This window comes from Oryctolagus cuniculus, chromosome 6 (assembly GCF_964237555.1).
Source record: "Oryctolagus cuniculus chromosome 6, mOryCun1.1, whole genome shotgun sequence".
Lineage (NCBI taxonomy): Eukaryota > Metazoa > Chordata > Mammalia > Lagomorpha > Leporidae > Oryctolagus > Oryctolagus cuniculus.
The window spans coordinates 107,864,723-108,008,901 of record NC_091437.1 but is presented as its reverse complement, the minus strand read 5'-3'; the positions used below and the strand labels follow the sequence as shown (position 1 = coordinate 108,008,901).

At 36.2% G+C, this 144,179-nt stretch overlaps 1 long non-coding RNA gene across 2 annotated transcripts; it reads left to right on the top strand.

Moving 5' to 3' along the window:
• Positions 1-49,147: 49,147 nt before the first annotated feature.
• LOC127490588 (uncharacterized) lies at positions 49,148-133,821 on the top strand. Of its 2 annotated transcripts, XR_007918641.2 has the most exons (4): positions 49,170-49,359; positions 99,448-99,566; positions 131,859-131,921; positions 133,616-133,821. It is a non-coding gene; the product is annotated as an uncharacterized lncRNA (long non-coding RNA). The 2 variants fall into 2 exon arrangements; XR_007918640.2 differs by lacking the exon at positions 131,859-131,921 and having other exon boundaries at positions 49,148-49,359.
• The last annotated feature ends 10,358 nt before the right edge of the window (positions 133,822-144,179 follow it).

Below are 144,179 nucleotides of genomic sequence, written 5' to 3'. Positions count from 1 at the left end.
GCTTACAGTCCCTGCACCTGACGCAGTCTTCAGGAACACAGGTTGGGGTCCTTACTGGGGCCCTGGGGAAAGAACGTTTTTTTTTCCTGGAAGGAGGAATGGCAGCAAACATAGGCATGTGATACCTAGTAGTCAACCTTAAGTTATTCCTGGTTCTTGTGTTATGAAATATCTCACCTGTCTCATTTTTGTTAAGATGATGAATGAAATAATGGAAGTTTAATAACAAATTCTGTGTCCTTTTTGAATTTCAAAAGGTATGTTCCCAAGAAAACGTAGAAATTGTCATGGGAATACCTGTTTTATTCAATTAAATGAAAGAAGATTTCCAAGCTTGGCAGACTTTGGAAACATCTTGATAAAACACCATGGGTTGTTGGCTTTTAGACTTGGATTTAAAAGGACTTGAATTGTTGGGGTTTAAAAATTGAAGAAATTTTTAGAGAAATAAGAAGGTGGTTGTCATTACCTCTCTTTATATCATTTGTTTTCATTTTTCTGTTATCAGTCTGTCAATTTATCTTTTAAGTTTTACTATATTTATTAGTGAATTATTTAAAAGTCCAAGTAATGCCTGAAAAAATGATTAGCCATAAATAATAGGAATATTGAAATGTTTCATTGTCTCATTCTCAATATCACTTGGATAACTCTCAATTTTGAAACATTCCTATTTCAAGCTAGAAAATTAAGGAAAATTTAGGCCTTTTTAATTTCTAATAAATTCTCTCACTTTTTACTTCTTATCTCTTAGCTTCTCTTAGAGACTAATCTCATTCACTTAGGCATTTGGCTCTTTCACTTCCATGTGTTTGAATTGCCTTATCTTTTCTCTTTTGTATTTTAAAGATTTTGGGGTGTATAATCAAATTTTCATTGCGAAAATTTATTCTCCTTGACCTATTTTCAAGTCTCCCTGATGACTAAAATGTAAAAAAAAAAAAAAAAAAAAATAAGAGAACCAACAACTATCCCCAAATCAAGCAATTAAAATCTTTCAAGATTTCATTTGTCTCTTCTATTGTAATTTTTAGAAAAGAGAGAAGTTCCACGCATAACTTATCATTCATTTGGTCCTTTAATACTTGCATTTTGAATACATTTGTCCATACTCATATGTTGCTGGCAAAATTTTGGTCCATTCATCTCAATTTATTTTCTTTGTAATTCAGCAAATAAAGGATATTTTGTTTCATATTTTTTACTTCTGCACACTTGAAATCATTGATCATTTTTCTGTTCAGTCTTTGATCTTAAATTCACAATACTACCTTTTACCTCCAACCTCTCCAACTTATGTGCTCTTTATAAATATTTTGTTATAAAGTTCATATTTTTTCCTTTAAAATTCAATCTATTTATGGATCATTATTTTCTCATAGATTTCTTTCAATCATAAAAATATAAATTATTTTTGCCTTGAAACTTCCAAATGCCTACTGATTCTTTTTCACAAAAATGTCATTGATCATTTAACTCAGAAATATTAAAACACATTCATTAGCTTCTCTATAAATTTTCATATTCTACTTTTCTTTATCTCAAACGTATGGTTCATTCATGCTAGAAACATCAATGTTAGTTACCAAAAAGTTTCTTCTATCTGCTAACTTTTAATTTTTCTGTTTTCCTTTTTATTAATAGAAGTCTTTCCAAAGAAATCTGGAAAGGCAAACTTTCAGTATCTGTGAAATGACTCAAACAATATGTATGGATCACAAACATGCACTTGTCTCATGGCAATGATAGTGCAATTTCATATTATTAATTATTGCTCTGATTGTTCCAAAATAACATTGTTTCAATTTAGTATTTTCTTTGTAAACAAAATGTATCATTAAAAACATGACATTTTGGGGTCACTGTGGCATAAGGCTGCCGCCTGCAGTGCCGGCATCCCATAGGGGCACCGGTTGGAGTCCCGGCTGCTCCGCTTCCGATCCAGCTCTCTGCTGTGGCCTGAGAAAGCAGTAAAAGATGACCCAAGTGCTTGCACTTGGACCCCTGCACCCGCAGCAGGAGACTTGGAAGAAGCTCCTGGCTCCTGGCTTTGGATTGGCGGCGTAGCTCCAGTCGATGCGGACAACTGGGGAGTGAACCAGCAGATGGAAGACCTCTCTCTCTCTCTTTTTCTGTGTCTCTCTGTGCCTCTCCTTCTGTGTCTCTCTATGCCTCTCCTTCTCTCTCTGTGTAACTCTGACTTTCAAATAAATAAATAAATCTTAAGAAAAAAGTGACACTTCACTAAACTTGTATATCCTTCTTCCTCCTAAATCAATCACATTATTTATTCTTATAAAAAGTTATTTTGGAATTAAAAGATTGCATATTTAGGTATCACTTCTGAGGGATGTGAGAAGTGCTTATATTTTTTTCAGACAAGAGAATAAAATTACATTTCTTATTTTCCAGTAAATTAGATCTTTTATGTTCATTGAATTCATTTACTTAAATTTTAAATATAATTTTTCCAGGCCAGGCCCTGTGGCATAGTGGGCTAAGCCTCCACCGGTGGTAGAAGTGCCCCATATGGGCATCGGATCATGTCCCAGCTGCTCCTTTTCCAATCCACCTCTCTGCTATGGCTTGGGAAAGCAATAGAATATGGCCCAAGTGCTTGAACCCCTGCACCCACCCATGTGGGAGACCCAGAAGAAGCTCCTGGCTCCTGGCTTTGGATCGGCTCATCTCTGGGTGTTGCGGCCATCTGGGGAATGAACCAGCAAGTGGAAGACCTTTCTCTGTCTCTCATTCTCTCTGACATAAATAAAATATTTTAAATATTAATTTTTCTTATTAATTCTTTAGAAGATACATTGAAAATAATTTTAAAGATAACTTTAAAATTAATAAATACTGGGGCCGGCGCCATGGTTCCTCCCGTCTGCAGTGCCGGCATCCCATATGGGCGCCGGGCTCTAGTTCCGGTTGCTTCTCTTCCAGTCCAGCTCTCTGCTGTGGCCCGGGAGTGAGTGCAGTAGAATGGATGACCCAGGTGCTTGGGCCCCTGGGTCCTGGCTTCGAATCGGTGCAGCGCCAGCTGTGGCAGCCATTTGGGGATTGAACTAACGGAAGGAAGACCTTTCTCTCTGTCTCTCTCTCACTGTCTGTAATTCTACCTGTCAAATAAAATCTAATAAATACTATTCACATTTTGAATACTGCTATGAAATTATATTTTTAAAGACTGTGGCATTTCATAGAAAATAAATAGGCATGATATTATTACAGAAGCTATAGCTGATTTATGTTCAGATGACTCTACAAAAGGACATTATATTATTTAGTACTTTTTTAATATATTGAAATATTGCCCTCATTTTCCAAGGAATATTTAACAAACACAAGTTGCACCACAAAGACGGAAATCATTATCCAAAGCAAAGAGCCATAGGTTTATGTGTGGATTTATCATTATTTTTTCCATTTAAATAGAATATATATCATCACACCAGCATTATTTAAAAGTAAAAATTACTAAATCAAAAAGACTAGCAAAATATGGTTTCAGCAAATTAATTTCATAAATCATTGTTTAATAATATTTTTACAAAGTGCTATGATATTTAGAATTAATCATGAAAGTTATTTTAACTTTTTACAATTAACTGTTTTGGTTATATCCAGATAAATCTTCAAAAATATCTTGTCATCTCTAGTTTTTATCATTAGTATAAAAATGACCTCTTCCCTAGTTTTATATTGGGAAACCACATCCCTAATGGAAAAATGATAGTAAGTCTAATTACCATGGGTATTCAAGCAAATTAATGTTTACAAAATAGAATGAAGCATGTGGAATTCATATGTAGTATATGTTTGTGTATAGATATTTAGATAGACATAATCGTATGTACAAATGTGTGTTTGTATAGGCATGTTAGTAATACCTTTGTTATAAAATAAAATTAAAGCAACTTATATTTCCTTGAAACAAGGTAATTTTTAAAACTTTTTTTCTGTTATTTGAGAAGCAGAGGGACAAACTAAAAAGAGAAAGAGTGTTCCCATTCTTTGGCTCATTCCACAAATACTTTAATGACCAAGGCTTGGCCAGGAGTGAAGTTGGGAGTTAGAAATGCAATCCATGTCTCTCACATGGATGGCAGGAACCCAAGAACTTAAGTCATCACTGCATGTCAGGGTCCACATTAGTAGGAAGATGGATTCAGGAGCCGAAGCAAAGATTAAACCCAGGTACTCTGACGCAGGGCACAGGTGTCCTAACCAGTGCCTTAATGACTATCGAGGTAATGTAATAATACATTTTAATTGGCTTAGCTAAGAACAGACTACTTGAGCAACTTCAATAATAATAATACTAAATGTCTCTTTCAGTCAGAAACTATTTATTTAAAGATTTATTTATTTGAAAGTCTGAGTTAGAGAGAGAGAGGAGAGGCAGAGAGAGAGAGGTCTTCCATCCTCTGGTTCACCCCTCAAATGGCCGCAATGGCCACAGCTGCATCTATATGAATCCAGGAGCCAGGAGCTTCTTCCAGGTCCCCCACGTGGGTACAGGGGCCCAAGGGCTTGGGCCATCTTCCAATGCTTTCCCAGGCCATAACAGAGAGCTGGATCGGAAGTGGAGCAGCCAGGTCTTGAACCGGCGCCCATAAGGGACACCAGCGCTTAAGGCCAGGGAGTTAACTCACTGTGCCACAGTGACAGCCCCTTCAGAAAATATTTTTAAAGTTTTATAGTGTAAGAATAATGGACATGATGAATAGTGACAAAATATATATCGGCACATATCATAATTTCACCTGTACAAAGGAAGCTGTGTAATTCAAGCACCCTCCTCATCCAACCTTATTTCTGTAGTAGGGAACTATATGCTTGAATAGTTTATCCACTGGATCAATATAAATATGAACATTTAACATTTTTTTTGACAGGAGAGTTAGACAGTGAGAGAGAGAGAGACAAAGAGAAAGGTTTTCCTTTTTCCATTGGTTCACCCCCCAAGTGGCCAATACAGCTGGCGCACTGCGCCGATCTGAAGCCAGGAGCCAGGTGCTTCCTCCTGGTCTCCCATGCGGGTGCAGGACCCAAGTACTTTGGCCATCCTCCACTGTCTTACCAGGCCACAGCAGAGAGATGGACTGGAAGAGGAACAATAGGGACAGAACCGGCGCCCCAACTGGGACTAGAAACCAGGGTGCCGGCACCGCAGGCAGAGGATTAGCCTAGTGAGCCGCGGCAGTGGCCAAACATTTTACATTTTAAAAATAAAATAAATCAATTCGATTCTATGACAATGTTCTTAATCATATATATGTAGACAAAACAGGCTTATGAGACTTTCATATGCACAAATCAAACAAAGATTGTAGTTGAGGGCAAATGTACAATAGACAGAGATGTTGACTTAGAATTACATTAAAGACAAAAATGGAGGTTAAATTATATGTATTAGTATTTCCTGGTGATTACTGTGGCAGAGAAGCACTACTTTTCGGCTTTAATCAATGGAGTTACGACTCAATAGGGATATTTTTGGATTCTTTAGGCCCATATTTCTCAGGCCATTTGATCCCCAGAGATACATGCTGAGATACGGTATGCTGCAGATCCAGAATAAATTCTTTGTAAAAACATCATAAGAGATACTCCTGTTTTACTTTTAAGGAAGGACATTTTCTATGCAGGAATGAAACCTCATATGTCATGAGTTAATCGTTCCCAGCAGTTTGACCTCAGAGGTATTTGATATGTTGCCGGAATCAGATGGAATCTCTGGCTTCGAGTTCAGCAGATGAGAGGTGCACTCACCAAAGTGGGCTCTCAGGATTTCTGAAGAACATGGTGAGTGCAGAGTAATAAACCTCCCAAAAGGCCCTTCGCAAACAATATGAAATACTTTCATAGCTGAAAATTCTGCACAAAATTACATCCTCAGCATTACCTGAAAACAGTGAATGCCAAAAATGCAAATAACTACAAGTAAATTAAAAAAAAAAAATCAAACCCCGAGTATTTTGCTCTAATGAATGCCAGCTCCACGTTTGCCCCTCTGTAAGGGTTTGAGGTGAGCAAAGTCTGACTGAGAAAACCACAGACAAGGGAACAAAACTAGTACAGACCCTACAGGGGGTCAGGGCCACTGGTAGAATGATCAAATCTGTCCCAAAGCTTAAAATACTAAAATAGTAACCAGAAAGAGCGGAGCACAGGCAACAAAGCAGGGATTTTAAATTAAGGACTATTGAAGACATCAGAAACAATACGAGCACCAGGTGTCGAACTCATGGCACAGATTGAGTTTGAAGGGATGAGTGAGGCATAAAGGGATGGAATTCTGAACACATGGCTTCCAGGAAATGCAGAGAGCAAATAGGATGGAAGAAGTGTCATTCAGCAATTGGATGGTGGATGGTCAAGAATAAAAATAAAAAGAAAGAAAGACTGATTTAGAGTTCTGTAAGGCAATGAGGCAAGGAAAACTGCACACCAGATTGGAAGATCCACAACCCAGCCAGCCCACAGAAGCAAACAGACCATCCACCACTCTAGCTCTGCTGCTGTACCTGGTTTTCCTAGTTTGGTAAAAAACACATAATTAAGAATTTAATAAAATTCCTTAATATCTTAAATGAAGAAAGAATTGTGAAATTAAGAGGAAAATTTTGGGAAAAGATCAGAAAACACAGCTTCATAAATCAACTGAATAAATCTACCCTAAAAATAATAAGGATGTAGGAATAAAAGAACAGCATAATGAAAATGATATAGAGAAGCAAAAGTGTTAGAAAATTGTGTAACCAGAAAACAAGATAAGAAGCAATAAATATATAACTAATATCCTTGAAAAAAATTAAATATTATTTAAAACAATACCCAAGAACAGAAAAAGTAATAAATCTACACATTAAAAATATTTCCCAAATGCTGGAAAAAATGAACCCAAAATAATCAATACCTAGACACTTCCCAGTAAAGCAATTGCATTTAAAAGAGAAGATAAAATCCACAGAGTTGCAACATAAAAATCTAATTACAGTCAAGCAATGCATAAAAATATTTCAGTCAATCATGGAGCACACACAGTGCCATGGTCCCATAAAACCAGAGAAGACTGCATGGTTTCTATCACCTACTGATGTTAGAGCAATAACATCACAGTGCAACATATTACTCTTGTGTTTGTGGTGACATTGATACAGACAAACCTAGGTAACCAGTCATAGAACAACATAGCACAGGGGTCTGCATGGTGGCACAGCAGGTTTAGCTGCCATTTGCAACACCAGCATCCTGCATCAGAGTGTCCATTCAAGTTCCAGATGCCCCTGTTTCCATCCGGCTCCCTGCTACTGTGCCTAAGAAAGCAGTGGAGGATGACTCAAGTGCTTAGGCCTCTGCCACCCACGTGGAAAACCCAGAGAGAGTCTTAGACTCCTGGCTTAAGCCTGACCCAGCCCCATATATCGTAGCCACTTGAGGAGTGAAATAGCACATTGAAGTACTAGTACATCTAGTACATCTCTCTCTCTCTCTTTCTCTCTCTCTCTCTCATTCTGCATTTCACATAAATAAATAAATCTTCACACAAAATGTGTATTACACACAATTATATACAGTATGAACTGTGATGATCATAATATCTATGTTATTAGTTTATGTATGTAGTATACTATATTTTTATCATTTTTTTAGAATAAACTTATTCTATTTAAATACAAAGATTGCAATGAAAGATTATGCAGTGTTATCTCAGCAGCAGCCTACAAAACTCAGGCATCATTTTCCCTTATGCTTAAGTTAATCTCATATTGCTTTGTTCATCATGTTCTGGGAACAGAGGCTGTTCCAGATAGATAGATGATAGATGATAGATAGATAGATAGATAGATAATAGATAGATAGATAGATAGATAGATAGGTAAAGGGAGGTATATTAGATTGTAATAAATGGGAAAAAAATTAAAGTCTATCCCTTAAGATCTGATGCAAAGCAAGGAAACTCAAGGCCCATGCGGTGTGGTGTGGCAGCTGGAGCCACAGCCTGCAGTGCCGGCATCCTATGTGGGCGCCAGGTCTGGTCCTGCCTGCTCCTCTTACTATCTGTCTCTCTGCTATGGCCCTGGAAAGCAGAGGATGATGGCCCAAGTCCTTGAGCCCCTGCATTCACATGGGAGACCTGGAGGAAGCTCCTGGCTCCTGGATTCCGAAAACGGCACAACTCCAGCCATTGAAGACATTCTCTCTCTCTCTTTCTGCCTCCACATCTCTGCCTTTCAGATAAATAAATATTTAAAAAACAAGAAAGGAAATTTATGTTTGCCTCTTCTTTCCAACATAATATCAAAAGTACTAGCAAGATCAGATAAGAAAAAGAAGCAAAAGTACCCTGATTGAAAATATAAAATTGCTTGTATTGACAAATAACATAATTCTATATTAAAAAAATTTCCTCAAGAAACTGTTATAACTAATATGTCAATTCAGTAGTTTCAGTATACAATATCAACATCAAAATTAGTAACATTTTCATACAAAAAATCATCAGTTTTTAATAGAAAACTTTTACTTAATAAATATAAATTTCAAAAGTACAACTCTTGGATTATAATGGTTATTCTACCCATAACCACCTTCCCAACCACAAACCATCCCATCTCCTACTCCCTCTCCCATCCCATTCTTCAACAAGATTCACTTTTAATTATCTTTATATACAGAAGATCAACTCTATACTAAGTAAAGATTCCAGCAGTTTGCATCCACACAGACACACAAAGTACTGTTTGAAGACTAGTTTTACCATTAATTCTCATAGTAAAACACATTAAGGACAGAGGTCCTACAAGGGGAGCAAATGCACAGTGACTCCTGTTGTTGATTTAACAATTGACACTCTTATTTATGATGTCAGTAATCACCCGAGGCACTTGTCATTATACAAAAATAATCTAACAGAAAAAGAATCCATCTTATTTATGATAACAATTAAAGATAAAATATTTAAGAGTAAATTTAACCAAGGACATTAATAGATTTTCCCTATACAATATTAAGGGAATACATTGAATAAAACAAGTAAAAGGAAAGGAATTTATATTCACAGATCAGAACAATTAATATTGGTTAAAATGCCCATACTACCAAAGGTAAAAATCAGATGTAATGTAAGACCTATCAAAATCCTAATAGGATATTTCAAAGAAATAGAACAAAAATCCTAAAATTCTTTAGGAACTATAAAGAATCTGAGAAAGAAAAATCAAAGTTGAATTCCTAACACTTTCTGATTTTAAATGATAAAACCAAGTTTTATAAGCACAATAGTGTGTACTGGCATAAAAAAAGATGTGCAAACCTGTATGGAATAGCACAGACCAGAAATAAATCCAAACATGTACAGTCAACTAATTATTGACAAGGGCATCAAAAGGACAAGCAAGGAAAGAATAGTGCCCTTGGTAAATGTTGCTGTGAAAACTGATTTCCGCGCACGAAGAATGAAACTGGACTCTTGCCTTACACTGACACAAAAATCAACTCCAAATAGAGAAAAGAGCAGAAACTAAAAAAATTCTTTGAGGCAACTACAAGGGGCAATCTCTTGTATGTTGACTGGACTTTGTAAACTTTTCTAGATATCACACTGAAAGCTGAGACTACAAAAGCAAAAATAAAGAAATGGGGCAGTATCAACTAACAAGCCTCCTCACAGGAAAAGTACAATCAACAAATGAAATAATAATCTAATATATTGGGCCAAAATATCCACAAACAGTGTATCAGATAAGAAGATAATATATTCAAAATGTACATAGCTCAATAGTGGGGGAAAGTTTATAACAACATGGGCAATGACCTAAATAGACACTTATCCAAAATAGACATAAAAATGATCAATAGTTGTATGAAATGGTCCTGAACACAATTAATCATCATCATAGACACAACTTCAAATCTACTAGCATAGCTGTTATCAAAAAGGCAGCAGCCTTAGCCTAACATTTAAGATACTGGTGAGGGGGCAATACTGACTGAGTGCTTAAGACCCACTTCCTTTAGCAGAGTGTATTGGTTCAAGTACTGGCTTCACTTGAGTAGTGGCTGAGACTTATCTTCCTGTTGAATTGATCTCTTAATCATTATAAAAGATCAGCAGAATGAAGAGCTGGTTTTTCGAAAAAATAAACAAAATTGACACAGCGTTGGCTTAACTGAAAAAGGAAGAGAAAAGACCCAAATCAATAAAATCAGAGATGAAAAAGGAAATGTAACAACAGACACCACAGAAATAAAAAGAGTCATCAGAAATTACTACAAGGACTTGTATGCCAGCAAACAGGGAAATCTATCAGAAATGGATAGATTCCTGGACACAAACAACCTACCTAAATTGAACCATGAAGACATAGAAAACCTAAACAGACCTATAACCAAGTCAGAAACTGAATCAGTAATAAAGGCCTTCCCAACAAAGAAAAGCCTAGGACTGGATGCATTTACTGCTGAATTCTACCAAACATTTAAAGAAGAACTAACTCCAATTCTTCTCAAACTATTCAGAACATCGAAAATGAGGGAATCCTCCAAAATTCTTTTTACAAAGCCAGCATCACCTTAATTCCTAAACCTGAAAAAGATGCAGCAGAGAAAGAGAATCACATACCAATACCAGGTTATGTGTGGGAAAGCTGCTAAAATCCAAAAGTTGTACTTTTGAAATTTATATTTATTAAATAAAAGCTTAAAAATCCTATATAAACTATGTTTTCCTTAATATACACATGTATTGTTAAAGTTTAATTTATAAATTAGACTCATCAAAAGGTTAATAATAAGAACAATTGCAGTAATATGTTTAATAAGTTACATGAATGTGTTCTCTCCATCTCACATGATTTCTTTCAGATTATCGTAGTGATCATCTCAGGTTTCACAGAGTTTGTATTTGCATAAACCTTCTTTTATTTAATATTGGGCCAAAGCGCAATAGTAGTGATGTTGGTGATAAGCCTTAAAGTGTTTTCCTTTAAGTGAAAAAGCAAAACTTCTAGACTTAATAAGAGAAGGAAAATAAATTATATGACAGTATTGCTAAGACTTATTGTAAGAAAATAATTTTTTCTGTATGTGAAATTAGGACAAAGAAAAAAGAAATTCATGTATGATTTGCTTCCAAGTTGGCTATAAGTAACTGAAAATATAGAAACCAAAATGGAGGATTGGGTAGGACTTGTGTGTATAAAATGGAATATTGTTCAGTCCTAGAAAGGCAAGATATCTTGCATTTACCACAACATGGATGAGCCTGGAGGAAATTATGCTAAAAGGAAAAGCCAGACACAGAAAGAAAAATATTGCATGGTATCTTTTATATGTGGAATCTAAGAAAAAGAATCAAATATACTAAAATAGTGAACAAAATAATAATGATTCCCAGAGGCCAGAGGAGGGAAGGAAATGAGAAGCTATAGGCCAGAGGACAGAGCACTGAACATATAGGAATACAAAGCCTAAAGATCCACTGACAACACATGGAGTGCAGATAGTAAAATTGTACCATATATGAGATTTGTGCTACCTGAGCAGATTTTAGCTATGCTTGCCACAAAAGCAATCAAATGGGGAAAAAAATGGGACTTAACTATGTGAGATGATGTATATGCTAATTTGCTTCATGTAGTAACCTTATTACTATTTATATGTATTTCATACCATCCTACTGTATATTTATTATATAGAATAAAATTTATTACAATTAAAAACTCACTAAAACACTTTGATGTCCTTCAAGCTTCAATTCTATTAGATAAAAAATTTTGATATTCATGAATTTAAAGAATCATGCATCTATTTATCTTCTTAAGAAATTTACTAGATGATAACATCCAAATGATGACAGAAATTTTTTCTAGAAGACAGTTTGTATTATAAAACATATACATAAAGGGCCTGATGCTGTGGCGTAATGGGTAAAAGCTGTTGCCTGCAGTGTCGGCATCCCATATCCTGGTTCAAGTCCCAGCTGCTCCATTTCTGATCCAGCTCTCTGCTATGGCCTGGGAAAGCAGTGGAAGATGGTCCAAGTCCTTGGACCCTGGCACCCACATGGGAAACCCGAAGAAAGCTCATGGCTCCTGCCTTTGGATCGGTACAGCTCTGGCCATTACAGCCAACTGGGTACTGAACCAGTGGACAGAAGTCCTCTCTCACTCTCTGTCTCTCCTTCTCTCTGTGTAACTCTGACTTTCAAATAAATAAATAAATAAATATTAAATAGATATACATATATAATGATTCTACGGAGGAAAGTAGGCAATTAGTGCTATATTTTCTGACAAAGTAGAATAATGGATGAGAAAAAAGAGAAAGAGAAATTGTGATAAGGGCAATGGGGGAATCATAAAATCCTTGAAGATAAAGTAGAACAAACACTATTTGCCAATGGATTTAAAAATATGAGGGCAAAAGTTTAAGGAGAAACGAACTTTGCATATCATCAAATTTTTTCTTCCTGTATATTTTATTTTATTTTGCCTTTATAAGAGGAGAAGAAGAAGGAGATGGAGAGAGATGTTCCAAATGCTGATAATGGCCAGGGTTATAATCAAGAACTCAATCCCCTTAATCCAGTTCTCCATCATTGGTGACAGGGACCCTGCTACTCATGTTATTGTGGCTGCTTTCCAGGGTGTTCTTTTGCAGGAAGCTGGAGTCAGAAGAAACAGCCAGAATTAATCCTGGGTACTATAATGAGGGATGTAGGCACCTTAACTGCTAAGCTAAAACCAAATCTCTTTCCAATATATTTAACTACAAAGGGAGACATAGTAATTTTCTATAGAAAATGCAGCAAGCAACATCTTGATCAATGATCAGGGTTAATATCCTCAAATATAAATCATAATCATAAACTCTTTGATGTGTAGTGCTGACTATATACCATCTACCATCATTCCTGTGCCATTCTTGCAAAGAAAATGCATAAATTCATTTCAAATATGAGGGAGAATCAGAAAATTCAGGTCAAGGCACATTACACCTTAACTGAGTTGGGCTGCTGAGTCCATGTGTGCTAAAAATGTCAGGACTGAGAAAAACAGAAAAGCAAGGAATAAATAAGGAGCTCATAGAGTTCCAAGGAGACTAAGAAGACATAAATACAAATTGCAATCTGGGATCATCAATAAGATCATGGACAAAAAAAATATGTGGAAAACCTGGTGAAATTTAAATAAGTTTGGAATTCAGTTAACAGATTTACATCAATGTTAATGTGTTGATTTTGATATAATTTCCATTGCTTTGCAAAATGTTGGCGTTAAGTAGAAAAGGGTCAGTATAATGTTTCTTATAAGTTTAAAATTAGTGCAAAATTAAGTTTTAAAAATTCATTAAAATAAATATTAACAAAACTGGATAGCAAACTCTTGAAGAATGAGGAGAAGAATGAGAGGTCTGAGCAACCTGTCATTCATATAACAAGGGAAAATCCAATCAATATATTTCATTACTAATTTTAACCTAAGAGCTAACAAGAGCCTTTCCTAATTAAACCATCAAGTAAAATTAATTTATGAGGTAGCCAAGGTTGTGATTAGGAAAAAAATCCTATTTAAATGACCCACAGATAAATCTATCCTTATTAGTTACCATTCAGAAATTAGAGCACGCAGTGACATTGAAACAGAACACCTTGATGCCTAATGAGGACCCGTATGGAGCTGGCCAAAGTTTCTCCTCTTTAGATTGTACTCCAATTCTGTCTTCCCTAGCCCATGCCAATACATCCACCACTATTGGCCAGCACTCTTTCCTCCATGAATTCAATGAGGATTCCAAGAGTAAGTACGACACTCCCTCATGGTGGACGTGTGCTGCAGCCAATGTTTTGGGTTCCTACTGTGGTCTTTTGAACTACAGCCACTTACTGGGTCCATGAAAAAGGCATTTTCAGGCCCAATTCCAACCATGTTCCTGCATGTGATCTAGAAGACCCTAGAAGGATGGGAGGCAGAAGAAAAGAGGCAGCCCATAATAGATACCAGGATTACCATATCTATCTGAATGGCATATGGAAACTGAAAGTGGTTTATGGTATTATTTCCCATTTAAAGTTTAACAAATGCATCTGTGGCTACCAGTAACAAACAGACATTCGTTACTTATTAATCAAGTATTACCTAAGAACAACATTAGAACATAAAACTTTTCAAGTTGCATGCTCTCCAGTTTTAACATTCAAATTCCTTCTATATCAAAGAAACCTTTTTGTCCAGTACTTTGAAAGAACGAAAAAAGAAAAAGATATTTTTCCCCTTTGATGTTCCTGTTAATGACTTTCAAATGTTGGCATTTATGCATGAGCAGAAGTAACTTTTCAAAGGATAATGTAACTGAATTTATCTTCTTCCTTTGACCTTTAAATGACTTTAGTCTTGCCTCACTTACCTACTTACTTTTTGGTTTTGCCATTCTCTCTCATCTCTGAAATCATTGAGTCAAGGCTTCAGGGTGACCCTCTCAAAGAAAGATCTTGTTATGAAGGCCTTGTGGGTTTTGGATCAGGTCTTCCAAGCTTGCTCCTACAGAAAATTAGAAATAATATATCAGTCTGCAATTACTTTTTTAAAATCCTTCAAGAATGTAGACTTTCTTATTTCTCAGGAAATGATCTGTATAGATTTTATTTAATATTTTAATGATATTCTTTCTCATAGTGTTTATAAGTTGCCAAATTTTTTTCAAAATTCTAACTTTTTTACATGAACATAATTAAGTAAAGTAGTTCTTAGACAATGTCTATAAAACAAAACAGTTATATTTTCTTAATGTACCTATTATATATATAATATGTGTATATATATATATATAGGCATGTGGATTTAAATTTATGAAGCTGGCTTACCAATTTTTAGAAAATTATCTTTATGTTTATTTTACTTTTTTTGGAATTTACATGGGGATGTACTAATTTGCATTCCCACCACAATTTTTTTTTAAATTTTTATTTATTTAATTTATTTATTTTTATTTATTTGACAGGTAGAGTTACAGACAGCAAGAGAAAGACAGAGAGAAAGGTCTTCCTTCCATTGGTTCACCCCCCAAATGGCCACAATGGCTGGAACTGCACTGATCCAAAGCCAAGAGCCAGGTGCTTCCTCCCGGTCTTCCATGTGGGTGCAGGGGCCCAAGTGCTTGGGCCATCTTCCATTGCCCTCCCAGGCCACAGCAGAGAACTTGACTGGAAGAGGAGCAACCAAAACTAGAACCCGATGCCCATATGGGATGCCAGTGCTGCAGGCAGAGGACTAACCAAGTAAACCATGGCACCGTGCCCCAGAAAATTATCTTTAAAATTACCTTAATATTTTCATTCTTGATCAGCACAAACTCCAACTAAAATATAAATACTATCAAATCTTATTCTAGGAGATAAGCCTCCTTTCTTTCTAAATAATATATATTAAGCTAAATAAGATTATAAAGTAAATGAAATGTTTTGATAATTAAAGAAATTATAGGAGTTGTAATTTTCATATATTAGATAATATGTATAAAATAAAATATCACTCAATGATAATTTTAATAGACCATCCATTTCAAGTCCTTTGCCCATTTCTTAGCTGGATTATTTCTCTTTTCATTGTTGAGTTTCTTGAGCTCTTTATAGATTCTGGGTATTAATCTGTTATCAGTTGCACAGTTGCAAATATTTTCTTCCATTCTATTACCTCTTGACTTTGTTAAGTGTTTCCTTTGCAGTACAGATGCTTCTTAGCTTGATATAACACCATTTGTCTGTTTTTGCTGTGATTGCCTGTGCTTCTGGGATCTTTTCAGGCATTTTTAAAATGGTTAAATTCAAATGGCCCACAGAGAAATGAAAAAATGCTTATGATTACTATCCATCAGGGAAATGAGAATCAAAACCACAATGAGGCTTTACTTCATCCCAGTCAGAATGGTTCTCATATAGAAATTAACAAACAATAAATGCTGGCAAGGATGTGGGAAAAAAATTCTTATTGGTAGGAATTTAAGCTAGTACAGCCATCATGGAAGACTGTATGGAGATACCTTCAAAAGCTGAAAACAGATATACCATATGACCTAGTAATCCCACTCTTGGTAATTTATCCAAACAAAATAAAATGAGCATATGAAAGAATTATCTGAATCCTGATATTTATTTCAGCTCAGTTTACAGTAGGTAACATATTAAATAAACCAAGATGTCCATTATTCTAAGAATGTGGTACATATACAAGATGGATTGTTACTCCGCCATAAAGGAAAATGAAATCCTGTCTTTCACAACAAAGTGCATGAAACTGGAAACCATTATATTTAGTGATAAGCCAATCCCCAAAAGACAAATATCATATGTTTTCCTTGACCTGTGGTATCTAGTAGAAGACAAAAAAGTATTGTATAATTATTTGCACTATAATCTGCATAAAACTATTCCTGTATATAAACTACTGAGAGGAAATGCCTTAAAGTCTAAATTAACTTAATTATTATAACACAAGAATTATGTAGATTTACATTGTCATTGGTTGTATTTCATTGAAAGAAATTATGGATGATTAATTGACCAAAAAAATGTATATGGGTGAAGCCTTTTACTGTAATATAAATTTAAATTGTGTTATCTCGAAAACTAATAAAATATGCAGAAAGCTAGAAGGAAGGAAGTTAAGAGGTTGGGAGGGAGGAGGGGAATATCATTATGCCCTTAGACTTGTATCTAAAACTGATAATTAAAATGGGAAAAACAAACTAACGGAGAAAGACCATCCATTTCTCAAAAGATTTATTATTTGAAAGATAGAAAGAAAGATACAGAGTTAGAGACAAAGAGAAAGACCAAGCACTGTTCTGCTATTTCACTTCACACGTGCCCACAATAGTCAGTCTGGGACAGGCTGAAGTCAAGAGCAAGAACTCCAACCGCGTCTCCAGGGTGATGTCATGAAGCCACACACTGCTGACCACAATTTGCTGCTTTCCCAGTAGTATTAGCAGGAAGCTGAATAAGAAGTGAAGGAATAGGAACTTGAACCTATACTCTAATACAGGATACATGTCTGTCAAGTAGCAGCTTAATCTGTGGCACTACGAGACCCACCCTAAGATGATCAATTCTCCATGTTTATGTGGATTTTAGACAATTTTAAACATATGTAACCAAGTGAGCTATATGTTGCAAATACATATCTATAAATAGAATATCCATAGAGGTAAAAAGAATATAAAACATTTCTTCACTAATATTTTATAATAACTCACTAGTCATCCAAATCTTTGAATGTTAAATTTTTCCTTCTTATGTGTATGTGCATATATGTGTGTTGTGTCTGTGTGTCTGCAGCTTTGGGGAGATGGGGGGATTTTGCTTTAAAAATGTTTTGATTCAGGGAAGGCACTGTGGCTTAGTCCATAAAACCACCACCTACTGTGCTGGCATCCCATGTGGGTGACAGTTCAAGTCTCAGCTGCTCCAGTTCCAATCCAGCTCCCTGCTAATTGACTTGGGAAAGCAGGAGAAGATGGCCCAAATTCTTGAACCCACATGGGAGACCCAAAGAAGCTCCAGGCTCCTGGCTTCTGATTGGTCCATCTCCAGCCATTGCAGTCATTTGGGGAGTGAACCAGCAGATAGAAAACCTCTCTTTCTCTCTCTCTCTCTGCCTCTCCCTCTACCTCTCTCTAACTCTACCTTTCAAATAAATAAATCTTTAAAAAAGTTTTGATTGTACATTAGGTTCATTTAAATTTACTCTCTTGATAGAGTTGGTAAAACATTACTGCTACCTTTGCGTCATAGACAACCTTTAGCTAGATGCTGAGAAAATAAAGACTAATGATTCCGTATTTAGAGGAAAATGCAGTCTACTGGGTGATACTTTCATGCATGTGACTGACCAAGTACTAGGGAATCCCAAAGGAGCAGTGATTTACATTGTCTGAGAACAGTGGATATTCATATTTGAAAAAAAACTGCCATTAAACTGGGTAACGAGATCAACAAGGGCTATTCAAAAATCCATTATTTTTATAATTCTGTAACTACTACTTTTTCTCATGCTTTCACAGATTTGACACTAGAATATATATGAGTCAGTAAAGCATCGTGAGAAACCTTCTTAATGATTAATCCCATGAGTGTTTTTGTCTTATCCAAGTAGACTTCTGATTGCAGAAACCTGGTACAATCTCCTGGGGATATTATTTTAAGGGTATTTAGTCTCTTATTAAATATATGATGGAAACCAGTTACCAGAGGGATCATATTATTTGTTCAAGGCTCATAGAATTAATAGCTGACATTTCAGAGCTCAAATTCAAGATATTCATCCTTGGAGTTTGAGTTCTTGTCATGGTTTGGCTTTGTTTTCCAGGTTCTGATAATGTACCCCAGAGCTCCATCTAAATTAGAAAGAAGGAACACCCTCTGAATTATGTATATTTGTTTGCTCACAGTACTCCTGAGTATTTCATTTCATTTCACAGATACAAAATAAAGAAACTACAAGTTTTATGGACTGAAAATTTGACATATTAATCATTCACATTTCTATTAAAGTTTATTTTTGAAAGTTGCTTAGCAAAATTACATAATATTTTCTATTCCTTGATCAATGAAACAATAGCAAGTGTTAAGGTGCTTGAAGTATTTTACTTGATGTTTCAGATTATTGAATTAACTGCAGATATTATCAAGCTAATACAGGTATGAAGCCTGCAAACATTATTTAACTTCTATGTACCTTATTTAGAAAAAAAGCTTCCTTAGGACAACCATTTCTGAGGTTGTCCATAGGTCTACACTCAGTGATTCCATTCTTTTCTCCTGAGGATTCCTGCATTGTCATTTTAGTGTGAGATTAGACATTTTCTCACAGAACACCTTTAAAAATTAACAAATATTCCTTTTTACCCAAGGCTTCTTCTGTTCATGATTAAAATATGTAATCATAAAAAGCAGATATTTTAAAGCAATACAGTATTTAATCCTCCCAATTTTCCCATTAGGATGCCCTTGGCATATTGTTTCATAATTGAATAATTCATACTGCTAACCCATCTTCCCAAATATTAAGCATAAATAAGTGCATGTGTCTGAAAAGCTGATTATCTTGAATTAAGAGTAAGAGAATGTAATTTCTCCCAACTTTTACATGTTCTTCTTTAAATCTTTCTATAACACAAATCTCTTTTTTATCCATCTCTTTCTCTAATCCACATTTCTTGTATCTTAAGGCAGTGAAACACAATCCTCACACTATTAATAGTTAAAATCCATTATCTCCGAAAAAAACTGCTTTTTAAAAAATTCAAAAGTAAAAGAGGAAAATAAGTTAAGAGGAAAACTAAGTGGAAATTTAATAACATAATAAAACTTTTTTTATAAATAAAATTTTAATAAAATAGATTTCTATGTGAGTCACTATGCTAGCTACTCTCCCAAAGATTATCTGGCTAAATGCTTTCAGTAATTCTGTTCACTAGGTGTTGTTATTTATGATCCACACAAGAGGAATGTCTGACTTACAGAAGACACATCATGGCCAATAGCACACAGCTGGCTCATTGAAGGTCAGGGTTTGAACCAAGATACATTGCTAATGCTGGGGCCATGGCTGGCTTCATGTTGCTGCCCAGTTTCATTCAGTGGAATATATGGAATTTGATAATTTTGATATCATAAGACCTTTAATAACCAAAAGAATTTGATTTTTTAAGATTTATTTGTTTATTTGAAACACAGAGTTACACTCCCTAAATGGCCACAACAGGTAAGGCTGGTCCAGGTTGAAACCAAGATCTAGGAGTTTTATCTGGGTCTGCCACCTGGGTGCAGGGACCCATGGTCTTGGACCACCTTCTGCTGCTTTCCCAGGTGTATTAGCAAGAAACTGGACTGAAAGTGGAGCTGCCGTAATTCAAACTGGCACCCATATGAGGTGCTGGTGTCACAGATGGCGGCATAAAGAGCTGTGCCACAACACCAGCCACATGGAATGTGAATCTTACTCTTTCACATTCTCCATTCCATGTTTGCTCTATTCCCCATTGTTAACAGTCTCTGTAGTTCCCATAGAGTTGAGAAAATTGTGTTTCTGATAATGAAAATTAAACTTCTGACTCAGTAATTATTGCTTTTTGATAGTGGCCTAATTTGCTTTCACACAGAACAAAACAGACATCACCTCTTCTCTCATAAAATACCCACATTTTAAGGCAATGTTTCCTGAATCTTTAATACTATTTTCGAGCTTTACCAACTATTCACTCAAACTTCCTTTCCTACTTGGGTTCTCCCTTTCTTAAACTCCAAAGTATCAATAAAAGAGCATATATACAATGTTTAAGAAAATACAATTATGGGAGACATGAAATAAGAAGTTTAAATTTACAGAAGTCAATTAAATGCCTGGGACAACATGGCAGCATCACCCACACTCATGGTATTCATGCTCCATCAGTTTATAAATGAGTGGGAAATACCAGACCCATGGCCTTTCCTTGTCCTTGGCCTAAAGAATAATTCTCTATCGTTTTGCTTTCAGTATAAACTATTTTTGTTAACCTTGGTTGCCCGCGGGGAGTTTCGGGTCGAAAAGCATTCACAAGCTGATTCTCATTAGTTTGCTTTCCAGCGTCTGTTATGATACACGCAGCTGCTCTTTTGCCTCACCTGGTTGCAAAGCAGAGGCAGAAAGGTACTGGGGAAACAGTACAGAGTACAGTTGTCCTGGTTCTACCCTGGGTCTAGCAAGTAATTGTTGGAAAAGCCACAGAATCTCTCTGTGACTGTTCAGTTGTGGACTCTCAAGAGAAGCCTAAGTGGCGTTAACATGATAAAATCGTTTACTAATCTTCTAGCTGTAGTAACACAATGTGTCTGTGTAATTGCCAGTTTTAGCCTTTTCAAACACCAGTGAAAGGACTTTTCACTCAATTCAGTGGTTTTGATAGAACACTTAATCACATTTTATTACCCTAATGGAGTATATATTTCCTAAGTTTATCAAAGTTAAAAGCTGTGATTTCTATATATTTTATCAAAATTACAGCTATTTTAATATTTAGGCAGGTTATTAAATTGTTATTTAAAGAAACTAAAAGATCATTTATTACACTACTTACTGATTCATTATTGTCAATCATTTATTTTCATTTAAAAACAATCTTAATATGTGTTCTCAATTTATATTATGCACCTATAAAAAAATCTAAATATAAATTAGAAAAGAGCCAGCCATTTTTGTTTAAAATATGCAAATGATCTCTGTCTCTCTCTCTCACTGTCTACTCTGCCTGTCAAACAAAAAAAAATAAAAAATAAAAAATAAAGTATGCAAATGATCTTGTTCAGAAAATAATTTTAAGTAGAAAATATGGGAAGATTTCATACTCTTTCAAGTGTAGCTAACCAGTCTTTCAAGACTAACTAATCAGTTAGAATCACAGAAATCATCTGAAGAAATTATTTTACTATATTAGAAAAGAGTCATTTTCATTCTCAGAGCATGATATAAAGACCGGAACTTTTGGCACCATCTGGGAAGTATTTAGAAATGCAAATTATAGAGCCTCACCTAAATCCAAGGAGAGAGATAAGGAGTGGACATAGCCATCTGTATTTTAACGAGGCATCTAGGTGATTCTGGTGCATCTAAAGGTTGAGGACCACTGCTCTAGTTTTATGTGTGATTTTGCCTGTGGTTTTGTTTCTATCTAATAGACTTTATAGATTAAATTTGAGTCAATGGAAAAATTGAGCAGAACACATAGAGATATCCCGTATTTCTCCTACTCCCAAGTACACACATATTTCCCCAAACATAACATCCTGCACTTAAGTGGAACATTTGTTACAACTAATAAAACTTATTTTAAGAAACAGAAAGATTGTTTCCTCTGGGAATAATATTTTTAAACTTAGAATGCTTTGTAAAAGCAGTTGAAAAACAAACTCTTGATGGCTTATTCAGTATTATGCCTGTTCTTCATGTTATTTGCAAGTTAGAATTCATGAAGTGCTAAAACCAAAATACTCATGGTCACTTATTAACATAGAGTGACATAGTGATGTGTTCTTTTACTTTTTTAAAAGGTTTGTTTTATTTAAATACAGTGATATAGAAGGACAGACAGGGGGAGACAGTGAGAGAGAGAGAGAGAGAGAGAGCAAGATTTCATCTGCTGGTTCAGGTCCCCAATGGCCACAACAGCAGGGGCTGGTCCAGGCTGAAGCCATAAGTGCAAAACTCCATCCAGGTCTTCCATGTGGGTGGTCGGGGATAAAGTACTGGACCATCTTCTGCTGTCTTCCCAGGCACATTATCAAGGAGCTGAATCAGAAGTGGAGCAGCTGGGACTGGAACCAGCACTCCATTATGGGATACTGGTATTACAAACAAATGCTTAACTTGCCACACCACTACAACAATTACAAGTAGTGAGAGTTTATAGGGTTCCCAGAAGACCATGAGGATTCATGGCATGCACCAGACCCTTTGTTTCTAACAGCTCCCCACAGCAATCAATAACTGGTAATTGTGAAATACCCTTAATATTTAACGAACTAAGGTATTTTTTAAAGTACCTCTAAGTGATTCAGACTTATCTACTCAAGATTTTTACTCCTTTTTTTGAGAGGCAGAAAGAGATAGACAGAGATTTCCCCCCGCCCAACTTGTTCACTCCCCAAATGATCACAATAGTTGAGATTTTGGCCCAGAGAACAAAACTAAATCCTGGTCTCCCACATGGGTGGCAAGAACCCGACTACCACTGCATCATAAAACCTACATTAGCAGAAAGCTGGGATTCAAACCCAGGTACTCTGATACAGGATGAAGACATTTTCTCCAGTCCCTTAACTAACATGCCAAATCTCCAATTCGTTCTTATCAAGTTTTATAATTATCTTTTGGATCATAATTGTGCTAAATTATCATGCAGTCACTTTGTTATGTGCCTTTAATACTTGTCAGTTAACTATTAGGTATGTGTGCTCTTGTGATATCTACCTTTATTCCTTGTACAAATGTTAGAATACCTAGTCAGTATTGACATTATGCCAAGCAATAATAAGCAAAGTTCTATGGGAAATCCTTAAGAATCAACCCCATTCCTACAGAGGGGAATAATTTTCTGTTGAATGCTTTTGTGACTCAGTGACTTACAAAAAGATACTTTTAAGAATGAAAGAGGTGCTACTTATGATTTTCCAGAGACAACGGTTTTCATAGGAAAAAGCAAGAATACACAGGCATTGACTTCACATTTAGTTTTTAAAAATTTATTAGATATAAAATGATCTATATTTATCACGTACAACATGCTTTGTAATATGTACACATTGCAGAGTCATATACATTACCTTATATACATTACCTCCCATACTTAGCTTTTGTATGTACATGTGTGGTGAGAGCACCTAAAATCTACTCTCGTAGGAATTTTTAAAATAGAGTACTACCCAGTATTTTTATTTACTATAGTCACCATGTTGTTTGAGAGATGTCTTGAAATTATCACTCCACTAAAACTGAATGTTTGTACTGTGACCAACATCTCTCCACCCCCTAGTATGGGAACTGCCATTTTATTCTTTACTTCTGTGCTTTCAAATCTTTGGATTACACATGTAAGTGAAATTATGTTTTTAGGTTTTTTGTTTGTTTGTTTGTTTGTTTTTGCCTTTTTGTGCCTTAGCCATCATCATTCTCCTGTTTCTTTTGAAGTACAGAAATTTTTCAATTTGATGAAATCCCAATAGTTAATTTTGGCTTTGAATGCCTGCACCTCCAGGGTGTTTTCTAGGAAGTCTTTGCAAGGTTTCTCCAATGCTCTCTATTAATTTGATGGTGTCAGGTCATAGATTTAATTCTTTAATCCATGTTGAGTGAATTTTTGTTTAATGTGAAAGGTAGGGGTATTGCTTCATGATTCTGCACGTGGAAATCTATTTTCCCAGCACCATTTATTGAATAGACTTTCCTTACTCCAGGGATTGATTTTAGATCCTTGATCAAATATAAGTTCATCAGGGATATTGGTCTGTAATTCTCTTTCAATGCTGCATCTTTTACCAGCTTAGGAATTAAGGTGATGCTGGCTTCATAAAAAGAATTTGGGAGTATTCCCTCTTTTTCAATTGTTCTGAATAGTTTGAGAATTGGAGTTACTTCTTCTTTAAATGTCTGGTAGAATTCAGCAGTGAATCCATCTGGTCCTGGGCTTTTCTTTGTTGGGAAGGCCTTTATTACTGATTCAGTTTCTGACTTGGTTGTAGGTCTGTTTAGGTTTTCTATGTCTTCATGGTTCAATTTAGGTAGGTTGTTTGTGTCCAGGAATCTATCCATTTCTGATAGATTTCCCTGTTTGCTGGCATACAACTCTTTGTAGTAATTTCTGATGATTCTTTTTATTTCTGTGGTGTCTGTTGTTACATTTCCTTTTTCACCTCTGATTTTATTGATTTGGGTCTTTTCTCTTCTTTTTTTAGTTAGTTGGGCCAATGGGGTGTCAATTTTGTTTATTTTTCCAAAAAACCATCTCCTCGTTTGGCTGATTTTTTGTAATTTTTTTTTTTTTGGATTCAATCCTGTTGATTTCTTCTCTGATTTTAATTATTTCTCTTCTCCTTCTAGATTTGAGTCTGGTTTGGTGCAGATAATCTAGGTCTGTGGGATGAATTGAAAGCTCATCTATTTGGTGCCTTTCCAATTTCTTGATGTAGGCACCTATTGATATGAACTTTCCTCTTAACACTGCTTTTGCTGTATCCCATAAGTTTTGTTATGTTGTGCTGTTATCCTCATTTACTTTCAGAAAGTTTTTGATTTATCTTTTCTTTTATGACCCATTGTTCATTCAGGAGCATGTTGTTCAATCTCCATGTGTTTGCATATGCTCTAGGGATTCCTGAGTTGCTAATTTCCAACTTCATTCCTTTATGGTCTGAGAAGCTGCATGGTATGATTCTAATTCTTTTGAATTTGCTGAGACTTGCTTTATAGCCTAGTATGTGGTCAATCCTGGTGTAGCATCCATGTACTGCTGAGAAGAATGTAAATGCTTTATGTGTAGGATGAAAAGTTCTGTAGATATCTGTTAGATCCATTTGGGCTATAGTGTTGTTTAAATCTACTGTCTCCTTGTTGATCTTCTGTCCTATTGATATGTCTATTTCTGAGATTGGGGTATTGAAGTCCCGCAGTACTATTGTATTGGAGTCTAAGTATCCCTCTAAGTCCCTTAACAAATATTTAAAATAAACCGATGCCCTGTTATTAGGTGCATATACATTGATAATCGTTATATCTTCCTGTTGAATTGATCCCTTAATCATTATATAGTGCCCCTCTTTGTCTCTCTTAACAGTTTTTGTGTTAAAGTTTATGTTTTCCGATATTAAGATGGCTATGCCCACTCTTTTTTCATTTCTGTTGGCATGGTATATCTTTTTCCAGCCTTTCACTTTCAGTCTGTATGGATCTTTGTTGGAAAGATGTGTTTCTTGTAAGCAGCAAATAGATGGGTTTTGTTCCTTAACCCAATCAGCCCATCTGTGTCTTTTGACTGGACAGTTCAGGCCGTTAATGTTCAATGTGACTATTGATAAGTAGTAACTTTGCCCTGCCATTTGCCAAAGATATTTTCTAATATATGTTTTGAATTCCCTGGGATCTTTTGCTGTGAGGTTTCCTTCCTTTACCTTCTTTCATATTGATGACCGTGTTTCTGTGTTTCTGTGTGTAACACATCTTTAAGCATCTTTTGCAGGGCTGGATGAGTGGCGACAAATTCTTTCAATTTCTGTTTGCTATGAAAGGTCTTTATTTCACCTTCATTCACAAATGATAGCTTTGCAGGATATAATATTCTGGGCTGTCAGTTTTTCTCTCTTAGTACCTGGGCTATGTCTCGCCATTCCCTTCTAGCTTGTAGGGTTTCTGATGAGAAGTCTGCTGTAGTCTAATTGGAGATCCTCTGAGAGTAATCTGATGTTTCTCTCTTGCACATTTTAGGATCTTTTCTTTATGTTTCACTGTGGTGAGTTTAATTACAACGTGTCATGGTGAGGATCTCTTTTGGTCATGTTTTCTAGGGGCTCTATGAGCTTCCTGTACTGGGATGTCTCTGTCCTTCTCCAAACCTGGGAAATTATCTGCTAGTATCTCACTAAAAAGGCATTCTAATCTTTTCTCCCTCTCCATGCCTTCAGGAACTCCTAGAACCCGAATGTTGTTTTTTTTAATAGTATCCTGTAGATTCCCCACAATATTTTTTAGATTTCTAATTTCCTCTTCTTTCCTTTGGTTTGACTGTATCCTTTCCTGTGCTCTGTCTTCTAAGTCCGATATTCTCTCTTCTGCTTCACCCATTCTGTCTTTTTAAAGCTCTCTAATGTGTTTGACACTTGATCTATTGAATTCTTCATTTCATTATGATTTCTGGTCACTATCACAGTTTCCTGTTGTACTAGTTGCTTCATTTCATTTTGATCCCTCCTTAATATTTCATTTTCATGAGAGAGATTTTCTATCCTGTCCAGTAAGGATTTCTGTAGTTCAAGAATTTGTTTTTGAGAATGTCTTAATGTTCTTATCAATTTTTTGAGATCTTCTTGCATTTTTTCTATCTTGTCATCTTCATATTCTTAAATTAGGGTGTCTTTATCATTTCAGGGCGTCGTAGTGTCTTCCTTGTTTTTGTTACCTCGGTTTCTGCATTTGATTGGCATTGTGGAAATATTCTTTGGTTTCTTTGCTGTGGTTTTTTTCTCCTTATACTATGACTCTAGATTAAATGCACTGTCTGCTTTTGATGGAGCCTTTGAGGCTTGAGATGGGTGTGGCCTGAGAGCTCTGTTTGGTTCCTCAGGGTTTAGGGTGTGCCAAAGGTGACACTCCCAGGTTAGGCGTGGTAAATCTCTCTTTCTTTTTTTTTGATTCAGAAGGGAAGTAATTCTGCACAGCTGAATGGAACTGGAGTTAGTTAGCAGGCGAATGATATACCCACAGGAGCCAGAGATCGGAAGCTCTTTCCCAAGGCCCACACAGGAAATCTGTTCTGCCCTCAGTGTGGGCTCAAATTCTCCTGCAGTCTCCCACTGGGTTGCCAAAGTTACCCAATTGCAGCGTCTCTGGAGAGTACTCACATGAATTCCATGAGTTCTGTCCCCCACCGTCTCTTTTTTCACAGTCTCAGTTCATTAGCACCACACATTCACTAGGTCCTAATCTCCTGTTATTTACCCGCCCCCCCCCCCACCAGTCAGGTTTTTCTGCTAGGCTGAGGGCCAGTGCAGCCCTGAGGTCGCCCTGCTCATGATGTATGTCCAAAATGGCGCCTGCTCTTTGTCTTGCTCGCCTTTGAGAAGTGAGCAGAGAGAAACTCGTGTCCATATAGGTCACTTTTTTTTTTTTTTTTTGTCTCTCTTCTAGTTAGCCTGTGAACTTTTCCCCACAGGGTTTCAAGCCTTGTTTCCTCTAGTATCCTCTTTCCACTTGCCCGCCAGTGTCTCCGCCTATTGAGGTTCGGCTCACCTCGCGTTCCAGTGCTGGTGTGTTGATTCTGCCGCTGGTGTCCCGAACTGTGGGCTCCCATTCTCTCCACGCAGGTCCACTGTGAATCACTAGTTCTGGAAGAGTTTCCTCTGCTGTTTCTTCCCCTACTCTTCCTTGAACCTGCAGTGTCTCCACTTTTATTAAACTCTCTTCCCGGACTATCAGTGTGCTCCCTTCCTATTCTGCCATCTTGCCGCTCCAATTTTTTTCATTTTAACAAATGATAAATTCACACAAGAAAGATGAGAAATGCTTGTTCTTTAGAAAAACAATTGTTTTTGTTTGTTTGTTTGTTTGTTTAACCCTCCCCTTCTAACAGAAGAATGACATCTTGGCTGTATGGTTTTCTTCACATCTTATTGTGCTGGTGTTTGGTTTGCTGAAAAGAAAAGACGTTTAATTTTTCAATGTATTTGAAATTCATATGAGCAGAGATGGAGAGAGAGACGGAAACAGAGACAGAGACACACAGAGAGACACTCTTTCACTGGTTTATTCCCCAAATGCTCACAGCAGCAAGAGTAGAACCAGGCTGAAGCCAGGAGCCAAGAGCTCAATTCAGGTCTCCCACAGGGTGACAATGACTCAACTACTTAAAACATTGTATGCTGCCTCTCAGGGTTCTCATTAGCAGAAAGCTGGAATTGCAATTAGAGTCAAGACAAAAAGGAAGGCAGTGGATATGTGAAATTAGTCTCTCAACAGCGTCTTGACCACCATGCTAAATGCCTGCCCCAAAACATAGTTTATATGTTAGACATCCACAATCAACATTATCTCTTTGTCTATCAGAATTCTCATGAATAGGTGCTGCTAAGTTTAGATGGATCCTGAGAGTACAAAAGAGTTTCAGAGTTTTGTAAAATATATAATAATATTAAGAAATTTATTCTCTGGAAAATATATATCATGTAAATTCTCTAATAAGATAATATTGATGATTAGACTTCAAAAGCTATAAGAGAAAGAAAAGGATATAACTCAATTAAAGACAATTTTATTTATGAAAAGAGCATGCTTCAGGTAATCTGTAAAATAAGGAATATAATGTTTTATTCAGAGAGAAGGATTTTTTGTTATTTCCTTTGTCTAAAATCTTTTTATTGCATTGCTTTATTTACTGTACTAGTATGCATCTGTAATGAAACAACATGAAATATGAGAAGGGAAAAAATGGTGAGACAATGGTTTTGTTTTATCTTCCTCCTGAAACAACCATTATTTTAGGCTCTTTTTTTATCACATTCCTTTTTTACTACTTGTTTATGAGCAAGAGATTTTCTTCTGAAATGTAATAGAAGAGAATCATGGAGAGAGGATTATTGTTACTGACTTAACAAGGACACTTTGCAGTACTAGCATTATTATGAGTCCTTTGTTGGGAAGGGCGGGGTGGGGGGCACTTCCACTTTACAATCCCAGTTAATGACTTGTACATGTGTTTCTATTTTAAGATCAAATGTACCAGCTTCTTAGGAATTCAGCACCAGGTGGAAGATAAGAATGCATGGTATCATTAGTAGCGAAGAAGAAGCAGAAATTTCAGAAGGCCATATTCAGAATCTACAATGTTTAACAAAATTTTTCTATTTTTATAGGATAGAACATGAAAATGATTATTTTGTTAGTGGGCATCCTTATGCATTCTCATCTTTTAAAAAAATACTGTTCTAAAACATAACATGAAATCTGCCATGTTGAAATCTATCGTGTTAAGCACATACTATCATACTATTAACAAAACGGACATTATTGTACTGGAGAGCTCTTTCACAACTTTCATCTCATGTGACTGAAATTCTACACCTACCAAACAGCAACTTAGAGAGTTCCTTTGGACACCAGCCCTTAATCCCTTTGACACCACCATTCTAATTCTGGCTTCTATGGTTTGGATGAGTTGGGAGATTGGATAGAGTTGGAATAATGCAATTTTTATTCTTTTATTGCTGGCTTATTTGGCATAGTATATCCTCTGGAATTTGGCATGTTGTCACATACTGCAGGATTTACTTGTTTTTAAAGGCAGAATGATTTTACATGTATACACTACATTTTGCTTTTTCATCCATCTGTGAATAAGTCTTTGGTTTGTTTCTTCCTGCTTGCTATAGTGAATATTCATCTAATGAAAACTAAGTATAAATATGTCCTCAAATCCTCTTTTCAGAGGCTGGCACTGTGGCACAGTCACTTGTGATGCAGGCATCCCATATCGGATCACTGATATGAGTCCTGGCTGCTGTGCTTCTGATCCAGTGCCCTACTAATTCACATGAGCAGGCAGGAGAAGATGGTCCAAGAACTTGGGCCCCTGCCATCCAGGTGGGAGACATGGATGGAGTTCTTGGCTCCTGGCTTCACCCTAGAGCAGTCAGGAACATTGTTACCATTTGGGAAATGAGCCAATAGATAGAATCTTTATCTCTTCCTCTCTTGCTATCACTCTGCCTAAATAAATAAATAAATCTTTTAAAAATAATACTTTTTCAATTCTTATGGGTTAATACTTAGGATTTCTGGATCATATAGCATTTCTGTTGGTCATTTTGTAGCAAACCTACGTAATGTTTTCCATAGTGGCTGTACCAATCCACATGACTTCCAATAGCAGAAAAAAAGGTCCAATTTCTTCACATCTTTGTCAGCACATTATTTTCTATTCTTAAAAGGGTATCTTGTAGCATTTTTATACTGTTATGAAACAATACCATAGACTGGGTAATTGATAAAAAGCAGAAATTCATTAGTTCTCACCACTGGAGGTAGGGAAATCCATTATCAAGATGTTGGCATCTGACAAAGGACTTTATGTGTTATCATTCTATAGCAAAAAAAAAAAAAAAAAACATTACATGGTGGAAGGCTAAAGAGAGAATGAATGAGAGCCCGATGGAGAAAACCCACTCTTCTAATAGTAATATCAGTCCAGTTATGAGGGAGTATCCCTCATTATCTCTTAAAAATCCCATTACCCTAGGAAGTTAAAATTGTACTTCTATGTGAGTTTTAGAGGGGACATTCAATAATATCTACAATCATCCTAAAAACAGTGAGATAGTATGTCACTGTGTATTTTATTTTTATTTCTCTGATAATTGGTAATGTTGAGGTTCTTTTCATATACATATTAGCCTTTTGGATGTCTATCTTGAAGAAGTGTCTCTTCAAGTATTACATACATTTTAAAATCAAGTTATATGATGTGATCTCTTGAATTAGAGGAGTTTCTTATATATATTTGAAGAGTAACCCTATATATTGTTGCAAATGTTTTCTCCAATTACATGAATTTCTCTTTTACGTTAATGATTATTTCCTTTGCTGTGCAGAAATTCATGGTATGGTATAATTCTACTTTTCTTTTCTGCCTTTCTTCACTGCACTTTTTTATAATTTGCATTAAAAAAGTCAGGAAAATGTTATGAAGTTATTAACCTCTGTTTTCTTATGGGAGTGCTATAACCACACATCTTACATTAAACTCTTCAATCCACTATGAATTCATTTGTGTGTAGGCTGTACAGTAAAATGCCAGTTTTATTCTTTAGCATGTGTGCTTCTAGATTACCCAATACCATTTATTCATACACCGTTGTGTAATTTTCATATGATTGTCAAAGATAATTTGACTGGATCTTCTTGAGTTTAAATCTGGTCTCTTTATGCTATTCCATTGGTTTATATATTGTGTTTATGCCTATGCCATCAATGTTTTCATTACTGCAACTTTTATGATTTGAAGTTACAAAAGTGTGAGTTTCTGGCCTCAGAATCGACCCTTGGGGCATTTGTATCTGGCTAAAAGGCCCATGAGAGTCTCACAGGCATGGGAAGCCATGACACGGTGGCAAAAACAACCTAAATGAAAGATCCTGGTGAACAAGACCCCAACAGAAGGAACAGGCCATCAAGAAGGGAGGCGCCTTTCTCCAAAGGGAGGACGGAACCTCCACTGTGATATGGCCTTGACTAAACAAGTTCAGAGTCAGTGAACTCAAGGGGCTTCCATAGCCTAGACAGCTCATAGCTAGAGCCTCGGGTGATTGCTGATGTCATAAATAAGAGTGCCAATTGTTAAATCAACAATGGGAGTCACTGGGTACATGCTCCCCACGTAGGATCTCTGTCCTTGATGTGTTTTACTATGAAACTTAAAGACAACACTACTAGTCGAACAACACTCTATACCTTGTGCAGTTGTGTGAGTGCAGCCTGTTGAAATCCTTGCTTAGTGTATACTAAGTTGATCTTCTGTATATGAAGGTAATTGAAAATTAAACTCGATGAAGGGCGGGATGGGAGAGAGAGTGGGAGAGGCGAGGGCCACAGTAGGAAGTGCAACAAAAGTTGCACTTTGTAAATTCACATTTATTAAATAAAAAAAGAAATTAAACAAATAAGCCTTTAAAAAAATGTGAGTTTATAATTTTGCTCATTTTCCCCGATTATTTGGTTTTGTGGTGTCCATTGTGTTTCCATATAAACAAAAATATTTTTTTCAAAATATGTGAAAAATCCCATTGTTATTTTGATAAAGATGAATTAAATCTGAAGATCACTTTGTTAGTTAGGGTGTTTTCCAATCTATGTACATGCAATGTATTTTCCAGTTATTTTTGTCCTCTTTTTCTTCTTTCACCAAGAAGTTATAGTTTTTCCTTTTTTTAGTTTCTTTTTTCCATTTTTTTAAAAAAATATTTAAGGCATACAAATTTCACACATTTCCTATATACAGATTTAGGAACATAGTGATTCTTCCCACCCTACCCTTGCTCCCATGCATGATCCCACCCTTCTTCTTCCTCTGTCTCCAATTTCCACTCTTAATTTTTATTAAGATTTATTTTCATTTTACTTTAGACTTATAAAATTAACCCCACACAACAAATAGTATGAATGAAAAAAAAATTGTTCTTCAATTTACAGGCAAGGGCTGTAAAAATCAAGAAATTTTAAAATGTAAATTTCACCCCTACACCCTACATTTTATATACTTTATTAGTTACCACAGATCATGGAAAATATGTGGTATTTGTCTTTTTGGGACTGGGTTTTTGCTGCAAAAGACAGGATTTCTTTTATTTTGTTTTTAATTTCTAAGTAATTTACCATCTTGGTTAGGTTTTTTCCTAAGTATTTTATTATTTAAAAATTTTTATTTGAGAAAAAGAGATTAAGACACATTTTAATCCTATAGTTCACTCCTATAACTCCCAAAAAAGCTGGGGCTGAGCCAGGCCACAGCTGGGTGCCAAGAATTCAATACAGTCTCCCACAAGGGCAGCAGGGACTCAACTGAGTGATAATCACTTATTCCCAAGATCTGCATATGCAGGAAGCCAGAGACAGGATAAGGAGCCAGGTGTCAAGCCTAGGTATTCCAGTGTTGAAATTAAATATCTTAACTCTAGGCCAAATGTCCACCTGTAATTTATTTTATTTATTTATTTTTGCTCAGTCATTATGCCACAGTTCCCATCCTCTAGTCTAATTTTTTAAAGATTTAGTTACTTATTTGAAAGTCAGAGTTACAGAGAGGGAAGGAGAGATAGATAGAGATCTTCCATCACTGGTTCACTCCCCAGATGGCCACAACTGCACTGGGCCAGACTGAAGACAGGAGCCAGGAGTTTCATCCAGGTCTCCCACATGGCTGGCAGAGTCTCAAACACTTTGCCCATTTTCTGTTGCTTCTCCCAGGAAATTATAGGGAGTTGGATCAAGGGGCAGCTGGGTCTTGAACCAGCATGCCAATGGGACACTGGCATTGTACGCTTCCACTTAGTTCACTGCCACAATGGCCACTCCTAGGCTTTTATTTTTGATGTTATTGAAAATTAGCATGTTCATACACCTAGACCACTGTCTTTTAAGCTTTGTGCTGTTTATAAAAGGATACTCAGGAACTGAAAAAACATGAAAGAAATGGAAAAGTAGTCTATGCTAATAGCAAAGAGAGCAGTATTGACCTTTTAAGTAAAAAATTATTACAGAATCAGATATAGGCATTATAAAATGATAAGTGAATAAATTCAAAAGAAAAATATAAAAACCAGAGCATCTAAATAAATCTATGAAGTAAACACTGGCACAACTGAAAGGATAAATACATCTTAACACAATAACAAATGTGTTTTCAATATCCAACTTTTATTAATGGATAGACAACAGTGAAGAAGCAGAAGACCTGAACAACACCACAGACCTAATTGACATAAAAGACATACACATAACACTCCACCCAACAGCAGCTTATTAAATATTCTTCCCAAGTCCACATGGAACTCTTCCAGGATAGATCACATATCAGGATACAAACCGAATGCTAACAATTTCAGGAAGACAGAAAGCATAACAAACATCTTATCTGGCATGGAATAAAACTGGAAATCACCAGCAGAAGGAAGCACTGGAAAATTCACAAATACGTATAAATTAAACAACATATTCCTGAACAACTTGTAAGTCAAAGAAAATCTCAAATGGGAAACTATGTAGTTCTGGAGAAATGCTCATGAAGGTGCAATATACCAAAACCGATGAGATGAAGTGAAGTTACATGAAGAGAGAAGTCTGAAGCACTAAAGAACTGCCTCAAGAAAATATTATTTAAAAAACAAAGTTTACACTTCAAGTAAAGAAAAATAAACTAATGCACAGTTATCAGAAAGAAGCTAATAGATTAAAACAATGAAAATAACAAAATGGAAGCATAGAATAGAAAAAGCAAAGAAGCCAAAGTTGTGTTTTTAAAATACCCACATTAACAACAAATCAGAAATTAGACCAAGAGGGAAAAAAAAAAGAGTAGGCTCAAACAATTACAACCATACATGGTAGAGAAGACATTATAATTTATACTATAGAAATAAAAAAGAGAAGAGATTACTCTGAATAATATCAATAAACTGGAAAAAAGAGAAAGGATCAATTCTTAAATACCATCCATGATTTTATCACGAATTATTGGATAATCTGAACTGAACAATAATAAGTAAGGAGATTGGAATGATTACCCAACACCTCAAGAACACTGAAAAGCCCAGGACTAGATGACTTCTTGGGAAAATATTCCTAAACATTTAAAGAAGATTTAATGCCAATCATTTTCAAACTATCTCAAAAAATGAGTGGAAAGAAAGATTCAAGTTAATTTTATGAAATCTCTATTTGTGGTGACTATTCCTCATTACTGTCACCACTGGAGAATTAGGCAGGCTGCCCGCAGCTTGCCTTGGCTGAAGAGAGAAAGTGCGTCACCCGCCACTCAGCCTTCCCCGAACCCTGGGGGACAATCAGGCACAGTGGGGAGCCCAGTCAAAGCAGGATCTCACTTTATTGAAAAAGGGGTATGTATATATAGCTGAAGTACAGAGCGGATGGATGCGGGCAAGGGGTGGGGTGATGTGATGCAAAAGGGTCTTAGCCACTCCTATTATACCACCTTAATGATCCTTAGGCAAAAGCACCCTGGGGCTGGGGTGTTTGCTACCAGGGATTTCAAACTTAAAGATAGATTTTCAAATTCGAGGCAGGCTCAGGAAGTTTCCTCTAGGCCTCTCCAGATTCAGCCTCCCCCACATCTGTTACCTTGATATCAAAACCAGACAGGATGATACACTGATAAATATATATTCCGAAATCCACAACACACTTCTAACAATTATGGTTGTTTTTTGTTTTTTGTTGTTGTTGTTGTTGTTGTTGTTGTTTTAAGATTTTATTTGGGCAGGCGCCATGGCTCACTTGGTTAATCCTCCGCCCATATGGGCACCGAGTTCTTGTCCCTGTTGCTCCTCTTCCAGTCCAGCTCTCTACTGTGGCCAGAGAAGGCAGTGGAGGATGGCCCAAGTGCTTGGGCCCTGCACCTGCATTGGAGACCAGGGGGAAGCACCTGACTCCTGGCTTCGGATTGGCGTAGCTCCAACCGTGGCAGCCATTTTGGGGGTGAACCAATGGAAGGAAAACCTTTCTCTCTCTCTCTCACTAACTCTGCCGGTCAAAAAAAAAAAAAAAAAGATTTTATTTACTTGAAAGAGTTACAGAGAGGCAGAGAGAGAGAGAGAGAGGTTTTCCATCCGCTGGTTCACTCTCCTAATGGCTGCAATGGCTGGAGCTGTGGCAATCTTAATCCAGGAGCCAATAGTTTTTTCAGGGTCTCCCACATGGGTGCTATGGCACCCAGGCCATACCAGAGAGCTGGATTGGAAGTGAAGCAGCAAGAACTTGAACCGGCACCCATATGGGATGCTAGCACTGCAGGCGGCAGCTTTACCCATTATGCCACAGTGCCAGCCCCCACAATTCTGTTTCAACAGCACATTAATGGGATCAGATACCATGAACAAGTGGTATGTATCACTGAGATGCAAATGTAACTAAACATGTGAAAACTAATCAATGTATGTTCCACATTAACAGATCAACAAAGTCAAATCACAATCTATGAAGAAGAAGTATTTGACAAAAATTCAGGATAATTTAATAATAAAGGACAACAAATGAGGAATAGTAGGAAACTGTCTGACCATAGTAATGGCCTACACTGAGGCAGGGAAAAGAACTATGGAAAGTGGGTGTAAGTCTGAGCCATTGCCTTGACTTTTGGTGGTAGCCAACCTGTCACTATTTCCTGCCAGCTCTTAGATCAAGCAAGACAGAGCCAGTCTGTCAGTCAGCTTCCTAACCCTACAAATTCAAAGTGAACATAATGTCCTCTTGAGATAAGATCTGGGCTGTGGGAGTGTCCTCTTGACCTGGCATTGTGCCAGGAAGCAGGAAGCACATAAGTGCCATGAATTTTGGGACCAGCTTCTATGTGCCTGGTTTCATGCTCACCTGAGGTGCATGAGCCCCCTAACCAGTTTCTGGAGTTCTTACAAAGGGAAATGTTTCACATATTGTTGAATCACTGTCTTCATGAGGGAAAGGAAATTCTGGGATTTCTTAGATTGTTGTTTTGCTGACATCACCTATGCCTTCTGCTCTTTTGACAACTCCTATAGAGTTGCTATAAATCAACTCCAGGCTCTTTTATGTTACTCTAGCCAGAGATCAATCAACTTATTTCTGTATAGACCAAAATAGCAAATATTTTACTTTTTCCGGTCTCCAACGATAATATTCAATTGTCCAAGCGTTCGACTTGACTGTCACATCATAAAAACAACAAACAATACCATAAGGTATAAGTATGGTTATCTTCAAAAAATGATGTATTTATTGAGTGAAATCTGAATTTTCCATATTTTCATATGTCTTATAATTCTGCTTTTCTTTTAAATAATATTCAACCATTTCAAAGTAGGTTTCAAAGAGTTCATGAAAACTGAAATTAAAAGATAATGTACCGCCGGCGTCGCGGCTCACTAGGCTAATCCTCCACCTTGCGGCGCCGTCACACCTTGTTCTAGTCCCCGTTGGGGCGCCGGATTCTGTCCCAGTTGCCCCTCTTCCAGGCCAGCTCTCTGCTATGGCTCGGGAGTGCAGTGGAGGATGGCCCAAGTCCTTGGGCCCTGCACCCCATGGGAGACCAGGAGAAGCACCTGGCTCCTGCCTTCGGATCAGCACGGTGCGCTGGCCGCAGCATGCTTGCCGCCGCGGCCATTGGAGGGTGAACCAATGGCAAAGGAAGACCTTTCTCTCTGTCTCTCTCTCTCACTGTCTACTTTGCCTGTCAAAAAAAAAAAAAAAAAAAAAGAAAATGTACCTTTTCTTTCTTCTTTTTACTATCTATAATTCCTTTATTATATCTAATTTGATGTATAACATATCTGAAAGGGAGATGTTAATTCCTTGTAAGAAAAAAATTGTAAATCACTTTTTGGTTAATTGTACTTTGATTCAAAAGTAACAACCTTGTGATCACATTTCCCAATACAAACTTTTGGAAACTTGCTTGTATAAAAATATCTCTGTGGGACTGGCACTATGGCACACCGGTTAAAGCCCTGACCTGAAGCGCCAGCATCCCAAATGGTGATGGTTCAAATCCCAGTTGTTCCTCTTCTGATCCAGTTCACTGTTAATGCTTCTAGGAAAGCAACAGAGGATGGCCCAAGTCCTTGGGCACCTGCATCCACATGGGTGACCCAGAAGAAGCTCATTGCTCCTGGCTTTGGATCGGCTCAGCTCTGGCTTTTGTGGCCATTTGGGGAGTGAACCAGCTGATGGAAGACCTCTTTCTCTACCTCTCTCTGTGATGCTTTCAAATAAATAAAACAAATCTTAAAAAAAACTCCTTTATAGATGCTACAAATACAGGTAGTGAACTAGAGCAATCAAATTGCTCTAGTTTATCTATGAACATTTTTTGATTTTATTAAACATACGCCACCTCTCCTATAAACTCATAGAGAGCAATAATTTTGCTCTTCATCTATCCTTTTCTCCTTTAATTATTGCATGGCACAATGAGGAAAGATGCCCATGAGGTAGAGTAATTTAGGGTAGAATGAATAGATAGCAAATGTTAGTGGGTGACTCCAGAGACCCAAATTACATTCCCATCAATACAATTTAGGCTACTGTCCCAAAACAGGTTTAACTACTGCTCTGTAGAGGACTATTATCACATGTTCATTCTTTATTTATAAGCAAGTTAAATTTTACTAATAAAGCATCATTATCCCAGTGGAAAATGCTGGGAAAATTGTTCCAAGTAACAAAGAAGCGTTAACTTCAAAACAAATTAGTCAAAGGATTTGAAATGATGCTCTCTGTATTGATTTGTTTCTTAAGTTCTTAAAACCTATCAACTTAATTCTTGCAACTTAGCAAATTGCTCTTTTGCATTATTTTTTCAGCCTTTCTACAGGGAAAAACTTAGCAAATGTGTGAAAGAGAGAAAAGGAGAGAGATTAGACTTTAACAGCCTACATGCCTCTTTTATTCTTTTATTTTTCTAACATAAAAGGGAACAATAACATATTTCTGATGCTTTATATCTGTTAATTAATGTTATTATATTCGTAGTTTCTGTCTCAAATTGTTTCTGTATGACTCTTTTTTTCCCCTTTTATCATAATGGACTAAGTGTTACAGATTTTTTTTCTTTTTTTAATACATATTAAAATGTGTTAAGACAGAGAAACATTAACCTTTATAGGGATAACTTACTTGAAAGGTAGAGTAAGAGACAGAGACACATAGAGACAGAGAAACACAGAAAGAGAGGTTTTCCATCTGCTGCTTCACTACATGAATGAAGCCGAGAGCTACAGACTCCATTCATGTTTCTCACATAGATAACAGGAGCCCAAGCACCTTAGCTGTTATCTGTTACTTTACTAAGTGTATTAATAGGCATTTAGATCTGAAGTGGAATAGCTTGAACAGGAACAAGCACTCCAATATATTTTGCAAATGTCACAAGGAGAGACTTAGCCCACTGTGCTATAACGCTGCTCCCTGAAAAAAACTTGTTTCAACTTAATATTTTATTTATTATTTTTGAGATAACATATTTTAAATTTACATGATAGTTAAAGGCTTAATGCCCCACTGAAAAAAGATATCGACAATGAAAAAAGACTATATCTGAACAAGAATAAAAGCAAGGGCTATAAACAATAATCAGATTTAAAAAAATTCAACTTTACTCATATAAAGTAAATTTTAAAAGTCACAAAATCGGCCGGCGCCGTGGCTCAATAGGCTAATCCTCCACCTTGCGGCGCCGGCCCACCGGGTTCTAGTCCCGGTTGGGGCGCCGGATTCTGTCCCCGTTGCCCCTCTTCCAGGCCAGCTCTCTGCTATGGCCAGGGAGTGCAGTGGAGGATGGCCCAGGTGCTTGGGCCCTGCACCCCATGGGAGACCAGGAAAAGCACCTGGCTCCTGGCTCCTGCCATCGGATCAGCGCGGTGCGCCGGCTGCAGCGGCGGCCATTGGAGGGTGAACCAACGGCAAAGGAAGACCTTTCTCTCTCTGTCTCTCTCTCTCACTGTCCACTCTGCCTGTCAAAAATAAAAAAATAAAAATAAAATAAAAAAAAAATAAATAAATAAATAAAAAATAAAAAATAAAAGTCACAAAATCACTAAAACTTTGGTAGTATATAATTCCTAATAATTTGATGAAGATTTAAAGCAAAGTTTGACAAAATAGTGTATTTTAACAAAACACCCACACATTTTTTTTCTTTCTTTTTTAATATTAGCTCCCACATCTAAGGTAGAACAAGTGGTACTTGTCTTTGGTGTGTATCTTATTTCACTCAACATGAAGTCCTTCAGCTCCAACCATTTTAATTCAATTTGTACTATTTTCCTCTATTCTATAATTGCACAATACTTCATTGTATAGTATATATACCTATAGATACTGATAGGGAGCACTTTTTATCCATTCATTCATCTGACAATGGACACCTTGGTTTACTTATTTTGGCTATTGTGAACAGTAGTATTATTACATTATAGTGCAGATATTATTTGATACAATGAGTTCATGACTTTTGAGTATATGTCCAATAGTGGGATCACTGGATCATATGACAATTCTATTTCCTGGTGGTTTTTTTGTTTTTGTTTTTGTTTTTGTTTTTTTACAAAATCTCCATACTGTTTAAACAGTAACTACCCTAATTTCTATTTTCAACAACAGTGTATAAGAGTTCCCCTTTCTCTACATCCTTGCCAGCATTTGTTGCTCTTTTTTGAATAATAGCTGTTATGACAGGTGTGAGGTGTAGATCCTCATAGTTTTGATTAGTAGTTCTCTGATAACTAACGATATAGAGCATTTTTCATGTAAATTTTGGCCTTTTGTATTTCTACTGTTGGGGACTGTCTGTTCAGGTCTTTTGCCCATTTCTTAACAGGACTGATTACTTTTAGTTGTTGTGATTTCTACATTCCTCATTTATTAAGCCTTTGTCAAATATGTACTTGTAAATACTTTTACCCATTCTGTAAGTTCTCACTTCACTGTGTCGATTGTGTTCTTTTCCAAACAGAAGCTTCTTCTTTCAATAACCTCATTAGTCTAGGTTTGCCCTTGTTGCCTAAGATTTTGAGGCAGTTTCCAAAAATTAGTTGCCTATGCCTATGCCAAAGTGTTTCCCCTGTGCTTTCTTTTTTTTCTAGAAATTTCATGATTTGGGTTCCTATGCTTAGATCTGTGATCCACTTTCAGATTGATTTCTGTATATGGTCTAATATAGGGGCCAGTTCATTCTTCCACAAGTGGAGCCCTCCTGAATTGGATGTATCTTTATAAAAAGACGCAGGATAGATAGATGGGTTTTTTTTTCCCACTATGTGAGGCAATGAGAAGTCAGCAGCCTAACTATACTGTCACACTAATCTAAATCTCCCAGTCTGCAGAAGTGCTAAAAATTTTTTTTCTATTGTTTATAGGCCATCCAGTGTATGATATTTTGTTATAGGTACCCAAACTGACTAAGATTGTGTTTTAGATGTGTGCAATTTATATTTTGTTTATAATTTTTTCTACATTAACAGTTTCATCTAACACCATATGTGTTCCAATTAACCTGGAACGCATCAGCTTAGCTCTTTTGATATCAATATTACTTCTATTTTTTACATATTATCTGGCATATCTTTTAAGCAAATGAAACACCAGCTTTTGCAATTCCATTATCTTTCACTGAGTTTGCAGGATAAAATATGTATTAAGGGCCAGCACTATGTCATTTCTTTTTAACTGGCTTCAAATCTGGAAATGATTTCAATTTTTTTTTTTTACAGGGGAATCAAGAGGTCTTTTTTTTAACTTTTATTTAATGAATATAAATTTCCAAAGTACAGCTTATGGATTACAATGGCTTCCCTCCCATAATGTCCCTCCCACCCGCAACCCTCTCCTTTCCCACTCCCTCTCCCCTTCCATTCACATCATGATTCATTTTCGATTCTCTTTATATACAGAAGATCAGTTTAGCATACATTAAGTAAAGATTTCAACAGTTTGCTCCCACACAGAAACATAAAGTGAAAAATACTGTTTGAGTACTAGTTATAGCATTAAATCACAATGTACAGCACACTAAGGACAGAGATCCTACATGAGGAGTAAGTGCACAGTGACTCCTGTTGTTGACTTAACAAATTGACACTCTTGTTTATGGCCTCAGTAATCACCCTAGGCTCTTGTCATGAGCTGCCAAGGCTATGGAAGCCCCCTGAGTTCACCGACTCTGATCTTATTCAGACAAGGTCATAGTCAAAGTGGAAGTTCTCTCCTCCCTTCAGAGAAAGGTACCTCCTTCTTTGATGAACCGTTCTTTCCACTGGGATCTCACTCGCAGAGATCTTTCATTTAGGTTTGTTGTTGGTTTTTTTTTTTTTTCTTTGCCAGAGTGTCTTGGCTTTCCATGCCTGAAATACTCTCATGGGCTTTTCAGCTGTATCCGAATGCCTTAAGGGCTGATTCTGAGGCCAGAGTGCTATTTAGGACATCTGCCATTCTATGGGTCTGCTGTGTATCTCACTTCCCATGTTGGATCATTCTCTCCCTTTTTGATTCTATCAGTTAGTATTTTCAGACACTAGTCTTGTTTATGTGATCCCTTTGACTCTTAGTCCTATAATTATGATCAATTGTGAACAGAAATTGATCACTTGGACTAGTGAGATGGCATTGGTACATGCCACCTTGATGGGATTGAATTTCTAACTCTACCGTTTGGGGCAAGTCAGCTTGGGCATGTCCCAAATTGCACATCTCTTCCCTCTCTTATTCCCACTTTTATATTTAACAGTGGTCACTTTTCAGTTAAGGGTCAACTTGATTTTATGGACACATTATTCCTCTTGCGATCTGTGGTAGATGCCAAGATGTGCCATCAGGAGAAGTCAGTCCACATGCAACTAACATTTTAAGCAGAACTTTCCTTGTGGAAAGCACAGGAAAGCATGCACACCATTCTCTGTAGGCTTCCATTTGAAAGAGTTTTCAAAAGGTTAGAAACCTTCCCCACCTCCCCTTCAGCCCCTGAGGGTATTCAAAAAGCCAGAAGAAGGGCTTCTTTTTTTTATTATTATTTTTTTTTGTCACTTGCTTTGAATTGCTTTTCCCGAGATGAAGTACAGGAAGCTAATTCAGAGTAGCTAGTAAATTCAGGCATTCGGAGGGCCTCATGTTTCCTCCTGGTCTGCCTTCCTGTAGGGGTCTTGCTCCTACCCAGAAGTATGGCAGACAGATAGCAGACAAATATGTCCTGGAGTTTAAGTGGGGGATCCAGCTTACTTACCTGAGGGGCTTTTACTCAAAGAAAGCTTCCCATTTTAGCTCTCACATTAACGGTGTGCGTGTGCACAAGTGGAGGAAGCAGGCACACCAAGAAACAAGACTGCTGGTGCACTTGGACTCTCCTTGCCCCAGACTCTTTGGGGAACTCCATCTTGCCTCTGGAAACTATTAGCCATCATCATCTCCCAGTTTGCAGTTATCACAATAAATTTATTATTTTATTTGACAAATAACTCAGCAATTGACCTCTCAAGATTAGAGACTTTAGAAACATGTCGGGTTAAAAAAAAAAAAAAAGATGCTAAACCTAGTGACAGGAAAGAAGACTGAACCTTACCTTCTAGGAAGAAGACGAATGAGGTGTGTGTAAAGGAGAAAGCACATCTGTGAGCTCTCTGGCGAATTAGCCCCGGGAATTTCGATGGGAAAATGCAGGGCTTGTAACAAAGAGGCAGTGTGATCAGTGGCCTGCTTCACAATTTTAGGAAATGTTGAGATTGAACATATAGCATTTTCCTATTAACAAAGAAATAAGTGTTTCTTTAAAAAGGTATTAGAAAAAAAATCACCCTTAATTCTGCCTCTGGGAAACAGTGCATTGCTAGAACCTGGCTCCATAACCTGCCAGATACTCAGACAGATTTTTTTCCATCAAAGCTAACTTTTAAAATGACCCAGTCTGTCATTTGCAACCCTGCTGTGGAAATTTTAGGTGGCATTTTAGGTGGGTTTTTTTGTTTGTTTGTTTGTTTTTGTTTTTGTTTTTGTTTTCCCAGAGTGTCTTGGCTTTCCATGCCTGAAATACTCTCATGGGCATTTCAGCGGGATCTGCATGCCTTAAGGGCTGATTCTGAGGCCAGAGTGCTGTTTAGGACATCTGCCATTCTATGGGTCTGCTGTGTATCCCACTTCCCATGTTGGATCGTTTTCTCCCTTTTTTATTCTATCAGCTAGTATTTGCAGACGCTATTCTTGTTTATGTGATCCCTTTGGTTCTTAGTCCTATCATTATGATCAATTCTCACTAGTCTCAGTGATCAATTTCTGGAAATGATTTTAATTAGAATAATGTGATGTAGGTAGGCATCCTTCAGCCTCTGCCTACAGTGCAGGCATATCATACGGGCGCTGGTTCATGTCGTGGCTGTTCCTCTTCCAATCCAGCTCTCTGAAATGGCCTGGGAAAGCAGTGGAAGATGACCCAAGTGCTTGAGCCCCTACACCCATGTGGCAGGCCTGGAAGAAGCTCCTGCCTCCTGGCTCAGCTGCAGCCCTTGTGGCCATTCAGGGAATGAACTAGCAGATGGAAGTCTTCTCTCTGCCTCTCCTTCTACCTGTCTGTAAGTCTGCCTGTCAGATAAATAAATGAATCTTTTAAAAATAAAATATGCATTAAAATGCATCATTGAACCATATACATATTTTATTTTAGTGAAAATATTTTTAAAAATACTCTTTCCTTATTATCTTATTATCTGTTTTTAAATTGAGCTGAAGTGCACATAACATAAAATTAATCATTTAAAATGAAACATTCAATGTTGCAATACATTCAAATTGTTGTTCAACCAACAGCACTAATTCCTAATCATTTTCATCACCTTCCCCCACCAAAATATTTTTTCCTATAGCCATTAAACCTTCACTACCTTTTACCCCATCCCTCCACCACCTGGCAACCATCAATAGAAGTTCTCTATCCTAGTTTACATATGGTTTATTTTTATTTATTAGATAGAGATTGGGAGACAAAAAAGGGAGAGAGCTCTCATATGCTGGTTCACTTACCAAACATGGAGGATGCTCAGGGAACAAGGACGACAGATGGGGCCTCAGTTGAGGTCTCCCAAATGAGTGGAAAAAACTCAATTACTCGGATCATCACTGCTGCTTTCCAAAGTATACCATAGCAGGAAGCTGGAGTGAGAAGTGGAGGTGGGTATCATATACTTGCACTCTGATGTGATAAATGATTCAAAGAAACCAATCTTAGCATGGATGTCTGCATCTCAGGATTTAACATTGTTTTGTTCATAGATTGGCTGCATAAATGTTGTCAAGTGGGAATTTCTTTGAGCTTTTATTTTTCAGCTTTAACCCACTGTATTCTTATTAATTAATAAGAATAATTTCTAGGTAGCCAGTACACACAAGCTCCCTAATGTCAGACCGGCGCTGTGGCTCACTAGGCTAATCCTCCGCCTGCAGCGCTGGAACACTGGGTTCTAGTCCTGGTCGGGGCGGCGGATTCTGTCCCGGTAGCTCCTCTTCCAGTTCAGCTCTCTGCTGTGGCCCGGGAGTGCAGTGGAGGATGGCCCAAGTGCTTGGGCCCTGCACCTGCATGAGAGACCAGGAGGAAGCACCTGGCTCCTGGCTTTGGATCGGCACAGCGCGCTGGTTGTAGTGGCCACTTGGTGGGTAAACCAATGGAAAAAGAAAGACCTTTCTCTGTCTCTCTCTCTCTCACTAACTCTGCCTGTCAAAAAAAAAAAAAAAAAAAAAAGAGTATAATGTCAAGCAGTTCTTATTTTCTCCATACAATATTATATCATTTATTCATTTGTTAAGTTAAAAGAATGGGTAAAATAAGTGGCAATCATACACATTAACTTTATGGCATATAGTACTAATTTTTTTAAGATTTGTATGCAACAGGTGAACTAATGGATTGTCTTTACAATTTTTTAAAAGTCCTGCCAATGAAGCATTTGTAATCCTAGTCTGAGGAATTTTCCCAAGCTCGTGCAACTTAGAAGAGGCAGAGCCAGAATTCAAACTCCTATCTTCCTGGGAGCAATTCAAAACCAGCAATATTCAAGACTTTCTTTTTATTGCTACTCACTAGCAACACTTAGATGCCTGCAGAGAATGAATGTAAATACAGCTGTGATAGCAAGTAGAGCACATTTCTCCACAGAGCATTCTGTTTGTAGTCCCAAACCTCCAAATAATGGATCATACTGAATTCAGAACAGTGACACAATGATATTGATGGTAATTTCAATGATACTAAAAACCACTACCATGAAACTGACATATTAGACATTTTACACACACACACACACACACACACATATGTTTAGCACTTATTGGATTATAGAACACACTTTTTAATGTTCTGCTTATTTTATATTTGAAAAATTTGATAGTTGAAAAGATTAAATAAAACCTTAAGCAAAAGCAGTAGATATTTATAGAATGTAATTTCTATATGAATAATAAGTAGTAATGACGTCTATATGAATATATTAATAAACAAAAGAAGGTAATATGAAAGCATAAGGAATTTAAAAATTTGTAAAAATTATTTTTACATGTGGCTTTTTAAATTTGAAATATATCATATTTACTAACCAAAAATTTATTTTTATCAAATCCTTGAAAATTAGAGAGCATATAGAATCATGTTTTGATATATTATGGTAAAACTTGTTTTTCTAAAATGGTATCCAGATTGCTTTGTCTCCTGTTTTTATTGATTTTTATAATCAAGTCTATTTCCTTAGAAACTTCCAAAGATGTATCCTTGCTTCAAAAATATATTTTACTCCCTATTCTTCATAGCAGCTACCTAATTATTATGTTGATCTTATCAAGATGGTAAAATGGAATTATATTTTTAAACAGATGAAGTACAAAGCAGAATGAAAAGGATGGTTAAAATTGTAATTTTGCCACAGATTTAGGTAATTTAATTTCTAAATGTGTAATTGCTTTAAAGTAGTCTCAAGATGAGAGATTCATCTGCTCATGTCCCTTAATGCACATTGGTAACCACTGAATTATATCAGTGATTGAAAATATAAACTCATTCAGAAAATGTGCAATTTGGGAAAATGGAATATTGATTTCAAACACATTTCCTATATGATACACAGATAATACACATATAATCCTATTTATAGTCAAATACATTAACTTTTATTAAAATAAATATCATGTTCAAATATTAATGACAAACATATTTAAGATAACAGTGATTGTCCTATTAGCTAGATATTTCACCTGACAGCTAACAGAATAATTTTAATAGGTCTTGATGTCCATCACTGACCATCAGAGCAAAATAGTTGTTTCCACAGTCTACCCTCCAATTCTTAACTCATCTGGTACTCTTGAGAGAAAGGGATTTATTACTTGATTTATTTCTATGACAAAAATAGAAGAAAAATTAATATATACTGATTTGGCTAAAATACATTACTAACAAATGGATTGCTAAATTTACTTCATTACAAAAACCAATCTTCATTTGCCCATATTACCACCTCCTTTAAAATACCACTTTATAATGCTGTCATTGAGAAGCAGTCTACTTTCCATAAATATATGTGGGGGACGGCGCCGCGGCTCACTAGGCCAATCTTCCGCCTGCGGTGCTGGCACTCCAGGTTCCACTCCAAGTCGGGGTGCCGGATTCTGTCCTGGTTGCCCCTCTTCCAGTCCAGCTCTCTGCTGTGGCCCGAGAAGGCAGTGGAGGATGGCCCAAGTGCTTGGGCCCTGCACCCACATGGGAGACCAGGAGGAAGCACCTGGCTCCTGGCAGCAAGCAAGGTGCCAGCTGTAGCGGCCACTTGGTGGTGGTGGTGGGGGTGAACCAACGGAAAGGAAGACCTTTCTCTTTGTCTCTCTCTCTCTCAATGTCTAACTCTGCCTGTCAAAAGGAAAATATATATGTGGGGTTTTTTTTGGTCAGTTAATGAAAATTCCCATAAGCTGGTGTCTTGTTTAAATAAAGTCAACCTCTAACAACATCTCTTCTCTCTTCAGTACTCAGAAAGATGCTGATGATCTTTAAATTCATTGTGTGAATGTGAAATTCTAACAGTATAGTAAACTCTATAGTAAACTCTATTTTATATTATCACTGTTGCCATTCATACCTTCTTTCCCACACTAAGCTAAAGCTGAGGCTGGGGTCATGCCTAATTCATTTTCATATAACTTGTGGCGCTACCTATGGAGCTTGGCACATAATAGTCACTTACAATCTGCTAATTGATTTTCATGTGTATGCCCTACTGAGTTCAAACTGTTCAACAAATCAGTTACCAAATTTTATTTGGAATCTGCCTAGGAAATGAGCAATTGTGAACTTATGGTTACAGAAAAACAAATTTATAATGATATTACAGGAGTTTAAGAATGCTTTAATGCTGTTAAGAATAGATCATCTCTGGTAATTTACATTTAAATTTCCAAGAACATCCCAGTTATTAGCATAAACACAAGAGAGCCCCATGCTTCTTGATTTCAAGGCTGAGCCACACCAGCGTTGACTGGCAGAAACTCAGGAGAAAACCAAATATGCCTCACTCTTTTTCATGAGCAGAATTTCTTTGCCATGAATGACACAATGGAGTCTGTGTCCTTGGTCTTTGCTTTATAGAGGAGCTTTTGGAGACTTCCAAGAATTAGAAGATTATGAACATAAATTGAAGTAAAATTCTCAATGTTGTGCAAGGCAGATTTGTCATTAGATTTAAAATTACCCCCTCTAGTTTTAGTAATTGTATCAAAGACAAAATGTGAAAAAGAGGCTGGGTTGCTATTGAAATGGCCAGATTTGGAAATGAAACAGATGCAAGTTAAACAAATTCAGACTATGAGAACAATCTTTCTTTCATCAGTACTCAGAAAGAAGCTGATGATCTTCAAGGCCAAATGACACCATGGATGTAAAATTCTAATTCTATGGCTCATGCATTATTGCTGCTATTAAACTAAATTCCCTCAGACTAGGACCACATCTTTTCAGAGCCAAACATCTGTTTCAAATAGTGGTTCACGTTAGCAACTTAGCTATCCTCTTCCAAATCCCCTCCTCTCTCTGTAGTACTGGATGAGGTGAGAGTTAGAAGGCAGAGTGAGGGAGCAGCCATTTTGCTCTGATGGTCAGTGATGGATATCAGGACCTATTGAATTTCATTCTGTTAACTGTGGTCTTCTGCCTTGCCTCATGGCATTCGGAAGCAACCAAGTCAAAGTATTCCAGCCCCCACTGTGCTGGTCATCACGGGGCAGCAGGTCCGATAGAGCTCCTCAGGGCCTGCCTGGGGAGCTCAGAGGCTGAGCGGGATGATGAGTGTCGGTGGCAAAGGAACCACACCAGAGCCGGGAGATCAGTCAGTGCCCAGGATGCAGCCAGGTTCTCGACTTTATTGGGAGGGGAAGAGCTTTTATAGACACAGACAGGGGGCTGTCCAGGGCACAAGGGAACCGAGCCAACCAACCAGCAGAAAGGTAAGGCAGGACACGAGTCGGGCACGCCCTCAAAGGCCTATCACAGTCGAGAACACATACTGTTCATGAATATGGAAGTCTCCTGTCAGGCTAGGTACCTCCCCCGGGGTCCATCTTGGATTGTTGGAAACACTGAGTCACTAAGATGTGGAAGTGCGGCAAACTCAAGCAAAGGCTCAGCGGCCTTGTGGAGCGAAGGCTTAGCAACTTTGTTTCCTTTTCGATTGGAGCCCCCAGCACTACTGGATCATCTCCTTCAACAATGTCCTGGGAAAGCTTGCTTGCCTCTTCTGCAGATAACTCCCATTACTGAGGTTGGAGGTGAGAATAAAAGGTACAACTTTCATTGTCTTCTGAGATTTCATTCTCTCCTCACTGTCCTCTGTTCATTCAGAAACTTTCCTCTTGACAGCAGCCCATAGTTATATCATAACTGTAGGAGCTATACTTGATTCAGAAGCAATAGGAATTGTTAAAGCTGGCTTCAAACTGCTATGCCCTCTACTAATTGCCGTAATCCATATCATTCACAGTGGTTCTACTTCCTTTCAAAAACAGATGCAAAACCCAATTCTCATAGCCAACATATTTTTTTCTGTTTAAAACACATGCTAGTTTTATGTTAATAAAATCCAATGCATTTAAAAATGCCTCCAAGTTCACTGAGGCAAATTTTGTGGATACACGTATTTTCTTCAGATAATTACTAAGTGATGGCCTATTTTATGTAGTAAAGGGAATTTAAAATGATGGAAATTTTAATTGAGAAATTGCTACAAACTCATGTCATTCTTGATTTACAAGCTGAACATTGATTAGTTACATACTTAATGCTGTTAGAAACAGTCTGGGTAAATATAGTTTCTATTTAGGCTACTTTTACTTTGATTTCATGATGGTAACAACTTCAATGTAGATATTATTTTGTGCTCAACATTATTTTAATCTGATTACATTGAAGAGTTTGTTCAATTTTCTGCTACCACATATTTTTATTAATTAAAATAAACCTTTTAAAATCATGACTGCATTCATGGAATCCTAAATTCTAGCAATGGCCTATTTTTGGTATGAGTCTTTATTCACTTCTTTCTTGATGTCTTTTGAGATACTTAAAATCTGTTTTAGGATATTTTCTTCTCTGCAAATTTAAGCATTTTTCTCCCTTTTCACTCTAATTACTATTTTTCGGAGTTTATTATTTAGATAGCTGATTCCTTGAAGTAAACTCCTGTTTATCCTTTCTTTCAGTTTTTCATGACTATTGGATCTATTTTGGTTGACTTCTTCAATACTCCTAACTCTTTATAGCTCCTAAAAGATTTTTGAAATATTTGTAACATTCTTTTCATAGGATGTCTAAGAAGAAAGATTTAGAAAGAAGTGATTTTTGAAGGTTACCTTTTGTCCCATAAGATAGTCATGTTTCTCTTGGAATCAATTTTTCTTCTTTTATTTATTTTTCATCTTATCCATTGAATTTTTTTCAAAAGTTTGTGGTCTTTAGTTTTCACTTATAAGAGTGAAAGAATAAGAAGTCTATCAAGAAGTGCTAACTCTGTAAAAAAAAAATTCACTGGCATGCTTATTTTAGTTAAGAGATTGGTTGTTGGGCAAGCAGTCACCAATAGGAACAGAAAACCCAAAATGCCATTAGAAAGGTAAAAAATTGGCACCTGGGTTGCTCTAGTTTGCTGAATTTGAAAAATATTTTTTGCAGTAAAAGTATTTTATTATGATATCTTCATTAAAATATAGTTTCAACATATGTTCCAATTTAAAACAAACAGAAAAATGAAGATAATAAAAGTACAACTTCTACTAATCTGCACTCTCTACATTGAATGTATAACTTTATATCTCACTGGACACATGTGGTTGCATGGATATATCTAACTAAGAAGCAACTTGAAGTTTAGGCTTTATATTGAACATGTACTTGCCTAGCTAAATTTCAGGAATGTCATTGCTGAGAAATAAACAGGCATACCTTTTAGAAGGAAGCTGTTTGTTCCTACCACATAAAGCAATTAATAATGACAAACCATCCGATAGTGTATGAAAAAATTAACATTTTAAAAACATCCAGTATAAAGTTAATGCATATTTCTGTCCAACATTTTTCTTGAAATTAAATATGTGGTATCTCACTCAGTCCTCAGTACAACTCTGAATCAAAGGTATTATCATCAGCTATATAAATAATTCATTTCCTGGACTTGCCTATTAATCGCATACTTAATACTGTGCATTTGTTATTGACTGAACTTTCATTCTAATCCTAGAAATGTTAAATAGCTTAATATCACAAAGTAAAGTAAAAATAGCTGTAAACCTCAACATATTCTATATTTTATTTAACCAAGTACTCGTGTATATTAGCATTCTATAACAATGCTTCAAACCATACACCTATCACCTAACTCTGGTATTCAAATGTTTACATGTTTTTTTAAAAGACCTATATATGTATTTGAAAGTCAGAGTTACAGAGAGAGGGAGAGACAGAGACAGACATTCCAACCGCTGGTTCACTTCCCAGATGGCTTTAATGCCAGGCCAGAGCCAGAAGCAAGGAGCTTCTTCTAGGACTCCACCATGGGAGGCAGGGGAAAACACACTTTGGCCATCTTTCATTGCTTTGCCCAGGCCATTAGCAGTGAGGTGAATCTGAAGTGGAGCTTCTGGGATACAATCCGGCACAATATTGGATGCCAGAGTAGTAGGTGGCAACTTAACCCACTAAGCCACAACATAGGCTCCACATATTTACATGTCATAACTCAACATAAAATAATATTGAATATGTGTAAATCAGATATGCCTTTTATTTGTATTTCTTAGCTGAACTTTAGAAAGGCCTATATACCTTTAAATATAGGTGTAGTGCTAATTCTCCTTTATCAAGTGAAAGGAAAGATGAAGGTTGGCAACATCAGTAATAGCATCACCCACAGAGTATACATTCCAGGCATCTACATTTTTTGAAATTTTATGTAAATGAGTTTAAAATAGAAAAAGTAAAGGTAGATAAATTGTTATGCATATATTACTATTCCTTTATCTTGATCCTGAGACACAACTCATATCTAATCCCAGACTCATCAGCAACCTACTATAGGTCTTAAAATGTTAAAGAAATTTATATTCATTGAATTCACAAATTTTAAACCAAAACTATTGATTTATAGCATTGGTTATTCTTAGTTAACAGCAGTTTACTTAATTACAACTCACATTTATTATAATCTTATTTTCTTTGCTTATTTTCAAAGTGCTATATATTATTATTAGCTATAAATATCATATGAAAAGAATTTTTATTTTGATATTACACTCTAGAAAGGTTGATATTTAAAATTGTTTTAAGTCTTCTATTTTAACTATCTGTCACTTTAGGGGTGGGTGTTTGGCACAGTGGCTCAGTTGCTGCTTGGTTCCCCACATTCCATATTCAAGCTCTGGCTACTGGATTTACCATGCAGCTTCCTGCTAATGTACCTCCTGGCAGGCAGCAGATGATGCCGCAAGCTCTTGAGTCCCCGTATGGCAGGCCCAAATGAGTTCATGGCTCCTGGTTTCAGCCTGGAACACAGCTCTGGCTGTAGAAGGCATTTGGGAAGTAAACTAGCAGATAGATCTGTGTGTGTGTGTGTGTGTGTGTGTATGTGTCTACCTTTCAAGTAAAGTAAATACAAATATAAATTAACACAATATAGTACTTTAAGATACATGTAATAAATCTGAAAACAAAATTGACTATTTTTATATTATGATTAGGTTCAAATGTGAAGGAAAATTCTAAAATTCATAAGACATCTTGCTTCTAAATGCTCAAAATACTTTACAAGTACTCTCATCAAACATTGTATCGTTCTTGTGTAAGACATGAAGGTTATAATGATGGTATTTATTCTCAAGTGAAAACTAAGGCCAAGTGGACTCCAAATCAGATGTCCATCTCCCAACCACAAGAGAGGATCAGAACTGTCATTTACTTACAGTATCATTTTCAGTTCAAATATTCTTGACATTATCCAGCTAACATGTAATTGACATGTAATTTCTAGGCACAATTATATTAATATTTTTATATCTTCAGAAATCAAAATTAAAATAAAGTAATATAAAATTTTACTATTATGTATTATTAATGTTTCCTGCTACTGAATATAGACAAATAATGGATTATACACAAAACAAAACTTGGATCATAGATTAGTTAACTTTATTTTATTTCAGAATACATGTCCAAATTAAAACTGGTTTAGGAAATAATTGTCAGGTTTAATGTAACAGCTGTAGATAAGAATTGAGATTTTTAATTTTGTGTTATACAAGAAATACAGAATAAATTAAATGGCTTTGATTTCTGGCTTGCTTGGGAACCAGTTGTGAAACATTTCATTATTAAAGGTTTAAACAAAGGTGAAAGCAATACTATTTCCTTAGGGCAATGCATCCTTATAGAACATTCAATCCTATAATATTTTAGGTTGAAATAATGGCAAGTACAGTAGAAGTACACATTTTGAGTCATTTATCAGTCCAAGGCTGCAAACACTATAAAAATTTTGACATATAATGCTATCAAAGAACTTGTATAGATGTGCTCAAGTGACAAGTAAATAAAATTCATGGAGTTATATATATATATATTTATATATTGTATATATATATTTCTTGATTTAGCTCTGAAAGCTCAGATTAATCTGATATTTATATTGATGTTTCTGAAAACAAGAAGTAAAAAAGGAGCTGCTTTTAAAATACAATATAAAACAAAAACTCTTATTCTTTTTCAACCAAGAATATGAAATATCTCTATGATGAAAATTACAAAACGTTAAGGAAATAAAAAGAATACACAAGAAAATACAAAGATTGTCCATGTTTGTGGATTTAAAGAATCAATAGCATCAATATGTCCACATTACCCAAAGCAGTTTACATATTCAATACTATTCTAGTCAAAATACTAAAGACATCCTCCTCAAATGCAGAAATAAAGATACTAAAATTTATCTGGAGACCTCGAATAGCTAAAGCAATCCTAAGTGATAAAAATCAACTCACAATGGATCAATGATCTAAACCTAGAACCATCAAATTACTAGAGGAAAACATACAGTAAATGCTGCAATACATTGGCATATGCAAGGACTTCTTGGATAAGAACCTGGAAGCACAGGTAATAAAAGCAAAAATAGATAAATGGGGATATATCAAGCTAAGAAGTTTTGTCACAGTAAAGAAAATATTCAACAATGTGAAGAGACCAACCAACTAATGATATAACTTACAAACTGTATTTAAAGGATTAAAATACAGCCATCAGGGAAATGCAAACCAAAACCACAATGAGGTTTCACCTCACCCCAGTTACAATGGTTATCATCCAATCAAAAAACAGCAAATGCTGGTGAGGATGTAGAGAAAAAGGTACCCTTCCACTATTGGTGGGATTGTAAAGTAGTACAACCATTATGTAAGACAGTATGGAGATTGCTCAGATATCTAAAAATCAATGAACCATATGGCCCAGACATCACACTCCTGGGAATATACCCAAAGGGAATGAAACCAGCATATGAAAGAATTACTTGTACCTCTATATTTGTAGCAGTTCAATTTATAATTTCTAAGATGGAATCAACACAGATGTCCATCAACTTATGACTGAATACACACACACATGCACACACACACACACACTTCATAGAATATTACACAGCCATAAAAAAGAAATTCTATTTATTCTATTTATTATTATTCTATAATTCTATTTATTCTTGAACTGCTTATTTAATGCAGCATTAAACCTGTGATTATGAAGTAAATTAGAACTATGTTATCACAAAAATCAAAAAAGGAAGAAAGGAAGGAGGAATAGAGGAAAGGAGGGAAATATTATATTCTTATAATTGTATCTATGAACTATTTGAATTCTGTTCTATTTTAATAAAAAGTGACAAGTAGAATATATTTCATCAATTTTTTAAGATTATTTATTTAATTATTTACTTGAGAGGTAGAGTTATAGACACTGAGAGAGAGAGAGAAAGAGAAAGGTCTTCCGTCCATTAGTTTACTCCCTAAATGCCCGCAATGGCCAGAGCTGTGCCAATTTGAAGCCAGGAGCCAGGAGCTTCTTCCAGGTCTCCCACGCAGGTGCAGGGGGCCCAAGGACTTGGGCCATCTTCTACTGCTGTCCCAGGCCATAGCAGAGAGCTGGATCTGAAGAGGAGCAGCCAGGACTAGAACCAGCTCCCATATGGGATGCCAGCGCCACAGGTGGAGAATTACCTATTGTGCCATGGTTCTGGCCCCAAAATTTTTATACTGGGTTGGCACTGTGGTATAGCTGGTGCAGCAGCTGTCTGCAGTGCCTGCATCCCATGTGGGCACTGATTTGAGACCCGGCTGCCCCACTGCCAATTCAGCTCTCTACTACAGCGTGGAAAAGCAGTGGAAGATGGTCCAAGTGTTTGGGCCTCTATATCCACGTGGGAGACCTGGAAGAAGCTCCTGGCTCCTGGCTTCAGTTCAGTGTAGTTCCAGCCATTATGGCCAATTAGGGAGTGGATCAGAGGATGGAAGAACTAACTCCCTCTCTTTCTCTCTCTATCTCTTGTTCTCTGCCTCTGTCTCTCTGTAACTCTTTCTTCCAAATAAATAAATAATCTTTAAAATCTTTAAAATATATTTATACTAATGCTTTATTTTCATGAGATTTCAGACTTATTCATATTTTGCTATATTGGGTTTATTTCTGTGGTTCTGTCTTTCTGTCTTGTAATTTCACCAAAACAAGAGGCCAAAGAGGCCCTTGGTGGGGTAGGTTTTTTTTTTGGGCGGGGGTAAAACATTTTTATTTCAATGCTTATCACAAGACCAATGAAAACTGGAAATACCAAAATGTCTATCAGAACAGGCAAATAATTAAGTTTTGGCATACAAGCACACACAAAAAGAAATATTGTCGCATCATTTTAAAATAGACCATCTGCATTTGTGCTTTGTTTTTGCATTCTTAAACTTTGATTTTTAATTTTTTTATTTATTTTTCTTTTTTTTTTTTTTTTTTTTTTTTTTTTTTTGACAGGCAGAGTGGACAGTGAGAGAGAGAGACAGAGAGAAAGGTCTTCCTTTGCCGTTGGTTCACCCTCCAATGGCCGCCGCTGCAGCCGGCGCACCGCGCTGATCCGATGGCAGGAGCCAGGATCCAGGTGCTTTTCCTGGTCTCCCATGGGGTGCAGGGCCCAAGCACCTGGGCCATCCTCCACTGCACTCCCTGGCCATAGCAGAGAGCTGGCCTGGAAGAGGGGCAACCGGGACAGAATCCGGCGCCCCAACCGGGACTAGAACCCGGTGTGCCGGCGCCGCAAGGTGGAGGATTAGCCTATTGAGCCACGGCGCCGGCTTAATTTTTCCCCAAAGAGATCTTTTATTTTAGGAATACAAACTTCATGCATTTCAGAAGTACAACTTTAGGAATATAGTGATTCTTCCTACCATATCTGTCCTCCCCCTCACTCTCTCACCCTTTCTTCTCCCCCCTCTCCAATCCACAGACCCATCCCCTGACTAAGATCCATTTTCAATTAAAATATACACAGAAGACCAACTCTATACTAAGTAAAGGGTTCAGCAATTTGCACACACACACAAAAAAGCAACAAAACTGTTCCTCAATAGTCGAAACAAGAGCTCTTCAAAGTCATTGCATCTTGAAGTTAATTTCACTTCTCTCTCTTTTTTTTTTTTTTTTTTTTGAAATATAATTAACTTTAAAGAAGTAGCCAAGAATGATACATCTTTTGCAAGCACTTAGACAACTCGTTGAGGACAGAGGTCCCACATGGGAAGTTAGCGCACAGTGACTCTTGTTAATTTAACAGTTAAGACTCTTAATGTAGGACGTCAGTGACCACCCAAGGCTCTTGACATGAGCTGCCTAGGCTACAGAAGCCTTTTGAATAGACAGACTCCTTCAGTATTTAGAGAATACCATAAGCAACTTGAAAACTTTCTCCTCCCTTCAGCGAAAAGTACCTCCTTCTTTGATGACCACTTCGTTTCACTGGGGTTTCACCCTCCATGGGGGAAGTTTTAATGTTAGTTTAGCAATTACTATTAACAAGATCCTGCTTAATTAGTTTTATTGTCAAAATGATGCACTAACAAAGATGCTCTTTTCTAGCAAGAATGTATGTTTCCTGGTGAACCACTAATATTTATATTTCATACTCAGAAAATTTTCTGAAATGTTTATTTGAGAAAGTGTTGATTTTTGTTTTCTAATTCACTCTTACTACTTTTCTCTCTCAGAATTATACCAAGAAAGAACAAGGTTAATGGATTCTGACATCTTTCTCTTAAACTTCAGGATGGGCTAGTTTTTGTAGTAAAAATCTAAAAGAGCAGCAATCATAATTATATTCTTTCTCACTAAGTCATTTTCCATTTTATATTAAGATTTGTCCATGGTTACCTTATTAAAAGATATGATATTCTAAGACCTAATTCAGTTTAAGAATTTGCATTTTCTTTCCTGCTATTGATTTTGAGCTGGCAAAATGTAATCAATACGTATTTCCCACTTATTTAAGGGTTGTCTTTTTCTTGTCAAAAGGTAATATTTCTCACATATCATACAATTCCCCCATCTCTCTGTCTTTTGCTTTAAGAATTTATTTATCTATTTGAAATTTAGAATCATAGAGATAGAGGGAGAAACAGACAGACAGAGATTCCCCATCTGCTGGTTCACTCCCCAGATGGCCACAACTTCTGTGGCTGGGCCAGGCCAAACCCAGAATCAAGATTCCAAGCACTTGGGCCATCTTCCACAGCCTTTCCCAGGCCATGAGCAGGGAACTGCACCTAAAATGGAGCTACTGAAACTCAAAAGCGGCATGCATATAGGATGCCAGTGTTGCAGGTGGCGGCTTCACCAGCTTGCCACTATAGTGACCCCCAAGGGCCCCATGTCTAATGTGTGCCTATGTTTATGATATATTTTGTAAGACACAAAATTCACGTATTTAGTTTTACTGCCAAGCATTACAGACCACTAGTTTTATTTCCTCATGTGAATTATGGTGCCAGAAGCAGCTTCCCAAGTGAATTGCTGGTTAACATGCTATTTTTCAAAATAGCCTCTCACCTCATCTTCCATCCTCTGCCACATACTTCCCTAACATAGTCATGTGTTTTCATGCAAGTGTGAGCACAGCAATCTGTTTTGAAATCCCCCAGTGGGTTCCTACTGTCTTTTATTTTTAAATATTATTTATTTGACAGGTAGAGTTACAGACAGTGAGAGGGAGAGACAGAGAGAAAGGTCTTCCTTCCGTTGGTTCACCCCCCGGTACGGCCAGAGCTATGCCGATCCGAAGCCAGGAGCCAGGTGCATCCTCCCGGTCTCCCATGCAGGTGCAGGGCCCAAGCACTTGGGCCATCCTCCACTGTACTCCCGGGCCACAGCAGAGAGCTGGACTGGAAGAGGAGCAGCTGGGACTAGAACCCGGTTCCCATATGGGATTCTGGCACCACAGGTGGAGGATTAACCAAGTGAGCCATGGCGCCAGCCCCCTATTGTCTTTAAAGGCCCAAATCCTCAATGTTTTTTCACATGGCTGGACACATTGTGGCCCACAGCTGGTGTTCCAGCTTCTCCACAACAGTCTTCCACTTACTCCTTATCAGCCACCTGCTTTCATCATCCTTCCCCCCAAGAACTCTCTTCCTCTAATCAATTTCCAGCTCTGCACTTAAAAATCATTTTCTCACATTCCCTTCCCTCTGTTTATTTTTTAAAGGTTGATTTATTCATTTGAAAGGTGTAGTTACAGAGAGAGAGAAGAAGAAACACAGAGAGACAGTGAGATCTTCCAGCCACTGGTTCACTCCCCAAATGTTTGCAAAAACTGGAGCTGCAGTGATATGAAGCCAGGAGCCACAAGCTTCTTCTGTGTCTCCCAAGTGGGTGCAGGATTCCAAGCACTTGGGCCATCCTCTGCTGCTTTCATAGGTGCATTAGAAGGGAGCTGGATTAGAAGTGGGGCAGCTTGGATAGGATTTGGCATCCATATGGGATGTCCGGTGCTGCAGGCCATGGCTTAACCTGCTGTGCCACAGCACCTGCCCCTCCCTTCTCTCTCATACTTGGAGGTGTACCTAACTAAACATTTTCAGAAGTCCTTAGTATCTCTTATCCCAATTGTTATGGTCTAATTACTCATGTAACTATTTATCTCTTAGTGTATTTCGATTCGTCTAGACTATCTCTGTCATGAGGACAAGAATATCATTTATCTTATTCATCATTTAATGTCTCCTGCTGGCATGAAGCCCAGTCCTTGGTCATACTGCATGGAATAAATGAAGGAATAGTCAAAGTTATACAATGAAGGGTCAAACCAAATGAAACACTGTTTGGTACTACAGATACGATTACAAATTAAAGTGGAAGTGTCCATCGTGGATTTAAAAGGGAAGGGATATTGCTCTTGTTCACATTCCTTTCACTGCATTTCAAAAACCTAAAGTCCTGAAATAAAAATTGTGTGGCTACAACTTCTTGGGTAGTAAGATATAACCTAAACTGATATGAAGCAATCTATGGCTTTTAATGGTTTCATACTTAGTCTTAATATACACTATATATTTGTCCCATACATGGCAAATAAACTAAATTGCCTTTGAAAAATCAAAGGAAAAGAATCAAAAATCCAATTAACCCATTTTGCTCACCAAACTAATTTTGGACCATCATATAAAATTCTGCAACTTTGCTGATTCTAGAACATTTTTTCCAACCACTCACTACACAGAAGAGGAATATATGGGGGTAAAAGTGGAGAGAAGGTCAGGACTGAAATAGGACTGGATTTCCTTGATTGCAACTCCTGAATAGGAGAGGTGGATAAAAATCAATGTTTCAAGGTGAATGAAAAGTATTCTGACTCAGTACTTTGATCCATGGAGATTCTTTTTATTAATTCTTTGTGACTTTTGGCAAATTCTTATTAATAAAACTATTTTCTTGCATTTACTGCCTTTGTCCACTACGTTTTATTATTTGAAATATTTTCATGAATATTTCACTGTGATATTTGAAATATGAATTATGAACAGCTATAATTCATCATTTTTTCAGACTATTTAATATAACAATCTGATTTTCTAAACTAGTCTGATTTTGATAATTATTAATTCCAATATCAATAGTATAATAGACTAATAAGAATAACATCTATAAGTGTCTTCTTTGTATCAAAAATTAATTTTTCAATGACATATTTTTCTATTTGCTTTATAATAATTACTGTATCTACTTGTCTATACTCCTGAGGGACAGTGGTATTTCTACTTACTGCTTGCTGAATTCTTTATTTACTTCTAAGATGCACATATATAAGGCTTAAAAATTGGAATAAAGTTACTATGACATCAGTGGCGTTTCTTCCTGAAAACATATTTTTCCTACATTAATAAAGAAAATAAAAATTATGTGCAAAATTAGGCACTAAATATGTGTCAAACTTCAGGAAATTTCATTTATGTCACTAAGAAAATAAATGATAGGATATGCTCTAAATAATTTGTTATCAAAGCCCACAGTAGGTTATGAGCTCAGTTAGAAATTATCTAATTTAATTGAATATGCAGTAATGTATCTTAATAAATTAAATTTCCTGTATGCAAGGAGATACAACATAGATTTTAAAGTCAGATTGCATGGGTTTGAATCATTCATCTGCTATTCAACACCTTTATAATTTAATCAAGTTTTCTTGTTTATTTGTAAACTGGGGATAGTAACTATCTCTATCCCATAAGGTGTTTTTTTAATTTTTTTTTTTTATTTTTTGACAGGCAGAATGGACAGTGAGAGAGAGAGCGATGGAGAGAAAGGTCTTCCTTTCCCATTGGTTCACCCTCCAATTGCCACCACAGCCGGCATGCTGCCGCCGGCGCATCACGCTGATTCAAAGCCAGGAGCCAGGTGCTTCTTCCTGGTCTCCCATGCGGGTGCAGGGCCCAAGCACTTGGGCCATCCTCCACTGCACTCCCTGGCCACAGCAGAGAGCTGACCTGGAAGAGGGGCAACCGGGACAGAATCTGGCGCCCCGACTGCGACTAGAACCCAGTGTGCCAGCGCCGCAGGCGGAGTATTAGCCTTTTGAGCCGCGGTGCTGGCCAATAAAGTGTTTTTTTTTAAAGAATTAAATTAAACATTACAGAGAAGTGCTTAAAATATGATTGACAAAAACAGGTGTTATCTGTTTTATTTTGGCTGTATTATTTGATCTGTTTGACTAGTCTCTTAGACAAAGGTAAAAATCAATTACATATTCATGGCCATTTATTAAAGCAATACTATTAAAACTAATCTGTTTCCTTCCAATATAAATTTGAATCTGGTAAGCTCATAGACGTTTATTTATGCCAAGTAGTTGCCCTAATTCTTATTAGCAATTATTAATAGTTTACTTAATAAAACATAGTTACATGCTTAAAATGGCAACTAGACAAGGAATGATTTGAACTAAGTTATTCTGTGTGACATAATCATAAATCATCAAAATAATGAACAATATTTATTGTTCTTGACTTCTTACATTTAAATCATTCAAATTATATTAAATTTAGTATGTACACACAAGGAAATATGGTTACAGATATGAAAATATTGATTATTAAAATATAAAAATCCTCAATGCCTTATTTAGCACCACTTACTTTTAATGTTCTGATGAAAAATATTTCCTTATGTTGCATTCTCATCATTTCAGATTATATGTAATGCTAATTTGAAATGTCTTCAGTTAAATGAAATAAATGAAGTAAGAGCTACATGAAGATTGTACTGAACAACATATGCTGTTTACACATGGTTTAAATCAAGTTATAAAAATTTTCTGATATTTACTGGGCATAATGGTATAATGCACACAAACTTTGATGCATTCAGTAGTACTTAAGTTTATATGATACTCAACATTCTGCTATTTAGTAAAGGCCTTCAAGTTCTTTGAAATTTGCCTTGTTCAGAAAATTATGCTATTCATTATTGGTATCAATATATTGAAGGATCGCTGAGAATATACGATGTTATTAGAGGCTGCTGGGTTTATAAGGTACAGTTTGAAAGGGGCCTCCCCTTGAAGAGACTGAGTTTCATTTTCTTTTTCAATATATTTAGAGAAACAGGAAAAATATATTAGATATATTATTGAGAATTAATTTATTCAAGCTACTTGCAATGAACTATGGACCTTGTTACTGTATTAGATTTCAAATTAATTCTTCAAAATATATTTTCTTAGTCTAAGAAATAAACAGAATTTTTTCAAGTAATGACCTTATAGAAGCCATTTTACTTCCCTGAGACGCATTCTAAAATATAAAATTAAATATACTTCAAGTCTTTCTCTTTCCATTTTCTCTTTCATTTTTTCCTTTTCATCCACATTTAGAAATATGTAATAGTTATTAGGTGTTAGGCAATGCTCTAATACAGGTACCTGATAGAAAAAAACAAATACCTCAATGATGCTTTAATTTTACTGATAGTAATACAAACTATATCACACCAATTTCTATAAAGAATAAATAAGATGCATGTGTGCAAAATATTATAGCTCTTTTCTCTGCCCCCAAATACTTTTTTTTTGTTTCATTTTCTGGTAGTCTCCTTCATGCAGACTTTCCAGTTTGTAATTAAACTGAGTCATTTGTGTATCAAAGAATGAGAGTTATGTCTATTTTAATTTAACATTGTTACTCAGCACGTGATTGAATAAATTAACAAATGATGCAGAATAGACATGTAATTCTAAGGTTGAAAATAAGATTCTGCTCAAACAATTCCATACTCAAGAATGATAAATGTTCATCTATCAAGTCATAATGCTCTCTATGTAATATTTGCTGTAATCTTATTCAAAAGCAGAGATTAGTTCCAGAATCTGACGGGTGGTATATTTTAAGAACTCACTCTAGTTTGTCAGCACATGGTGTTTTACAGGTAGACACAAATTCAACAAAAAAATATTTAATTAAAATACAAAATACTTGTGTAGCAATCCTATGTGCAATTTGGAATTCAGTATTAGGTAGCTGAAGTCTCCCACTTTAGAAGTATTTATAAATTTCATCTGTAGCTATCTAAAGATGAATCTGCTGATGATGTGTGTTAGAGATTTTACCATGCTGCATGCTTTAATACTCCAACTTTTGCTTTCTCTTTGAGAAAAATAAAATATATTTGTTTTGTGAGATTTAATTATTAAAATGGTTAGAAAATATATGTAATTAATATGAAAGAGAAATTGTGGCACCAACTTTTTGCTTCATTTCTTCTTTCTGTATTTCTAAATCTATGTAGCTGATTTGAGATTTTTCCCAAATATATATATACTTAAGGCATATTCAGTTATATATTTCTGAGTACTGGGTTTACTCTTCCATGTAAGTTCTATATGCTGTATTCTCATTAGCAATCATTTCTAATAATTTCTAATTTCTCTGGTGATGTCCAACTTGACCCAATGGGTCCTCATTTCCTTCATTACTGCCTTCTCCTGGCTGGTTGTTTGATCCTTATATAATGAATCATTTTAAATCATTACTTTTGTTTAATTATCATGTGTCTTTTTTTCCTTATTACTATTTGTTGAATTATTTACTTAGTGGAGGGGTTACCTCATGATTATAACATAAACTGAAAGTATATCATTATAAAAATTAAAAGAAAGAATGTGAAAGGAAGGAGGAAGGAAGGTGTGAGCATTGGTGGGAGGGAGGGTAGGGTGGAAAGTATCACTATGCTCCTAAATCTGTATATAGGAAAGCATAAAATTTGCTCACCTTATATAGAAAAAAAGAATATTTCTAAAAATTAAGTGAAAAATAAATAATATTTGTGCTACTAAAAAATTTCCATGTGTTTGTGAATTTTCAAGTTTCTTTGATCTTGATTTCTTTTTTTTTTCAAAAAAAATTATTTAATTATTTGAAAGGCAGAGTTACAGAGAGGCAAAGGCAGAGAGGTCCTCCACCCGCTGGTTTACTCTCAGACAGCTGCAACAGCCAAAACCATGGCGATCTGAAACCAGGAGCCAGAAGTGGGTGCAGGGGCTCAAGGACTTGGGCATTCTTCCATTGCTTTCTCAGGCCACAGCAGAGAGCTGGATCAGAGTGGAATAGCCAGGATTCAAACCAGTGCCCATATGGGACACTGGCACTGCAGGTGGCAGCTTTACCCTTTATGCCACATGCTGGCTCCTATTATAGATTTCAAGCTTTATACTGATCAAAGAATATATTTTGCATGATATTTATGTTTTTACATATACTGAGTCATGTTTTGTGGAGTAACATACAGAGTAACAAGGTGGTGAATGTCTCAGGTTTACCTGAGAAGAATGTGTATTTAGCTGTTGTTGGAATATTATATATATTTGTTAGGTTTAGTTAATTTATGGTGCTGTTCAAGTTTTCTATATTCTATCAAGCCTCCATCTAGAAGCTCTATCCATTGTGGAAACTGTTATATTAAAGTCTCAAACTCTTATTATGGAGCTATCCACTTCTCCCACTAAATTAATGGATCATTTTTTTATTTCATATGCTTTTATGTAATATATTTTGGAATTCTGTTGTGTTCATATATATTTATAATTATTATATTGTTTAACATTTTCCATTTTATCAATATATTTTTTCTTTTTTATCCCTTTCAACAACTTTGATTTAAAATGTATATTTGTCTGTTACTAATGTAGTCACCCAACTCTCATTCATTATTATTTTCAATGGAATAACTTTTTCATCCCTTTACCTAAAGTCCACAGTAAACCCTTGGTGTCTATGGAATATTGTTTCCAAGACCCCATGAAGACACCAAAATCTGCAAATCCTAAGTCCCTTACACAAAACAATGTAGTGTTTGCATATAACTTGTGTATATCCTCTCATATACTTTAAATTCTCTCTGGATTACTTACAATGATTAATTCAATGCAAATCCTGTGTAAATCGTTGTTATCTTGTATTGTTTAGAAAATAATGACAAGAAAAAAATCGCTATTTTCAGTACAGCTCTGCTAAAAAATATTTTGGTCTACAGTCAGCAGAAGCCCTGGAAGCAGAAGCTGCAGAAACAGTAGACAAACTTTGTTCATGACTTTGATCTAAATTAACTGTCCTGCACAGAGCATAGCAATCTCATACAGCAAAAATAAAGCTGGTGGCATCACAATACCAGATTTCAAGTCATAATACAAGGCAGTTATAATCAAAAGAGCCTGCTACTGGAACAAAAACAGATGTGTAGACCAATGGAGCAGAATAGAAACTCCAGAAATCTACCATAAAGCAATCGTATATGACAAAAATCAAAGCCAGAGCCATCACAACACCTGATTTCAAGACATATCACAGGGCAGTTATAATCAAAACAGCCTGGTACTAGAATAAACAGATGTGTAGACCAATGGAAGAGTATAGAAAATCTAGAAATCAATTCATGCATCTACAAACAACTTATCTTTGACAAAGAGCTAAAATCAGTCCCGGAGCAAAGACAGTCTCTTCAAAAATTGGGCTGGGCACTAATCCACTTTTGGTGGGAATGCAAATTGGTAAGACCACTAAGGAAGACAGTTTGCAGATACCTCAGAATTCTGCTTATAGCCCTACTATACGACTCAGCCAACCTACTCCTAAGAATTTACCCAAAGAAAATTAAATTGGTGAGTAAAAGAGCTATCTGCACCTCCATGTTTATTGCAGCTCAATTTACAATAGCTAAGACATGGAATCAATCTAAATGCCCATCAATGGAAGACTAGATAAAGAAATTATGGGATATGTACTCTATGGAATACTACAATGGAGGAAACTGGAAAACATCATGCTAAGTGAAATAATCCAGTCCCAAAGGAGATTTATCATATTTTTCCCTGATCTGTGACAACTACCTGAGCACCTAAAGGAAACCTGTAGAAGTGAAACAGATACTATGAGAAGCAATGACTTGAGCAACCCCTGTACTGACTGTTGAGAAAGAGCTTACTATTTTATTCATTTTAGTATTTTCTTTTTCTACTTAATACCATTGGTTGAACTCTTTACTTAACACAGAATATTCTTAGATGTTTAAATCCAATTGAAAATTGATCCCTATTAATAATAAGAGTGGGAATAAGAGAGGGAAGAGATGTACAGTTTGGCACACGCTCCCTCAGGCTTACCCCTAAGGGTAAAGATAAAAACTAGCCATTGGACTCCAAATCCTATTAAGTTGGCAGATACCAATGCCATCTTACTAGTTAAAGTGATCAGTTTCAGTTCAAAACTGATCATAAAGATAGGATTAAGGGTCAAAGGGATCACATAAATAAGACCAATTTTCTGCTAATAACAATTGATGGAATTAAAAGGGAGAGAATGATCCAACAGTAGAACCAGGCCACACAGCAGACTCATAGAATGTCAAATGTACCCTGGCCTCAGAATTAGCCCTGAAGGCATTTGGATCTGGCTAAAAAGCCCATGAGAGCATTAGGCAAGAAAAACCAAGACACTGTGGCAAAAAATGGCCTACATGAAAGATCTCTGTGTGTGAGATCCCATTGGAAAGAAGGGGTCATCAAAGAAGGAGGTACTTTTCTCTGAAGGGATGAGAAAATTTCCTCTTTACTTATGGCCGTGCCTAAATAATGTCAGAGTTTGTGACCCAAGAGGCTTCCATATCCTTGGCAACTCATGATAAGAGCCTCAGGTGATCACTGACAGCAGAAATAAGAGTGTCAATTGTTAAATCAAGAACAGGAGTCACTGTGCTCTTACTCGCCATGTAAGACCTCTGTCCTTACTGTGTTGTACTATGAGATTTCACAGTAAACCTAGTCTTCAAACAGTACTTTATACTTTGTGTGTCTGTATGGGTGCAAACTGTTGAAATCTTTGCTTAGTATAGAGTTGATCATCTGTATATAAAGATAATTAAAATGAATCTTAATGAAGAATGGGACGGGAGAGAGAGTAGGAAGCAGAATGGTTTGGGTGAGGGCGGTTTGGGGGGAAGAATTGCACATAACTATGATATTTTTACCTATGAATTTTATATTTATTAAATAAAAGCTTTCTATAAAAAATTTAGTGCTGGGAAACCTGAATATCAATTTTCAGAAGTATGAAACAAGATCCCTAACGTACACAAACATCCACTCAAAATGGATTAAAGACCTAATTCTATAACCTGATGCCATCAAATTATTAAAGAACATTGGGGAAACCCTGCAAGACACTGGCATACAGAAAGAGTTCTTGTAAAAGATTCCTGATGCACAGGCAAACAAAGCCAAAATTGGCAAATGGGATTACATCAAATTGAGAAGCCTCTGCACTACAAAAGAAACACTCAGAAAACTGAAGAAGCAACTGACAGAATGGGTGAAAATGTTTGCAAACTATGCAACTAAAAAGGGTTAACATCCAGAACCTATATTGAGCTCAAGAAACTCAACAATAAAACACACAATCCAGTTAAGAAATGGGCAAAAGACTTGAAAAGGCATTTTTCAAAAAAGGAAATTCAAATGGCCAACAGATGATTAAAATAACGTTCAGGATTACTAGCCATTGGGGAAATGCAAATCAGGACCACAATTAGGTCTCACCTCATCCCATTAGGAATGGCTTTCATACAGAAATCATTAATAAAGAAATGCTCATGTGGATGTAGGAAAAAAGGTACCTTAATCCACTGTTGGTGGGAATGTAAACTCTTACATCCACTGTATATATGAAATACATGAAATGTGTTCCCTTTACACAAATTTTAAAAAATTATAAAAAGAAATTCTATCCATCTTTATCTCATTAGACTTGGTAGTCAAACATATAATATTTTTCAAAGCTACCCTTCTTCCTCCTCCCTCTAGTCCCATTCTTATTTTCAAAGCTACCCTTCTTCCTCCTCCCTCTAGTCCCATTCTTATTTTTTTACTAAGATCTATTTTCAATTAATTTTATACACAAATGATTAACTCTATACTAAGTAGAGTTTAACAAATATTCTGAAAAAAATGATTCCTCTACAGTAGAAATAAGAACTGTTAAAAGTCATCACATATCAAAGTTTCAATTTCACTTCTGTAGATTACCTTTTAGGTGCTCTATTACTTACCACAGATTACATTGAACGTATGGTATTTGTCCTTTGGGGACTGATTTATTTCACTAAATATAATGTTTGCCAGTTTCTTCCATTTTGTTGCATATGACAGTATTTCATTCTTTTACTGCCATATAGTATTCATGGTGTACATATGCCATAATTTCTTTATCCAGTCTTCAGTTGACAGACATTTGGGTTGATTCCATATCTTAGCTATTGTGAATTGAGGTGCAATAAACACAGGGGTACAGATAACTCCTTCATATGCTGATTTCATTACCCTTGGGTAAATTCCGAGGAGTGGAATAGCTAGTCATATGGTAGACCTATATTTAGATTTCTGAGGTATCTCCATACTGTCTTCCACAGTGGCTGTACCAGTTTACATTCCTACCAACAATGGATTAGGGTACCTTTTTCCCCATATCCTTGCCAGCATTTGTTGATTTCTGTATGAAAGCCATTCGAATGGGGGTAAGGGGAAACCTCACTGTGGTTTTGATTTACATTTCAATTTGTTAATTTTGGTTTTGATTGCTTAAGCTTCTGGGTTTTCTTTCCCAAGAAGTTGTTGCCTATGCCAGTGTCTTGCAGGGTTCTCCCAGTGTTCTCTAATAATGTGATGGTATTGGGCCCTAGATTTAGGTCTTTGATCCATTTTGAATAGATTTTTTGTAAAGTATAAAGTAGGGATCTTGTTTCATATTTCTGAACATGGGTATCCAGTTTTCCCAGTACTATTTGTTGAAGAGATTGTCCTTGCTCCAGGAACTGATATTAGCTCTTTTGGCAAAGATAGGTTGGTTATAGATGCGTGGGTTGATTTCTGGAGTTCTTATTCTGTCTATCTTTGGTCTAGCTTTCTGCTTTTGTACCAGTAAAAGGCTGCTTTGGTTATAATTGCTCTGTAGTATGTCTTGAATTGAATATTAATCTCAATTTCATGCTGTTGTTTGTCCACTACTCTAAATAAATTAGCCTAATATAAATTATCTTCTAGTAACAAAACTTCTCATTTATTTGTAAAATGTTGATGTGCTAAAAATATATTTGAATGTTTTATTTGCTGCAAAAGTTTGTCTCTTTCCTGTTGCCTGCTCTGCCTGATATCTTCTATTTGCTTCTTAAGATCCATCTTGTAATTTGTCTAAAGACTGACCTGTAAAAACCACATCAGAAGGTAGCTATGTACCCAGGCTCCTGGATGAATTTAGTCAATAGAAGAAATTAGAATACTTATGGCCCTTGCTCCCTTATTTTCAGTTTGCCTAGGCTACTAAACCAGATGAACCTGTTCTTTCTAAGACTGCCCTCTCCATGAGAAACTTCCTTTTTGATGTTCCAAAAATACTTCCTCCCCAGCAGCAACACAAAAGTTCTAAGGCTGATAGTGCACAAGTGTAAGAGTCTGGACGTTCTGGGATGTGTCATGTAGTCTCTTTATGTCCTGCTTCTGTTTATTTTGTCCCTTTTTAAAGTCCTTCATCAATTATCCTAATTTTAACTGCTTTTTCCAGCTGGGACCCTGACTGATAAACATACTAAATACAAGCCTTCGAAATTTAGTAGTCTAATTATCCATAAAGATAGCTCCAGGAATACAGGCATCAAAAAGATAAACATACAGCTTAATTTTATGGGAACTTTATAAATTTGTATAATAATGAAATGATAAAATATATTACAAACCTCATAACTATACATTCTCTCTCCTTACTTGCAGATGTACCTAATTAAAGATTTTAATTTATAGGTATAATGTCTTTGTATTATCCATAACTGTATTTTCAGAGGCAAGAAGATACACTATAAACTACCAGTATATGAATTAATAAATAATTATAATTGCATTTTCCACTTGAATTACATACAGAAATGCCCATAGAATATAATTTCTGCTAGTTAGAGTCACACTTTGAATAAAAATAAAAATCTTTTAGAAAAGTAGAAATTCAAGCATGTTGAATTTAAATTCTAAACTGAAAGTAAAGAAATATAACTTCTTTTAGTTGAGTTTTTAAGGTCAGAGAAGTTTATTTCAGTTTAGTTAGAATTTCAGATCCAATTTTAGAGTAAATTTGACAAGCTTAAAGTCATGCGAAGAAATGATTAAATTAATATTTGGGAAATCTCTTGAGAAAATTATCTTAAAGCTATATTAGAGACAAGATTAAATTAACAACCATACAAGAAATGCTATTTTTATTTTCATGGGCAAATTGGCAGAAATTTAAAGAAAAACAGAAATATCAGAGGAAGGAGAATAAAACTAGTGTAATGGGGGGTTAAATAGTGTCTGCAAGTAAAATGTGAGTGTCATAACTGCCAAGTCCCTTGCATACTGAATATTTGCCTATTATAAAATTTGAGAGAAATGGGTTTTATCACAGCACATTAAGACATTCCTTTGGATGCCTGGCTGTGTTTGAATCCAGCTTCCTGCAAATATATATACCCTGAGACTTTGTGGCTCCTGACTTCAACCTATCCTAGCCCCAAATCTGTGGGCATTTGGGAAGTGAACCAAGGGATGAAAGATTCTCTCTGTGTCTGTTTGTCTGGCTTGCTGTTTTTCTTTTCATCTCTGCCTTTCTTTTTTTTTTTTTTTTTTTTTCGACAGGCAGAGTGGACAGTGAGAGAGAGAGAAAGGTCTTCCTTTACCATTGGTTCACCCCTCAGTGGCCGCTGCTGGCACCACACTGATCCGAAACCAGGAACCAGGAGCTTCTCCTGGTCTCCCATGTGGGTGCAGGGCCCAAGGACTTGGGCCATCCTCCACTGCACTCCCTGGCCACAGCCGAGAGCTGGCCTGGAAGAGGGGCAACCGGGACAGAATCCAGCGCCCTGACTGGGACTACAACCCAGGGTGCCGGCACCGCAGGTGGAGGATTAGCCTAGTGAGCCAAGGCGCCAGCTACTAAACTTTTAATTATAGTCATTCACAGGCATATGCAATTCTTTTCCAAGTTGTAAGTTTTGTTTTCCAAAACCATTAACAGAATTATCTACTCAGCCCATTACAGAATGCATGTTTTGCTCTAAGAAGGCACTTAATAAACTTTTAATTGAAAGATCATGTTTCTAAATGAATAAATATCATCAAAGAATAAGGGTACATTAGGGAGTCTAGTGGGATTGAAACAGAATGACACTAATGATAACCTGACTTCAATCATCATATAATTTTAGAAATTTGAACAAAAATCTCAGGCTTTCAGATATTAGGCTCTTATTAAGAAATCCAAATTAAGAAATCCAAATTAATCCAATTAAGGAATCTGAAAGTAGAATGGTACAGAATATTCATAAAATAGTTAATTGATAATACTATCCCAATTTAGTTAAACCCATTCAAAGCAATTCATAACTTTTTTTTCAAATATATGCATACTGCTGTTGTATTTTATAGACTCATGGTAATTTTCTGGACTATTTATTTGCATAGTGGTATATGCTAAATGATATTATAGACATTGCTGAAGTTTCTATCTTGTTGATAAAACACATAGGTATGTGCATATAAGGTGTATGAAATTAGGATATTTAGGTATTCTGTATATGAACCAGAATTAAAAATTAAATATGTCTAACTTATTATAATGCAATTCTTTATTAATGGATTATCCAGAAGTATTTTCAAGATTGATTTCTGATAACAATATTAATGCCTTTACCTGAAGAACTTAGACATAATAACACCAAAATGCTGGTTTTGAACATTTATTATAGTCTTTGTTTTAATATGACATTGAAATCCAACATTATCTTTATCTAAAATGCTGGATGTTTGAAATCTAGTTTCATTTATTCATCAGTACTTCTAATTCAAACCCACACACATTCTTCCCCATGCTTCTACTTAGTTAATATTTAAAATTAAAGAGAGTTGGGCCGGCGCCGCGGCTCACTAGGCTAATCCTCCGCCTTGCGGTGCTGGCACACCGGGTTCTAGTCCTGGTCGGGGCGTCAGATTCTGTCCCGGTTGCCCCTCTTCCAGGCCAACTCTCTGCTGTGGCCAGGGAGTGCAGTGGAGGATGGCCCAAGTACTTGGGCCCTGCACCCCATGGGAGACCAGGAGAAGTACCTGGCTCCTGCCATTGGATCAGCACGGTGCACCGGCCGCAGCGTGCCTGCCACAGTGGCCATTGGAGGGTAAACCAACGGCAAAGGAAGACCTCTCTCTCTTTCTCTCTCAGTGTCCACTCTGCCTGTCAAAAAATAAATTAATTAATTAATTAAAGAGAGTTGTGATTATTGCCTATTCTATAGTGATTTTTAAAAGTTTTTATTTATTTGAGTTACAGACAGAAAAGGGATAGACAGAAAAAAGTCTTCCATCCACTGGTTCACTCCTCAAATGGCTGTAATGGCCAGAGCTAGCAGGATCCAAAGCCAGGAGCCAAGAGCTTCTGTCGTCAGGTCTCCCACATGGGGGCAGGGGCCCAAGCACTTGGGCTATCTTGCTCTGCTTTCCCAGGCTGTAGCAGAGAGCTGGATTGGAAGAGGAGCAGCCAGGATATGAACCTGAATCCATATGGGCTGCTGGCACTTCAAGTGGAGACTTAGGCTACTGCACCAAGGTACTGGCCCCAGTCCTGGCCGCTAGATTGTTTCAGTGTTCTTTTCTTTGTGTTCTTCTATGAAAAATGAAAACAATGACAGTCCTTTAGAATTTAGAGTGCAGTAATATCAGCTAGAAATCCCAGTGTTCCTCCTGAAGGACTGTTAAGTTTCTGTTCCTGAGGCGCCATGTTACTTCTCATGAAAGTATTAACAGTATGGCCTTGTGGGAAACGTTCAAGATTTTCTTACCATCTACTGGTGTATGCTGAGTTAGGCAAAGCAGTTAATAATTGCTTTTTAGGTCCTCTTAGTATCTCTTTGAATCATATTAGAAAACTATCTCAGGACATCTATTGTGAAAATGCCTTTAAACAATTACTTCCTCCATGTTCTTGAGGAAAATTAGTCTTGAATTCGTATCTATCATTAATACATTTGATAAGAATCATAGCATATTTTTCAGGGGACAGTTTTAAAATTAGGAAATATAAATTGCTTTTCTCTTTAAGATGTATTTATTTATTTGAAAGGCAGGGTTTCAGAGATGGAGCGGAAGAGAGAGAGAGAGAGAGAGAGAGAGAGAAAGAGAGATATCTTCCACCAGCTGGTTCACTGCACAAACGGTAACAAAAGCTAGGGCTTAGCCAGACCAAACCCAGAGGTCAGGAGCTCCATCTAGGTCCCCAACGTGGCCAGGGGACCAAGTATGTAGGCCATCTTCCACTGCTTTCATAGGCACATCAGCAGGGAGCTGGACTGGAAGTGGAGCAGCTAGAACTTGAACTGGTACCCATGTGGGATGCTGGTGCTGCAGGCAACAGCTTTATACACTATACCACAGTGCCAGCCCTATAAACTGCTTTTCTTAGAAACCAAATAGCTTCCAATAATGCTCATATACTTCCACAGTGAACATCGACTTCCTGCTAGAGAACCTCTTTTCCTTCTACATTTGTGTTTTCAGTGAGCCACTATAAATGAGATGAAATCTAATTCATGGAACAACTTCGCACTGAATTCAAAGCCCAGACAAGGATTTGAAATTTAAGCCCCAGCTCCCAATGGTGGGATGGGATATCAAGTTTGTAGGTATACTGCAGCCACAGAGTTAATTACCTGGGTATCTGCAGAACTGATCTTGCACTACAGAAAAGGAGTCTACAGAACACAAGTTCCCTTGTTAGAAAAATAATCCTTGTATGGTTTGAGCCATTTAAACCCTTTCATATGGGAATTCTTTTTTTTCTCTTCTTTCTTTCTTTTTTTTTAGTATTAAATGCTTTTAGAAGTTCACCAACATCTTCAGAACTCTTTTAAAGACATTTTAGGTTCACTAGATGTGAAGTGGATAAATCAGTCCATAGAGCGTATGGGTCAAGTCACATTTCTTGAACCATAAAAATGAGATTTTAACCAAAAGTATTAAACATCACAAACTATTACTCTGCATTCGCACAGTGATTCAACACACATATAACTGTGATATACAATATCATAGGAGAACCAGTATGATGAAGTTGTATTTTCATATTTCTAAAATAGTCTCATGGCTAATTCACAGTGCTATAAACTTTCTCGTAAATGCAGATAAAAATTATCTCTTCATGAAATATTGTTTAACCACAGTGTGGAACACAAAGGAAGTAAAGATGCATAGGAACAAATATTGGATTATTTTCACTACTAGAATACATTAACTAACATTATTTCCTCTAGCATATTATCAAATGACTCTTTTTAACAGACACTTTCATTGTTTAAATAGTCTGTTATAGGAAAACAAAAAAAAAGAACGTGAATTGTAGTTGAATTTTGAAACTTTCCGTAGTTGAATTTTGAAACTTTCGGACCAAATTATTATCAAGGAAGATTGGCAATGTGTGTAATTAACCCATTGCTCAGCATGGTTTTCTTTTACTAAAATGATGGGTAGCTTTTGTTCAGCACAAAATGGTAGCCTACAAAATTTGCAGTTTTTTTTTTTTTCAAGGAAAAATGTTCCAGAAATAAATGCATTAGGACATGATAGGATTTCTCACTGAAGTGGGTGCTGTCTGGAATACTGAGGATTATGGACTTATAGGGGAGCAGAGAATAGGTAAATAAATATATTCAGGGGGCTGGCGCTGTGGCATACTTGGTAAAGCCACCACCTTTAGTGCCGGCATCCCATATGAGGGCTGATTCTAGTCCTGGCTGCTCCACTTCCAATCCAGCTCTCTGCTGTGGCCTGGGAAAGCAGTGGAAGATGGCCCAAGTCTTTGGGCCCCTGCTCCCGCATGGGAGACCAGAGGAAGCTCCTGGCTCCTGACTTTGGATCAGCCCAGTTCCAGCCATTGTGGCCATCTGAGGAGTGAACCTCAGACAGAAGACTCTCTCTCTTTCTTCTCTCTGTCTCGCTCTCTCTAACTCTCTGTAACTGTGCCTTTCAAATAAATACATATATCTTTTAAAAATAAATAAATATATTCAGGATATGGAGATATCTTCTAGTTAGGCTTGCTATGTATCTTCTAGCAGTTATATTCATATACTTCCCAAGTATCACCAGTGCCTTGCACATGTCATAGAGGCAAAAAAGAGCGGCCCTGATGCCCTGGGCTTCTCGAGTGCTAGCTCATTTGAGTCCTCCAAATATCAGGCTCCTAGTGTGGCTGTATATCCTTTAGATGTTTAAGCTTCAAAATTCTCTTAACCTCAATCTAGTTGATGAATATTTATGAAGTAATAGTATACTTAAAGCAGAGATTCGAGAAGTTGTTCATGAAATCTTGTCATTTGCAACAACATGGATGAATCCAGAAAATATCATACTTAGTGAAATAAGCCAGCCCTAACGGGACAGATACATATATTCTGCCTGACCTGCGGTAACTAATAGAGCACCTAAAAGCAATCTGTAGGAGTGAAATTGACACTTTGAGAAGCAATGACTTCTACAGTCCTTGTCTTGACTGTTGAGGAACACTTTTCCCTCAAATAAATGTTTTATTTAAGGAATACAAACTTCATGCATTTCATAAGTACAACTATAGGAATATACTGATTTTTCCCACCATACCAACCCTCCCACCCCTCCTTCTCCTCCCTCGCCTATTCCCAGTCCCATTTTCCACTAAGATCCATTTTCAATTAATTTTATACACAGAAGACCAACTTTATACTAAGGAAAGAGTTCAACAATTTGCACACACACACACACACACACACACACAACTTAGCAATCAAGACAAGGGCTGTTCAAAGTCATTGCATCTTGAAGTTAATTTCACTTATTTTCTTCTTTAAAAGACTTAATTAACTTTATATAAGCACCCAAGAATGATACATCCTTTGCAAGCACTTAGACATAATTATAAAACAACTCTCTGAGGACAGAGGTCCTGCATGGGAAGTTAGAGCACAGTGACTCTAAGACTCTTGACATGAGCTGCCTAGGCTATGGAAGCCTTTTGAATCCACAAACTCTGTCAATATCGAGACAAGGCCATAAGTAAAGTGGAAGTTCTCTCCTCCCTTCAGAGGAAAGTACCTCCTTCTTTGATGACCACTTATTTCCAGTGGAGTTTCACCCACCAAGGTCCTTCACATAGGACAATGTTTGCCAGAGTGTCTTGGCTTTCTGTGCTTGAAATGCTCTCATGGGCTTTTCAGCCAGACCAGAATACCTTAAAGGCTGATTCTGAGGTCAGAGTGCTACTTAAAGCGATTGTCATTCTATGAGTCTGCTCTGTGGACTGCTTCCCATGTTGAAGCATTCACTCCTTTTTAATTCTATAGTTATTACCAGACACTTAATCCTATCCATATGATCACTTTAATACTTAAGATGGTATTTTTACCACCCAGCTTAGTTGACTTGGGATTCCCATAATTAGTTTTTAAATTGTAACCTTAGAAATATGTCCATAGGAATGTATACAGAACTATACAGCTTTATAGTTATAAACTTCATACAATTCATAATTACAACATTATGAACATGGTGATTCTTTCCACTGTGCCCACTCCCACCCTTACTTCTACCCCTCTCCCCACCCTTATTCCCACCCTTATTTTTTACTAAAATCTATTTTTAATTTACTTTATAAATATATGTTTAACTCTATGTTAAGGGTTCAACAAATAGTATTTAAAAAGTAAGATGTATTTGATTACATAACAGAGAAAATATAATAATCAAAAGCCCTAACATAATAGAAAAATAATTCAGTGAAAACTATAGAAATAATCTTCTAAAAATTAGCAAAAATGCCTAAAAGCAACTTATGAAACGACAAAGCTTATATAAGGCACAAATCAGCAGATTTTTCTTCATCATGGAAAGACAATAATATAAATAAGGCAAATCTCTCCAAAATAACCCACATTCAAAAATCAACATCATAAAATGGTTTCCAGATACCTGTCCAATGATACTTTAAATATATCTAAAAGCAAAAAATGTTTAAGACAATTTTAAATTTTTTTTGAAAAATTTGTAAATAAATACATCGGCAGTTAAGACTAACCTAAACAAACAAACAAAAAGGTACAAAGAAGGCTGAAACCTTAAAATAACAGATCTCAGTTGCAGAAAATTAAGCTAACAATGGTGGGTGATTAATTAACTTTTCTCCAGACACATAGGAAATAATTAATCATCTGTGATTTAGCAAAAAAAAAAAAAAAATGATAAACACCAGATGTTTCTGTCTTGTTATATATAATACAAATACCATTATTTATTGAAATACCTATTATTGGAGTTAAGTTTAAAGAATTTAGCAGGGTAATCATGTCTTTATATTAAAACTAAAATATCTGTGGCTGGCACTGTGGCATACAGATTAACGCCCTGGCCTGGGGCACCGGCATCCCATATGGGTGCAGGTTCGAGACCTGGCTGCTCCACTTCCAATCTGGTTCTCCACTATGGCCTGGGAAAGCAGTAGAAGATTGGCAAGGTCCTTGGGTCCTGCACCTGCATGGGAGACCTGGAGGAGGCTCCTGGCTCCTGGCTTTGGATTGGCACAGCTCCGACATTGTGGCCAACTGGAGAGTGAGCCATCGGATGGAAGACCTCTCTCTCTCTCTCTCTCTCTCTCTGCCTCTCCTCTCTCTGTGTAACTCTGACGTTCAATTAAATAAATAAATCTTTAAAAAATAAAATATATAACACAATTATAGCATTTTTTAATTAATAAGAAACAATCCATCCTCTGTTTTTCATCATTAAGTCTTGAAGACTATTGACAGTTGATTTGTCACTGACCTACTATTTGTTTTAATTTTTTCTTTTATATATTTTGAGGGAAGAGAGAAGGTGAGAAAGAGAGAGAGAGAGAACCCACAGATGCCTGCAACAGGAAGAATTATACTAGACAGAAGCTTGGAACCAAATACTCAATCCAAGACTCCCACATATGTGGACCAAATGCAAGTACTTGAATCATCATCTGCATGTGTCGGAGTCTATATTAACAGGAGGCTGAAATAGGTAGCAGAGCTAGAAGACAAACCAAGGCACTCTGATATAGGAAGAGAGAGTCCTAACTGGCAATGTAAACACCACCCCAATTTTCTTGCTTTTGAGCTTTACAGTAACTGTGTATGTGGTGTGTGATGCTTTGAAACTTCATTTCTACAGATATCATTATGTATCTATGAACGATGCATATTACTGAGCATTGTAGAAGGTCATAATTTTTTCACAAATAATTATAATCTTATTTATTGGTCATCTAATCTACTGAACATCTTTAAACCAAGCAATTAAGGAAGTTTGGACATGTAGACAAATTCATGAAACAATCACCATAATCAAAAAGATGGACATTTACATGATCCACAAACTTTCCTATGCTCCATAAGTCTTAGCTGCAGCTCCTCCCCAAATTCTGATCTGGTTACATTTTCAGAATTTTATTTTAATGATTCCTGCATTGTTCAAGCTCTTATTTATGTAATATGTATCAATATTTTATCCCTTTTATTGCTGAAGAGTATTTCATTATATGAATATATCACAATTTATCATTCACATGTTAATGACATTTAAGTTGTACCCAGTGTTTAAGTATTACAGATCAAGTTGTTATAAATATTTCTGTGCAGATTTATTTAAGAATGTATGCTTTTTGGGGGGTGTGGTAAAAACCCATAAGTGGAGTGGCTGGTTTTTATGGCAGATGTATTATATTATTTAATGTGCTTAATTTGAGAATAAACAAATTTGAAAATTGCAGATAATGACTCACAGAATCCTGCAATGGAGATGCAGGCAAAGTAGCCTTTTTACTAAACAAGGTTCAGGATAGTAACAGGGTTTGTATAATTTTTATACAGTGGCATATATATTAGGAAATCTGATTTTGGCTAATAGATTTTTAAAACAAATAATGAAGCTATTAAAATACTAGAAGTCATAAAATATTTTTTTAATTTGCCTTTTTCTAGTGCTACTAGTGAATTTTAGCATAGAGATACTTTAGATAGGTACATAGTTATACATACCAATATCTTTCTCGAGATTTGGGTATGGTACTTTCTTTTGCAATGCAATATCAAAGTTAATATTAGAGGCATACTCCCGTATCTTAACTTTATTTGACTCATATATATACAAAGTAATCTGTCTTTCATATTTTAAGCAGTCAGGTGTGAAGTAGGATTGGAACATAATTTTTCAAACATTTAACTTATTGTCCAGCACAAATTGAGTGGACTGTCTTTTTTGGGAATGCCTACTCCACTATATATAAAAGCCTAAATAAAATGAAACTATAGCAGTTATTAATATTTATATGTCAATATATTATAGTATTTCATAGTTTATGAAAAGAGAATATTGAGCCAGTAATCTTAATTTTTCTTCCAAATTTGATTATGAGACCAACATTGATCACTTAGTTATTCAAAATATAATATTTTATTTAATAAGTATTGCATTCAACAAAAACATATTTAATAATCTTCATATTTTCTAGGCACTGTGTTAGGCACTGGGTATAAAGTTGCCTTTTTGAATTGCATTTAAATGAGATATTGTCCACATATTATTATACCGAATTATACAGAATTATTATACAGGATTATACAGAAAATTTTCTGAAAATTCAACACGAAGAGTCAGTCCCATGCATCTACAGAACAACATGCTACTGGAATCTCTGATATATCCAAGTCAGTCCTGCCTGATTCTTGTATATATGTTATGCCAAATCAATTTGCTCAAAAGTTTTGGCTGGAATGACTTGAAAACACATTATTTATTTATTTATTTATTTTTTTTTAATCAGAAAAAAGTTATGGCCCGTATGTAACTATTAAGGCATGGTGTTTAGGCCTAAGGCATTGCTCAACCAATGTAACAAGACATTTATTTTCCTCTTTAAAAAAAGACTTTTTTTGTTTTGTTTTGTTTTGTTTTGTTTTTGTTTATTGGTCACCAACTTTTTTTTTTAATTTAGTAAATATATATTTCCAAAGTACAGTTTATGGATTACATTGGCTTCCCTCCCCCCAATAATTTCCCTCCCACTCGCACCCCTCCCATCTCCTGCTCCCTCTCCCATTCCATTCACATCAAGATTAATTTTCAATTATTTTTCTTTATATACAGAAGATCGATTCAGTATATATTAAGTAAAGATTTCATCAGTTTGCACCCACACAGAAACACAAAGTGTAAAAATACTGTTTCAGTACTAGTTATAGCATTACTTCACATTGGACAACACATTGAGGACACATCCCACATGAGAAGTAAGTACACAGTGACTCCTGTTGTTGACTTAACAATTTGACACTCTTGTTTATGGCCTCAGTAATCTCCCTAGGCTCTAGTCATGAGTTGCCAAGGCTGTGGAAGCCTTTTGGGTTCGCTGACTTTGATCTTATTCTGACAGGGTCATAGTCAAAGTGGAAGTTCTCTCCTCCTTTCAGAGAAAGGTACCTCCTTCTTTGATGGCCCTGTTCTTTCCACTGGGATCTCACTCGCAGAGATCTTCCATTTAGGTCTTCTTTTTTTTCCCCCAGAGTGTCTTGGCTTTCCATGCCTAAAATACTCTCATGGGCTCCTGAGCCAGATCCTAATGCCTTAAGGGCTGATTCTGAGGCCAGAGGAAAACACATTTTTTAAAAGCTTGACAGTAGACAATATCTGAGAATTTATTAACATAGAAGCTAGGTTGCTACTCTTCCATATGGTAGCCTTGAGCAATAAATTTATTTTCAATATGATTTATTTTCCTCATTCAAAAGGTGAGAATAATGATATAAAGATGTGGATAATATGTGAGTTTATTGATAAAATGCATTTTGAACATGCTCAGCATGGGCTGCATGTTCATTTTAGTTTAGTTCTTATTATTTTAATATCATTAAAATTATCAAATTTAATGAAAGAAATAAAAATAGATGGAGGAAGGGAATTCTTGGAAGGAGGAAAGGATTTTCATTATATTCTTAGAATTGTGTCTATGGATGATTCCAGTATGGCAGAATAGGGAGGTAGCTTACAGATCCAGTCTAGGGGAAGATAGTTCCTAAACCAGGAAAAGACACAACAGATAAAGAAACTACAGATCGATTTCTTTAATGAACACACATGCAAAAAACTCCAACAAAATACTAGCCAGCTGAATCCAACAACACATTAGAAAGATTTATCCCTGGTGTGCAGGGATGGTTCAACATACATAATTCAATTAATCAATGTGATACATCACATTAGCAAACTGAAGAACAAAAATCATATAATTATCTCTATAGATTCAGAAAAAGCACATGATAAAATACAGCATCCCTTCATGATGAAAACTTAGCAAAATGGGTATAGAAGGGACATTCCTGAACACAATCAAGGCAATTTATGACAAATATGCCAGTATCCTATTGAATGGTGAAAAGTTGGAAGCATTCCCACTAAGATCAGGAACCAGACAAGGATGCCCACTCTCACCATTGCTGTTCAATTGTCTTAGAAGTTTTAGCCAGAGCAATTAGACAAGAAAAAGAAATCAAAGTGATACAGATTGAGAAGGAGGAGAGAGATCTTCCATTCACTGGTTTACTCCCCAAATGGGGAGGCAGGACAGGCCAAACTCAGGAGCCATTCATGACAGATTGAACTCTGAATGCCTCAACTAATTATAAAATTGTGTAAATAGCTGTCCAAGTAAAGTAAATACATTTTCCTCACCAATTACTATTTACTACCATCTATTTTAAAATATTTGATAATGCAATATGTTACTGCTCTGTGGTATCTAATGACATATATCACACTTGAATTAAGTAATGTGTATACCACTATTAATTAATTAGCACACAATAATCTTAATAGTAATTAAATATTAGTATAAGCTTAGTATGCACATGATATTGTGATTATTTTACATTTGCATTTTTTTGACAGGCAGAGTTAGACAGTGAGCGAGAGACAAATTGAAAGGCCTTCCTTCCGTTGGTTCACCCCACAAATGGTCCCTATAGCCAGCGTGCTGCGCAGATCTGAAGCCAGGAGCCAGGTGCTTCCTCCTGGTCTCCCATGCAGGTGTGGGAGTACTTGGGCCATCCTCCACTGTCTTCCCGGGCCACAGCAGAGAGCTGGACTGGAAGAGGAGCAACCATGACAGAACCTGCACCCCAACTGGGACTAGAACCTGGAGTACTGGTGCCGCAGGCAGAGGATTAGCCTAGTGAGCTGCAGTGCTGGCCATACATTTGCATTTTGTAAATGGGACAACTCAGCTAAGTAGTAACTGTCCAAAACTTATACAAGTAGGCAATGGCAAAGCTGAGATAGGATTGCAGATCCATTTATTCCATAATATTGATTCACAGATAAATGCTATTCAACAGAAATATCACCACCATTAATATTATTTTCACACCAAATTAACTTGCTAAATTAAATTATATTTGTCATAAAATTGCCTTCATATTTTGAATTCCAACACAGCAAGTGTCAACCTTAATTTGTATGCAAACTGCAAGATAACAAAAGTATATTCTTGTCATAGCTAATCTTCAGCCAATCACAGGCTGTCAACTGAATAGACCATGTCCAAGTAAGGCAAATGCTGAATCTCCAAATCCTTTCTATAAACACATGATCAAGATAAATACATATGTTCAAAAACAACTCCTAGTCTTTTTTTCCCTTTCTACTTAAAGGATCATGCAATTTGATCTAAAAGGGGAGAGGGGGTATCTAATTTACATGTCCTTTACACACATAGCAGTACAAAGAGAAGTTTTACTTATGAATGAAAGTCTTTGAATAGAAACCTACTGAAAAGAAATTCCTTAACTACATCTTACTGTAATATTTAATGACACACAGAATAATGCATGAAATTGTCTCAAGATATTTATCTTCTCTGCCTTAAAAGAGCATTTTAATATTTACTTGAAGATTTGATAAAATCTTTGATAATTTTTATTAGATTGAGAAGATATATAGGCCTAGATATTTTGAGTTGAAATATTTGTTTCCCAGAGGGGAGTAAAGAAAAAGGGATTGGGTATTGTAAGGAAATTTAATATTGAAAAGATTTTATTCTGTTTTTCTATTAAATGGCTTAAAGAAAGCTAATTCAGGTTTTGAAGATATATCTACATCTTCAAACATAACAAGTATATCTGTGATTCCAATTATTTTATTTTACTTGTTAAGTGTTACTTAGGAATTCTGATTTCTAGCTCTTTTTAGATCAATAAAAGGAATGGAGTTGAATGTTTGATAAATACAGATTAAATGCATTAGGTGACATATTCTGACTCTACTCCTAGCTAAAATGAACCTGTGCATTTTGGCGGAATTAAAATCCATAAATGTTCCACCAATGCACAGTAAAACGGTTTGATTTTTCTCATCTGATAGAGCAAAGCTCAGCTTGATCAAACAACTCCCCAGCAGGCTCTCCCACGCCCCTCCCTCAACCAATCCTCTTTGATTTTTCTAGACGCATTTCTACAGCAAGGCCACAAATTGGAAGTTGGATTGATTCATTTCACCCTGAGATTGTTCAGCTAGGTCACATAGGTGGCTTGGCTTTGATTCTTCCTTTTATTTTTGGCACTGGGATTAGTTCTTTTCTGTTCCTATCTCTGCTCGTTATCTCCCCCACTGAGTTTCTCTTTCTTCTGAAGCTCAGATACTTAAAGTTGGATAAGACTTTTTTACTTCACTGTTTTTATCATCCCAACAATACATCTATCTGTAATGGGAGGCCACCTGTGATTTACTCTGCCAGAACTAAAACTTAACTGTCCATGAAATTTATTGTATAGCGTTTGATTCATTTACACCATGCTATGCAGACCCGGAGTTAAATTATAAATTTACCTCCCCATTGTTTTCAGAGTGAATCATTGGTCATACTTCATATGCAAATATGAAGTTAGCTAGCTCCTCTCTGGGAATTTTATGTTGCTTCATAAAATTTAGACTTTGAAATGTTCTAAAACTCTTTTCACCCCCCCCAAATAGTCACACTTTATTCTCCATTTGGGGATTATGTCCAGTTTTTCTAGATAAGATCTATGAAGATGACTATGTTCAGAATCTCATTCCATTTTTTTAAGTGGAAAAGATTCCTGCCACATGCCCTGCTAATAATGAGTTGATAAGCCAACATGATACTTGCTACCAGCAGAAATTGAGGTGTGGCCTCTTTCAAATTTGAACCCCTTTGTACTGCTTCTTAGACTGATGCCTGAAATAACCAGTGCTTTAACCTGGTGGCTACTTAAAGAACTAGCTAATCGGCATATATCACCCCAGTCTACCTTCCTTTCTGTCCTGTTGTTCAAGAGCCCATTAGCAACTATTGTATTCCACTAATATCTATATTTAGGAAAAGCAATGTCACAGACAGCCTGCAGTTTCTAACAGCACTATTACACTTGTTCTCAGAAAAAAAAAAAATGATGGTATCTTCATGTGTTATATAGCAAGCCATCTGACCTTATTTAAAGACTATTTTAGTATGATTAAGGGAATTTAGTAGGGGAACTTGGGTGAGGGTATATAGGAATTCTTTGTATTACTACCTCAAAATTTTTGTTTTGTAAATTCAAAACTGCTCTGAAATAAAATATGAAAAAAGGAGAATGCGTATATGCTCTGAATTACCTTTAGAACTCTCTTCATGTTTCTATGGGGGAGTGTTTCCCAGAACTCCTGCAGATTACAAAATCCACAGATGCCCAAGGCCTTTATACAAAATATTTTAGTATTTGTAAAAAGTCATGTATCTCATTTTGTATACTATAAATCGTTTCTGGATTAATTATAATACCTAATACAATATAAATACTACATAAATAGTTGTTATATTTGTTAGGAAATTATGACAAGAAAAGAAATATGAAAATGTTTAGTACAGAAAGAATTTTTTTGGAATATTTCATGTGCAGTTGATTTAATATAAGTCCCGTACTGGGCAGAGAATTAGCTAAGAAGTATGTGTGCTATAAAATTTTCCACAGTTTCTATCTGTAGTCCATCATCTTTTTTTTTTTTTTTCCGCAGGCAGAGTGGACAGTGAGAGAGAGAGACAGAGAGAAAGGTCTTCTTTTTCCGTGGTTCACCCTCTAGTGGCCACTGTGGCCAGCGTGCTGCGGCCAGTGCACCTTGCTGATCCGATGGCAGGAGCCAGGTACTTCTCCTGGTCTCCCATGGGGTACAGGACCCAAGGACTTGGGCCATCCTCCACTGCACTCCCGGGCCACAGAAGAGAGCTGGACTGGAAGAGGAGCAACTGGGACAGAATCCGGTGCCCTGACTAGGACTAGAACCTGGGGTGCCAGCGCCGCAGGCGGAGGATTAGCCTATTGAGCTGCGGCACCAGCCAGTCCATCATCTTAATGCTACACCTTTACATGCCAATCCAGCAAACACAAGTGCCTATGTCCTGAGTTTTCTCTAGGACCAAGAAAGAGAAGATGCCATGATGAGCATGTGTAAGCTAAGTTCCACCATGGAGAGGCTGTGAAATTTTTCCAGAAAACCTCACAAGCATGAAATCCCACCCAAACTATACCCCATTTGTAAATTCAATAAGGCACCAAGCCCTACCACATAAAAGAAACCACTGGACAGGGGACAGCGCTCATTATGCCTTCCCTCACATTGTCCTGGGTAGCCTTCTTTCTCTCTATGGAGCTTCACTCATGCAGAGATGTATACTCACTTTCTCCTTTAAATAGATCATGTTCTCATTGTTACACTTTACTTTTGTCTCTGCTTTGAATTTTATTTTATGCCAGGACACACATTTACAACAGTTTGAATCCACAGATTAAGGAATCCTTGGATAGTGAGGGCTAACTGCACTTATTGTTGTTCTTACAGGAACACGTTTTGACTAATGTATATAACAAACATAATTCAATATAAATTAAGAAATATGTGTTTAGAATTCAGTATATATGTGGTTCTTTGATGGATAGATTGTATAGCTTAGTATGTCAATCTGTTAATTAGGTAAATATTGTGATACAGACTAAGCAGGTACTCATCATTTAAAAGGAAAATACTGCCAGAGAAAATAAGTATGGTACTGTAAGTTTTACTAATGGAATATTATTAATAATATTGGAATAATGGAGTAGAGAATACACATATTTTATATAGGTCTCTTGTTTCAACTGCTCACAACACCTATTTCATTGTTGGTATTTGCTGTCTGTCCATGTTACATTATTTTCCTAGACATAAGATTATATTTTACTATTAAATTTATTAGAAGTTCATCATATAGCCACCACTTAAAGTATGTTCTTTCCATCCACTTTGCCCAACAAAGATTATTCAGCATGAATTTTACTTGAATTATCGTATCATGTCAAATATTGGAGTTTCAATAAAGATGATTGTATGTTGTAAACTCTGAGAACACAAAAGTTCCTCTGGTTACTCTTCCTGCCTTCGTTTAAAGTATGCCTTTCATTTTTCATTCCCAACACTCTGAGCAATTCCCAAGGAATGCATAGTTGCAGAGAGTAACTAATCGTGAAGCTCATGCTGGTGTTAACACATTTCCATTCCAAGTCTTCAATAGAGGATATGTGCTGTGTTTCAGATAAAAAATATATATATATTTCCAGTATACTCTAATTTATTTATTCATGAATTCTTAGAGGACAAGGAAGTTTCTTTAAATAGGGATAATAAGGTTTTAAGCTACCAATCATTTGACATTCTTTTGTAGCAAACAGAATTGCCTTGGGTTTTGAGCGTTGGTCACTGATGTGTGATTATTTAAGAAAAAAAAAAGGTGTGAAATTGTTTTTAAAGATTTTTGCAGTTGAATATATTTTTAAATTCACATTTCAGAATCTGATGTGTTCTTTAAGGTTGTCAAGCTAATGCCTAATCTGAAAGCTACTGTGAAATGATTCTGACTTTGAAGAAGAAAAAAGACATTATTATGTTCTTGTCTAAGTGAAACTTCTTGGCTTAATATTATTTAAAAATCATCAACTGTCCCTCCAATTAGTAAAGTAATTAAACTTTAGGTTTTCAAAGAGTTAGAATGGAGAAGTTTTACTGATGAAACTTCGAAAAACAAAATAAAATCATCTACTTTACAAGTAAACCATGGACTTTTACAAATAATGGGAGAATCTCAATATATTTTCTTATGATTAAAAGAAAAAAATTAATTGGCTTAACCTTCACAACTAAGAATAATTAAAAATAAATGTAGATTATGAGACATCTCTGGATCAAGCTGGCGACTGAAATAGTACATCAGTCCTCAACGGTGCAATCTCCCAACTTTGATGAGAACCCAGTGAGTTGTTCTTCAAACACAATTTTCAAAAATGATACCTTCTATGAAGTTAAGATAATTTGATAATAGAATTCATTTGTGTCTAAATTGTTAATATTGACCAATAAAAGTGAAAGCCCATCACTTTTCTGAGAACTTATGGTATATAATTTATATATTCTTCACTGCTGTCCTATTAAGAAGCACTGTTAAAATTACTGTTCAGGAATGGGTGTGTGTTTCAAGCATTAAGTTGCCACTTGGGATACGTACATTCCATATCAGAGTGCCTGGTTTAGAGTCCCAGCTCTTCTTTCAATTACAGCTTCCTGCCAATACATACCTTGGGATGTAGCAGTGAAGGCTCAACTATCTGGGTTCCTGCCATCTACATGGAAGATGAAGATCAAGTTTGAGGCTCCTGGCTTCTCTCTGCCCCCCCTGTACTGTTCCTGGCATTTTGGGAGAGAACCAACTAGTAGATCATTTTCTGTCTCTCTGTCTCTATTTCTCATTGTCATTCTCTATCTTTGAATAAACAAAACATAAATAAATTTTAAAACTCCTATCATTACAAATGAAGAAATTGAGGCAAAGAGATGTAAAATAACATGACTAAACCTGGTATCTTTCTTTTCCCCATGAACCACAGATTTTTTTAAAAAAGATTTATTTATGTATTGAAAAGCCAGAGTTGGGGGTAGAGGAAAGATCACCCATCCACTGGTTCACTCCCCAGGTGGCCTTAATTGCCAGGGCTAAGCCAGGAGCTTCATCTAGGTCTCCCACGTGGGTGGTAGGACCTCAAGCACTGTATCATCTTCTACTGGTTTTCCTAGGCCACTGGCAGGGAACTGGAATTGAAGTGGAGTAGCTGGGACACAAAACAGTGGCCCATAGGATGCTGGTATCACAGGTGTCATCTTTACCTGTTACACCACAAGGTCAACCCCAAAGATTTAAAACAAACAAACAAACAAAAAACCACATCAGAGAGGTCCAACACTCACCTGCATAGCAGATTAAAACCAGAGCAACATATCAAGTTGATATGTTATCCCTCTTAGTATTTTTTTTTGTTTGTTCTACTTAATACTTTTGGTTGAATACTGTAATCAATACACAATTCTTCTTAAGTGCTGAAACTTAACTGACAAGTGATCGCCATTAAATGTAAGAGTGGGAATAAGAGAGGGAAGAGATGTGCAATTCGGGACATGCTCAAGCTGAATTACCCCAAACGGTAGAGTTAGAAACATACCAGGGGATTCCAATTCAATCCCATCAATGTGGCATGTACCAATGGATCACACTGATAGGTCTAAGAGTCAAAGGGATCACATAAACAAGACTAGTGTCTGCAAATACTAACTGATAGAATAAAAAAGGGAGAGAATGATCCAACATGGGAAGTGGGATACACAGCAGACCCATAGAATGGCAGATGTCCTAAACAGCACTCTGGCCTCAGAATCAGCCCTTAAGGCATGCGGATCCGGCTGAAAAGCCCATGAGAGTATTTCAGGCATGGAAAGCCAAGACACTTTGGGGAAAAAAAAAAAAAAAAAAAAACTAAATGAAAGATCTCCGTGTGTGAGATCCCAGTGGAAAGAATGGGTCATCAAAGAAGGAGGTACCTTTCTCTGATTGGAGGAGAGAACTTCCACTTTGACCATGGCCTTGTCTAAATATGATCAGAGTCGGTGAACTCAGGGGGCTTCCATAGCCTTGGCAGCTCATGACAAGAGCCTAGGGTGATTACTGAGGCCATAAACAAGAGTGTCAATTTGTTAAGTCAACAACAGGAGTCACTGTGCACTTACTCCTCATGTAGGATCTTTGTCCTTAGTGTGCTGTACATTGAGATTTAATGCTATAACTAGTACTCAAACAGTATTTCTCACTTTATGTTTCTGTGTGGGAGCAAACTGTTGAAATCTTCACTTAATGTATGCTAAACTGATCTTCTGTATATAAAGAGAATCGAAAATGAATCTTGATGTGAATGGAAGGGGAGAGGGAGTGGGAAAGGGGAGGGTTGCTGGTGGGAGGGACGTTATGGGGGGGAAGCCATTGTATCCATATTCTGTACATTGGAAATTTATATTCATTAAATAAAAGTTTAAAAAAAAAAAAACAGAGCAACAGATGAAGGTCTGTATCCCTAGGAGACTGACTGAGGGAAAAACTTCATTTAAGTCATAGGAACTCTAATTCAGAGTCTCTTAAAGCTAGGTGAGCAAGAGAGAAACAAAGCATGCTGCAGTCCTTACTATATTACTGAGCTAGGGGGGAATTCTGTCTTGCTTAGAAAAGGCAATCAGACAGCTCCATGACCCCCACTTATGCTGCATATCAACAGCCTTAACTCTAGGAAAATTCCACAGTCCTCTTTGGTTTTAAATCCAGTCTAGAAAGCCACCTGGAGTCTGAGTGACTACGTTGATCCAAAAAAAAAAAAAAAAAAAAAAAGGAGACACACACTGCCTGCCTCTTCCTGTCCCCAGAGCCTGAAACCGCAGCTGCTGCACTACTGCCACTACTAAACTCTGTTCTGTATTACGGACAGCAGATACCTCCATCAACACCAAAAGTTAGGGCACTTCAAGAGACAGATACCAGTTTGCTGTGCATCCTGCAGCTGAAGGATTACTGGTCACTGGAACCATGCTTGAACATGCTGTGCTGTCAAAGGAAATTGCCTTGTGCTTCTTGGGACTCAGTGCCAGCTACAGCCAATATACAAGTCCAGAAGACTCATCCTGTAGAAATCTCCTTTTGCATCTCTTAGTACTGGATGCTAAATGGTCAGGACATGAGTCCTATTGTCACCCTGGCATGCACTGTGGAAACTTGTGGCAGTCTCTTCTGCACCCTGCAGCTCTGGGACTACCACTGTTGGTGCTACAATCCCTGGAGTAACGCACTCATTGATGGGACCTGGAGGACAACACCTGCAATTTCTCTGCTTTGAGCTGGTGGCTACACTATGTATTGTAATACATAGTCCCCAACATAACCCACATTCAACTGTGAGACCTGGATAAGGACCCACTGCTTCCAGTAGGTATGGGACTGGGACTGTGGCTACTTTTCAACTCAGGGACACCTGCATTCCACTGAAGAGAATGAGGAAGGTTCTATCAGAATTCTTTTACTCAGGGCCTGCACTTATTGGTGCACAAACCCCAGGATAGCCTGTGTTCATTGTATGGGACCTGGGTAAGATATACTCCTGCAGCTCAGGGACTGGGACTTTTGAAACTATTCTGCAGAGTTACCTGAGAAAGCTAGGCAAGGATTTAATTGCACCTGTAGTTATAGGTCTGCAATTGGCTGTTCCATGCATCTCAGGGAAACTTCTCACCTGTGGAATGAGTGAAGATCCTAACTGTATTCCACACATTCAGGTCCACTTCAAAGTCATATCATTACCTTCCCAAACTAAGGCAGACTAGACAACTATGGCACTCATATACACTTTGACATCATTGATTAGAGATGAAGAAATTACTGAGGTTACTCATCTAAAACCCAAAGCCAAAGCAACTTCCTAAGAAGCTCCATATTCTATCCAGATAAAAGAACTATTTTCCAAAGAAAATTACTACATAAAACAGAAGGAATTATTACATTGGATGTTCAGGTGCCAACATAGGAACATGGGCAACATGAAAGATGCAAGGAAACATAACATCTCCAAAACAACACAATAGTTCACCAGAAATAGATTCTGATTTGAAGGAAATCTACGAATTTCTGGGAAAATTATTCAAGATAATTACTCTAAGGAAACTCAATTAGATATAAGATAATACAGATATACAATTAAAGAAATTAAGAAAACAATGCATGATATGAACTAGAAATCACACAGTAATCCTTAAAAATCAACCAGGAATTTTGGACCTGAAAGCTTCTATCAAAGAAATAAAAAATACAATTGAATGCTTCAAGAACACAACAGATCAAGTGGAAGAAAGAATTTTTGATCTTGAGTACAAGGCTTTAGAAACAATCCAATTTAAAAAAAGAGAAAGAGAAATAATTTAAAATAATGAAGAAAACTTATAAGACACCTGGAAAACCATTAAACAAATAAATATGTATACTACAGGGATACCTGAAAGAGATAGAAAAGAAAAAGACATGATGACCCTATGTAATGCCATAAGAATTCAAAATTTACCAACTCATAAGAGTTATAGACATGCAGATACGGGAAGCTAGAGGACACCAACTGCATTCAACCAAAACTAATTTTTCTCAAGACACTTTATAATCAAATTTTCAGTTAAAGACAAAAGAATACTAAAGACAATGAGAGAAAAAAGGTCAAGTTACAGATAAAGAAAAGCATATTATGCTAACAGCAGGTTTTTTGGCAGAAATTTTACATACCAGAAAAAAAATGGGATAGCATGTTCAAAGTTTTGAATGAAATAAAAAAATTCCAAGAATACTATATGCATTAATTTATCTTTCATAAGTGAAGGGGAAAGAAAATATTTGTCAGGCAAGTAAAAACTGGGAGAATTCACCACCACCAGAGCAGTCCTACAAGAAATCCTAGAACAAGCCCAATGTTATGAGCTAAAGGATTATAACAATCATCATTAAAATGCATAATAGTATAAAATTCACAGACAAATACACTATACAAAAGAGAAGGAGAAGTGAATTTAAATGTATCTGATAGAAAATGACCAAACAAAACAATAAATTATGAGAAGCAGAAATAAAGAGAGAAAAAATAAAATAATTAATAAGCAATTAAAAAATGACAGGATCTAATTATTATCTATCAATATAAACCTGGAAATTGAGCAGATTAAACTCCCCAAGTTAAAAGATATAGGTGGGCTAAAGCAATAAGAAAAAAAAAAAAAACACCACAATTCTGCCTACAAGAAACTCATTTCAAAAGTAAAGATACAGATAGACTGAACGTGAAGGTTTTGAAAAAAGTTATAATCATGCAAAGGGAAATAAAAATAATGAAATAATACATCAGAATAGCTATACTCATATCAAATAGAAGAGACTCTAAAACAAAACAGCTAAAACAGATGAAGGACATTGAAAATTGATGAGGATTAATCCAACAAGATGACGTAACTACCATAAATGCATACATTCAACACAGGACCACCCAAAGATATAAAGTAAATGTTTTTAAAGTTAAGGGAGAGATATAGTCCAATAAATAATAGTAGGGGACTTAAGACAGATAATCTACATAGAAAATCAACAAAGATGCTTCATATTTCAATTATACAGCAGAGAAAATGTATGTTATAGAATATTTCATCCAAAACTAACAGAATAGACATTTTCCTCATCAGTGCATGGAACAGTTTTGGATAGACCATATTTAGGCCACAAATCAAGCCTCAGTAAATTTTTAAAAATTGAATGCATATCATGTATCTTATCAAACCACAAATGAATAAAACTAGAAATAAACATCAATAAGAATAAAAAACCTGAATAACCAAAGGACCATTGAATAATTTAGAAAGGAAATTTAAAAATTGCTTGAAACAAATGCAAATGAGAAAACAAAATATCAAAATCTGTGAGAATCAAAGCAGAAGTAAGAAGGAAGTACATATTAATAAATCATACATTTAAAATTAGATTTCAAAAAATTTAATGATGCATCTCAAAACTTAGGCAAGAATTAATAAGGATCAGAGGAGAAATAAATGAATTGGAGACTAATAATAAATGAATTGCAGACAAAAAGTCTGCAAATGGAAAAGCTAACTTTTTGGAAAAAAGCAAACAAAAATTTGAATAGATAAAATTAGAGATGAAAAGAAATATTATATCTGTTCCATAGTACTAAAAAAAACCATAAGAAACTACAATGAACAACTGTCTACCAACAAATTTGAAAAAAATGAAGAAATGAATGAATCCCTGCATATATAAAACCTACTAAGACTAAATCAAGAAGACATAGAAAATCTAAACAGGCTAATAGCAAGTAACGATATTGAAGCTGTAATTTAGTCTCCCAACAAAGAAAAGCCCAAGACCTGACAACTTTTCAACTTTATTCTTCAAAATCATTTACAGAACTATCTCCAGTACTTTTCAGACTACTTAAAAGTACTGAAAAGAATGGAACTCCATTAAACTTTTTATGAAGCCAGCACTACTCAATAATAAAACCAAGCAAAGACACAGGACAAAATAAAACTCAAACCACTATCCTTTATAAACATAGAAACAAACATTTTCAACAAAACATTAACAAACTGAACACAATACCACATCAAAAACATTATACATGATGATCAAATGGGATTTATCCTAAGGATGAAAGCAAGGATCAATTAAATGTGGTTTGACACAAATCAATAAATGTGGTAAACAACATCAACACAATGAAAAACAGAAACTAAATGAAGTATATCAAAATTGAAAAGGGGGAAGTAAAAATATTCATGCTTGCAGAACACACTATTTTTACATGGAAAAACTTAAAACACTGCACCAAAAAGTTCTTAGAACTGAACCAATTCAGTGAAGTCATGGGATACAAAAATCTTTAGACACAAAAGTCACACTTTATCACAGTTTCTGCACCAATAATGGTTTTGCTGAAATGTAAATCAAGGAAGAAGTACCATTTACAACAGCCACAAAAATAAAATATTTAGCAATAATTTTAACCAATAAAAGAAAGATCTCTAAAATTAAAACCACAAAACACTGATGAAAAAATCATCAATAATACACAAAAATGGAAAGATGCTGACTGTTCATAGAATTAAAGAAGAAACATTGTTAAAATGTTCGTGCTACCTAAGGCAATCTATACATTCAGTGCAACTCTTATCAATATACCAATGACATTCTTTACAGATTTAGAAAAAGCAATCTTAATATTCATATAAAACCACAGATGACCCAAAACAGAGAAATCTTGGGCAAAATAAAGAAATTAAAAAATAAATAAACAAACAAACCTGGAGGCACCACATTATCTGATTTCAGAGCATACTACAAATTATAGTAATTAAAAAAAGCAATGCATTGGCAAAATAAATCAACACATAGATCAATAGAACAGAATACAGAACATAGAAATTAATCCACATACATGCTAACCAACTGATTTTGGACAAGGGTGCCAAGAACATAGATAGGAGAAAATACAGTCTTTTCATTTAACATTGTTGGCAAACCTATGCATATGTAGGCAATTCTAATTAGATCTTTCCCTCTCATTTTATACAAAAATCAACTCAAGGTGCATTCAAGACCTGTATAAAAGACTTGAAACTAGGAAATTTCTAGATGAAAACCAGGGAAACACTTTAAGATATTGATGTAGGATAAGACCCATCCAAAATAGGTAACAAAAGCTAAACTAGAAAAGCAATTATTTCAAACTCAGAAGCTTCTGCACAGAAAAGGAAACAATCAATAGAGTGAAGATATCCAACAGAATCATCAGAGACAGTATTTGCAAGCTACTTATCCTACAAAGGATTAAGATCTCGAACATATCAGCAACTGAAAAAATTAAACAAAAACAAAGACAGAAAACAAACAATCCCAGTATGAAGAGGACAGTTCTCAAAAGAATAAATACAAATGGCCAACAAATACATGTTAAAATGCTCAATATCTTGAGCCACCACAATGAGGCAGAACAAGTCAGAACTGAAAGGAGTCAGAACTGCTATTCTCAAAAAAGATAGAAAGTGACAAATTCTGGTGGGGATTTCTTAAAAGGGAAACTTTTGATACACTTTTGATAGAAATGTAATTTTAGTACAGCCTGTATGAAAAATCATATGGAGATCATTTTATTTATCTTTGAGTTGTTTGCAAAGAACAATTCAAAGGAAGTATAAGAACAAAATTACAATTCTGCCATTTTATCTGTTTTCTTTTTGGGCCACTTTTTTGAGATAATATTTTAATTTTACAATATACTCATCAAGTAATTCTCCACTGAATAGAGTTTAACATGAAGATTTATTTTTAAACTAGTAAAAGAACTACTGTGTCATGTAGTAATCCCACTACTGGCTATTTGTCTAGAAGACATGAAATCACTTTATCAGAGTGATAATTGGTCTCTCATGTTTATTGCAGCACTGTTCACAATATCAAAGATAAGTAATCAACCAACATGATCATGTTCAGATTAATTGGTAAAGAAAATATAGAATATGATCCATCCATTAAAAGGGATGAAGCCTCTTCATTTGTAGCAGAAAGGTTGGAACTAGAGGACATAATATTAAGTTAAATAGGATAGACACAGAAAGATAAATACCACATGTGTTCCCTCCTATGTGGAAGCTAAAAGCAAACAGTTAAAACTCATTCAGAACACAGAATGTTAATTAGTTCAGTCTCAGAGGGGTAGGCGGGATAGAGGGAATTTTGATAATAGGTAACAATGTGGGTTACTTGGAAGAAATACATTTCTAGCATCCCAAAACACAGTGGGAGACAATAACTTGCAATAAGCTAGTATGTATTGTATGAAAAAAATAGAGGAGATTTTTATTCATACAGTAATGTCATAAAAGGGATACTGATTATACAGATTTGATCAGTACACATTGTAAATATGCATATTAAAATATTACACTGTAACCCATAAATATGTATGCTTACTGTTAATAAAATTTAAGCCATTTGTCTACAAAACATCAAGCAGCTCATAATATAATAAATAATTTAATATAAGAATAAAATAGAAGTTGTAATTAAAGTGCATTCTAATATAATATACAAATTAGTTTAAACAAGAATACAGAAGATTTACATGTAGAAGAATCAATTTTAGGAAATAAAACAGAAATTACCATGAACAAATTAGCAGTATTTCAATATTTACAAATATTTCAATATTTGTAAAAATACACTATTATTTGAAATCTATTAATAGGAGAAGTTCATTTTTATAATTCAAGGAAAAGAAAGTAAGGAGAAGGAAGAAGTAGTTTTTAAGAGCATAGTGTCAATGTTTTTAATTTCTTACAATAGGTCTTTTTAGGAGTTGTTAAAGTGAGTATTTTATAGATGACAAGCTGGGTTATATATCCCGTAAATAGGACAAAATTAAACACTCTGTAAATCATGAAACTGATACTATATTTATGGATCTCAGATGCCCTAAAATTTACTTAAATATTCATAGACCTTCAGGAGTAAACACATGACCTCAATCAATGTTTTTCATAGTCACTAAACAGTAGAGATTTCAGATCTCATTTTTGTTCTAATTTTTCATATCAAGTCCTTAAAATTCAACACTCTTCTTTCTTATAGCAAAATCTATCCCCTTTTTTTTTCTATATTTTATTCATTCTATTTTCACGTTTAGTATGAATTGTAGTCATAATTCTTTCATTGCTTGATCCCTATCTCTCTTCTTGCTACACTCTCAGTTCTTCTAACCAGTTCCTCTAACTGGCATGATTTCAGCTTCATACTTTTACTATTCAAGAGCATTTCATCACTTTCTATCATTTCACTATTTCCCATTTTTTCCAGCCCTTGTTACAGTACAGAACAATGCTAGAAAGAATGTGTAGGAGACCATGAGACTGGTTTAAACAGGAGACAACACTGATGATGGAATGAAACAATTTCATGGAAGCAGGAAAACTGCAAGATTAACTAGTAGAAATAAAAGATAAGTAATTACCTTCAAAAATAATAGAACGCATAAACTGCAGTGTGATAATAAAAGAAATGGAGAGAGAAAGGAAGAAAAGAAAGAAGAGGAAACAAATAGAGGAAAGAAAACTGAAGAGCAGTTAATTATTCTCAAACTCAAAAAAGAAAAAGGACAAGATCAAGGGTATTAGACATAATTGTTGGTCCTGTATCAAAGACAGTTTCTTCATATTCCACTTCTGGCTTTTTCATCTGTATGATCTAGACCTAATGGTTTAAAAAAGAGGAAATTCAGTAAAGAGTACTAGATGCCAAAAGATGCAGAACTGTATGTATTCCAGGTAGTTCCAACCTGACAGCAGTTCTGGGGAGCTATTTGGAAAGAGTTTATGCTGCAGAAAACAAATGAATTCATAAGGAGTTAATATATAACATATAAAATAAAAAATTTAAGATTTTATCTAGTGAAAGACATTCTGCTCATGCTATCTGGTTGCTTATTGGACTGTCTTCCTGTCTTCCATTAAAACCAATGGTAAGGAATACATTGTGGGCTGATAGAGCTATTTTACTGAACTTGCCTTCACCGGCACTAATGCTCATAAAGAAACTCAAAATTGGGAAAAAACAAGTGATGTTTACTTTTTTGGTACCCCAAGCAGGCACTGAGGGTACAGGCTACCTGCCAAGGTGATTAAAATTTCTGCACCATGCAATTCATCTTGTCCAGAATACTTAAAATATTTTTGCTACCACTTAGCATTTCTTCCTCATGTCTGTAAAACTTTCCATTAAGAAACAATTCTCTTTATTTATATATTTATCATATTTATTCACTCAATTACTTACCTATTCACTCATTGAAAAAAAAAAAAAACTTTTCAAAGAACCTACCACATTCTAAATATTGTGACAGGTACAAAGAAGGAAAAACAGTCCCTGCCTTCATAAACCTCTGATTCTAAAAAGTCAACAGATAAATCAATAAGCCCCAATCTATTTTCTATTGAGTAACAACAGAGATTTTTTAAAAATATAAATCACATTAAATTACTACCTTGCCAAAACCTGTAAACTACATCTCATCCTGCATTTATAAAAGCTCAAAACTTTACTCATTGTTTCCTGTGTTGTAGTCTGAACTCTATCTACTTGTCCAACTAAATATCCTCTACTTTTACCCTCATGCACCAAGATTCAGTTTTTCTTAGTTCTCTAAAAAGGAATTACATCTGCCTCCACTTAGAGGGAAAGAAAGCTTACATTTCTGTGCCTACAAATCTTTTCATGACTGTCTCCTTAATACCACTAAAATATCTACTAATATAACCATAAGATTTCTTCTTAAATAACAAAATCTAAATCAGTCTCCTCTCCAAATACTATTTTATTATAGTGTCCTTTTATGGTTTCTTTGGAAAGTTTAATCCCAAGCTTTTTTTCATTTATTTGGAAAGATTTAATTCCAAACTTTTTATTCATTTATGTGGTAGGTTTTTTTTCTTCATTTTTTTTTCTATTAGAGAAAACATCGAAGTTTAGGACTAAATCTACCTACCTCCATTTATACATTCTTAACTTCTCAAATGAAGTCTAAATCTCAGCTTGAAGGGGGCCTTTTTCCAAGTTTGTTCCTTTGATATTCTCCTTTAGACACACAGAGGTAGTGGCTTCTATAGAGGTAGTGCTACTATTGAATTCATTATCACTCTCATGCTAGGTACAGTAACAGTAATTCAAGCATGTCCATCCCTAATCCCTATGCAACTTGTGAACATGTTACCTTACATAGAAAGAAAGGTGATTCATGTCACCAACTTTGAGATGTGGAGGTCATTGTGGATTATACGGGGAGTCCATTCTAAGTACATGAATTCTTAAAAATGGAGATGGTTTCCCAACTATAGTCAGAGAAAAATGTATGTATGATCAAGAGTCAGAGAAATGCAACCTGCAAAGGACTAAAGGGGGCTTACTTTGAGGATGAAGGAAAGGAGCCATGAGATGAAGAGCACAGTTGGACTCTAGCAGATGGACAACACCAGGGAGTGACCTTTCCATGAGGAAATAGAAACTTCTTGATATTTTTATTTTAATTCAATAAGTCATATGTCTCATTTCCGATCAAAAGAATTATGATAGTAATTCTTGATTCTAATCATTAAATTTGTGTTAACTTATTACAATAATATACTTTTTCTATTGCCTTTTCTAAGTCTCTAAATGCCTCCAACAGGTGAGCCTGGAACAATCTGAAGCCTAGAATGTAGAACTCAGCCTGAGCCTTCTTTGTGGGTTGCAAGAATCCAAGTATTTGAGTCATCAAGTACTGCCTCTCAAAGTACACATATAAAGGTGAGAAATATTTTTTCTATCAAAGACCATTTGGATATTTATAGCATAATTTATGGGCTGTACAAAATTATCAACTTAAAAATTAGCCCGTTATAGATTTATTGAATTTTGAGTTCCACCTACTGTTGCCTTAGCAGCACCAGATGGAATGATTTTTCAGGTGTGGACCAGATATTCCCTGATACTGGAAAGACTAAAATTCAAACCCAGTGCCTCCAGTGCCAGACATAGTGTCTCAACAGCTGTCTCAACCATTGTACCAAATACCCTCCCCTTATTGTTCACTATAAGGAACTTCAACTAATTGTGTAGCAAGAAAAAAATTAAAAGTCGAATAGATGCAAGCATACAAGCAGATTACATACTCACATGTCAATGTGTTAAATCTCAATGTTCACTAATTCTTGGCTTTGGTTAAGGAAGTTGAGCAATATAATGATGAATGAATGAAAGAACATAATAATAAATATGTAAAATTTTGGGGTGGGATTGTGGTACAGTGAGGTAAACCTACATCTGTGACACTGACCCACCATATGAGTCCAGTTCAAGTCCTGGTTGCTCTACTTCTGATTCAGTTCCCTGCTAATGTGCCTAGGTAAACAGCAGAGGACAGCCCAAGTGCTTGGTTCCTGCCACCCACATGGGAGGCCTGGATGGAGGTCAAGGCTCCTTGGTTTCACCTGGATCAGACCAAGATATTTTGACAATTTGAGGAGTGAAACAGCAGATGGAATCTCTCTCTCACTCTCAGTCTCCCTCTCTCTCCTTTGCCCTGCCCCCCATCCCCGGAATTCTGTATTATAAATAAATAGGTAAATCTTTAAAAATTACAATCTACTTCAAAATTAACCTGAGCGAAATAAATCTAGGAGGAAAGCTGCTCCACAGTGAATTAAAGAGGTGAACATCAAGGGAAATGTTATTCACCAAGAGTTTTGAATGATTATGAAGATCTATTGGAGATAACTGGCATATAATCTAGCCTGATATGGACAGTGCACACACAGCTGTAGGAACTTGGAGGAAAGATGTTTTTAGTTTTGATTTTAACATTATATGCCTGGTCAATATATAATGTGTTTTTTTTTTAAACTTTTATTTAATGAATATGAATTTCCAAGTACAGCTTATGGATTACAATGGCTACCCCTGCCCCATAATGTCCTTCCCACCCACAATCCTCCCCTTTCCCACTCCCTCTCCCCTTCCATTCACATCAAGATTCATTTTCAATTCTCTTTATGTACAGAAGATCAGTTTAGTATATATTAAGTAAAGATTTCAACAGTTTGCTCCCACAAAGAAACATAAAGGGAAAAATACTGTTTGAGTACTAGTTATAGCATTAAATCTCATGTACAACACACTAAAGACAAAGATCCTACATGAGGAGTAAGTGCACAGTGACTCCTGTTGTTGATTTAACAAATTGACACTCTTGTTTATAGCATCAGTAATCACCCTAGGCTCTTGTCATGAGCTGTCAAGGCTATGGAAGCCCCCTGAGTTCACTGACTCTGATCATATTTAGACAAGGCCATGGTCAAAGTGGAAGTTCTCTCCTTCCTTCAGAGAAAGGTACCTCCTGCTTTGATGACCCGTTCTTTCCACTGGGATCTCACTTGCGGAGATCTTTCATTTAGTTTTTTTTCTTTTCTTTTCTTTTCTTTTTTTTTCCCCAGAGTGTCTTGGCTTTCCATGCCTGAAATACTCTCATGGGCTTTTCAGCTGGATCCGCATGCCTTAAGGGCTGATTCTGAGGCCAGAGTGTTGTTTAGGACATCTGACATTCTATGGGTCTGCTGTGTATCTCACTTCCCATGTTGGATCATTCTCTCCCTTTTTTATTCTATCAGTTAGCATTTGCAGACAGTATTCTTGTTTATGTGATCCCTTTGGTTCTTAGTCCTATCACTATGATCAATTGTGAACAGAAATTGATCACTGGGACTAGTGAGATGGCATTGGTACATGCCACATTGATGGGATTGAATTGGAATCCCCTGGTATGTTTCTAACTCTACTGTTTGAGGTAAGTCAGCTTGAGCATGTCCCGAATTGCACATCTCTTCCCTCTCTTATTCCCACTCTTGCATTTAACAGTGATCACTTTTCAGTTAAGTTTCAACACTTAAGAATAATTGTGTATTGATCACAGTATTCAACCAAAAGTATTAAGTAGAACAAACAAACAAAAATACTAAGAGGGATAACATATTAAGTTGCTCATCAACAGTCAGGGTGAGGGCTGATCAAGTCACCGTTTCTCCTAGTGTTCATTTGACTTTAACAGGTTTCCTTTTTGGTGCTCAGTTAGTTGTCACCTATCAAGGAGAACAAGTGGTATTTGTCCCTTGGGATTGGCTTATTTCGCTCAGCATAATGTTATTATAATGTGTTTTTATGAGAAAGTAACTTTAACTGTATCACTACTTACCACTGTTTGAAGATGTCCTTTGTATTTAACCTTATCTTCTTAGGATTCTTCAAATAGGACAACACTTGGGAAAACACCTTTTATCTGTATTCTTTATTAGCAGACAATCTGCGAGAATAGAGTTCAAAATCCTATCTTTTGCAACCAAATGAATGCAGCCATTATACTTAGTGATATGAGCCAGTCCCCAAAAGACAGCTATCCTATGTTTTCCCTGATCTGGGGTAACAAATACAATACCTATAACATAATTTATTGGAGTAAAATGGACACTTTGAAATCCTATGATTGGCTCTATTGTGTAGGAACAGTATTTTTTTTTTTCCTCCGACATACTATTTATTGAACACTTTATTTAGTGTAGGGCTAACCTATGAGTATAAAGTAAACTGAAAATAGATCTATCTAAAAATTAAGAGTGTAATAGTAGAGGGAGGAAGAAGAAGTGTTGGAGCATGGGCGGGAGGGAAGGTAGGGTGGGAATAATCACTATGTTCCTAAATCTGTATATATGAAATACATGAAACTTGTATACCTTAAATGAAATTTTTGAAAGTGTAAAAAATTAGTGTACAAATATTAAGTCAACTTACAAATCATTTTTGGTGTAGGGAACAATTTCTTCTATTTCCTTTGTCATTTCATTTGTGTAGAAATACAAAAAAAAGCACTTACAACTTAACATAAACATTTTAAAACTAACTTGCAAATATGAGGCAAGATTTTTTGTTTGCTTCAGAAGATATACCTGTACAGAAAGTTATTTTCTCCTGGAAGTTTCCACTTCCAGGCTATATATATATATAGTTATATATTATTTAAAAATATATTATATAATATATAATGTATATTATATATATTTTATATGTAATATATTATATCATATTAGATTATAATTATATTATAATCTATATTATAATATTATAATTATATATTATATGATATATAATTATCATATATTAATATATACCATAATATAATATATAATGTTATATGTAATGTATATAATACATAATATATTATATTATATGATATATAATATACATAATATATCATTATACTATATTATATTGATTATAATAATGTATAATATGTGTTATATATTATATATAAATATATACAAATATATATAATATATATAAATATATATATATTTTTTGCCATCCTGTTCGAGTGCACTTCTTTGTACATAGTGGATGCTCAGCAAATTTTGCTGACTAAACTTCATTAAAGGTTCAAGGTAAGTGCTGTGATTATTTTATTTTGGTTGTCATAGAAACAGCAAGAAAACCTTCTGTTGAAGTCAACCTCTTTTGATTGTCTCCCTGAGTGTACATGCATTTCTGAGGTGGGAGAAGGACAACTTCACTGAACTCACACTGAGAAGCCTGATCACATTGCTCTACAGGGAACTCTACCATCTTTCTGTGCTTTGTCTCCCTAACCAGATTACATGTTTCTGTAGAAGAAATAACATTCTTATTATGTACTCTCAGCCAGTGATTTACAAATATTCCCTCCAAACCCCACAAAAGGTGGCAGTTTCCATTTAAGAAGAGTTTACAAAGTGCCAAGCCAGAAAACGGTTGCTGACCTAGAAAAATTTGGAATTTTCATTTAGTACATTTGTTAGAAATCTTCATCACTCAAGAATCAAAAACAACAAATAAATAAGCAGCATTTGAATAGACAATGCATTAAATTTGCAAGCAAACTTTGGCCATAGCAAATTAAATCAAGCTTTCTCATTTTGCATTTATATTTATATATTTTTAATCATTAGAAGACATCATGGGACCAACATTGTGGTATAGCATGTAGAGCCACCACCTATGATGCCAGCGTGCCAAATGGGCACCAGGTCAAGCCCCAGCTGTTCCACTTAAATTCCAGCTCCCTAATAATGGCCTGAGGAAGAAACAGAAGATGGCCCAACTGCTTGGTCCCCTACCACCCTTGGGAGAGACCCAGAAGAAGCTCTTGGCTCCTGGCTATGGCTTGGTCCAGCATTAGCCATTTAGACCATATGGGGAATGATCTAGTGGATGGAAGATTCTCTCTCTCTCTATCTCTCTCTCTATCTCTCTCTCTATCTCTATCTCTATCTCTATCTCTCTGTTTCTCCCTCTCTGTAACTCTGACTTTCAAATGAATAATTCTCAATAAAAAACAAATAAGTCATCTTGGTTGTGGTGGAATGAGAAGGCCATGCCAAGATGGCCACTGGCAATGGAAACTACCTGGCAACAGGCTGTGATTGGATGGCTTTGGACACCACATAACAATGGAGCCTTCCTGGCAACAGGGTGTGATTGGTTAGGGCATAGACTGCCTCTTGACTGGATTGGCTGCCTTGGCTATATAAGCTGCTGTACCAACTGAAATAAACAAGTCTGCAGGCTGCTCGCCTCTGGCCTGCTTTCACCCGACTCCTGGGGTTTGTGTGGTGACTCCATGCCTCTTGTCCCCACCATGCTCCTCCTCTCAGAATGAATCCACCTTAACACTTGGTAACTCCACATTTTTCTCACTAATCAGACAACTGAGACTCCTACAGATTCCTGATATTCCTTGCTCAGAGCTTAAGCAAATTTAAATGTACAAGTTTTTCAAAAAGCTAGTCAGAGATTAGTCATTCCCAAGCTGGGCTATACATGTATACTAAAGGAATTTTTGAAAATTATCAACATGATTTCCCATTTTTTTATCTATTTAATCCAAATATCTGGCAACAGGAACTTAAAATCATAACTAGAAACCACAAAGCACAGCTTTGTTACTCTATGGCAGGCAGGTTTGCCATATATATTTTACTTATATTTCTTTGTCTTTATACTAATTGATTTGTCCATTTCTTTTACATATATCTTATTAATATAAGGAAAATAGAGTTCATGTATTTCATAGATACAATTCTAAAAATATAATAATACTTCCTTTCTGTCCTCCTCCCCCAATTAATTCTTCCTCTCTTTCTTTTTTTCCTCTAATTTTTGCAAGAACATAATTTCAATTTACTGTATAATCACAGACTTAAAGCATCACTAACAACAATGTTCAACAAATGAAAGGTAGAAAGACCACTATTCACAGGAGTACAGGAAAGGGCTAAAAACAATACGGAATTAATAAAATATTAGTTTCATTCTTACACTTATTTTGGATTCTGTAGTAACTACCACATATCAAAGAATACACATGATGTTTCTCTTTTGGGATGCTTATTTCACTAAGCATAAGGACAGAATTTCATTTTTTATGGATGAGTAATATTCCATTGAATGTATACTACATTATTTTTATCAAGTCATCAGTTGATGGGCATCTGGACTGATTAATATCTTAGGTATTGCAAATTGAGCTGCAATAAACATGGGGCTACAAACAACTCTTTCATATGCTAATTTTCTCATTTCATTTTAGTAAATTTTCAGGAATGCGATTGCTTGGTCACAAGGTAGATCTATTTTCAGACTTCTGAGGAATCTCCATATTCTCTTCCATAATAGTTGCACTGGTTTTCATTTTCACCAACAAGGTATTAAGGTACCTTTTCTCCACATACTCTCCAGTGTTTATTATCTTTTAATTTTTGGATTATAGTCATGCTAACTGGAGTGAGGTAAAATTACATTGTGGTTTTGATTTGCATTTCTCTGATGGCTGGTGATCCTGAGAATTTTTTTCATGTGTCTGTTGACATTTGAATTTCTTCTTTCGAGAAATGGCCCTTTCCCGTATCTTAACTGGATTGTTTGTTTTGTTGTTGTTGAGTTTCTTGAGCTCTTTATAGCTTTGGATATTAATCCATTATCAGTTGCATGGTTTACAACTGTTTATACCCATTCTGTCAGTTGCCTCTTCATTTTGTTGAGTGCTTCCTTTGCAATGCAGAAGCTTCTTAGCTTGATGTAATCACATGTGTATATTTTTGCTTTTATTGTCCATGCTTCTGGGATCTTTTCTAAGAAGTTTTTGCCTATGCCAATGTGTTGCAGAGGTTCCCTGATGTTTAATTCTAGTAATATGAAAGTATTAGGTCATTGATTCTTGACCCATTATGAGTTGAATTTGTATAGGGTATAAGGTAAGATGTCTTGTTTTATACTTCTGCATGCATCAGTCCAATTTTCCCAACAGCATTTGTTGAAGAGACTGTCCTTTCTCCACATATTGACTTTAGTTTGTTTGTCAAAAATTAGTTGGTTGAAGCTGTGTGGATTAATTTCTGAGGTCTGTATGTTGTTCCACTAGTTTATATGTCTGTTTTTGTGTCAGTACCAAGCTATTTTGATTGTAACTGCACTGTAGTATATCTTGAAACTTGGTATTGTGATGCCCCAGCTTTGTTTTTATTGTTTAAGATCGCTTTAGATATTTGGTCTCTCTCGTGTTTCAATAAGAATTTCAGCATTGTTTTTTCTAGATATAAGAACAATGTCTTTGGGCCAGCACTGTGGTATAGCAGGTTAACCTGCTGCCTGTAGCACCAGCATCACATATGGGTACTGGTTTGTATCCTAGCTGCTCCTCTCCCAAATTGGCTCCCTGCTAATACACCTGAAAGCAGCCAAAGATGACTCAAGTCCTTGGGCTCTGCCACCCATGTGGGAGACCCAGATGAAGCTCCTGGCTCCTGGCTTCAGACTGGTCCAGCCCTGACCATTGTGTATATTTGGCAAGTAAATCAGCAGGTGGAATATTTCTCTCTCTCTCTCTCTCTCTCTCTTTCTCTGATACCCTGACTTTCATATAAGTAATTAAATAAATATTTAAAAAAGAACAAGAAGGATTTATTGGTATTTTGCTTGGAATTGCATTGAAGCTGCAAACTTCATTAATATCAACATTTTGATATTAATTTGATATTAATTCTTCCTACCCATGAACATAGAAGAATTTTTTCTATATCCTCCCTAATATTTTATAATTTTCATTATAGAGATCTTTTACATACTTAGTTGAATTCATTCCAAGATATTGACATTTTTTGTAGCTACTGTTAATGACACTGATCATACAAATTCTTTCTCAGTCATGGCATTGTTTGTGTTTACCTATGCTATTATTTTGTGTTTTGATTTTATAACCTGCAAGGTTGCCAAACTCTCTTAGACTATTCCGGTACCCCTATATATAGAATCGCGTCATCTGCAAACAGGGATAATTTGAATTCTTCTTTCCCAATTTGCATCTGTTTGATTTCTTTTTCTTTCCTAATGGCTCTGGCTAAAACCTCCAAAACTATATTGAATAACAGTTGTGGAAGTGGGCATCCTTGTCTGGTTCTAGATCTTAAGGAAATGCTTCCACATTTTCCCCATATAATATGTGTTGTCTGTGGTTTTGCCATATATTACTTTGATTGTTTTGAGATATGTTCCTTCTAAATCTATTTTGCTTAAATTTCTTTATCATGATCAATTCTGTATTTTTATCATATATTTCAAAGTTACTGTTAGATACATGTAAGTAAATGGATTTCTGTGCATTCTCTGTAGTTATCTCCAAAATGAGACAAGAAAGGCCACTAATAATGATAAATTACTCCACCTAACAAGAGAGAAAAAATTGTGAATATATATGCACACATTTTCAGAGTACTCTAATACAGAAAGAAAATATTAATAGACCTGAAGGGAGTGAAAGATTTCAATACAGTAATATGGTAAAGTTAAAACTTGACTTTCAGGCTGGCGCCGCGGCTCACTAGGCTAATCCTCCGCCTTGCGGCGCTGGCACACCAGGTTCTAGTCCCAGTCGGGGCGCCCGATTCTGTCCCGGTTGCCCCTCTTCCAGGCCAGCCCCTGCTGTGGCCAGGGAGTGCAGTGAAGGATGGCCCAAGTGCTTGGGCCCTGCAGCAGCATGGGAGACCAGGATAAGCACCTGGCTCCTGGCTTCGGATCAGTGTGGTACGCCGGCCGCAGCACGCCGGCCGCGGCAGCCATTGGAGGGTGAACCAACGGCAAAGGAAGACCTTTCTCTCTGTCTCTCTCTCTCACTGTCCACTCTGCCTGTCAAAAATAAAAAAAAAAAATTAAAAAAACTCCACTTTCAGAAATGTACAGCTCATGCAAACATAAATTCAAAAAATAAATAAAAGTTGAATTTCACCTTAAGTAAATTAAATCTCACAGATATCTATCAAACATTTCATTCAATGGCTCTAGAATAATGATTCTTTTTAATAGAACATGAGGCATTTTGCAGAATATATCATGTTCTTGTTCATATAACAACCTCTATAAATTTTAAAAAGACAAAATCATATAGAGCATATTTTCTGACCATAATGTGATTAAAAAGATAAAAATAAATAATAGGGAAAACTCTGGAAACTACATAAACACATGGAAATTAAACAAACTACTCTTGAACATTTAATTGATCAAGTAAGAAAAAAAGAAGGAAATTAAAAAATTTGAAACAAAATAGAAGCACTACATAACAAAACCTACAGGGCACAGTAAAAGAAGTAGCAAGAGGAAAGTATACAGAAGTAACCATTTATTTAAAAAGCAAACATATCAAAAATAAACAACTTACCACTGCACCTTAAGAAATGAAAAAAATCAAGAAAAAATCAAACCAAAAATTAGTACAAGGAACGAAATAAAATGTAGGGGACATAAATGAAGTAGACTAAAACAATCCTTAAAAATAAATTAAATGAAGTTCTGATTCTTTGAAAAGATGAACAGAATTGAAAACTCTTAGCTAAACTAAGATTAAAAGAGAGAAGATCAAATACATAAAATCACAGACATATAAGGAGACATTTCAACTGACACCACTGAAATAGAAGATTAGAGAATATTATTAACTACTATACACTGGCAAAATTGGTACTTAGAAGAAATGGACAAATTACTGGACACATATACCTTAACAAGATTGAATCATGGAGAAATAGTGTTTCTAAAAGACCAATAACAATAAATGAGATTAAAAAATGATTAAAAAATAAACTCTCATGAAAGAAAGCCCAGTATCTGCTGGCTTCACTGATGATTCTACCAAATAATTAAGTAAGAATTAATATTAATTTTTCTTATGTTATCCCAAAAATATAGAAGAGGAAAGAATTCATCCAAACTCATTTTAGAAAGCCAGCATTATCTTGGTACTAAAATCAGACAAGGATGCAAATAGCAAAGAAATTTATAGACTAATGTCCAGGATGAAACAACATAGAAACATCTAGACTTATTGAACAGAATAGAGCAATTACAAGTAAACTTCCTTATCAACAGCCAATTATTCTTTCATGAAGATGCTAAGATAACACATTGAAAAAATAGTCTTATATGGACCATGTGTCTTAAAGGGAAACCTATAAGTCACATGTGGATCAAACTAGACCCCCATTTCTTGATGTGTGCAAAAATAAACCCATAATTGATTAAAGTCCTCAATGTGAAACCTGAAAATGTGAAACTACTAGAAGAAAACAGGAGTTAATAAACTGAGGAATAAAGAAAATGTATTACATATAATAATATAATACTACTCAGATGAAATCTTTCCATTTGCACCATCATGGATGGAACTGAAGGGCATTATGTTAAGTGAGAAAAGCCAAGCAGACCAAGGCACGTGTCACATGATCTCTCTTATATGAGCATATAAACAATCCATAGGAGTTAAGAGTGTAAAAGGGGTTACCAGAGGCCGGTGTAGGGGGTGGGAGAGGCACAAGGGAGGTCAAGGAGGCAAAGAGAAATGATTAACAGGTACTAACAGAGAGGAGGAAAAAGTTCTGCTGTTCTATGGCACAGTAGGGGGACTATAGATAATAATAATGTACTATACATTTCTCTAAAAATAAAAACTCAATGTAAAGTTTTTGTTATTGTTTTCACCATTAAGAAATGGTAAATGCTTGAACGGGCAGATATGTTTACCCTGTAGGACCATTACACAGTCTATATATTTATAGAAACATTCCATGATACCCCAAAGATACATAGAATTGTTTGTGTATCAGCTAAACATAGAAGAAAGAATAAACAAAAAAATAGTCTTGGGTTCATCTCAGTGTTGCTATTTTTGTGTATTTATTTGTAGTGATTTAATTCTCTACACTATAATTAGGGCATAAATTAGGAAATTGGAAATATATTATTGAACTCACAGAGACTTTATAAACACTAAACGAGATTAAAAACAAGATGTGTAAACCCATACATTCAATGAGAGTACGAGAACATGGATTGAAGGTGTGCAGCATCAAAAAAATTTTAGTATTAACATTTATCTGCTTTTAATCTGTAATTTAAGTTAAACAATTCACAAATTCAGACTCTTTCACCTAGTCTCTGATTTACTGAGGACCAAGCCACTTTATGTTAACCTTGGAATAAGTTCCATGATTTCTTCTTCTTTTTTTTTTTTTTTTTTTTTTGACAGGCAGAGTGGACAGTGAGAGAGAGAGACAGAGAGAAAGGTCTTCCTTTGCCGTTGGTTCACCCCTCAATGGCCGCTGTGGCCGGTGCACCGCGCTGATCCGATGGCAGGAGCCGGGTGCTTCTCCTGGTCTCCAAGCACTTGGGCCATCCTCCACTGCACTCCCAGGCCAAAGCAGAGAGCTGGACTGGAAGAGGAGCAACCAGGACAGAATCCAGCACCCCGACCGGGACTAGAACCCGGGGTGCCGATGCCGCAGGTGGAGGATTAGCCTATTGAGCCGCGGCACCGGCAAGTTCCATGATTTCTGCTGGGATAAATGACTTATGTTGCCCCAAACCTGTTAGCAATTTTGGTTACCAACTCTCAAAACAGTCCTGCTTCAATTAAAGCTTGATCTTATCTCTATCAAGGAATATCAAGCTTTCTAATATAATAACTCTCTTTATCCTAAACAAGGATCTCATGCCAAACCCAGCATTTGAACTGCCTCCCTATGTTCTCTCAACTTAGATCAGACAAAAAAATGCAGATGAATGGGGATATGGGAGAACCATCATTTTGATTGGCTTTAGAATCTTTGTGTTTGTGCTCCTCAAGGTTATGAAACCAAATGAAAAATCTCTCTTGTATCATAATTCTGGCTCAGTGTTTCTCGGTGTTTCTAGTAGTCACCATCTGATACATCAAGTCAGACAAGATATTCTCTGTTCTTATATGTGTGTAAAACCTTTTGGTGGAGTCTTTTTGGAGGTTCCCTGTTCAAAATCATAGCTTCAAATGACTCAGAAAAAAATAAGAAGAATCAGGGTGATGATGTTGGTGGTGATGATGACGATGGCAATGATGATGATGCTGACTTGAAGGAAGAGAGGAGGAGGAGAATGTGGATGGAAAGAAGGAAAGGGGGATGGAGGAGGTATGAGGGGGAAAGAAGAGGAAAATGCATAGTGGCTTCCAAAGGGTTATTCATTCAACTTTCTAAAATTGTGTTTTGCCTGATGTAAGATACATAATTATCTAGGGATATGGAGTCACCGTGACCAGACTTCCCATTGTTCCATAAAGGAAAAATTTTCTGAATATATTCAAGTTACGGGACAAAATCCTCTATTGCTACATTACAAAACTAAAATAATCTTAACCATAGAAATAATTTAATAGTAGATGAGGATCCAAATGCCAAAATTGTTTTCTGTTTTCTTTCTCTAGCAAAGTAAGTAGTGGAAGCACAAGAATCCTTAACTGCCATCTTTCAAAATTTTTGCGCACTCAATTATTTTTAGAATAAAGACAGGCAGCTTTTAACCACATCCACAAGCAAGAAAAAAATAACGCTGTACTAGTTTCCATGGAGTGGTTCCCAGAAATTGCATTCAATGGTAGCTTACAAGTTTAATTATAAATTTCCTAACTGACATGAGAGAGAATTTATACTATATACATGAGGTGAAAAGGCACATTTTCAGAAAGCATTAGAAAGTTATAAGAAAGGTCAGTAAGGTGGGGCAACAAAAAGGTTGTTATTACAGTTGGGAACCACAAGGAGAGAGCTCTTACAGTGACTCGGGGCATTTGAACATTGCCTTTCTGAACACATAATTGTCTAAATATGTTTTTCTATCCAGCTTGTGGCAAGAAAGCAGCATTTCATCTCCCCAGCCACTGTTACATGAGAGCAGGGACAGCATCAAATACTGTGAGACGGTGCTGCTTTGGGAACAGCCATCCTTCATGAAACTCATGTCTTTGAACAAATAGAAATGTTTGAACAATGTTCCCCAAAATATTCTTATGATCATTCTCGTATTTTTTGTTTCTCTTAAAGAGTGATTCTCAACTATGCCAACCTATTAAAATCACCCATGGGTTTTAAAAATAATCCACCCTCAGAGATTCTGTTCTCTTTCCTCACGGCTGTGGCCAAGTACTCATCTATTTAAAGTGCTTGAAGTGAAGTTAGTGTGCAGTCAGAGTGGAGATCCTCCACTGCAAATCTCTTGGTTCTGTTCTGAGTTCTCCCTATGATTTTCTGTATTTAGGAGAGGAATAAAATTATCTTTTCCAATTTCCCCCATCAAATATAAATTATAATAATATACGCAGTCTTCATATTACGCATTCATTGATTCAGCTACTAAGGACTGATACCATACATATCATATAGTTTCTGATATGAGTCCAACATGACAGGAAATGCCTTTCTGATCATTTTTCAAAATTGTGAAGATAAACACTGCAACGCTGAGATTTCTCCTTTCTTAAAAGTTTTTCCTTTCCCTTTATTTTATCCACCCATCTTTAATATGGCATTAAAGTAAGATTTAGTGGGTATATTTCTTTAGCTTTTTTTTATTTTTTTATCTTTACCCCTGTTTTGAAGAAATAATTGTAAAACTTCTTCAGAAAAAAAGAAATTCTTAAGTCATAAACAGATACATATGCACTCACATGCACATACTCAACCAAACTCTCACTGTCTTCTCTCTCTCTTTGCACCCCAGCCTCCCTCCCTCTCTAAGCTTGTTAGTTTTCCTGGAAGTAAGAATGTTATTTAAAAATAAATTAATTATTTTTAAATAATTTTTTAAAATAATTTTGTTATTTTTAAATAAAAATATTAAGCTTCTTTAACTTCATATAATGAACAGAGAAATGAAATACTTCACAAGCAAAGGAAAGTCAATACAATTTTAGTGAGAATTTGAAAACTAAATTGCAATTCAAACTCCCCATAAACATTTATTAAAAACTTCTTTAAGAAAATATTGACAATAAAACCAAAATGCAATCAGCCATTAGACCCTATTTTAAGCACTCCAAATTCTTTGAAAAGATGTCCTTTGTTCATCTCCTTTCAGACTTTTACATTTTTAACTTTTAGCGCTTACCCCTTTATTGATGAATGAACAGAAGGAACACTACGAAGGGAAAATGAAAAACCAGGAATATAAAGTTTTACCTGGAAAGGTAAATTTATAACTTTGGAAGAAGGTTACTCAAGAAAGAAGACAGATCTTTAGACTTACATTGAAATGTAAGATTTCTCAGAGAAAGTAGGGAGAAAGAGGAAGTAAGTTTTGATCAATAAATTTTGTCGAAGATATTCCTGCAAGCACTATGGCCTGAGCAAAGGCAATGATAGAGAATGTGAAAAAAAATATGCTGGGGGAATGATGAAGAATCCCAGTTCCTCAGAGAACATGTTCCCGTAGGGGAGAACATGCTAGTGTAAAATCTATAAAATATAAAAGAGTTTCACTTAATCTCAAGGAAATAAGATACCATTGAAGGTATGTTAGGATTTACATAAGCAGAAAATTGAGAGTGAAAATACTGGATGGAAGTGGGATGTTAGGGATCCTGAAGAATCATTAACATGAATGATAGGTTGTGAACTAAATGGAATAATTACTCATAAATTTAAATAATATATACCATGGTAAGTAGTAAAAAGATGAAAATATCATACCATGCCCTGCCCTCAAGTTTATGACTGCACAAATGGAATGAAGAAGGCTAATGCCCTCATTAAAAAGGGCCCAAAAGAGGTAATTTCAGTCATCTGAGTAAGACATGGCTGGACTCCAATTTTGTAGTGTTCAATTGGTTGCAGCATGTTGAGGAAAATTATCAAGGAGAAGTAGCATGAGTGAAATTTTAAAAGGAGATTTTAACTTCCTCAGATTTTCCTGTAAACCAAAAAATGGCTTTAATGTAGTCAGGCTTTGAGATTAGTGGCTGGGTCAGGATTAAGCCAGCATCATGTGAAAGAACTTATAATATGTAATATTATTCATTGCCAACCAACATAAAATATGTATGATCTGTGGAATATCTTGAGATAAACAAGATTGTTCTAGATGTAAACATTAATATATAATGTGTTCTTTTTAAACACAGACATCCTTTAGGAGAATATTTTCAATAAACAGACTGACACTGGTTTTAAACTTTTACCCTAAGACCCTAAGCAAGGTTAGATAATTAGGAAGACAACTTTCAGCCATAAACTATATTAAAGGTAAAAGTGATAGTTGGAACTGAAATGAGAAGAATTTTATATTTATGAATAAACAAATAAAATGATTTAGTGAAAAATTGTGTATATCAGCAAAGGGAAAAAAGATATCATAATAGATGTTTTAAAACTCATACTACAAAAAAAAATCGCAAATTGTACCACAGTTTACAGTCCAGCTAATGAGATAAAGCATATCTAAAATTAATGGCAGTGTATCCCTGTAATCATATTTCAGATATTGCTTTACTATTATCATCATTTCTGTAGCTTTGGAGATCACAGTTTTGCATTTCTCCAGGCAGTTTCAATGTGAACATGAGTGGGACTTGAATGCAATATAATAAATGATCCATTTCTACTCACTTTCCACACTATGTTGAGTTTGACCAAAGCATCGATATATATTTTTTCTAATCTTTGATTCTAAATTATTCCTTCTTGTCCTTTTCTTTTCTTTCTAGCTTCTCTACATTTACTGGGCCTTAGAGAATAATGCGACACTGCAGTCAGAGGTTTTCACCTACACCTGCATGAAACAATACTCCATCTTTATATTCACACATTGTTCATTCATGCATTTCTGACTTAACAACACATCAGTTTTAGCTGACAGAATTTGTTAAAATCTAAGTGAGAAGCAGCCCAGTGCTAGTCAATGATTTCATGCTAGAATTGAAAAATAACATTTCCATACCTTTAACTTTCCACATGATTCTTATCATTTATCAGTTTCCCTGGCAAATATTTGGGATGAATGAACACTTCCTTATTTTTTAAAAAAAAGGATAGTGATTGCAGGTGTACATAGAAGATCAAAGGCTATGTTATCCCCAAAATAAAAGATAAATGGAAAAGTTCACACTCCACACATAGAACAGAGCAGCTCTGAAAACCCACTGCAGAGGGACTAAGATTATTCTAAATAAGTAATTAGTCTCAAGAAAACAGTCCATTTTTAAAAGGCCAGAAAGAGGGAGAGAGAACTCTCAGAATAAGAACTAACCTCTCAGTAAAATACCCGAACTCTATTACACAAATTGGTGTATCTAGACTTCATCTCTGTAAATTTTTCCATGAAACCCACTAGCATTCAGACACATTGCTGACCCACTTGCAATGAGAGCTTCTCTTTATTCTATTTATTCAGATAGCACTACAGGAAAATTTATTTATGAGAAAATTAAAGCAACCATAATTTTAAGAATACCGCAAATAATTTCTTGTGATTTTTTGGGATAAAATACAGATAATGCAAAATTTATTATCTTAGCTATTGTTAAACACAAACTGCAATGATATTAAGTACATTTATATTGTGGTGTAACCAACCTCACATTCACTGCCAAATCTCTTTTCCTTTTGCAAAACTAAGACCACATCTATTGAAAAATAAGGCATTCTCTATGCTTTCCAGTCACCATTCTATTTTCTGTCTCTATGATTTTGACTAATACTAAGTACCTTATGTATAGCTGAAATGAGATAATTTTTTTTTTTCCTTTTGTGATTGACTGGTTTCACTTAGCTTAATATTCAAAAGTTCACCCATGTTATAGAATATATCATAATTTCCTTACTTATTTTTTTAATGATTTACTTATTTATTTGTGAAACAGAGTTGCAGACAGAGAGGAAGAGACAGACAAAGGTCTTCCATCTGCTGGTTTACTCCCCAAATGGCCACAACAGGTGAAGTTGAACCAATCTGAAGCCAGGAGCCCGGAGCTTCTTCCAGATCTCACACGTTGGTGCAGGGGTTGCCTACAGCAATCTTCCACTGCTTTCTCAGGCCATAAGTAGAGAATTGGATCAGAAGAGCAGCCAGGACACAAATGGGTGCCCATAAGGGATGCCAGCATCGCAGGTGGGGGCTAAACTTACTATGCCACTGTGCTGACCCCCCATTTCCTTCCTTTTTAGTTACGAATAATATTCCAATATATTAGGTACTGAATTATAATTATCCATTATTCTGTTCATGGACAACTAGGTGGTTTTTTTTAATCAATTGTGAATTATGTTGCTAGGAACATGGATGTATTTATATTTTTGGAGACCTTACTTTCACTCTTTCAGGGCTTATAGCAGTTTAACTAATGATATGGTAATCCTATTTTTACTTTTTTGAGGAGCCACAGCAGTTATACAATTTTATGTTCCCACCAATACTTTTCAATAATTTTATCATAATTTTTATTATACTTGTTCTATTCTTTTTTTGGTAGTAACCACTAGAGTATGTGTGATATTATGTCATTGTGGTTTTGATTTGTATTTCCCTAATGACTAGTGATGCTGAATATTTTACATGTGTTAGTACAATGCATATATATTTTTTGTAGAATATGGGTTCATGTCCTTAACTAAATTTTAAACAGGGTGCCTGTTTTATGTATTATTCAGTTTTAGAAAATCTCAATGGATTCTGAAAGTTAATCCCTTATCTAATACACAAATTGCAAATGTTTTCTCTCATTCTATAGTTTGTCTCTTCACTATGCTAACAGAACCCTAAGTTTTCAACTTCGATGAAGTTAAGCTTGTCTTTTTTGATTGTGATTTGCTAGCATATGCAAGAAATCATTCCAATAACCTGGAGATTTCTCCCTGTGTTTTTTTTCTATAAGTTTTATAAGTTAAAAATTGTTACATCTAGCTCTCATCCCTATTGTAGCATCGTTACACTCTGATTGAAAACTATCTGTTCACATATGTGAGAGTGTAATTCTGGATCATTATTCTTTTTAAATATTTATCTACTTATTTATTTGGAAGGCAGAGTGACAGAGAGAAAGGGAGAAACATGAGAGAGAGAGAGAGAGAGAGTGAGAGAGAGAGAGAGAGAGAGAGAATCTATCAGCTGGGTCACTCCCTAAATGGGTACAATGACCCGCGATTGCCCAGACCAAAGCAAAGAACTAAGACTCCATCTAGGTCTCTCACATGGATGATGGAACCCAAGTAATTGGGCCATCTTCCACTGCCTCCCCACATTAGTAGAATGTTTCATAGGACGCAGAGCATCAGAGACTCAAAGGGCACTCCCACATGGGACACCAGTGCCAGAAGCCACAGTTCAATACATTGCCCCAGAACACCAGGCCTCTGGGCCCTCTGCTCCATTTTGTTGGCCTATAAGAGTATCTTTATCCTAAAATCACATTTAGATTACTCTCATTCTGTAGAAATTTTTTAAATATGAAATATGACTACTTCAGTTTTGTTCTTCATTTGCAAGTTTGTTTAGGGTATTCAGGGTCCCTTGAGATTTCATATGAATTTTAGGGCTGATTTGTTTCTGCAAAATGTTGTTGAAATTATGAAAATGGTTGCATTGAATCTGCCTTTTCACTTATTTATGCTCTTTTTTAAATATATTTAAACAAACAAAATTTTCTTTGTAAAAGTCTTCCATCTCATTTATTAAGTAAATTTCTAACTAATTTTTATTCTTATTGCTATTGTTAGTGGAGCTATTTTCTTAAATTCCTTTTCAAAGTATACACTGTTTTTGTATAGAAATGCATCTCTTTTTATTTTTTGTATTTTGACTTGTATCCTACTTTGCTGAATTTGTTTATTCTAACAGTTTGTGTATATCTGTTTAACATTCAGGCTTTTCTACATTTAAGATTGTATAATTTTAAAACACAACATTTTACTTTTTCCTTCCAAATAGTTATACCCATCTAGAGCCAATTATTTTCTACAATGTTGTCAGAAATATGCATTGAGGGGCCAGCGCTTTGGCGCAGTGGGTTGATGCCCTGGGCTGCGGGGCCAGCATCCCATATGGGTGCCCGTTCAAGACCCAGCTGCTCCACTTCTGATCTAGCTCTCTGCCTGGAAAAGCAGTAGAAGATGGCCCAAGTCCTTGGGCCTTTGCACCCACGTGGGAGACCTGGAAAAAGCTCCTGGCTTCAGATCGGCACAACTGGGGAGTGAAACATCAGATGGAAGACACCTCTCTCTCTCTGCCTCTCATCTCTCTGTGTAACTCTGACTTTCAAATAAATAAATAAATCTTTAAAAAACAATATGAAGAAAGGACAATTTGAAGAAAGGACAATTTCTTCAACAAATGGTTCTGGGAAAACTGGATATCCATATCAAGGAAAATGAATCTGGCTGTTATCTACCATTTACAAAAGTCAACTAAAAAATATGTCAAAAGCTAAGCATAGGGCTGTTGACGGGTGCAGCAGGTTAAGCTGTGATACCAGTTTATTACATGTCTCTTTGAGGTATAGCTATACTTTCAGTCTATTTCCCTGCTAATGTGCTTGGGAAAGCAGCAGAAGATAGCCCATAGGTCTGTGAACAACAAAACATAAAATCAACAGAAGGATATTATGTTTTTTGTGTGTACTGCTGTATCCCCAACTGATCGATGTCTAGCACACGGCAAAGCCTAATACTCATTTTTTCTAAACCTTTGCAGAAAAAAGTATTCTAACTTCTTTCACATATGATTTCTCAAATAATAGATTTCACTTAGTATGAAAACAAATTAAAATTAAATTTTACATATGTTTTATTATTAAACAGCATTATATTCTAGCCAAACCTCATTATCTACTGCAAATTTTTTCCTGGGTTCAAACTCAGAAATTTTGTTTTGATAACTAAGAAAACAGACACCGTAAAAGCAGCAATGAAGCTTGAATGAATTTATAACAGTGTGATGAACTTTAAAATCTCACTGTTTAATTGTGTGATTGAAATTACTAATAAGAATGTTTTCATAGACTATTGGTTACAAATATGTAATTTCACTGTCTACCTGAGCCAGGACACTGAATGTTTCTACATGGACATTTTGCAAAGCTTTAATGCTATACTGGCAAACATTATCTGTAGGTACATAAAATAACAACTATATATATTTATGCTTTTCAAATCTGAACTCAGGCAACAGACTGCTTGTGCTTTATAAGCCCAGCTTCACCGATTAATTAGTTGTATGACTTTGGCATGCACTTAACCATTTTGCATTTCAGTTTCCTCATCTATAAAATAAAGATAATGATGGATTCCATATCATAGGATTGAGAATGAAATGAGTTAATCCATCAAAAGAACATATAATAATTCCAAATATACAGTAAGTACCCAATAAATGTCCTCTGTTACTGCATACTAGACTTGAAAATAGGAACATATGGTTTACTGACAACATCAATTTACAGAAATGCTTTAAACACATTTTAACATGCATCGACACATCTTGATAGCAATATCAACTATTCCTAAAATATACCTCTGGGAATTGCAATTCAACATGCCAAATTGAAGTAGATTCCTGTTCATATGGTGGACACTAATGGAACACAAGAGACGGACATTAAGACTAACTCAATTTGCTCATCCAAATTACTGAAAACTATGTCATCAATTAAGATAGAGTATTAGTCTGTCACTCACTCAAGTCAAAAAGTCAATCTTTGTACAGAGTATTGTACAATTTATTAGTTTGGAAAAATGTTTTAAAAGTATAATTATTACTCAAATAATTTATTATGAGTAATAAGACAATCGGGGCTGGCACCGTGGCTCACTTGGTTAATTGTCCGCTTGTGGCGCCGGCATCCCATATGGGCACTGGATTCTAGTCCTGGTTACTCCTCTTCCAGTCCAGCTCTCTGCCGTGGCCTGGAAGTGCAGTGGAATATGGCCCAAGTGCTTGGGCCCCTGCTTCTGCATGGGAGACCAGGAGGAAGCACCTGGCTCCTGACTTCGGATCAGCACAGAGCCGGCTGTAGCAGCCATTTGGGGAGTGAACCAACAGAACGACCTTTCTGTTTCTCTCTCTCTCTCTCTCTCTCTCTCTCTCTCTCTCTCTCTGTCTCACTGTCTATAATTCTACCTGTTAAATAAAATAATAATAATAATCATACAATCTAATTTAATTTATTCAAAACTGAGTCAAGAAGTAATTTAACTGCTCTCACAAAACTGCAATCAGGGAATGTGAATGACAAATGTCACACAAATTATAGTGAATATAAGGAGGGGGTGTGATTTTAATCAATGCACTCTCATTTGGAGGATTATTTCTCTTATTCAGTCACTTACCATAAAAATGATGAAAGACTTTTAAATAAAGGGAGTTTTTCTACCTAAACAAAATAACATAAAGCTAACTAGGCAGTAAAAATAGCTTCCAATTTCTTTTAAGCACAATAATTTCAAATAAAATTATCTAATTATTTTAGCTATCACATAACTAGAAATAAGAGATTATCTCTGCTAGAAAGCTTTAGTTTCAGAAGCAGCAGTTTGATAAAAGGTCAGTCCATCTGAAAGTCAGTAATACCCTTGATTAAAAAGTGATTGATTCTAATGTTGAAGTGAAATAAGCCAGTTTCAAAAAGACAAATATCCTATGTTTTCCCTGATCTGTGGTAACTGACAGAGTACAGAAGAGTGTATATAAGTGAAATTGACACTTTGAGATTAATTGTTAACAGCCCTTGTCTCTACTGTTGAGGAACAATATTCAATATTTTTTCTTCTTATTTTTTTGTTGAATTCTTTGTTTAGTGGAGGATTAAACAACGATTATAAAATAAACTGAAAGTATGTCATTGTAAAAATTAAAAGAATAAGAAAGGAAGGAGGCAAGATGGAAGTGTGGGTGGGAGAGAAGTGGGTAGGGTGAGAAGAATCACTATGCTCCTAAATATGTATTATATGAAATATATTAAACTTGTTCATTTTAGATAAATAAAAAATTTAAAGAAAATAGTGATTGATCAAGAAAACAAATTTCTTTGTAGAGAAAAAGGTAAGCATGAAACCTTCTCTTTATTAAATTTTATAATTCCAGTCATATATTCAAGTATCTGTTGAAATTAATGCCATTCTGAAAAAATAAGCTTTCAATATTTATATCATCCAAAATTAGTACTCAGTGTCCCAGAGAAAACTAACATTTCTCTCTGTAGCTAACACATATAACATTTGAGATATTGAGCTCTAAAAAGAATTGGAAAAGAGAGATTTAAAATGTTCCAAGACTAAGCAAGAAAATAATCCTCCTTTAGGAATATGAAAATGAAAAATGAAGCAAATACTACATTATATAATCTTATATATGTTACATATTAAAGTATATATACATATATTTTAAAGGGAATCTGGCTTATTTTGATCCTGATAGAATGTAAATCTTTTTGAAAGAGGCTAAGCAAGGTAAACTACTGTCCCTTACAATATGATCTTAATTTTCATTGTTTTATTTAATGCCTTAGTAATGGTGTGAAAGTTTTAGATCAAAATGCTAATAATGCCAATAATTTGGCTAAAAAATTTGAGAGTATTTCAGGCATGGAAAGCCAAGACACTGGCAAAAAAAAAAAAAAATGATCTAAATCAAAGATCTCCACGAGTGAGATCCCAGTGGAAAGAACGGGTCATCCAAGAAACAGGTACCTTTCTCTGAAGGGAGGAGAGAACTTCCATTTTGACTACGACCTTGTCTAAATATGATCAGAATCGATGAACTCAAAAGGCTTCCATAGCCTTGGCAACTCATGACTGGAGCCTAGGGAGATTACTGATGCCATAAACAAGAGTATCAAATTGTTAAGTCAACAACAGGAGTCACTGTGCACTTACTCCTCATGTAGGATCTCTGTCCTTAATGTGCTGTACATTGTGATTTAATTCTATAACTAGTACTCAAACAGTATTTTTCACTTTGTGTTTCTATGTGGGTGCAAACTGTTGAAATCTTTACTTAATATATACTAAACTGATCTTCTGTATATAAGAGAAATGAAAATGAATCTTGATGTGAATGGAAGGGGCGAAGGAGTGAGAAAGGGGAGGGTTGCGGGTGGGAGGGACATTATGGGGGGGAAGCCATTGTAATCCATAAGCTATACTTTGGAAATTTATATTCATTAAATAAAAGTTTAAAAAAATAATTGATATTTTACCAAGGCCAGTGTTGTGGTACAGTACATTAAGCCACAGCTTATAATGCTGGCATCAAATATCAGAGCGCTGGTTGGATTTCCGGCTGGTCACTTCCAATTCAGCTCCGTGATAACACACATGAAAAAGCAGTGAACATGAGCTAGCTAATTAGATTCCTGCCACCCACATGGGAGACCTGGATGAAGGCCAGGGCTCCTGGCTTTAACCTGCCCAGCCTCAGTCACTGCAGCAAGGGAGGGATTGAGCCAGCAGTTAAAAAGAATTGTTTCTGGCTGGAGCCGCTAATCCTCCTAGGCTAATCCTCCGCCTGCAGCGCCGGCACCCCAGGTTCTAGTCCCGGTTGGGGCGCCGGATTCTGTCCCGGTTGCCCCTCTTCCAGGCCAGCTCTCTGCTGTGGCCTGGGAGTGCAGTGGAGGATGGCCCAAGTGCTTGGGCCCTGCACCCACATGGGAGACCAGGAGGAAGCACCTGGCTCCTGGCTTCGGATCGGCGCAGCGCACCAGCTGCAGCACCCCGGCCATTTGGGGGGTGAACCAACGGAAAAAGACCTTTCTGTCTGTCTGTCTGTCTGTCTCTCTCTCTCTCACTAACTCTGCCTGTCAAAAAAAAAATTCTCTATCTCTCCCATCTGTGTCAATCTACCTTACAAATAAGTAAAATTAATATCTTAAAATAAATTGCCAGATATAATAGATTTTATCAGGTAAGTAGGCATATGATCATTATAAACAAAAGAGAGTAGAAAATCAATTCTGATCTATGCTAGCAACAAATTGTTCCTTATTATTTTTGATATTCACAAAATCTTTAAAGATCTTCCTTAATCTACAGAAATCTCAAGATTTTTATATCTATAAGTCAATCATAATTATATATGGCTTTTGGATTTGTATTGAATTAACAATGAAAATGTCCGCATGTAGGGCTGGTGCTGTGGTGCAGTAGGTTAATCCTCCACCTGTGGTTCTAGTCCCGGCTGCTCCTCTTCCAATCCAGCTCTCTGCTGTGGCCTGGGAAAGCAGCAGAGGATGACCCAAGTCCTTGGGACCCTGCACCCACATGGGAGACTAGGAAGAAGAACCTGGTTCCTGGCTTCGGATCGGCACATCTACAGCCATTGCAGCCACTGGGGAGTGAACCAGCGAATGGAAGACCTCTGTCTATCACTGCCTCTCCTTCTCTCTCTCTGGAACTCTACCTCTCAAATAATTAAATAAATAATATTTTTTTAAAAATTAAAATGTCCACATAGGACCTCTGTTTATTAACTCAACTCACGATTATGTATTGGATGTTTTTCTGTATTTTAAAGATTCTTGGGATTTGGGAAATACCTAATGGAAGAAAATTTATTAAGTCTTAACATCCAAATGAGAAAACTGTATTTAGAAGTTTATCAAATTCTCAAGCCATATTGCTAAGGATTGCAGATGTATTATTTAAAGCCAGATCTTTCAGATTCTGAGGTCTATGTTTTTACATTACACTTCAATTTTTAAGACATAAATTTTTAATCATGATTAGGTTTTGTAATCAAAATCCCCAATTGATCATGTTACCTCTGTTTAAACACTACCAGAGTCAGAAAACTCATTTCATGTACTAACTATAGCCCATTGCTAAAATTGAAATCTGTTTACATCTCACTTTCACTAGACTTTTTAATTCTGCTACCTTAAGAAAGAGGCACTATTTTACAGTGCAGTAAATCAATTTATATTAAATATTTAAAGATAATGACCTATGAAGACTCCTTTTATTTTTACTAAGCATATCATTTCTATCAAATAGATTTTTATATTATATGATTTGTTCATTTAAATTAATTCTGTGTTCTCCATTGAATAGGATGTATTTTGCCAAGGCTCACATTTGGGGTCTGAGGTATGATTTCCTCTGTTATAAAGTAGAGAACATCACCTCCTTCTCTGGACATAATACTTTTCTTAATATAATTTCATATTTACTTCTGATCATATAAATTTGCAAAATATATAAATACTTCAGTTGTTTTTCTAAAGGTCAAATAATATTCCATTGTATAGATACACACTGATTTTATTTATCCACTCATAAATTGATGGGCAGTTGGGGTGTTTCTCCTTTTTTGAATTATAAATAATGCTGTAAGGAACAGTCACATACAAGATTTTCTGTTGTGTATTTTTATTTTGCTTCAGCATTTCTCTTTAGGAATGGTGTACTGCATAGTTTATAAACTCTATGATTACTATTTTAAAGAAATACTGAGCTCACCTCCACAATGCATACACAGAGTTTCAGAAGGTTCAGCTCCTGCTTGGAACTCTAGCATCTCTTATCAAAGTGCCTCATATGAAGTACCGCCTTTGCCTCCCTTTCTGATCCAACTTCCTGCTGATGCACAGGCAGGGAGGCAGCAGATAATGGCTCAAGTATTTGAATTCCTTCTACCCCAGTGGGAGACCCAGATGAAGTTCCTAGTTCCTGGTTTCAGCTTGGCTCACAGAAGCTACTGTTGTAGGTATTCGGGATGTGAATCAGCAGATGGAAAATTCTCTCTCTCTCTCTTTTTCCCTCTCCCCAGCCCCTTTCATTCTGCCTATCAAATAAATAAAAATGAATAAACATTAGAAAGAAACAAAATGCAGTTTTGAATCTTTGCCAATAACATATAAGGTTCCAGTTTCTTGGGCTTGTCTTTTTGCTATAGCCATCCTGGTCAATTAAAACTGGAAAATAATTTTGGGTATGATTCTACTTTCCTAATGACTGGTGGAATTAAACATATTTTCATGCACTTCATAGTCATTTTGTATATCATCTTTGAATGATACCAATATTCAGAATTTTGCCCACTTCATTAAGGTTTTACTATTGAAGAATGGAAACTCTGTATGAATTGTGGATATAAGTAATTTACCAAAAATGTGATTAAAAACATGTTTTCTATTCCATAGGTTATCTTTTGACTTCTTTTTTTAATATCTAATTTTATTCTTTTAACTTTTATTTAATGAATATAAATTTCGAAAGTACAGCTTATGGATTACAATGGTGTTTCTCTCCTCATAAAACCCTCCCACCCACAACCCTCCCATCTCCCACTCCCTCTACCCTTCCATTCACATCAAGATTCATTTTCAATTATTTTTATATACAGAAGATCAATTTAGCATATATTAAGTAAAGATTTCAAAGGTTTGCACCCACACAGAAACACAAAGTGTAAAACACTGTTTGAGTACTAGTTATAGCATTAAATCACGATGTACAGCACACTAAGGACAGAGATCCTACATGGGGAGTAAGACCACAGTGACTCCTCTTGATGACTTAACAAATTGACACTCTTGATTATGCTATCAGTAATCACCCTAGGCTCTTGTCATGAGTTGCCAAGGCTATGGAAGCCTTTTGAGTTCGCCAACTCTGATCATATTTAGACAAGGTCATAGTCAAAGTGTAAGTTCTCTCCTCCCTTCAGAGAAAGGTACCTGTTTCTTGGATGACCTGTCCTTTCCACTGGGATCTCACTCGCAGAGATCTTTCATTTAGGTTTTTTTTTTTTTTTTTTTTTTTTTTTTTTTTTTTTTTTTTATTTTGCTGCAGTGTCTTGGCTTTCCATGCTGAAAATACTCTCATGGGCTTTTCGGCCGGATCCGAATGCCTTAAAGACAGATTCTGAGGCCAGAATGCTGTTTAGGACATCTGCCATTCTATGGGTCTGCTGTGTATCCCGCTTCCCATGTTGGGATCATTCTCTCCCTTTTTTATTCTATCAGTTAGTATTTGCAGACACTAGTCTTGTTTATATGATCCCTTTGACTCTTAGACCTATCAGTGTGATCAATTGGGAACAGAAATTGATCAGTTGGACTAGTGAGATGGCATTGGTACATGCCACGTTGATGGGATTGAATTGGAATCCCCAGGCACATTTCTAACTCTACCATTTGGGGCAAGTCCAATTGAGCATGTCCCAAATTGTACAATCTCTTCCCTCTCTTATTCCCACTCTTATATTTAACAGGGATCACTTTTCAGTCAAGTCTCAACACTTAAGAATAATTGTGTATTAATTACAGAGTTCAACCAATATTATTAAGTAGAACAAAAAATACTAAAAGGGATAAAGTATTGAGTTGTTCATCAACAGTCAACACAAGAGCTGATCAAGTCATTGTTTCTCATAGTGTCCATTTCACTTCAACAGGATTCCCCTTTGGTGCTTGGTTAGTTGTCACCAATCAGGGAGAACATATGATATTTGTCCCTTTGGGACTGGCTTATTTTACTCAGCATGATGTTTTCCAGATTCCTCTATTTTGTTGCAAATGACCGGATTTCATTGTTTTTTTACTGCTGTATAGTATTCTATAGAGTGCATATCCCATAATTTCTTTATCTAGTTTACTGTTGATGGGCATTTAGGTTGATTCCAGGTCTTAGCTATGGTGATTTTGAGCTGCAATAAACATTAATGTGCAGACAGCTTTTTTTGTTTGCCAATTTAATTTCCTTTGGGTAAATTCCAAGGAGTGGGATGGCTGGGTTGTATGGTAAATTTATATTCAGGTTTCTGAGGAATCTCCAGACTGACTTCCATAGTGGCTTTACCAGTTTGCATTCCCAAAAAAGTGTCCCTTTTTGCCCACATCCTCGCCAGTATCTGTTGTTGGTAGATTTCTACCAGTGAGAAATTCTAACTGGGATGAGGTGAAACCTCATTGTGCTTTTGATTTGCATTTCCATGATTGCTAGTGATCTTGAACATTTTTTCATGCGCCTGTTGGTCATTTGGATTTCCTCTTTTAAAAAATATCTATTGAGGTCCTTGGCCCATCTCTTAAGTAGGTTGTTTGTTTTGTTTTTTGGAGTTTTTTGATCTGTTTGTAGATTCTGGTTATCAGCCCTTTATCTGTTGCATAGTTTCCAAATATTTCTGACAGTTTTCTCATCACATTCTTTTTTTTTTTTTTTTTTTTTTTTTGATAGGCAGAGTGGACAGGGAGAGAGACAGAGAGAAATGTCTTTCTTTTCCGATGGTTCACCCTCCAATGGCCGTTGCAGCTGGAGCACTGCGGCCAGCGCACCACGCTGATCTGAAGCCAGGAACCAGGTGCTTCTCCTGGTCTCCCATGCAGGCACAGGGCCCAAGGACTTGGGCCATCCTCCACTGCACTCCCGGGCCACAGAAGAGAGCTAGACAGGAAGAGGAGCAACCGGGACAGAATCCAGTGCCCTGACTGGGACTAGAACCCAGTGTGCTGGTGCCACAGGCAGAGGATTAGCCTGTTGAGACTCAGCACTGGCCTACATTCCTGACTGTTTCTTTGGCAGTACAGAAACTTCTCAATTTGATGCAACCCCAAAAGTTAATTTTGGTTTTGACTGCCTGTGCCTCTGAGGTCTTTTCCAAGAAGTCTTTGCCTGTGCCTATATCTTGCAGGGTTTCTCCAATGTTCTCTAATAAGTTGATGGTCTTTAACCCATGTTGAGTGGATTTTTGTGAAAAGTGAAAGGTAGGGGTCTTTCTTCTTGCTTCATGCTTCTGCATGTGGAAATCCAATTTTCCCAGCACCATTTATTGAATAGACTGTCCTTAATCCAGGGATTGGTTTTGGATCCTTGATCAAATTTAAGTTGACTGTAGATGTTTGAATTGACTTCTGGTGTTTCTATTCTGTTCCATTGTTCTATCCATCTGTTTCTGTACCAGTACCATGCTGTTTTGATAACAACTGCCCTGTAGTATGCCCTGAAATTTGATATTGTGATGCCTATGGCTTTCTTTCTGTTATACAAGATTGCTTAAGGTATTCGAGGCCTCCTATGTCTCCATATGAATTTCAGCATCATTTTCTCCAGGTCTGAGAAGAATGTCTTTGGTATTTTGATTGGTATTGCATTAAATCTATAAATTGCTTTTGGGAGAATGGACATTTTGATGATATTGATTCTTCCAATCCATGAGCATGGAAAATTTTTCCATTTTTTGGTATCATTTTTTATTTCTTTCTTTAAGATTTTGTAATTCTCATTGAAGAGATCTTTAACGTCCTTGGTTAAGTTTATTCAAAGGTATTTGATTGTTTTTATGGCTATTGTGAATGGGATTGATCATAGCATTTCTTTCTCAGCCATGACATTGCCTTTGTATACAAAGGCTGTTGATTTTTGTGCGTTGATTTTATACCCTGCTACTTTGCCAAAATCTTCTATGAGTTCCAATAGTCTCTTAGTAGAGTTCTTTGGGTCCCCTAAATAAAGAATCATATCATCTGCAAAGAGGGATAGTTTGAGTTCTTCCTTCCCAATTTGTATCCTTTTAATTTTTTTTTTCTTGACTGATGGCTCTGGCTAAAACTTCCAGAACTATATTGAATAGCAGCTGTGAGAGTGGGCATCCCTGTCTGGTACCAGATCTCAGTGGAAATGCTTCCAACTTTTCCCCATTCAATAGGATGCTTGCCGTTGGTTTTTCATTAATTGCTTTGTTTGTATTGAGCAATGTTCCTTCTATACCCAATTTGCTTAGAGTTTTCATAATGAAAGTGTGTTGAATTTTATTGAATGCTTTCTCTGCATCTATTGAGATAATCATATGGTTTTTCTGCTGGAATTTGTTAATGTGGTGTATCACGTTGATGGTTTTGTGCACATTAAACCATCCCTGCATACCAGGGATAAATCCCACTTGGTCTAGATGGATGATCTTTCTGATGTGTTGTTGCATTCTATTGGCGAGAATTTTATTGAGGATTTTTGTGTTTATGTTCATCGGGGATATTGGTCTGTAGTTTTCTTTATATGCTGAATGTTCTACCGGCTTAGGGATTAAGGTGATGCTGGCTTCATAGAAAGAATTTGGGAGGATTCCATCTTTTTTGATTTTTTTGAATAGTTTGGGAAGAATTGGAGTTAGTTCTTTTTTACATTCTGGAAGAATTCAGCAGTGAATCCATCTGGTCCTGGGCTTTTCTTTGTTGGGAGGGCCTTTATTACTGTTTCAATTTCTGTCTCAGTTATGGGTCTGTTTAGGTTTTCTATGTCTTCCTGGTTCAATTTAGGTAGGTTGTATGTGTCCAGGAATCTATCCATTTCTGATAGATTTCCCTGTTTGCTGGCATACAACCCTTTGTAGTAATTTCTGATGATTCTTTTTATTTCTGTGGTGTCTGTTGTTACATTTCCTTTTTCATCTCTGATTTTATTGATTTGGGTCTTTTCTTTTTTTAGTTAGTTGGGCCAATGGGGTGTCAATTTCATTTATTTTTTTCAAAAAAAAAAAACAGCTCTTCGTTTGGCTGATTTTTTGTAATTTTTTGGGGGGGGATTCAATTCTGTTGATTTCTTCTCTGGTTTTAATTATTTCTCTTCTAATAGATTTGGGTCTGGTTTGCCGTATTTTCCAAATTCTTGAGATGCATTGAATGCTTATTTATTTGGTGCCCTTCCACTCTCTTGATGTAGGCACCTCTTGCTATAAACTTTCCTCTTAACACTGCTTTTGCTGTTTCCCACAAGTTTTGATATGTTGTGTTGCTATCCTCATTTATTTCCAGAAAGTTTTTGATTTCTCTTTTGATTTCTTATATGACCCAGTGTTCATTCAGGAGCATGTTGTTTAGTCTCCATGTGTTTGCATATGCTCTAGGGATTCCTGAGTTGTTAATTTCCAGCTTCATTCTACTGTGGTCTGAGAAGCTGCGTGGTATGATTCTAATTTTTTGAATTTGCTGAGACTTGCTTTATGGCCTAGTATGTGGTCAATCCTAGAGTAGCTTCCATGTACTGTTGAGAAGAATGTAAATTCTTTAAGTGTAGGATTAAAAGTTCTGTAGATATCTGTTAGATACATTTGGGCTATAGTGTCGTTTAAATCTGCTCTTCCCTTGTTGATTTTCTGTCCAGTTGATCTGTCTATTTCTGAAAGTGGATGATTGAAGTTCCTCAATAGTATTGGATTTTCTTCCTTTACCTTCTTTCATATTGATGACTGTGTTTCTATGTGTAGCACATTTAAGCATGTTTTGCAGGGCTGGACGAGTGGTGACAAATTCTTTCAATTTCTGTTTGCTCTGAAAGGTCTTTATTTCACCTTCATTCACAAATGAGAGCTTGGAAGGATATAATATTCTGGGCTGGCAGTTTTTCTCTCTTAGTACCTGGGCTTTATCGCGCTATTCCCTCCTAGCCTGTAGGATTTCTGCTGAGAAGTGAGCTGTGAGTCTAATTGGAGATCCTCTGAGAGTAATCTCACATTTTTCTCTTGCACTTTTTAGGATTGTTTCTTTATGTTTCACGGTGGTGAGTTTGATTACAACGTGTCATTGTGAGGATCTCTTTTGGTCTCATTTATTAGGGGTTCTAGGAGCTTCCTGTACTTGAATGTCTCCATCCTTCTCCAAACTCAGGAAGTTTTCTGCTAGTATCTCACTAAAAAGGCCTTCTCCTTTCTCTCTCTCCATGCCTTCAGGAACTCCTAGAACCCACATGTTGGGTTTTATGATAGTATCCTGTAGATTCCCCACAATATTTTTTAGATTTCTAATTTCCTTTTCTTTTCTTTGGTTTGACTGTATACTTTCTTGTTCTCTGTATTCTAAATGTGATATTCTCTTTTCTGCTTCATTCATTCTGTTTGTAAAGGTCTCTAATGTGTTTGCCATTTGATCTATTGAATTCTTCATTTCATTATGATTTCTCTTCACTATCACAGTTTCATGTTCTACTAGTTGCTGCATTTCATTTTGATTCCTCCTTAATATTTCATTTTCATGATAAAGATTTTCTATCCTGTCCAGTAAGGATATCTGTAGTTCAAGAATCTGTTTTTGAGATCTTCTTAATGTTCTTATCAATTTTTTGAGATCCATTTCTTGCATTTCTTCTATCTTATCATCTTTATAATCTTGAATTGGGGTGTCTTGTTCATTTGGGGCATCATAGTGTCTTCCTTGTTCTTGTTTCCTCGGTTTCTGCATCTGTTGCTTGGCATTGTGGAGATATTCTTTAGTTTCTTTGCTGTGGTGGTTTTTCTCATTATACTATGACTCTAGATTAAGTGGACTGTCTGCTTTTGATGGATCCTTAGAGGCTGTGATGGGTGTGGCCAGAGAGCTCTGTTTGGTTCTTCAGGGTCAAGGGTGTGCCAAAGGTGACTCACCCAGGTTGTTTCTCTCTCTCTCTCTCTCTCTCTCTTAACTCAGAAGGGAAGTAATTCCACAGAGCTGAGCAGAATTGAGGGTAGTCAATGTCTGAAATCTGCCCCCAGTGGCTATAATATTCATCTGTTCTGCCCCAAGGACCACACAAAGGGTCTACGCAGTGCTCAGTGTAATCTCAAATTTCTCTCCAGTCTCCCACCAGGTTGCCAAGGTTACCAAGTTTGTGTACATCATGAGTTCTCTTGCCCATCCTCAGATTTTCAGTCTCAGTTCATTAACTCCACACCTTCACTAGGTCCTAACCTACTGTTATTTCTCCCCACCAGAGTCAGGATTTTCTGCTTGGCTGATGGCAGGCACCTGCTCTTTGTCTTGATTGCCTTTGTAAGGTGAGTGGAGAAAGAGGCTCTTGTCTGTGCTGGTCCCATTTATTTATTTATTTATTTATTTTTCTCCTCTAGGTAGCCTGGTGAACTTTCCCCAGTGGGGCTTCAAGCCTCGTTCCCTCTAGGCTCTTTCTGCCGTTTCCCGGCCATTGTCTTGGGCTACTGAGGTTTTGCCTCATCTCCCCTTCCAGCGTTGGTGCATAGACTCCGCCGCTGGGCTCCTGAGCCATGGGTGTCCTTGCTCTCCCCTTAGGTCCTCCGGGTCACATCCACTAGATCCGAAAGAGTTTCCTCTGCAACTTTTTTCCCGAGCCTTTCCCTGAAACTACAGTAACTCCCCTTTTATTAAACTATCTTTTCCTGGACTATCAGTGTGTGCCCTCACTATTCCACCATCTTGGCTCCACCCTCTTTTGACATCTTTGACAGTAAAATATGTAGAACAAATTGATTTTATTTTAATTATTTCAAATTTATCCTTGTTTTATTGCTTGTGCTTTGGCTTCATATGTAATAAATCATTGCCTAACTCAAGGTCACAAAGGTGAAGATTCATGGCTATGTTTTCTTCCAATAATTAAAATTTTAGCTCTTGCATTTAGCTGGAATACTCATTTTGAATTACTTTCAGGACATAGTGTGAGAAAAAAATTTGATTTCATCCCTCTCCATTTGGATATAGTTAACTTAGTATCTTTTTTCAAAATCTTTTTTTAAGATTTATTTATTTATTTGAAAGGCAGAGTTACAGATAGGCAGAGACAGAGAAAGATAGAGAGAGAGAGAGAGGAGAAAGAGAGAGAGTCTTCCATCTGCTGGTTTACTCCCCTGATGGCCACAATGGCCAGAGCTGCACTGATCAGAAGCGAGGAGCCAGGAAATTCTCTGTGTCTCCCACATTGGTGCAGGGGCCCAAGGACTTGGGCCATCTTCCACTGCCATCCCAGGCCACAGCAGAGAGCTGGATTGGAAGTGGAGCAGCCAGGACTCGAACTGGTGCACATATGGGATGCTGGCACTGCAGGCACCAGCTTTACCCACTATGCCACAGTGCCGGCCCCAGCTTAGGATAATTTTTAAGTAAAATATTCATTCATAGTAAAATGTATTGGCAGTCTTATTGAAACTCAGTTAACCATATTTATTTCCAAACATTCAATTCTACTTCATTGATGTACCTGTCTTTTCTTATGCCAACACAACATTGTTGTAATTTCTATAACTTATTAGTCAGCTTTTAAATTAGAAAGTACAGCTCCTCCACATTGAACAAATTCTGTAGGATTATTCTGGCTTCTCTGAGTCCCCAGAATTTATATTTAAATTTTAGAGCCACTTTTTAATTTTATCCCAATAGGCAGTTGGGATTTTGGTGATGAATTGTATTGAATCTATAGATCAACAAAGAATATATTGCCGTCTTATTAATATTAGATTTTCCAACTCATAAACCTAAAATACTCTTACATTTGTAACTTACTTAATTTCTTATATACTGTTCTGTAGTTTTAAGTGTTGAATCCTTGTACTAATTTAATTAAGTATTCTTGAGGCTATTACAAATGAAATGTTGAAGTGGGCATTGTGGTATAATGTGTTAAGCCACCATTTGTGATGCCTGTATATCATAATGCAGTTCTGGCTCTAATCCTGACACTCTGCTTTCTATCCACTTTCCTGCTGATGGCCCTGTGAAGGCAGAAGATGATGGCACAAAAACCTGGGTTCCTGCCACTCATTTCAGACACCCAGATGGAGTTCCTGGTTCTTAGGTTTGTCTTGACACAGCCCTGACTGCTGCAGGCATGTTGGTAGTAGACCAGCAGATGCAAGATCTTTCTCTCCCTCTGTCTCTCTCACTCTGCCTTTCAAATAAAAATAAATGAATATTTAGAAAATGAAATATGTTGCTTATTTTATCACCAAATATTCATTACTAATGTATATAAACACCATCAAATTTTGTTTATCAAACTCAAATCCTACAACCTTGCACAAAGTATGCACTAGATGGAATAGTTTGCCTGTGAATGAATATGTGTGTATGTGTGTGTATTTGTGTATGTATGAAATACTTGGGAGTTTTTATATTCAGTGTCATGTTGCCTATAAAGAGAAATGTTCTTATTTCTTCTTTTTCAACATAATGCTTTTTTTATTCTTTATGATTGACATGGCTAGGACATCCATACAAAATGGAATAGAAGTGCTAAGATTGGACCTCCTCTTCATGTTCCTGATCTTCCTGGGAGTTTTCAGTCTTTCACTATGAATATGATGCTACCTCTGTTTTATTATTTTTGTTGTTGTATTTAACAGAGCATCTATTTTCTAGATGATAGAATATATGTGCAGGTGTGGGAATTGTGGGTTATACTGGAAAATGTCGGATGTTGTCAAATCGTCCACTGAGAAGGTTTTGCAACTTTTGTTCTTTTTCCTGCCAAAAATAATGTGATAGTCCATTCCATGAGTTATTCGATTAGAAAATTTATCTAGCTATTTAGTCAAACACTGTTCCAGGTTTTCTGTGAAACTCTTTGGTAGATATATTTAACTCTTACAAATCAGTTGACTTTATTTTTTTTTGGGGGGGGGCAAGCCTAACCCAACCATTTGAATGGATTTAAGCAAGTTTTCCCTGAGGAAGAAAAAATTCCACTTGTGGACTGCAGTGCCTCTTCCTATTGGAGAGTTCCTAGCTTGCTCTTTCTGAAGATCTGAAGATCTGCCCTGTGGTTTTGTACTTGGTTACTCAGCCTTCACAATAATACAAACTGATTCCTTGCAACAAATCAGCTGTGGTTTATAAAGCCTTATATCTTCCTCTTATATCTAGACTACTCAAAAGAATTCCAGAGAGATTCCAAGATGGTGCATTAAGGAATGAAACACTGTGCCAGGCTAGAAATAAATAGTTTTTAAAAAGTGTAAGGAGTACATGGACTCAACAAATGACTGCAGCAGCCAAGAGCCAGAGCGAGACACAGTATGGAGACAGACTGTAGCAACCCATAGTGATATAGCAAGAGGGAGAGAGTGGCATGATTCCAGACTGGAACCCTGGAGGCTAGTGGTTGCTATCAGTTGCCTGTGGACCTACTGGTAGCAGAGGGGGCACTTTATCTCACTCCAGCTTACCCACTGCCCACTGTCTGCCTGAGAAAGGGTGGGAACCATTTTGGGTTTAGGCAAGAGCTACAGAAGACTTTGCATGCGTGCACAGCAACTGGGTGAGACAGGACACCATCTCTTTTGCAGTATTGGCAGCAGTGGCAGGGAGAGAGCAACGTTCGGCCAGAGCCTCTTGTGCACACGTGTTATACACAGATTCTAGTGAAGGGGAAAATCCGCAGTCCTCACGGATTTTGAGCCTGGCTGGGAGGTAACTGGGAAACCACATAGGATGGTGGTAAGGTGCCCACAGCCTCCCAGGATCAAGATGCCTAGGTGGAGCTGACTCAGGGAATATCTGCCTTTCTGTTGACTGGATAGGCTGGCAGGGTAGAACAAAACATCTGTGCCCAGTGACTGTGGGAACCTTGTGTAGTGAGACCCTGGAGACTCTGGTTACATTAGAATATGCAAGGTGTAGCTGGGTCTCTGGATAATCACTGGGTGTGGCTCTACACTCTTAGAAAGTGTTGGTTGTCTAGGGCAGGTCATTATAGTGGGAATCATGCTACAGTGAGAATTGCACAATTCTGTGATTCTTATGGCAGCATAAATGAGTGCTGAACACCCAGTCTTGCTCACCCTGGAGGAGAGGAGGTGAGGTGGTGCTCACACCAACAGAGGTGACCATTCTCCTCCTTCTGTTAAGAAGATATCTACCATGCACAACTTTAGCATTACTTAGATACTTGCCCCAACTTGGGTCACTGACCAGATCTCCATGATGACACCTACCACAACTTATGGAATATAGAAAAAGCAGAAATAAAAGGGAAATTCATAGCAATCAGTACTTACATGAAGAAATTCGAAAGGCATAAAATATATGACCTAGCAATGCTTCTCAAGGACCTAGAAAAACAACAACAAACCAAACCCCAAATTAGCAGGAGAAAAGAAATAAACAAAATTAGAGGCCGGCACCACGGCTCACTTGGCTAATCCTCCACCTTCGGTGCCGGCACCCCGGGTTCTAGTCCCAGTTGGGGCGCCAGATTCTGTCCCAGTTTCTCCTCTTCCAGTCCAGCTCTCTGCTGTTCCCCGGAAAGGCAGTGGAGGATGGCCCAATCCTTGGGCCCTGCACCCGCATGGAAGACCAGGAGTAAGCACCTGACTCCTGGCTTCGGGTTGGCGCAGTGCGCTGGCTGCAGCCCACCAGCCATAGTGGCCATTTGGGGGATGAACCAATGGAAAGAAGACCTTTCTCTCTGTCTCTCTCTCTCTCACTGTCAAACTCTGCCTGTCAAAAATAAATAAAATTAGAGAAAATAAACAAAATTGAAACAAAAAATACAAAATATCAGGGAAATGAAGAGCTGGTTATTCTAAAGAGTAAACAAAATTGATAGGGCTTTAGCTCTACTAACCAAGAAAAAAAGAGTGGGTAGATCCAAATCAATAAAATCAGAAATGAAAAAGTAGAGGCCAAGGCTGTGGCTCACTTGGTTGATCCTCTGCCTGCAGCACCAGCATCCCATATGGGCACCAGGTTCTAGTCCCGGTTGCTCCTCTTCCAGTCCAGCTCTCTGCAGTGGCCCAGGAGGGCAGTGGAGGATGGCCCAAATGCTTGGGCCCTGCACTCACATGGGAGACCAAGAGGAGGCACTTGGCTCCTGGCTTCAGATCAGCGTGGTGCCAGCTGTAGCAGCCATTTGGGGAGTGAATCAACAGAGGGAGGACCTTTCTCTCTGTCTCTCTCTCTCACTGTCTATAACTCTAGCTGTCAAATAATAAAAAAAGAAATGAAAAAGGAAATGTAAGAACATATACCACAGAAACAAAAATAATAATCAGGAATTACTACAAAGAGCCTTGTGTGAACAAATTGGAAAATTAGAAGAAATGGTTGGATTTCGAGACACATACAATCTGCCAAAACTGAGTCAGGAAGACACAAAAAACCTACAGACCAAAAAAGAATAATAATTGAATCAGTAATAAAGAACCTCCCAACAAAGGAAAGCCCAGGAGCAGGCAGCTTCACTGCTGAAATCTACAAGGGATTTAAAGAAATAATTCCTATTATTCTCAAGCTATTCAAAATAATTGTAAGAGACGCAATCCTCCCAAACGCCTTCTATGAAGCAGGCACCACCTGATTTCCTAAACCAGAAAAAAATACAACAGAAAAAGAGAACTATAGATCAAAATTTCTAATGAACATAAATGAAAAATCAACAAAATACTAGCTAATCGAATCCAACAACACATCAGAAAGAACATGCGCCTGGAAAAAGAGGGATTTATCCCTGGTATGTGGAGATGGTTCAACATTCACAAATTAATAAATGTGATACACCACATTAACAAACTGATAAACAAAATCCATATGATTATCTCAGCAAAGGCAGAGAAAGCATTCAATAAAATATAACATCCTTTCATGATGAAAATCTTAAGGAAATTGGGTTTGGAAGAAACATTCTTCAACAAAATCAAGGCAATTTGTGAGAAACCCACAGGCAGCATCCTACTGAATGGGAAAAAGCTGGAAGCACACCCCCTAAGATCTGGAATCAGATAAGGATGCCAACTCTCATCATTGCTATTTAATATAGTCCTGGAAATTTTATCCAGAGTCATTAGGCAAGAGAAAGAAATCAAAGGGATACAAATTGGGAAAGAGGAAGTCAAACTATCCCTTTTGAAGATCATATGATTCTATATATAGGGGATCTAAAAACCTACTTAGAGACTACTGGAACTCATAAAAGAGTTTGGTAAAGTCGCAGGATATAAAATCAACAAGGAAAATCAATAGCTTGTGTATACATAGAAAAAGTCATGGCTGAGAAAGAATTTTATTATCAGTCACATTCACAATAGCTCCAAAAATAATCAAAACCTTGGAATAATTTAACCAACTATGTCAAAGATCTCAATGAAAATTACAAAACATTAAAGAAGGATATAGAATAAGCATCAAAAAACAGAAAAATCTTCCTTATTCATGGATTGGAAGAATTAACATCATCAAAATGCCCATACTACCATAAGCAATTTACAAATTCAATGTGATCTTCACAGATCTAGAAAAAAATAATGCAAAAATTCATATGAAAACATAAGAGACCCTAAATGGCTAAAGCAAACTTACACAACAAAAAGAAAACCAGAGGCATCACAATAACAGATTTCAAGACATATTACAAGACAGTTATATTCTAAACAATATGACACTGGGCCCCCCAAAAATGGGAAATCCAAAAGACAAAATAGAAATTCCAGAAATCAATATACACATGTACAACCAACTTATGTTTTACAAAGTTCCTAAAATCAACCCCTGAAGCAAGGAAAGTCTCTTCAACAAATGGTGCTGGGAAAACTGGATCTCCTTTTGGAGAAGTATGAAACTAGACCCATACCATACACCTTACACAAAAATCCACTCAAAATGGATCAAAGACCTTAATCTACAACCCAATACCATGAAATTCTAGAAAACATTGGGGAAACCTTCCAAGAGAATGGCATAGGCAAAGACTTCATGGAAAGACCCTAGAAGCATAGGTAATCAAAGCCAAAATTGGTAAATGGATTATATCAAATTGAGAAGATTCTGTACTATGAAAGAAACACTCAGCAAAGTGAAGAGGCAACTGACAGAATAGGTGAAAATATTTGCAAACTACACAACTGATAAAGGGTTAACACACAGAATCTATAAAGAGTTTCAGAAATTCAACAAAACAAACAATCTAGTTAAGAAATTGGCAAAGGACTGGAACAGACATTTTTCAAGAGAGAAAAATAAAATGGCCAAAATACACTTGAAAAAATGCTCAGGATCTCTAGCCATCAGGGAAATGCAAATCAAAACACAATGAGGTTTCACCTCATTCCAGTTAGACTGGCTCTCATACAGAAATGAATAAGCAACAAAAGCTGATGTGGGGAAAAAGTGGGGAAAAAGGTACCCTAATCCACTGTTGGTGGCAATGTAAACTGGCGCAGCCAATGTGGAAGACAATATGGAGATACATCAGAAATTGAATATAGACTACATGACCCAGCCATTTCACACCTGGGAATCTCCCAAACCAAAATAAATCAGCATCTGAAAGAATTATCTGTACCCCTATGTTCAGCAGCACAATTCACAATAGTGAAGGTATGGAATCAACCCAGATTCCCATCAACTCTTGACTGACTAGACAAAGAAATTATGGTATATGTACACTATGGAATACTACTCAGTTGTAAAAAAAAAAATGAAATCCTGTCTTTTATAACAAAATGGACACCACTGGAAACCATTATACTTAGTGAAATAAGCCAATCCTGAAAAACACATATCATGTTTTCCCTGATCTGTAGTAGCTAACAGAGTACCTTAAAATGTATTGTATTGGAGTGAAATGGACATTTTGAGATTTGATGATTGTTTATAGACCTTGTCTCTTCTGTTGAGGAATAGTGATTTTTTTTCTTCATACTGTTTGCTGAACTGTTTACTTAGTGTAGGATTAAATTTACAAGTATTGAGTAAATTGAAAATAGATCTTTGCAAAAATTAATACTGGGAATGGGAGAGGGAGGTGGAAGAAGGTTTGGACTGTGGATGGGAAGGATGGTAGGATGGGAATTATCTCTACATTCCTAATTTTATATATATATATATATATATACATACACACATATATATATATACATATATATGAAATACATGAAACATATGGTTTAAATAAATTTTTAAAAGAAAAAAGTGCCTCCTTTATCTATTTGTCAGTTAAACACACTAAGATGGTTTCTATTTCCTTGTTGTTGTGAATAGTGCTACAAAATAAATATGGGAGTGCAAAACTCTTAATTTCACAGACCGATTTTATTTCCCTCATTATATTTCCCTCATGTATACCCAGTAGTGATATTGTTGGATTATGTGGTAGCCTTATCTTTAGGTTTTTTCTGAACTATTAAAATGTTTTCCACAATGACTGTACTCATTGAAATTCCCACCAGTAGTGTGCCACGATTCCCTTATATTCATGTCTTCAGCAGCATTTGTTGTCTTTTCAATGATAGCCATTCTAACTGCAATGAGACACATGATATCACATAAATATGTACAATTCTTATGTGTCAGGAAAAATTACTTTTAATTAACCTTTCCATGTTATTTGAGTTATCTAATAGATGTTGGGGGATTTCACCATCCTATACCTGACATGATCTCTATATGTTTATTTAACTTAATATTTTATAGGAAGAATGGCAGATGTATACATTTTATGGAGACCTGCTAACTTTCCCTATCTTCTTATTGGCATTATAAACTTTTTTCTTTCTTTTTGATAGAAATGTGAACAAAACAAAGGTGAATAATTTAGTTTTTTCTCCTCTCCTCTCAATTTGCAAACAATGAATTAAATTCTTCAAAAAAATTCACAAGAACAATTATTATCCCATAAAACTCTACTTAATTAACATGGAAGATTTAAATTGCTTTACTTTCTTTGTCTAATTTTCTCTTTCCTTGAATACTTTTTATGTCACATTAGCAATAATTCAAATCAGATTGTAGCATTTGGGGCTGGCACTGTGGTGCAGTGGGTTAACTCCCTGGCCTGAAGCACCAGCATCTCAAATTCCTCTCCAGCTCTCTGCTATGGCCTGGAAAAGCAGTAGAAGAAGATGGCCCAAGTCCAATATTAACAGTAAAATTCCTCTCACTTCCAGAAAGATAGAGTGTAATAATCATGAGTTAGATTACTATCTCTACCACTTGTTTGCTGTGCACTTATGGTAAAAATAGTCTCTGGAATTTGTGAGGTATTATACAGATTGAGGATTAATTGATATGTTTCTTGGTCCTTTTTAAAAATATTTTACTTATTTGAAAGGGAGAACAATATCTATCCATCTATATTTATGCTTATATAACCCTAACCTGAGATATAGATAAAAAGATATAGATACACACACACACACACACACACAGAGAGAGAGAGAGAGAGAGAGAGAGAGAGAGATCGGCCATCTGCTGGTTCACAACCCAAACAACCAGGGCTGGTCCAGGCCAAAGCCAAGAGCCCTGAAATCTACCTGATCTCCCATGTGAGTAGTGTGGACCAAAGCATTTTGCTCCTCTTCCACTTCTTTCACGGATACATAAGCATGGATCTGGATCAGAAGTGGAGCCACCAGAACTTGAACCAGCACTCAGATATGGGATGCCAGTGTTACAAGTGACAACTTAACCCACTGTGTCACAGCACTGGGCCAACTTAGTACCTTTTAATCCAATAAAACATCATATAATAGTGAACTGCAATTGTGGCTTTACTTTTATGGTCATTGGCTTCATGCTTGAACATTACCAATTTAAATTCTATTTAAATAATTTTAATTTCTTAAGCTAATACATTCCAGATCTTTTTTACACAGCTGTGATAATCATGCCACCTGCTAGCCACAACTGACAGCCTATTATCTACCAAGTATTTTAAAAGCTGAATTGGTATATAATATTAATTGAACTTTCAAGGGATTGAACAGTGTTTCAACATGCAGCTTTACTAAAATCTGTCACTTGTGCATCATATATATATATATATATATATACCTATATTGAATACATATGTAGACATCTTTAGAAGATAGCTTAGAAATGCTTTTGAGTGCTGGTATGTCACAGCAAAGATCTAGAGATGTTTTCTCTTGGTATCCAAGTCAAAAACTATATTGACCAGTTATTCTTACAACTCCAAAGAGGAGCTGATAAATGCTGATCTTTTTCATTAATGACTTTGCCAAATGAGGGTCATGATATATACTGCAATTGGACTAACCATTTTTCTGTTCTTGTGACATTTAAAACTTTGAATCCTACTTCAAATTTTAATTACTAGGGCCAGTTCTTATCGTCATTATCACTGAATACCCCTAAGAATTTCCTGAGTTATAGATCAAATGTAGGACTTCCAAAATAGGGCTTTGGTTGTGTGTCCTCAGTCTTCGCAAGGCTAAGTTCCTCTGAGCTCACAGAAGGACATCCTCCATTTAATATGAACATCGATTCAGGAAGGTGAGGGTGAATGGCTGCTCAGTTGTTAAGCTGAGAGCTAATGAACAGATGTGTTATAGTCTTAGCTTCTCAGGCTTTTAAAAGTCTTTTCAAATAATCTCCTACATAAATTTGTGCTAATGATTGCACAAGTCTTTCTTTAAGAGTCACTATGTTTAAACCAAAAGAGAATTTCCAATACATTCAGGCAAGCATTTTTCATTTATATTAAAAATAATTCTTTTTATACCTATGTTCTAGCTCTGCCTCTCAGCAAAAGAAAATGAGCTGCTCTGCATTTGTTTCTAAGTGCAAAGAAAGACATTTAATTTCCAAGGCAATGCATGGTAACTTAGAGCAATGTATAGAATCTAAAGCAGAAAATGCACACAACTACAAGATGAGTGGACTGTTTCATCCACAGACAATAAGCCATCCCTAATGACTCATTTTCTTTCATATAAATTGAGCAATGTCACAAGGATAGGGAATGTTTTTTCCTCACTAGGTAAAAAAATTACCTGCAAAGATATGGTAATCATATTAGGCTGGTGCATCCATTCATAGCACATCATTCTCTTTCCTTTATGTCAGGAATATGTCTTATTATTGCTACTGTGAAACTAAAAGACAGAAATAAAAAAGATTTTAATAAAAATGTTTTGTCTTTGCTTGAAACATGCTGAATTGTGTGCTCTGTAACTATAAATTCAAAAAACAAATGGCCAGAATGTAAATAAGGATTAACAACTTACTCTCTATACTAATCTTCTATTATTTATGCTTGCATTAAACTGTCAGATTATTTCTACCTACAAATTACATTAGGGATAGAAATATTTGTTTTTGTAGGTTACAAATTTATGTATTTTTTGTCTTTTTTATATGAAGCTAGTTTTAATCTTTTATCTGTTTCCTTAAAACACTTGCCCTGAGAAGCAAGGATTAAATGGGAGATATTCTTCTCTGTTTCTCTACATTTTCATCTGCACAAAGACCATTCTTTCATGTGCTCTCTAAAACTGATTCATTTGATTATTTTTTAAACTCCTAGTCTGCACTCTAATCAGGTTTTAAAACTGTACACTTGCATTAACATTATGTATTCATGCACCAGTGCAGAGCTAATGGGCTGGGATGAGTCAGATCCCCATATATTTTTATGTTTTTCCTCCTTAGTTTGTCTTCATTTCAGATTGAAAACTCCTTTCACTTAGCCAATTTTTTAAATGAACTTCATAAATCTCCTCACGTAAAGCACAAGCAGCAGAATTTATTTAAAGTGGAAAACTTTTTCTCCCAATACACTTTTGTAGATTTTGCTGTAAAGGGAAATCAGTCTTAAACAGGCAGTGCTGCTTTGCACTGAAAGGAAATTAAATTCCTGCCTCTCTGTGCCTACTGCACGCATGACATGCTTTCCATATGATTTCTACCTACATGATCATCACTCAGCACTGGAGATACTCAGGGGCAAAGGAAGGTCAGGAAGGTATGAGGAGAGCAACAAAAATCAAGATGAACTGAAAATGACTTAATTTCCATACATATTTCATCCTAAATGCAGGCTCAAAAGGGAAAAGTGCTCACTCATCTCTCTCGTCACCAAAAGCCTTCCCTGCAGCCAGATTTCAGTTAAGGGAGGACACAATGGGCCTCGACACTGCAGTCAGTGACTTTCTCAGATCAGTTATCACGCAGAACCCTATCTGCCAGTGGCTCCCTTGTCAATCAGGGAAACCAAACAATAACAAGAGGTAAGTGAAGAGCATGACATGATTATCAGAGCGCATTACCACACTCTGTCACCAAATGCCTGCAAAGGCCACCATCACAGATAACTTAATGACAAGTGATGAGGAAACAGTGGCTCAGGGGTTAACTAATTTGAAAAGGTCTACTGATGATCAATAAAATAGAAACCGCTGGCTTTAGATTCCAAGTCCATGTTATTCTCCACACACCAATTGTTTTGAAATACACACTTTCACACCTTTATATGCAGGCCTGTACTCTGCAGGAGTTACTTGTTAATGAGCTCATCATTTTGGCATCTTTTCTACTTAGGTGTTTGTGGT